This window comes from Hirundo rustica, chromosome 2, assembly GCF_015227805.2.
Source record: "Hirundo rustica isolate bHirRus1 chromosome 2, bHirRus1.pri.v3, whole genome shotgun sequence".
Classification (NCBI taxonomy): domain Eukaryota; kingdom Metazoa; phylum Chordata; class Aves; order Passeriformes; family Hirundinidae; genus Hirundo; species Hirundo rustica.
This window is the reverse complement of record NC_053451.1, coordinates 112724228-112868406: the sequence shown is the minus strand read 5'-3', so window position 1 is coordinate 112868406 and position 144179 is coordinate 112724228. Positions and strand designations below refer to the sequence as shown.

Genomic DNA, 144179 nt, shown 5'->3' with positions numbered 1-144179 from the left:
TTACCGAGTCCACTCAACCCACTACGGTGAACAAACAGCCATGCAGGCTGGCCAGAGGCGCAGAGCCATGCTGAAAGCACACCTGAGTAACAGCACTCACAGACAAAGCTTTAGATTGTCTAGTCCTTCTTCACATACTGTACCCGGATTCACCTAGAGTGAATTTTGAAAGCTAGAGGCCACAAGCAGCACGACGCACAAAAGGATCAAGGGTTACATCACTGGAATGGGATGAAAGCAGTTGTGCCACACCCTTGCCACAGTTTTTCTTCACACTTTCGAGAGTTAAATAATTTATCAGAACCTCTATTACTCAGCTGCTAAAATACAGCAGTATTTCCCTCTCTCCTCCACCCTGAACCACTGCCCACCTTGGCTATTTGATTACTAAAGTCAGTAGGGCATGATTTATCTTAACTTGATGTACATGTACCACTTAGATGAACGGACCACTTCAACCTCCAGACTCAGCAGATCAGTACTTTAAAGCGACAATATGCAACATGCATTCAACAACAACAAAAAAACCTTACATTATATTCCCTATTAATAGTCTCCTGATAGTGAAGATAAAACTTGGTGAAATGCAAATGCCAAACCACCAAAAGTCCTGCAATCCTAATTACACCTCCACAAAAGCATTTTGTTTGTGGACTTGAGATCCATCCTTCCTTCTCTCTTCATTAACACATTAAAATGACAAGTGTAATGTTTCTGATTTCATCAATTTTCTTGCCTTCAGAAAGTAGTATCAACACTGTACTTTACACTTAAGGAACAGCCAAAACATTCAGAGATACATGTTTAGAGCAATAAAATCCCACTATTTAGGGGGAAAAAAGTCTCGAACACTAGTTGTGAAAAGTATTTGTGCTAAGTATTTCTTACTTGCAGTACTGTGTAACATCCATTTTAAAAAAACAGTCGGTTTTAATACTGGATGAAGTACAAATACTGCAAACCTCTAAGCAAGTACCAAGATAAACATTATATATACTATGGCTGTGATTTCCAAGTATAAACATGGTACAACCATAAACTATAGAATGTGTCATCCATTACACCTTAATTGGATCCTAGAAAGCTGCACCCTATTAATACAAAGGCCAAAGTGTGCACACACACACACAAAAATACTGATCTTAAAAGAAATCTATGCCCCAGTTAAAATGATCCAAGAAACACACTTTAAAATAGTGATTCCTGCAAAAAATCCTAGAAAACCAAACTAGAACCCAGTTCCACCCATAACACAATTTACAGAATTTTATCTAACTTCAACTTGCTCCACAAGACAGACAGTACACTAGATAATACACCAATAATAGGAAATGCACAACGTATTAAAAAAACCCCACCCCAAACATAAAGGAACAAGTCAGATGTAAATTTACAGAAACTGGAGAGGCTGCCCACTTCCTGGAATGCCTTACAAATGTCTCCTGGTACCAATTTCCAGTTTCTCAATTCCCAGTACTGCCATTATATAAGACAAACATTCTTAATTCTTTTTCAAGCAATATTTCTTTGTTTTGATGAAAATAAATCAAGCCAAAATGTTTCCAAAATTATTAAAAAAACCCCAACAATAAAACCCCTTTACTACACTGAGACTAACCTGCTAAAATGTTTTCTTGCATAGTTGTTTTTCAAGCAGTTTGTTATAAATAAAATTGACGATATTTTATTATGGATTAGTAGGAAATTAACATTAATGTCAACACTGAAAGGACAAAGTCAGCATATATTAATTCACACTGGCTGAAACTATTTTTAAACAAGTAACACTACAATTGTAAGAAAAATGAAAGAATATCGTCACTGCACACTTACTTTGTAAGCTTCATAAAAGCACAGATAAGCACGCTGTTAATTTTGTCAACACATGTGGCCTTTACACAAAGGAAATACCATTTTTAAAATCAGCTGGGAAACAAAAGGGCTGCAAAACCATGAGAGGTAACAGACTAAAACACGGCATATTGTGTGGAACTACTTCATCGCTCCAAATCGACTTCAACATCAATACTTTTAAATGGAAACATGCTTCAGATTTTGTCCACAGGATATGACAAACTGATTAAACTCAATGAATAGGAATTAACAAGCATCTTATACCCAATACATCCGACCAGCCACATCAACCTACATCTGTACAGATGCCAGTTACAGCTTATGAAACAATGGTCTGTCACTGCAATCAAGTCAACTTTGACTAAACATGGGAAACATCTTCAAAAACAAACAAACAAACAAACCCCAACAGAAAAAAAAAGAAAAAGGAAGAAAAAAAAAGGAAATGCTTTGCAATTCAACTCCAATACAATGGATATCCTTGCCCTCCCCTCCAAGTAATCTTTAAGCTTCACCTCCTGCCAGAATGCCTTCCTGGGAGTAAGACAACAAGACACCCGGAGGGTTTTTGTTTTGGGTGGTTTTTTTTTTTTTTCCCCCTCCTTCACGTTCATGTTCTTGTCAACTACGGAAGCATAACACTGAGCACTTTCTCCAACACAAAACTGACTATGTTGGATTTCCAGCATTTCAACCACTTTGAAAGGTGATACCTTAATTTCCCTCTCCTCTTCCCCAAAACCACACTAACTGCAAACTATGATTTTCAAGCTCTTTTTCTGCAAAATAAACACAAAATTGTTGGCAACAGAAAATCCCATACCTTTGTCACACATACACCATATGAGCATGTACACTGTAACAGGAAAGTTTCTTTTGTTTTATCACATATCCAATATATGGGGCAACATTACAATATTCCTGACCCTTAGTCTACATCTTCAATAATTCATAAAATTGTACAGATCTCATGTCTTATTCTGCTTTTTTGATTTGCTACACCCAGCAGCACGGTTTGGCTTAGTTCATGATACTACAGCCCATACATCCTACAAAGCAAAATCACCAAAACCAGGGAACTGCAGATCTGGAGCACGAAGAGAATCCACAACTAAATTAAAGCTCTAGGCACGAAGCTTCCTCCATCCCTCAAAGAGATCCCAGTTTTCTTATTACTAAATCCTGTCAGGGTGTGGCTCCGTTAAACCCACGTTCCCACTGCAAAGGCCCCCTGCAATCCCCTCCAAGCCAACGCACACCTTACTGAACCCCACCAAAAATAAGGAATCTCTTCTTGCACCGAATTTAGGCCCAGAACAGAGTCCTCCTGCTGCAGAAGTACTAGGCAAAGAAAGAAGATGCTCCCCAAATACTTACAACCCAAAACCTTCCGTCAGCCTCCCCAGACAGGTACCCTGCTCTTGCCATCTCAACCACAGGTAACTGGGGAGCACTGCCAGGCCCCGCAGAGCACTCACTGCTACAGCCTGGCAGCCTCTGGAAAAGGTTCAATACTGGGTGTGCTCCTCTCACATCAAGGGGAGCACTGAAATTTCTGCCTTTGTGAAGGATTCCTCTGGAAACATGACTCAATGGTTTTCCTTTACCTGCTACACTTGCACATGAATCTCACACTCTAACATGCTGCCTCGTAGATTCTTAGATCAGTCAGGATTTCATAATTATGGAGTCTAGTCTTTGTTAGCTGTTGTTGCTCCATGCACAAAAGGAAACATTTTGTTGCTATCACTGTAAAACCTGTTAATTAACTGCACACATATTCGGCCACAGTTTCTACTATAAAAATAACTGCTACATTGAATTAAAGTAGTCTGCTAGATTAATTGTTCTAAAGCCCTCAATAGAGAATGAATTGCATAAAGCTTCACACACAGAGAACAGGAATGAAGGAGAAAATACCTTAAAAATAGCAACTTCTTATCGGTAACAGAAACACAAGCACGTTCCTTCAAAGTAAAAAGCACAAACAAAACCGAAACTGGTTCAAACCAAGAAATCCCTCTCAAACATCTCTGCACTGAACAGCAACGTTTTAATCCTTCTACTTCCTTAAATAATCTACCTTTCTCAGAGACGAGTTTTACAAAGGATATGCTTTGTGAGTTACTGTGCAATTCATAAATACACAAAACATCATCTGAAAACTGAGGTGAAATAGCAAAATATTTGGTTTGCTTGGGGATTTTTTTTGTATTCACTGCGTGGATTTGCAGATCAATACAGTAAAAGAACGGACAAAGGTATTTCTGAAAACATATTTCAAAACTACCAAAACGCCCTGCAACTTCAGATTGTATACACTAAAATGACAATGGACTGGCATTTTTAAAAAAGCATTATACGTAAGAAAGGCACAAAACTCAACTAACAGGCTCAAATGCTCTTCGCACCACTTAATTTTACAGTACGCAAAATAAAACTTAAACCGGGGATTTTATGCAACAGATGATCTAATTAGATGTGAAGCTTTTATTTTCTATCTGGCGTTCTTAAGCTCTATCCCATACGGGATTCGGTCTAATATTTCCGACAGCCTCAGCAGCATTCACAGAGCAGACCCGAGTTCTGGTCCACCAACAGTTAACGTACATTATTTAACTGGTTTGACATGTCACTCCCCTACCTTTTTGATTAATGGGAAGAAGTCCTCTTATAAATAACTCTGAAAATCGAAAGGAAACCGCGAGATTTTTTTTTTTCTTGTTAAATATAAGCACAAAGAAAAGTGTACTTGCTTTTCCTTCCATCCCTCCCCCCTTCCCCCACATCCTGACATTGAGCTTTTCCAATCCTGACATAAGAAATAAACACCCAAACACGAGCACAGGCCTAGGCTATCCAATTCAACACGCTTTAGAGTCAAATCTTCAGATCAACCAAAAGCGGCAGCAGGAAAAAAAAAAAATCTCCACGATACAGCCCGGGCACAACAATGGGATGAGCAGTGTCAAACGCCAGACTACTGACAGGAACAAGCCAGGAAGCAGGAACCAGAGTAGCACTGTCTCCTTTGCTTGAGCCATGTGGCATTTTAAAAACAGTTCCACTTATTCTGTTACCCGACTGTTTCCCTGGCATTTGGTGTTTTAAGCACAGCTGGCAGACACTCGGCCCGCACAGCCTTTGTCAGCAGCTCACGGATGGGCAACAGAACGTGCTACAGGTTGATAAGGAGGGCACCGGCGCTGCAAAGCAGCAGGAAAGCGCCCAGAAGCAACTTGGGATGCGCAGGAGAGTTTCCCTCAGCCTTCACCGGGGGCTCCACGCTCCCCACATTCGCTCCCGGTGTTTGTTTCGTGTTTACCTCCCCCCCCCCCCTTCTCTTTCTCCTCCCTGTCCGGCCATCTTGGGCCGACAGGAGCAGCCATTACTTAACTAAATGACAGGGCCAACAACTTTCCACAGAGACAAACACCTCTCTCCGGACACCGGGCCGGGCAGCAGCAGCCCGCGGGACGCCCCGCTCCCTGTCAAGCCAGGACGGCGGGCGGGACGCGGGGCTCGGTGAGGACCGGGCACGCTGGATGGAGGCAGCGGGGCCCGCAGAGTAAACAAGTCACTCTGACGGGCTCCGGGAGCCGCTCAGCGCCGCGCCCGCCCCGGCCCGGACCCCGTGCTCCCTCCGGGCTCCGGCCCCGGCTCCGCTCCCGGCGGCTGGGGGCGAAAATCACGAGGGAGGGTCCGGGGAGCGGCAACGTCAGCAGCGCCGAGCGCGCCCTCCCTCCCTCCCTCGCTCGCTCTCCCCCCGCTGCCGCCGCCTCCTCGTCCTCCGCCTCCCCCCCCCCCCTCCGCCCCCGCGCCCCCTCCCCCGGCCCGTCCGCTCCCGGCCCCGGGTTCCGCCACTTTCCCGTCCCGGGGCTGGACGGGCACCCGCATGGCCACGCTCCCCTCGTCCCGCTCGGGGAGAATGGCGGCGGGGGGGGGTGGTAAAAAGGAAAGGGGCAAAGGCGGCAAGCAACGCGCGGAGACCCCGCGGAGGTGGCGGTGTCCCCCGCACACCCCCTGCACACACTCACCGTGCGGGCCCGGGGGTCCCGAGGGAAGGGGCGGCGGGGCCACCTCGTTCCCCATCCCCCGTTTCCCCCCCCTCCCCCCCATCCCCGCTCCACATCCACCCTCGCGCTTACCTTTAACAGCAAGGCCTTCGTTCTGGCGCCATCTTCATGAAGCCTCAGAAATCCGAAGAGCCGGCTGCGAGGAGGGGAGCGGGCGGGAGGGAGGGGAGAGAGAGGCACCGGCGTTAGCGAGAGTCAGCGCGGCGGGCGGGCGAGGGCAGAGCGCGGCCCGGGAGCGGCGGCGCACGGGGAGCCGCGGGCAGGGGAGCGGGGTGACACGGAGGGAGCGCGGGCCGAGCCGGGACACGGAGGCGGCCGGGGCGCAGTGGGGAGCGGGTACCTGTCGAGGCCGGATAGGGCTTCTCTCTCCTGGGCTGTCAAGCTGGCGAAGTCCTCCTCGCTCTGGCCGCTCGCTTTCCCCGCCGCCATTTTCTTTTCCTCATCACCGAAAGGAGCAGCAGAGGCGGCGGCGGCGAGCGACACTCCGCACGATTTCATGGAAACGCAGCGTAATTAACTCGCGGATCGCACCCCCCCCTCCCTGCGCGCCCCCAACACCCCCCAGCGCCGGGCGGGGCGGGGTGCCCGACACACACACACACCACAACTTTTATTACAACAACAACAGCCGGCAGGGAGGGGGAGGGAGGGAGGGGAGGGGAGAGGGAGGGAGGGAGGCGGGGGGAAGCCCCGCTGCTCGGAGGAGGAGGTGGGAGGGAGGGAGGGAAGTAGGGGGGAGGGAGCCCCAGCGCTGGAGACTCGGGGGAGGAGGAGGAGGCGGCGGCTGCGGATGGCGGCGGAGCGGTGTTTACATCGCCGCTCGCTGCCGGCGGCGCGGGGAGCTGGGGTATCGGGGAGCCGGGGGGACCCTCCCCGCCCGCCCCGCGGCTCGGGGTGCGTTTTGCCGCCCGTACAAACTTCCCCGGAGCCGCTGCCCAAAGTTGTTGTAATTGTGTCACACCGCGGACCCCGCGCGCCGCCACCGCGACCCCCCCCCGTCCGGCCCCGCCCGCCCGTGTCCGCGCAGCCAATCGGCGCCGCCTCCGTGCCCCACGTGACCTTTGTTGACTTACGTCAGTCATTGCGCTCTGCCGCCGCTGCGCTCCGGTTTGGTTGGCCCTCGCCGCCCGCCTTCCCCGCCGGCCTCACGCCATTGGTTGGTACGTGATAAGGGGGGTGGGGTTTTGGAGAACCTCTGTTTCTAATAGGTCGACTGGGCCGTCAGTCAGACGAGCTTTTCGATTAGCGAGCACCAGCAGGTTGGGATGCGCCTTTAAAAGCGGACGGCGGGGGAGGGGGGGAGATGTCGGGAGTGGCGGGCGCTGGGGTGGGAAGAGGAGGAGGAACGAGGGAGGGCTCTGCTCACGGGTGGAGTTGCGTAACGGGGGCTCCGGGCTGGAGGAGTGGACGCCGCTGAGGAAGGCGCCATGTTTCAGCCGCGGGGGTCAACAGGCACGCTCGCACCCCCCTGCCCCGCCCCGCTCGGGCGTGGCGCTGTTGGCACAAGCGGAAAAGAAAGGCTGCCCGTAGCGAGGTTGAGGCTGAACGGGACTACGAAGGACATGCTTAGGAGGCGGGTAACCCTCGCACGGAAGGGCGGGAACCTCCCCCGCCGTTGGTTTCGCCCACCCCCACCTCCCCCGGGAGCCCGTGACAGGTGGAGCGCCCACCGGCGGCGGCGCGCGCGCGCCCCCGCGGCTGTCACGTGGCACGGGCCGCCTCGCGCGCTTCGTGCGACACGCACAGCAAATCTCGCGATGCCTTGAGGGCCTCGGGGCGTGAGGGCGGGGAGCGCCCGGCCCGGCCCCGGCTGGAGCGGTGGGAAAAGCGCGAAGGATGGAGACGGCAGCACCTGGGAATTCAGGCTTCTGGGCACGCCTCGCGTGTGAGTAAAGCTCTGAGTTTCTTTAGGCGCGGAAAGGAAAGGAGGTTTGCTGCTTGCTTTCCCTGCTTCATACGGCTTAGCGTAGCTCCAGCCTGACTTGTAGATGAAGTGTTTCCTGAGCATTAGACTGCCTTGAGGGACCTGAAAGGTCATCTCGTTCCAACCTCTTGCCGTGGGCAGGGACACCTTCCACTAGACCAGGTTGCTCAGAGTCCTCTCCAACCTGGCGTTGAACACTTCAAAGATTGGGACATCCACACCTGTTCCTGTGCCTCCACACCATCCTTGGGTTCCTCCACCCTTCTCAGCTCAACTAGGAGCCCAACGTTTTCTTACTCTTTACAGTACCACACAGCCAGGAGGTTTTAGGGCTTTTTAAGTAAGGTGTTTGCAAATCATTTGATCTTAGCTCCGCTGTGGTGTGTACGAGGAGCTGAGCCCTGCTGTGGGTATGTTGAGACACAGCTTATCCACATTTTTCTGGAAATGGATCAGAACAGTCTTCTCTAACAGCATTGCATCGCTTCTCTAGTGTCTGGCTGAAGCTCCATGTCTGGGTTGGATTTTCCCATTTGAATTTCCTGTTTGATGATTACCAGGTGCACTAAAGCAGAAGTAAAGCCAATAGCTGCCTTGGGGAATTCGGTGAACAGGGTCAAAGACCCACCTAGGCAGTAGATGCTCCTGCTTGCCGGTTCTCCTTTAATTGCCACTCTCCAATAGTGCTCACGACTCTGAAGCACGTTTCTGCCTCTCTGAGTGTTAAACTAACGTGTCAGTGATGTTTTTCAGGTGGATCCTTTTCTGGTCCTGATGGTGCAAAGACACTGGCAGGAATGGAGACCTGGTCAAGACAAAGTCTTAAATAATGCAAACGAAGACTCAGAGGGGTGTGTCCATGCTGCTCTTAAAAGCAGACTCTTGGAATGTAGCTCTGCTTTCTGATGCAAATGCAGGAAGAAAAAAAAAAAAAGGCATCTGGGTTTGATGATGTTGCATTTCTTCAAAAAAGAGTCAGCAGCCAGTTTGTTGAGAGTATTGGTATAAGAGACAGGCATTTGTGTTTAAAGGACTTGCCAGTTTGGAATGCAGATAAAGCCTGTTATTTTTGGTTCTGGGAATGGGCCATAGTCTGTTAATAGGGGAAACACTATGATCAAACATCTGTGTTCATCTGTATTGCCCATGGCTTCTCTGTCATGGATTTTCTCAGGTGCCAAAATCAGTGCCAAGAGCCAGACTGCTTGGGAATGTTCCATAAATATGGGATTTCAATGCAGATTGTTTCTGTGAATCTAGACTCTCAGGTGTAAAGTTTCCACTTTGCAGTATCCTGAGTATAAATTAGCAGCAAGAGTAGACAAAACCATTTCTCAGTGGAAGAAAGGGATTGGTAAACAGCAGAGCAATTTAGGAGACTGTAGAAGCAGAGAGTCCTAGTTCAGCTGAAATTTATGTGTACCTGAAGTCACAACAGCTGAGTTGCTTCTCTGGAACTGTCAGTGCCACTCTTAACCCCCTACACCCTGCATGAATTGCTGGGATTGAATTTCCAGATGCCCTTATTTGTTTGTGTATTTGCTGTCACTTTCAAGTCAGGTAGCAGATTTGAAGGAGCAGTAGATCAGTTCCTGTTGGATATAATTGAAATCTCATGGTCTTCTGTAATCCAGGCATATACTTTGTAGTCACCTACAACAGGATCCATCCCTGGAAAAACAGAGGTGTTTGAAGCTGGGTGCATCAGTTCAAATTGGTTTTGTTTCCATTCCTGCCTTTTGAAGTTCTGGGCAGCTGCAAGCCTTGACCAGCTCAGAAAGTGAGGGCAGGGGTCATCTCCTTAACCAAGAGCCTGAAGAAGCTCAGGAGCCGTGTGTGATCTCTACTGATGCCGCTGTTTAGGATTTTGAGGTGTGGAGTCAACATTATCCTCCCAAGAGCTCAGGAGAGGTCTGACTGAGGCAAATCCTTCTGCAGCAGAGGAGGCAAAATGTGATGAGACAATCTTGGATTCATGTGACAACATACACGTGTTGAAAGACAGCAAGGAACAAAACAGGCTGACCAACAGAACCCACAGGATGCCATCTTGTGTCCTACAAAACATAAATTTAATACTTACATTGCTGCCAGCTTGCCAAATTTTAGTCATGTTGCCTAAAACACGTGGCTATTTGGCATATGAGGGAAAGCAGTGTAAACTAGTAAAATCTGGCAATAGTCAGTTAGGGAGAAAAGTTTCATTAACACTTTTCTTTTTCTGCCTTTGTTTTCCTTACTTTTGTTTTCTTTTACTCCAAGGTAAAAGAAGAAAAGCTTAAGTTACTAAACTGTTTTATTGGTATTTGGAACAAAAGATCCTGTGGTGCTTCATTTTTGGACTTTAGCAGTGACTTTTCTATTGTCCATAAGTTCGTAGTAAAATGACCTGCAATTTACGTGTTCCTTGTACTGCCCACATTAAAGTTCTGATGAGTGTTGTGTGATGATCCGTGTTTTGACAGCATATGGCGGTCAAGAAGGTGGGGAAGGTGATCTAAACCACAAGGGTTTGGGTTGTTTTGATTGGGTTTTTTCCTCCACAAAAAAAAATAAAGAGCAAATGCTTTTGCTGGCAGTAAAGAAAACCAATACATGGGTAGGAGAATTAATATGGAAAACAGGAAAAAAATTCATCCCAATGCTGTTTATCACTGTGTTGAAGAAAAAATTGCTCTTTAATCTCAGAAATACTTTGGTAGCTTTGGATAGCAGGAGGCGTGAACTAGTCTAGGAAATGAGTTATTATAAAGAAAAAAATTTTAATGAAAGTTTTGAAAATCAAGGCTAAATGCTTTGGTTATAGACCTTCATGATTCAAGCAAGACAGGACAATAATAATTTAGTCATTTTTGTCCTCTGCCTTCTCTGTCCTTGGTTAGCATGAGTTTAAAATATGGAATGTCTTTGAAAGGCTTAATGCTGGACTTCCTTCGGGAGTTAAGTGGTAATTCATTGCCATAAGAAGTTCACACAGTCACCAGGTAAGCAGTAATATCTACCCCTGTGCAGCAACATGTCAGCAATTCAGCCCAAACATGGAAAGCCATGAGTTTGTGTCATCACCTTAGCTGTATTCTGAGCTGTTGATGAAATTCGGAAAGCAGGGCATTTTGAGGTGTTGTGTAGATTTGCTGTTTAAGAGAGGCCAGTCAGTTCTCTGCATGCCAGCATGAACACAGGAGCCTCTGCTGCAGCTCTGCCAGTAGAAGATCTGTATCCTGTTTTTGCAGTACGTAGATCTGTGTTACACTGACAGTTTACAGTGCTACTGTTGGTAGTTTTTTAGATCTTTTTTTCAATTGTGCCTGTACCTCCCACCTCCAGCACTTCTGGTTCTGTCTTTGGTATGTGTTCCAAATGTGGAAATGCTTTCATTTATGGTAATAGTTTTAGGTGAATGTCTGTCCTCCCCCTAGGAACCAGATGTGGCAGCTTATGATTTGTCACCTTCCAAAGAAATCACCTGTTTGACAGGAGATGATCCTGAACAAGGATCTCTGCTTTTCCAAAACTGTGCAGAGAAACTGAAATTTCTTGTGTGTTTCCATGCAGGAATTTGAGCAGCTCTTCTCTGTTGAGAAGCTGATAATAAAATACTGTGGATATATTAACTTGTCTTCAGGTTGACAATTGTAACTTAATAGAATTTGGCAAATGCTGTAAAGAAGAGGGGAAAAATCACATTTTTTTGTTTCTATGGTGGTTTTATATGTACTGAATTAACATTAGTTGCTGGGCTGATGCCTTTGTAACCTACTGGTTTTCTGGCTTGGAAGTGAAAAATAAACCGCATTTCTAAATCAGCTCTGAGCAAAATTACGAGGGATTTTGTATAAACATTTGAAAAGAGCCAATCCTGATGCTCGGGAAACCAGGTGAATGGATATCTTGTTAACTTTTGTTAATCCTGAGAGAGAATCCAGTATTATCTAAAATACTTTATTATCTGGTATTTTTATTTTTCTCCAAGAACAGAGGATGTTACATGCTCTTACTAGATTTAATTTAGTGTTTCATACACAAGTCTCTTTGAGAAAGTATCTGGGAATTGTTTTAAAAGCCTCAACTGTTGTGGACGTTGCTTTTTGTTAACATTTATATGGATGTCTAAAAGGACAAAATCTTCAATAGCCAATCTAAACCACTATTTTGGTTGTAGTCTCTCCTGGCCATTTCTTACAACTTCAGCCACTTTTAAAGTCAGGGTTTTGCACAGGTGATGGTAGATAATAAATCTAGTGGTGGTGCACAGATGAGAGTTTGAAAGGTGCAAACAGCAGAAGCGGCTTTGGGACGTTGGGTGTGGCAGAGCCGAAGCCTGGGCTCGAGAAGCTCCATCCTGCAATTACTGAACACAAACAGTGACAGTTCTCCATCCTTGTCATCCTTCAGGATTGCCCCCAGCAATGCGTGAGTCAGGGCATTTCAAATGAAGTAAAACATCATGCTTAAATCTGAAGACTTAGTTGCTGTAGGATAACACTCTTACATGTTTGAATGTTCCCAAAATGAGGTGGCATTCCATTAATTTGATGTATAGGACACAATGAGTATGAAACAGATGGGATTGTACTCAAAGCACATAGATGTGTTCATCGTATGTAACTGGAAGTTAAGCAAAACACCAAACTGAAATGTGGTGGGGTTTTTTGTTGTTTTTGCTGGTTTTTAATTTTCTTAAGTTTGCTACTATCGAGGCAGATTATGTTTAGAATTTCTCTTGGGGTCTGTGCTCCACTGTGTCTTCTGTATGTCAATAAGAGCTGGATCAGGCCTCTCACAGAGCTGCAACCACCAGGATGATGTGAGGAAGACAAGTAATTTCTACCATCAGCTTGACATTCACAAAATCCAAAGCTAACCCTGCCTTTAAGTACATTTTCCCTTGCTTCCCCTTCAGCTGCACTCTGGTTGGGAACCTGTGAAACAGGAAATCCCTAGGAATGGTTTGGAGAACTTCCCATCTTAGAGTTTCTCAAGATACGGTTTGGTTTCTGTTTGGAAGTTTGTGGTTGTGTATTTGAATCAATAGACTCAGTGCTACTGAAGTCAGTTTGTGAGTTCTTCTCTAATGGTGTTTTGGTTTGGTATTTTTGTCTGTAAATGAGTCCTGTGGTGGTGTACTCTTGGGAGGAAAGTTAAAACTGTGTTTTTCTCCATGGATATGTAATCCCAAACTGAAAGCTGAGTGAGAGGAAGGAAATTGCCATTGGTCTCAATGGGACAAAAGTTTCTTGGGAATTGGGGCAGCAAAGAGAAGCTTCACTGAGAATCTGCAATGTTTTCCAAAACCTTGATATCCTTAACTTGGTTCTTTTTCTGCCATTAGTGGACTCACAGAATTTCACTGGAAATTGTGAATTCAAATCTTCACGTAACAAAGTATTTGTCCAATGGCTTTTTAGTATCAGTGAGAAGAAAGTTCCTCTAATATTCCTTCCTCTCGATCAAAAATACCCACATCCTCTGATGAACTCAGATGCTTCCAAGCTACTGGAGTCTGGTCTAGAGACCATGAAAGTAATGATGCAACTGGCACTATTTTAAAGACATAAAAGTTTGAAAGTGCGTGTTTCTTCCCAATGGTAATCTATATAAAAAAGGACCTGGATACAGTCTTAAGAAATTTATATTGGTCCTGCTCAGGTTATAGTTGTTTCCTACACAAAAAAAGAGGACAAATGTGTGATTTTAACTACTTCTGTTGTGGATCCTGTAATTGGTTTGGGGTTTTTTATTAAGTGATTGGTTTTGTTTTTATTACATATTCTTTCAGTGTAGGAATATTTCTAATGAATAATCCCACTGTCCCAAGGACCTGAACCTGCAAGTTCTGGAATACCTTCTGAAGAGACTCGGCTCAGTAAAAATCAAGTCACATTTTTAATGGATCAGTCCAGATAAGCTTTCAAAATTTAAACACTTATCAGAGTTCCTTTAGTCAGGAAATGAGGCAAGACACAGGTTTTCTTGCAAATTCAGTGTTCCTGGTTTGTTACATCAACCCATGCTAAACAAGACATCCTGCACTATTTGTGCTTCTGTGTCTCTGAAAACTGAGTACAATTTATGTGATTAGCAAGGAACAAAACACCTACTGTTAAGCCTCTTTTATGAATCAGTTGGATTTTTTCATATCTGTTTGGTTACCTAATTTTGCCATGTAGGTGCTTCTTGTCTTGCAAAAAATGCATGGGAAGTACAAGCAGGAGGATCAGAGTTTCTGTCTCCCAGGTGGAGTGGTTTTGTTCCAAACCCTGCCATGGGTGGTGGTTTGGTGCTGTACAAGAAAGGGAGATCCCAACAGCAGCTGGCATGCTCAGCAATGGGGCAGGAGGAACGGGCAGGAACTCATGCCCAGAAGTTCCACCTGAACAGGAGGAAGAATTTCTTTGCTGCGCAGTGACTGAGCGCTGAACAGATTGTTCAGAGAGGGTGAGGTCTCCCTCACTGGAGATATTCCAGAACTCTTTGGACACAATCCTGTGCCATGTGTGCTCTGGGATGACCCTGCTTGAGCAGGGAGGTGGGACCAGATGATCCGTGGTGGTTCCCTCCTGACTGACCATCCTGTGATTCTGTGAACAGAGGATAGGAAAGAGCCAAGTGTATGAGCTGGGTTTGACCAGTGGTTGAACAGTGTAGCTGAATTCTTCTCACCAGTCACTTATTCCAGCTCTTCTTTCTATCCCTTAGGTGTTTTCCACTAAATGTGTAGAACATGAATGTTGTGTTCAAATTACAAAGTGTCTGACAAAAAGCAGAAATGATCATCTGTTTTGGGTTTGGTTTGGTTTTTACCCCCAGTCTTAGCAAAACAAATGCCTGTGTTAGCATTTTGTCAAAAATGACACAGCTGGGTCACCAAAATGATGGTGCCTCAGAAGGGGTCCTGTGACATCTATTTGGGAAAAGCACTCCCTGCTCCTGATAGTCCCCTCCCTGCCACTGTTGCCAACCCTGTGCAGCCCCTCAGCAATACTGATGTACCTGTTTGCAAAGCTATATTGGAAACTGAGGCAAAGTCATGGAAATAACCTCTATTAAAAAATAATCCAGCCTCCACCCCCCTCCAAAAAAAAAAAAAAAAAAAAAAAAAAAAAAAAAAAAAAAAAAACCACCACCAAAAATACCCACAAAACCCAAACAGAACAAAAACCCAAACCAACCAACCAAAAATCCTCAAAACAAGCAAAACCCCAGACAATTTCAGAGGAGAGGTGAAAGCCACTTCCAGACAACTTCTACGGTCATTACCATGCAATATTGTGTGGCACACTGAAAAATATTTAAGAATAACATCAATTTAATGTGAAATTAAATGCCAGAACGGATGATACAGTGGTTGCATTATTGAGTAGCATACTGAATTCAATTAAATCTTGTCTTGTTAATAAATCTTGCATCACTGCTGACAGCTGCTGTGAAGAATCCCGAGATTGTTTTGTAAGGACGTTCACCGTGTTCCTAGCAGTGCCTGAGGAGCTGGTGGACAGCTGCCCAGCACAGTAAAGTTATTGTGTCTTGTGAGGTTGACTGCAGATTGCTATCACAATAATAAAATCCAGGTTAAAAATTACAAAAACCTGGTACCTCTAAAAGCTTATGAGCCATAGAAATTACCTACTACTAACTCCTTACTACCTCTGAGTAATTGTTTATTAGGTTGCCGGTTAGATTTAAGTTGGAAGAATTGGACAAATTGCTGTTGGTCTTTATCACAATCTCTTTTTTTGCTGTTCTGATGCAGCAGCTATTGCTGGGAATCAAACCCTGATCCACAGAGAAGGAGGAATAACCCATTTTTCCAGATAACACTTGCTGCATTACCTGTGTACACATTTCCTTCCCAATGGAGCATGGAAAAAAGGAGAAAGTTTTACAAAGCTGGCAAGGCTAATAAAGAAACATAATCTACAACTGATGAAGCTGGTAGATTATGTAGGAAAATGGTTCACATTCTTCTTTCATTCTAAAGGAAAACTCTTACCTTTTTTTTTTTTTTTCCTGATTACTTTTTTTTCGTGTCATTGTTTACAGAAACTTTTAGAAAAGAATTTGTGTCTTTTATATTAATTCTTACGTTTAGAACTATAAAGATTATCTTCCTAAACTACCCACTCCCTCTTAAGCCCAGCTTTGAAATGTTTCCATTATGCTTATTGAGAGGTTTAGGGATTATAGATGTCCATTTAGAAAAGTGTTTAAAGTAATGATAAATAAACAATAAAGACCACAAGGGTTAAAGATTAAAAATTAAACTTTTAACTACTATCTCCTTGCTTTGCAGCCTTAATATGTGCACTGTGATTCCTCTTTGACATTAACATTCAGAAAGTTTTTCCCCATGAACATGTAATTGTTTGTATTAGAAGCTTAACTGTTGTACTCAAAATTAGAATCATGCCTGTGGGTATTTAAAATGGAAGAATAATACCAGCTAATGACTTCAGAGTAACTAGTAAAATTACATCAGGGAGAGTACTTCAGATTTTGCAGATTGGCCAAATTTATATTGATGAGAAATACATAAGATTTAGCCCAGGAAAAATTAATGAAACCAAGCATATATTGAGGAAAGGGAAGTGTGCAGGCTTATTTGTTGTGGAAATTGGTTAGCTTTTTATTTCAGAGATAAATGAAGTTCTGCTTTATGGAAATTGCTGGTTATTTTTCTAAAACGTTACACCTTTTGATATAAACAGTTATATGGTTTTGCAGATAGGTTTCTTTAGTAAATTAAATTTATCGGAAGTTGTTTCTTCACAACAATAAATGTATTTCTTCACCAGGAATCCACAAAGGCATATTCCTGTGCAGAAGTAACCCAGTTGGTTTGAGATAGGAAGGAAACCAGAAGAGTTGCAGTTCAAAGTTCCAGGTCTTTTCTAGGAAATTACTCCATCACTTTTCTGGCTCTTTTCACCTTTGTATCATCTTTTTGCATTCAAAGATAGCGCACACCTCCACTAAAGAATGCGCAGCTCTTACCTTGGGCTGGGTCAGTGGACTCCAGCACTCAGGTCATTTACAGCCATCATCTGTCTTGCCGTGTGAGCTATGGTTTGTATCACAGCTTCTAATTCCTCCGAGAAGTACAACTGCTCCTCACTTCTATCCCCAGAATGTGCTGTGACTTCATCCTCCAGTTTCAGCAGAGTTTTGCTTTATCTAAAAAGGTGGGTGCTATAAATAACTTTTGCTGTGGAAGGTACGAGAGGAAGCAGTTTGAATCTCGAGAGGAATTGCAAAGAGCCAAGAGGTTCAAGATGAAAATAGGATCCATATTGTGGACTTCCTAGTGAAGATACAGAGTCTGAAAATATTAGAATGGAATTAATTAATTAATTAAATGAATTGGAGAAATTCTGGTAAAATACTGGACACGTCAATAAAAGTGTTACAAAAAAAGGGAAATGCAAATTCAGGTACACACACGCATTAATGAACCAGATAAATCTTTCAGGCAATCAGTGGATGCACGAGCACTAAACTAGAACGATATAAATCTCATTTTTAACGTCGGGCAGTTTATTCAGCGATTGAATCAAATTAGGAGCATGTGTTTGATATTCTACTACCATGGAAATGCTATAGGGAATGAACAAAAAGGTAAGCCTAATAATGTTATCCATAGAACATCTGAAAGGAAGCAGAACAGAACAACATGTTTTAACCAAACAGCTCACAAAGCAGGCCTCTGATGTATCAAAGCCAACTAGGACATAGTCCAACAATTACAAAAGATATTTAGTCATAAAGAGATACCCAGCAATGTTTCGTCTTATCTCTGAGGCAGATCATTAAAGGCTTCCTGTCATATTTCTTCATGACTTCTTTCCAGGAAAGTCTATTTCCCTCTCCTCAGGAGGAGAATGGGACCTACCAGCGCACATCGCTTGGCCCCCTCCCAGCCACCCTGTGGGCTGCGATCCAGGCAGAGAACAACAATCAACCTGCACCAGCACAACTCTGATTGCTGCCTTTCCTGATTGTCCTCATCACGCTGCACAACGTGGGCTCCAAATTCTGATCCCATCCGATCTGTGGCACAGCTGCAGAGAAGCTTCTGGATGTAGCAGGGAGTCATTGCAGCACGAAGCTGAGCCGGGAGCTTTGCCACAGCAGCAAGTTTGGGTGCTGCTGGCCTGGCATAGTCTCAGATTCCCGAGGAGAAGATAGGAATTGCCTGTAACAGTTGATGCAGGGAGAAGCAGGGCGGGCACCATGTGAGAAGTTTCTCTTCCTGACACCACCAGCTTTTGCTTTCATATGATTTTGTATGGGATAGTCTGGGGCACAATCCTTGAACAAAGCAACAACTCTTCTTACATTTGAAGAAACTCTGGATGGAATAGGCCTCCAGCAGGTTATTGGGGAGACTTTCAATCCTGCCTATATGATAAATCTGGGAGAATAGAGGTAATTAGCCAGCCTGTATCCCAGACTGATGCCTGAAGGTTCCATTGTTTATTTTTACATAGCAATATTCTAAAAACAACTTTTCAGATTAATGTATTTACATGCTCTCAGTTGGCTCTTGTTCCTTTTGTCCTCTCTTGGCTGTCCTCCACAGCCTTGTAATGGAAATCACTGCAGTTCTCCTTCTCTACTCAGCCTTTGGATTTCTAACCAAGTGTATCACTCTTTCAGGGGGAAATGTGTGTTCTCCACAAGTATTTTTTTTTCAGGCTTCTTCCCTGTCATTGTAAAATCAATGTAGAGCATGTCCTGCTGTTTGTCTAAGCAGGGAGAGAAATGGTGTCATCCTCCACCACAGACATTTCATTGCTGCTTGACCTGTCTATAGTCCACTGTTAAATCCTATCCACAGGTAATCTGACTTTTTAATGGGAAGTGTTTTGGTTTAGAAAAAGGCAGATAGTGTTTCTCGTGCAGGTTTTTGCCCTCACTTTATTTTCAATTTATCCTTCAAAAACAAAACAACTGAATATAATATGGAAAAATCAGATTATTTTCTGAAATTAAGTGAATTTCATCCAAGCTCAAAATCCTACAGTCACTTTTAGCAGTTGCAAGTACAACACACTGAATAAAAATATTTTGACATCTAGACTATCAGATAATCTGTCAGTAACAGTTACGTCATTTAGTGAGAACTGTTAATTTCCAGAGTAATTTATTGGGAAAACAATGCATTTACTGCAGTGAAATACACTACTGGATGCTAGAAAAGCTACATAACATTTTTTGCAAGTGAAGTAGTTGGCTTCAGAACACGGAATATTCTCCTGTGACGAAAACACAGGAAAAGAAGAGATGCTTGCCAGCAAACATCAATGAAGGGAATGAACCTGCAGGGAGCAGAGTGGTCACAGGCCTCCAGGAAGCTTTAGGAGCCTTATGCAGAAGTATCTAATGCATGGGACAAAGGGGAGGAGTGCTCAGGGTCATATTCCTTACAGGACAGGCTCGTGGGCGCAAATGTTCATACACCAAATGCTTTACTTGCAGTGATTTTTAAAAGCTGGAGAAGTTCTCGGCACCGTGGTGCCATGCCCAGAACAAGGTGCTGTCTCTGGGCAGAGGTGTTGGCCGGCACAACGCAGTCACGGCTCTGCAGAGTTCCACAGTGGTTGGCTTTACATCCTCCAGTTCTGCTCCACTGACATTTCTCAGTTGCCTTTGTCTGTTCAAAAGTTGTCTTGCTGCTGTAGGGAAATGTCAGAGCATCATGTGTAGTGATGGTGGTGATCATTCCCAGAGTGCCCAGAGGACTGAATTCCAGGTTTTGTGTGATGCTGTTGGATGGTGTCAGTCTGAGGCTACAGAGCGTGCGTTGCCTTTCATCTGGCATAATTTGTGTCTCATATCAACTTACACTTAAAATTTAAGTTACGATTGTGGCTTCTCGGAAAGAAAAGAAGGGATTTTTCATGCATTATATTGTGTCATTAACAAATAGGAAATTGTTACCCTGTTTGCTGCTGTTGTTGGCAGTGATGACAACAGAAGTCAGGAGTTTTCAGGAATAAGCAAGACCACGTCATGGAGGAAAATCAGCAACTTGGAAGATTATTCAGCCCTTAAAGAAAGCTGCAGCATGGGCAATCTCAGCTTTCAAGGTCTTCTTAACTCTGCTCTAATTCGCCCACCAAGTCCCATTGGAACTTTCCTTGATGGTTAAAGGCCACTTGTGCTGCTCTGAGAGCTGCTTCTTCCAGAGGCTTTTTTCCTGTGCTTTCCCTGATGCAGGAGATGTTCTCCCTTTTCAGATAGACTAAGCAATGAGATCCAGGCAGTGAAATGAATTCTGAGCTTCGTGTGTTCTGAGTCACATTTAGAAATTACAAAATAAACAATCTAAGACAACATTTTAGATTGTTACACCTTACCTGATCTATATCACCTTTTATTCCATTGTCATTTTTAGTCGAAAGACAACAAATTATTGTGGAACTTCCTCTTTTTATCATTTGCATTTATCTTCAGTGAAACTAAAAAATTACAAACTCTTGCCATATTCACTTTTATTTACCTTTCTTATTTGTTTTTCTACGTTCTTTTTTCTGAAGTGAAACAGGAGAGGGGGAAAGAGAAGGCTGAGGGTAAAAGGAGGAAAGGAAAGAAAACCAAAACCAAGGAGGAAGAAAAAGGTCTTGATTGTTTTTCATTGAAACTTTTAACTTGAAGAAATACCCTACTTAAGGGGTTTACAGTTATCCCATACACAATAATAGTAGTTTTGCCTTTTTAAAACAATTCTCTACCATTTCTTATGTAAATTAGCACAGCTCCACCCAAATCAGTTGAGGACAAGCTACACAAACTTTAGCCACTGTATTAGCCCTTACTTACTATGTTTTAAAATACTTCATCCAAGATAAGGTGTCTGAGTTAGGGATTGAAGGGCTGTAGTCTTTAGCCTTCCCTCTGTCTCCTCACTGTCATATTTTACTCAGTCTCACTGCCTCAGACTTAGATTATCAGCCCTCTCTTGTCACTAAAGCAGCTAGGCCATTAGAAGCTTTTGTATAAATTATAATCCTAAGGAATTTGAGCCCAATTCAGCTAAAAAAATTACATTTTTTGCAAAATCATAGCAAATTTTTAAAATTAAGCAGTTTAAGCTTTTAGAAGTGCATTCTGGATGTTGTGATTTATGTGCTGTCAATTATTTTTGCATGTATTGAAAAAAGCTGTCAAGTTCCCATCTCACATTTCATAAATCAGGTTTTTCTGTATACAAAGCACGTGTCAGAAATCAGTATCTAAACAAGATGCCAGTTGGCTTCTCCATGTGGCAGCTTGTAAACAGAAATATTTGGGGACTGCGCATTTATGACATGCCATGTAATGTCATGTATAAACAGCAGTTACTGGAAAATACTCTGTTCCTCTACATTGGTAATAAGATGATAAATCATGCTTGCACTGCTGTATCACAGTTCAGCAGGTAGAACTTTCCAAATTCAGGTGGTGGTGTTTTTTCAAATAAGACTACTAAGAGGTTAAATATTTTATTAGTTACCTACCTGTGCATCAGAGTGATATGTCAAAACTTTCATGGTGTTTTGTACATTTGTTTTTAAGTTATTTGGAAATTCTTTTCCCTTCGTTTTGTTTTGGTCAGAGACAAATTCTGATTGTATTGAAATCAGTGACTAACTTTCATCTAATGTCAAAGGGATGAGGAATCTGCTGTCAGAGGACAGGGGAAGCCTGCTCAGGGTGATCTAAAACCTGGCCCTTGCCAAAAGGGCAAGTGCTGGTGTTGCTTCCACCCATGACCATATCTCTGGTTGCATCTTTCATGCAGGTTTAGTGATTCAGGTCACAACTACCCCTCCAGCACAAGAAAGATGCAGACCCATTGGAATGAGTCCAGAGGCGGGTCATGAAGCTGTCAGAGAGCTGGAGCACCTCTACTATGAAAAGGGCTGAGAGCAGGAGTTGTTCAGCCTGGAGAAAGCTCCAGGGAGACCTTAGAGCCCTTCCAGTGCCTAAAGAGAGCCTACAAGAGAGCTAGAGAGGGGCTTCTACAAGGGCCTAGAGTGACAGGACAGGCTTCAAACTGAAAAAGAGTAGATTTAGGAAGAAATTCTTCTCTTTACTGTGAAGGTGGTGAGGCACTGGCACAGGGAAGCTGTGACTGCCCCATCCCTGTAAATGTTCAAGGTTGGATGGAGCTCTGAGCAACCTGGGATAGCAGAAGGTGTCCCCGCCCATGGCAGTGGTTTGGAACTGCATGGTCTTTAAGGTCCCTTCCAACCCAAACCACTCTGTGGTTCTACGATCACAGGACTGTGCAGAAAGAGCAGCTTGCCAATCCACCTGAAGAGTATCCCAGGAAAGAAACAATCACTGTGGTAATTAGTAGGGCAAACAGTGTCAGCTGCTGTTCACAAAGTGCGGGCTCCAAGGTGTGAATCAGCATCCATGGGATTTAAATTGAATACAATGAGAACACAAAAGGCACCACTTCTAAGGTGTTTTATTCCATGAAAACCAAAACAAACAGGACAAGTCTTGTGGAGAAAATGTAAAGGTGTATTATTACATCTTCCCAATAGAAATGTAGCTGGAAAAGGCTAAAGCAAATTGTGTTTAGAGCACAAAAGTTTAAGCAGGATTAGGAGGAAGACTAGGATAAAGTCGTTGTTACCTGACTGGCCCTGGTTTAGATGAGCATTGGCAGTGCAGAAGGTTTCAGGCAGGGCTGGGGATCATCAACATATCAGTGCAGGACATGGAAGTACCCAAAACTGCCAAGCATTTTTATTGTTACTTAGTCAACAATGCAGATTCTTTTAACATTTTATCCATTCTTTGATTGTTGTCAGGCCTGCAAATAAACATTTATAGGATCCCCTATGAAATGATTTGTTTTTCTTTTGCTACTATGTCTAGTAAAAGAGTCTGGCCTTTCTGCTCATGTGTCTTGTTATTTTTTTGTGCCACATCCAAATTTGTGAAATCAAATACCAAACAATAAAAAAACAACAAATAAGGAACTGTGCAAAGGTAAGTAGCTTCCTACTATTGTGACCAGGGGGTGAAAATGCTGTTTTTATCCTCATAAATCAAAATAATCACACAAATATATGAACTTTATATCCTTAATTTGTTTTCATAGTTTTCAAAATCTCACTGTTACTTTCAGCTAAACATAATTTAATAATGGTTCTAAATGCCTGTAGATTATTTAATTAAAACAGTAAATTCATTCTCCATCCTCAGCTAAGTAATACAAAACAGACTTTGGAGGGTGAAAGCCAGAATTGGAGTTCTGACTCTGAAATTTCTTTATCTCAAGAATTTTAATAAATTCTTTATTGTTTCCTTCCTATTATATTAACATGGTCTGTGGTACTTTCTCTTTATAGTACATGTCTGTAATTCCAAATTATATTTCCATCCAAGGTTTGTGGAGGAGTTTTGGCAGTTGAAATGTTCTTTTGCTGCTTTATTAAGTTTGTCTGCCTGCAGACTTTCTGTGGATTTTTGTAGCTCAGACTTATTTAATTGATAAATAGTTTTACATAGAATTTGTATTCCCAGCCATGCACCCTTTGCCCAGCTACTTCTGTAATTATTTCAAAAGGAGGAAACTGATAAGTCATTTAGGAAATAAGGAAGGAAGCTGATTATTATCATGAATTACCAGAATTAACATGAATTCTGACATGCAAATGCCAGAGGAATGCAATAATGCAAATGCAGCCTGAAAACAAGAAATTGCAGCACCCCTGGCCAGGTGTGGGTCCTGTTAAGGTGATGTGATCGAGGACAGAGCTGCTCCAGGGGAGGGACAAGACTGGATGAAAGAAACACTGGATGAAACATGGAAGCAGCATCAAACAAGTGTATACAGAAAAAAAACCAAAAAACAACAAAACAATGAGCAGCAGAGATGACCCACGAGACCAGCCTGTATTGCCTTGTCTTCACTTATGTGAAATACCAATTTCAGTTTCATCTCATTAGCAGAAAGATAACCAGGGGATTTACAAAAGATCAGAAAACTGGTAAGGAGGTTAAAAGTCATGATTTAATCAGAAAGATGTTGGAAAAGAACCCACCCAAACATGACATTATTACTGATAATCCTAATTAGCAATTTCTGGAGGAGTGGCATGGAGTTAGTAAGCTCCCTAAGGTTTGGATTCCAAGGTTTGACATTATGTGTTTACAGTTTCAGGGACTAAAACTGTCAGCAAAAGAAGGCAATACGGATCATGTTTATTGTAGTCCCTGGTTATCCCATTCCCAAAATTTGCCATGTTTCTGTGTACTTCTAAACCAGATTTAAATTTTTCAGACTGATATATAATTGAAATATATAAGCTAAGCAAGCCTTACTGCATCAGGAAGGGATCTAGAGGGGCACTCATTAAATAAAATGAAAGGATATACAGAAAATGGTAAAATATAAGATTCAGGCTAATTATTAGCAAACATTTGGTTACTGATGTCTACATGGCAGCATAAAGCATTCCTTTGAACATTTAAACTAGATAGGAAGAGACATGGAAAAATCAGTGATTAATTTTGCATTGGTTGGATGTATTAGGATGACTAATAAAATAAGGCTTTAATATCTAAAATCTGTATTTCATCCTTCTGAAACTGCATATACAGGCATGCAAGGGACAGAGGAATTTGACCCTGTAATTGGTGAAATCCAATGACTTCAATTTGTCAAGACAACCCCAAAGCACACTCTGCTGCATGAGAATGAAGACTATAAATAAGTAATGTATTTATTTTTAAATAAATGGGAATGAGTAAATTTTCCCATATACCTAAATGCTCATAAATCATTGTGATTTACTGTGTCAGTCTCTTTTTTCACTTCTGCCATCTATTTCAGTTCATTTTAATGGCTGTACATACAGGGAGATTGACTACAAGATTTGCAATCTCTGGAAATCCAAATCTGCCAGACAAAAATGTCCAGAGGCCGAGTTTACCCCTTTACCTCCGGGAGGAAGTGGCAGCACTTTTAATCAGTCATTGTTCCCAATCAGAGATGCATCCTGTTAGCCCAGGGCCCCTGGGATACAGCCCTGCCTGTGTTTGAGGATGTGTGTTGAGATTTACTGGAAGGAAGGCAAAGAACGGGGCTCAGTAGTAACCTTGGGTGGTTTTGATGCTGTGGAGGTGATAGCTCAGTTGGAGGGGATTAAGAAACACGCAAGCAGGACATCAGTCAGTGCTCCTGCTGACCAGAATGCTGGGAGTGACCAGGGACATCAGAGCAGAACTTCTGCCAGGTGTGTCCAGGTGGCCAAGGAGGCCAAGGACACCTGGCCTGTGTCACCAACAGTGTGGCCAGCAGGACCAGGGCAGCGATTTCAGGACATTCCTCAATTCAGGAAGGACATTGAGGGGCTGAAGCATGTCCAGAGAATGGGACTAGAGCTGGAAAGGGGCCTGGAGCACAAGAAAAGGAGGCTCAGGGGGGACCTTATCCCTCTCTACAGCTCCCTGACAGGAGGGTGTAGCCAGGTGGGGTTTGGTCTCTCCTCCCAGACAAGCAGCAACAGGATGAGAGGACGCAGTCTAAAGTTGTTTCAAGGGAGGCTTAGGTTGGACATTGGGAAGAATTTCTTCACAGAAAGGGTGATTAGACATTGGAATGGGCTGCCCAGGGAGGAGGTGGAGTCACCATTCCTGGAGGTGTTCCAGAAAAGACTAGAGGTGACACTCAGTGCCATGGTCTGGGTGACACAGTGGTGATTGGTCAAAGGTTGGACTCGATGATCTCAGAGGTCTCTTCCAACCTAATTGATTCTGTGATTCTGATTCAGCTTTACAGAGTGTTTTCTATAAAAAGATCCTTTTGATGTCTCAGTTTCATTCTGCTCATTTTTCATATCAAAGCCAAAACTTTCTTTCCCGGCAACTCTTTCATTTCACATCAGTTTGCAGCACAGCGAATTAACTCTTCCAAACCAGGAGTCGATAACATCTTGCTCCAGGAGGTGCCTAATCACTGTGATGAATTATCCTAAAAAAATGAGAGACCTTTACAGATGACATTTTCATTTGCAGTGAGTTGAAGATGGATTTAGCAAACAGCTGCTTTCCACAACAGCCAGGATTTGTCATCTTACTCTTACATCAAGCATAAAGTAGTTATTTTATATAGGGAATTATGAAAGAGACAAGTAATTCTGGATTATTGATCTATTCGTCTGCTGGGAGGTTATGAGTGAAAAATCTTTTGTTCTGTTGTTTTTAATTCAGATTTCATTAGTATAGAGCTTGCTCGAGGATTACTATGAAAGAAATTGATATAATGCCCAGAGTGCTGCAAAATATGTTTCTTTCCCAAATAAAAACAAATGGAAGTTAACAAAAAAAAACCCAAAATCAAAGCAGCAACAAAAACAACAACAAAAGGCATTTGGTAGCTTAGAAACCAGAATGTTTTACAGTAGCAAGATCAATCAAATGCTGGCCTAAGACACTGAAGAATTATACTTAATACTTTATACATAAACAACCAAACTACAGTGTAAATATTAAATACCCCTGCCTTCCAAAGGATCTATTTGCACTTATTTTCTTTGACTATCATCATAAAAAAAGCTCAGCTTCATATGTAGTATAAATATACTTTTTCTGATTTCACAATAGTCGCCTGTGGCCATTTAATATTTTGCTGTGATTGAGACCTTTCCTCATTTACACTTTTGGCTCGACAGAACAGTAGCGTGTTGTGTAACTGTGAAAATTAGCACAGAGTCTGATGCTGTAAATAGCATTTGCACTAAAAAGTGGAGCACATCTTCCTTTATTTATACCCAAGTAATCGAGAGTGCTTTGTAGTAATTTCTACTGTATGTTTTTCTGTATTTAGGAAAACAACTCCGCGTCTCTTATAATAATGAGTAAGAAACTGCAGAAATCCTCCAGCTCAGAGCAGGTGCTTGCAGGTTTTTGCCTCTGCTGATTTACATGGTGCCAGTGTGCTCAGTGGCCAAGCTCCCTTCCAGCACCCACCAGCCCGAGGAGCCCAGCTGAAGCCCTTGGATGCTCCTGCCTCCCTGGATCCCATCGCTCTCCCATTCCATCCCCTTTCCTGCTCCTCTACTGGACTTTGCTGCCTGCTTTAATTTTTTTTTTCACCTAAAGAGCAGAAACATTTTGGCTTTCCTAATTTTACTACTTTCTGAAATAATTCCTTCTTTCCCTCTTTATGGTTGAGTTGTTCTCAATGTCCGTTTGAACCCAGGCTGGAAGAGGTTTTGGCCAGGTCAGAGGTGCTGGATGTAGGGTCAAGTCCAGCGGAGCATTCCCGTTCATTCTTTCAGTATTGTTATTGCTTGAGCAACTTTAAGCACAGCCAAGTGCTAGACACAGACACTGTGCAGGAATCTCAGTGTGAGTAAAGAATTTAAGGAAGCTCTATGAAATGTTATTCTGATTCTTCTAATGTCAGCATAAATTACTATGCAGAAGTGAAAATGGTGATATTATGTGTTAAACAGAGTTTGTACAAGGAGGCCCTTTAGTGAACACAGCTACTCAGAGCAGACTGTGGCTGCTCCATGTGTAAGGTAAAGCACCAGAGGACTTTTCTGTGGACTTAGCTGGAAAGAAATAAAAATCCATATATAATTGTTTCTTTATCAGTAGGAGATGCAATTTATTTTGTAAACAGAAAGCAGCTGTTTGCAGCACTAAACACTGAACTAGGAACACTGTTTGTTAACTAAGAGTGTTTAATAAATTCACAATGTGAGTGCTAACGAATGAGCTGATTTTAATACATATCATATTTCACTGTAGAAGCCTCCTTATGTTTTATCTACCCACAGTTTCATTTTATCCTCACTTGGCATTCCCAGTAGGCAAGACCTAAAGCAAACTGGACTATCCAGTAGTACCAATACAGATAGATTTAAAAAAAAAGAAAAGAGAACCCTGGGATAAATCTGAACTGGCTGAAAGGACAGAGAGATGCCTGAACCCAAAGCAGGACTCCCCAGCAGATGAGGATGAAGCTCAGGATCCCCTATCCCACCCCAAAAGCGTGACAGAGTGGCAAGGCAGGGACTCGCTGGAAACAAGCAGAGTGAATTTCAGGCTGAAAAAGGGAGTGAAAAGCAAGAAGGGAGAATAAGGATCCATTTTTCATCAGATTGTCTGGCCTCTTGCTTTGCCAGTCCTCGTCCTTGCCAAGACGGGAAGTCCCCTGTTCCCTGCTTCTTTATGCTCGTTCCCAGCCTGGCTTTGTGTGGCGAGGCAGTGACGTTGTTCACTGAGGGACAAACTTGAATTCTTTGATCTTACTACGCTAACTTCACATTTTCTGGGTAATTAAAAGCAGGCCAACATGAGTGCACACGTTAAAATACAACAAAGTATTTGTAAGTATAATTGAGCTGTGATTAATTCCTCACATTTCAGTACAAGCCAATAAAATCCCATTAAAGGGCAATGAATGAATCCTGCCAGGAGCAGGCCCATATTCCCTCTGTTGTGTGTAGCCACGCACAATTTCACAAAGCATGGGCAAACACTACCAGGACAATGTGGCAACATTTCATATTTCATATTTGTGTTGCGAATGTGAAAGTGACAGTGCAAGCTGTGAGAACGTTCAGCAGACCCTTCAGATCGTGTGTACGTCCCTGCCTCCATGGAGGATAATGGCATTTCTTCTGTTCCCAAGACAAAGAGGAATTTGATTTTCTCTCCTTTCCTTCGTAACAGACTCTACAGGAGCAGAGGGATGTCATCTCCCTGCTGGTGGCACGAAGGCAGCATCTCAGATATGGATTAGCTCCGAATTATCCCTCTTGACAAATAGGTTGTGAAACCATCGCTCGGTCTCTTGGCAGTCCCAGCCCTGCCTTTGCCCAAGGAACCCTGAGCAGCTGCTGCCTTCTCGCTGTCACTGGCCACAGGGACACGTTTCCCTTTGTCACCCCATGCATTTCAGGGCTTTAATCCACCTGGGGCACAGACTGTACCTGCACAGAGCAGGCACGATCAGGGGCTCTCTCTGCCATGTGTTCAGTGAGCTCAGTTAAACTCAGGAGCACCTGTCAGCTTTTCTACCCCAGTCACAAGCCATCTGCAAGGAGCTCTAGCTAAGAAGTTCCTCAGAAATACCCCTCCTGTGCTAAATATACTGATTTTCTGATGGCATCTTGTACCATTTGCTCTTGCCTCCAAATTTGTGCAATAGCAGCATTGAGTTTTGCTCCTCTAACATTTGGGGAGGCAGGGAAAGACACAAGGAGGGAAGAAAAATGTAATTTGAGTTCCTTTTATTGCCTTTCAGCATGATCGCTTTCTGGTTTCAAAGGAAATGTAACTGAAATCCAATGTGGTTTTGGAGTAAGGAAAATGTTAGATAAAAATTAGCATTTTAAATCAGGGAAATGATTTGTGAATTAAAATACTTGCTTCTTGTGGCTTTGCAGAATCACCTTCCCTTTGCCTTCAGGGCAGCCAGAACAATTTTCGGGCCAAACCAACATTTGAATTCCTGTTCTTCCCAAAGAAAACTGGTGGGTGGGTTTCTGTCTAGGAGCTAAAACAGAAGTTTGCCCTAGGGTTTGGCTGCAGTTCAGCTTTGGGGAAGCCACAATTCCATCCATCCTGTTGGCTTCCACCCACAATGGGGACGTGGAGCTGGGCAGCAAACTCTGGGGTAGCATTATACCAAAGTCGCTACAATACTGCTTTCCCACTGGTCATGGAAAAAATACAGTCTACAGCAAATAGAAAATAGTATTTTCCTTTATGAAAACACTCTATTTTCATAAGGAGTGATCCACTGCTTTAGATTAACAATGCTCAGCAGTATCCCAAGTTGGCTGGCCTGGCTACTACAGCCCCAAAAGAAACACAAGGAATATCCAACAAGAAAATATCCTGCAATGAGGTCAACATTGTGGGGTTTTTTCTCTTTAAAGCTGCTTGTCTTTGTGCTATGGCACAGCCAGCTACGAGAGAGGTTTCTGCTCCTTGGTTTGTTTAACAAATATGAGAAACACTGTTAGAGCTGGCAGCTGTAGCTAGAAATGCCATACCAAGCTTGGTACCCCATACCAAGCTAAGCAAGGAAGGGCTTTAAGATATGCCTGGCGGGGGAAAAAAAAAAAAAAAAAAAAAAAAAAAAAGAGAGAGAGAGAGAGAGAAACCTGCTTCTCAGTCCTCCCCTCCGGCTCCCTGCTATGTCTGTCTCTGTGTTGGTAACCTACAGCCTCCACACAGAAGAGAATGATGGCATTTGTTCCCAAACATTCAGGGTAAGTTTGAGTGAATCCATTTTTCACTGAACTCTAAAAAAAAAATGGAATTAATTTTACCATAATTTCCAAAGCAAAATACTATGGGATGATTCTGAATTGTGAACCAGGCTGTGAGTGTGTTGGTTGCGGCCCATGTGCAGAGGCAGTGCTGGGCTATCCTTGCTCAGCGGCTGAGGGGTCAGAAATTCCAGAAACTGCAAATCTAAGGCACAGGAATGGGGCTGTGTCTTTTCCTGATGTGTTTCCCTGCCCTGTGTACGGTTTGAGGGCAGAATGGCTTTTGGCTAGCAGAGTGCACGAGGCAGCTCTGGCACGAGGAAGTTCCAGAGAAGTGTTGGAAGCAAGCAGCCGCTCCAGAGGTTGAGGCACCACACAGGGTGCACCTTAAGGAGGTTGAATCCCATCCCCTGGCAGCACAGAGACCTGTGGCTCTGGAGACAGAGTTTTCCCATCAGATGTCTGCAGTGGCCTGAGGTGATGTGAGAATACCCCGACCTGGCCTGATTAATTTTTAAAGGCTACTGCACTTTACCATTATGAACTTGGAGAAAAAGCAAAGAAAAGCCAGCAACACAACTTCTTATTCCTCAGTCAAGAACTGAGACAGAGTTTTCATTCACATCACCTTCCAGATGATCTCCTCATCATAATAAACTAAAAGTCAATGATCAGCACAAGATATTTCTGGAGGCCAGGAAACATGGAGCAGAATTTCCATAAAGAAATCCTTCACAAATAAATTACCTATTACTATTAACATAAAAACTATAGAAGGCTTTGGGTCAAAAGGGACCTTAAAAACCATCTAGTTCTAAGTCCCTGCCAGTTAGTCCATCTAAGGTATCCAGCTGGCCCCGATCACTATGGATTTGAGGTTATATATTATTTATCCTCTAAAACCATTGGTCTTGGCATAGCACACACCTAACACAACATAGCAGGTCTGAGACAAAATAACACCTGAACGTCTTTGACCACTGGGCCAACTTCCTCTGTAACTTTGCTGGATTATGGAGAAAAATAAACAGTTCATTTTGACAATAATCTAATAATACAGATTTTATATTTTATAGATAGATAGATACTGACAAAAAATTTATTTATGCACATTTATCTCAGGTAATATTTATAATCTAATAGCATTTATATAATAATACATGCATGGTTTATGTAATATTTAAATTTTATATACAGACACATGTTTTCAAAGTGTATTAGCATGACACTTAGCATGGCATGCTGTCCTTCACTGCAGAATTAGTATTTTCTACTTTACCCCCTTATTAATTTTTTCTTGCAAACTATAAGAAATCAGCTTCATCAGGAACTGATTTTGGCTGCTGTGCACCTATAAATGAGTAGCATTTATTTGCCACATTGCTGGTCTCAAACCGTGGCCACATGATTGCGCTTCTTTGTTTAAAGTTCTCCTCTGAAAGGTTCTCTGCAAGGGCTGTGTAGGAGGCTTTGCAGCAGGGAGGTTTGAAATTGTTTTTCTGAAAACTGTTTTGAAGAGTCTGTCCTTTTCAAGGTCTAGGCCAGCTGCACAGCTATTTTCCTCTCTTCATTTTCTTTACTCCTGCAGCACTGAATAATAGCTGTTATTCAATATTTTAGATAGAAAATATATAGGTGAATCTCTACCATATACTTCTGTCTTTAGCAGCCTTTACCGGGCACTGAGACCCTTCCAGAGATTCTCCTTTTGCCAGGATTGTACCGAGTCCCTTACAGCCCAGCCAATTTAGGGATCATTTTCACTGCAATTACACTCATGGTGCATTCCTTGTAGGAATCTCATATTTATGGAGAAGATTGACACCATCCATGTCAGGACCTTGCGTCCTGCTCTTCAGTGACACCAAACACTCTCACGAGGCATTTCCAGGAGCATTGACCAGAGGGCATCAGCACAGGCACCAGTCTCCCAGCAGAAAATCCCCTCCAGTTTTGATCACAGCCAAGGAAAAGGACAACCAAACCCCTAGCACTGGTTATGCTGGGCCACAATAAATTTCACAGGGACAGCCTTAAAGTTTTTCCGTACATTGAGATGTACATGAAAAATTGGATACTTTCCCTTGCTCCAAGGGACTGTGAACCCTAGAGAAGTTCCAGAAATATAATTTTCTTAGTATCTTTAAAAGTTTCAGGCTGTGGAAAGAAGACATTTCTGAGAAACAGATTTTAGTCTTTAAAATAATTAGACTGAGCTGAACAGATTTTTGGCATTATGTGTAAGCCAGTCATTGTTCAGCCTTTGTACTTAGAAGAGCAATTATGACTCCTTTGGAAACATCCTTAGTTGAACTTTTAAAATAATAAAAACACTCCCCCATAAGACCACATCAACATATGGTTTTCGTAATGACAGCACAAACAAATCACCCACTCATCAAACATTTAGGAAGAAGTCAGGAACAAATAGAACAAACAAATTTTCTAAAGATTACTTACTGGTCCTGATCAATCAGAAGGGAAGAAAAAGCTGAACTGAATGCAGAAATTGCCTATGGGATATAGAATGCACATAAAATATGCAAAATATAAATAAGCAAAACCATAAAACAAACACTGCAAAGCAAAGTTTATAGACAATGTGCTGTGAAGTTGTATTTCACAAATACTGAGCTGCTGATGCCCAGCTTTATGATCCCCTCACTAGTTTACTTTTTAACTTTAGTGACATGTCATGAGTAATCCAGAAAGAGATAAAGTACATCTACATTAGTGATTGTTATCAGAACATCCTTCCTGGTTTCACCACCTTCCTGGTAACTCCGGGGTGAGGCCCCTGTGGATCACAGAATCAATGAGATTGGAAAAGACCTCTGAGATCATCGAGTCCAACCTTTGACCAACCATCACCTTGGCACCCAGCCCAGAGCACTGAGTGCCACATCCAGTTGTTTCCTGAACACCTGCAGGGATGAGGACCCGACCACCTCCCTGGGCAGCCCATTCCAACCCTTTCAGTGAAGAAATCCCTCCTGTTCCCCTGATGTGCATCTCTGCTGCAGTTCCCTCTGGAGGATGCTGTGAGTGGTGACTACACGAGTGTGAACGATTTTGAGATTGATAGCCCAGTGTTCCTTTCTTGGTGCAGCTCTGTGGTCATGCTGACGAGTTGGCACCACCTCAGAGAGGCACAGTCCCAAAGCACACCTGTCTGGGCCTCTGGAGCTTAATGCTGACACAGAAAAGACCCTGGCAACAAAAGCATCCATGCTTTCTCATCATGGGGCAGCCCTGAAAGCATCCATGTCTTTAGAAAAGGCAAAGTTGAGGTAAATGGACCCAGCAAAGTTTTGAGTTGTGTCACTCCTGATCTTACCCCATATAACATATAGAAATACACATACACAGAAGGACCCTCCTTCTCCTTTGGATTGAGATGTCTCTCTGCTTCCTTCATCTTTTTATGTAGGTGTTGGAGACTCTGTCTTAAGGACTACTCCATAACCTCCTTCTCTGCCAGACAACTGCAGGTCAGCCCTCCTGATCTGTGCCTGGCAGCTCATGTGTGGCTGAGCACCGAAAGCTGTTGGTAGCTGGCTGTCAGCAGCTGCTGGTGCAGCCTCCACACAACTCCCTGGAAAACACCAGGCAAACCTTGGTGTACAATAAAAAGGAAGCAAACAAGTTCCATGCTCAAAATGGGACTTGCCATACAATCACAGAATGGTTTGGGTTGGAAGAGACCTTAAAGATGATGCAGTTCCAAACCAGTGTCATGGGCAAGGACACCTTCCACTAGACCAGGTTGCTCAGAGCTCCATCCAACCTGGCCTTGAACACTCCCAGGGATGGCAACCTGTACCAGGGCCTCACTAGCCTCACAATAAAGGATTTCTTCTGCATATCTAACCCAAATTTTGTCTCTTTCAATTTGAACCCATTACTCCTTGTCCTATTGCTACAGTTTCTGACGTTCCATCTGACAAATGCCCAGAAATAGCCCTCAGTATGAAACAATTTTAAAAATTAACATGGGGAGATTCCTCCGAGAAGTCATCCTGGCTGCGCTTAGGACTATTGGTTTTGCTTGTCCTCTTCTGAGTGAGTCTGTGGTTTGTGACTACAGGAGCAGACTAGAGAACTCTACGTGCTTGTTTAGATTCCAGCTGGACAGTGGACCAAGCAAACACTTCTCCTCCTCCTCTGAGGAATTCTGGATGAGATTCAATGAGAACAGCATTCAAACACCAATGGCTGGACTGGAGCCACTGCTACCTCTCTGCCACTGTTGCTGCAGCCTGTGGGATTGGGCAGATGGTGTCAGTGCCAGGAAATGTATGGCACAAAATCTTCTGTAGATACAGCCTGTATGTCTTGCTCCTTGAGTTAATGACAAGAAGATAAACTAGATTTCCTCCTCTAATCCCTACCCATACAGTTTTCAGGCTCAGTCAGAGTCAGGATTGCTGCTTTTACAGACGTTTAACTCGGAACTATATCCCAAACAGCTTCAGTAGATGGCATGGCCTCTGTCTTGCTGTGTGCTGAAAGCTCTGCAGAGTAGGGCTTGGTCTTCTTTAGGGGGGTGCAGCTCTCATTCTGCAAAAATCATTATCAAGTCCTCGTAGAGATTGTAAGAGCTGAAGGTGGTCAGTGGCCATGAGTCACAGTGGGATAATACTTCCATAGAAACAAATATTGGAGAAAACCAGGGGGAAAGGTGAACATTATCTGTCTTTGCCCCATCTTTTTTATCAGGGGCAATGGCTGCTTTCAATTTTTGTCAACCTGCATTAGTATTTTATGAAAAATCAAGATTTGACTATTTAAAACCTGAAGAAATTACCAGTGCTACTGGAAACAATGTTATGATCCAGTTATTTCATTATTGTTGAGCTTTAGAAGGTAACTAAATGAGAGTCTGATCCTTTGGGCAAAATTTCAAGACAAGCTTTGTTACAAAGAAACTATTTAAATTTTATTTGGCATTGCCTTCGTAAAGTTAGGGACAGTCTTGGTGATGAAGCACAGTTACTGCACACAAATACAACAAGGAATGCCTCTAGCTTGTCAGGCTGTCTCCCCAATTGCCAGAGGCCTCAATCTTTGCAGGAGAATTACCCTTGGAAACAAATCCAGTTCCCCTGATACCAGAGTCACAAAAGCACGCTAGTCCTTTGGCCAGAGAGATGTTATTTCGAGATCTCCATCTAGGAAGGGGATACAGCTGTGGGGAATGGGGCAGTTGGAGGCAGCCCTGTACTCCGGGAGTCTCATGTTTGAATGTCTTGGCATGTTTTCAGTTATCCAAGGGAAATGTGTTTAGTTTTATTCCAGCCAAAACCAGGCAGCACAGAAGAAGAAGGGGTAGGAGGGCTCTTCACCAGCTTGAGGTGACCTGAGAGCAGCCAGGTGTTTCAGTGAAGCATACCTGTGACCAGTACAGCAGCATCTGATCAAAGGTTCTCCTTGCCAGCAGTGATGACTCACATGAATTATCTTTTCTCTTTGTGTACTGTCTAGTGTTTACTCATTACAGTTCTCTACTGTTTTTTGTTTCTTGCAAGAAGATGAAAAATATTATTACCATGTTTCCCTTCAGTTAAGGATTTTTAACCTTTTCTTGGTGCAGGGCTTCACAAACAGAAAAATCTGAAATTCTCTGGGCTCTTCACCTCTTAGATGGTATTTCTGGGGGGGGTCTTCAACTTTTTCAGTGTGGATTTTTTCTAAATCTGCCCTGCCCAGTTATTACCCTGTTACCCTTTACTTTGTCAAAAGCCATGCAAAGGAGTTTTATTTTTCTCTTCATTGTTTATGTGCACTTATGTTCCAGAAAATAAGAACATCTGTGAGCTGTGGAAGTGGTGTGTATGATTGATTCATCATCGCAGCTCCTCTAAAAAGTAATTCCTTACATTTTCTTGGCAAGACAAACTGCCAGACTGTCAGTCTGTTCTCACTCTCTCTGTTGGTTTGTCCGAGTATTTGAGTGACAGTAGCAGGGAACTCCAGAATACCTACAAGGATTTACCAAGGGAACTGGATACTTATCTCTCAAGGACAACTTAAAACCAAAATATATTGTTACATTCATGGTCACAGCTAAAAGCTGTTTAAAGAACTTCTCTAAAATAAAGCAGCACTACCATCAGCATGGTTTTCTGAAATTTTATAATATGGACATACAGTAAACAAAAGGTTACCTCTAGATAATTAAAAATCTTTTATGTTTTACTTACAGGAAAACAGCAAATTAAGAACACGAACATGGCCGAACCCTTTCATTAAAAAAAAATTCACTTTGCATATGAAAAAAGTTTTAAACAAAAATGTAACACCAGAGAGACACCTATATCAGATTGAAGACAACCTTCCAGAGCCTTGCAAGACTTTCTAAGGTTCAGTTCCCCTTGCTGCCCTTTATTTGCCTGGGCAATCACATGAAACCTCAAATTTAGCTGAACACTCCAGTTTTTATTAAGCACTTTGACTGTGCAGGGTGAACCTTCATGACTGATTGCAGTCATCTGCTCCTGCATTCTGCTCCCACCACCAAAGCTGTGGCTGCCTCCAGGGGAGATCCTAAAGGAATGATGAGCTCAGCTCTGCCCCAGGAGTGTTCTGCCCCAATTTTGGCTCCCCAGGCTCCCCTCTGGCCGTGATCTCAGCTTTTTTCCACAGGCACGACACACAGATCATCCCAACGCATGCATGGGATTCAGACAATAGCAGGAGGTCACGGTCAGAGCTCCGTGCTGCAGTCCAAGCCTTGGTAACTCATCAGAGCTGAGATCAAAAGATTAATGGATAATCAGCTTGCATTATTAACAATATAGTAAACAAAATGAACAGGAAAGAGCAATCCCCCCCCTTAAGTAGTTTTTATTTCCTTACTTTTCCAGGCTAGGGTCATGGGAATGTGTCCTGCAGCAGCCTGACCTGACCGTAATCATCAGTTTTGTTTAATAAGTAAAATGCAGGTGCTGTGGATCCATTGCATCTTACCTGGGTGATATCTTTGGTAGTTACATGTTTAAACAGCTTTCACAGCACACTAAACTTGGTTTTTCTTTTTGCATCAGTTGAATTCTTCAGCAAGAGACAATTTAAATTCCTGTTAGTTAATGGAGACAACAGACACATCCTTCTCTGCCCCTTTCTCCTCCACTCATACATTGATTGTGGTGGGAATTTATAACTTAAATTTCATTAGGATGAATGAATTAAGATTTATGGTTGGACTCGATCATGTTAAAGCTCTTTCCAGCCAAAATTATTCTGTGGTTCTAAGATAAAGGAGGTTATCGAGTTAGAGTACTACAAAACCAAAAAGCAGAATTTAATGGTGTTCACAAATAAGAAAAAAATTCTCATAATTAAATTTTGTTAAACCTCACAACAAACATTTTGCAAAGAAAAGTGACAAAGGAAGGTTGACAACAAGCAATACAAGCAAGCCATCCAAAATCTCACATGGAGATGACAGGAGACACAAGGATGTATATTTGTTAACACCATAATTACAGGGAGAATTATCCTCATTTTAACATCACAGAATCATGGAATATCCTGAGTTGGAAGGGACCCACAAGGATCATCAAAGTCCAACTCCTGGCCCATCCTCAAGCATCCAACCGTGTGCCTGAGAGCGTTGTTCAAATGCTCCTTGAGCTCTGGCTGGCTTGGAGATGTGACCACAGCCATGGGGAACCTGTTCAGTGCCCGACCACCCTCTGGAGAAAAACCTTTCCCTGATATCCAAACCAAAGCTCCCTGACACAACTTCATGGCATTCCCTTGGGTCCTGTCCATGGTCACCACAGAGCAGAGATCAGTGCCTATGCCTGCACTGCTCTTTGTCAGGAAGTCACGGAAATTTCTACTGCATTAACAGTTCAGGTTATTGCCCCACAACGGCCCTTGCTCAGGATCTTGATGGACTTAGAACCCAAATCCCTTCCCAGACATTTCTCTGCCATTTTCCAGCCAATTGAGCTTTGAATAACAGTGTGTCCAGTCAGGTTTTTAAAAAGGAATCATCCATTCAGTCCAATACGGTTATTGCCAGGTTATTCCAACTGCATTTACTAGGTTAACCCTGTGAAGAACATAAGTTTCTGTGGGAGAACAGAGATAGTGCTGAAGGCACTCTTGCCCTTGATATACTGCAGCTGTGCTAATTACTAAAGAGTGGGAACAGCCTTGCTTTCACAGATATGGGTGATAAAAGAGTGAGTTAGTTGGTGGAGTAGTTAATTAGTAAGAGTTAGAGTCAGTTGGAGTCTGCTGGCTATGCTGTGAAGAGGAAGGGACAAAAAGCAGAGTTAGAAATGCAGAGAGGAGGAGAGAAAGGAGCCAGAGCAGTGTGGAGTGACTCATGGAACTGCAACATAGCAAAGGTGTTGAAGACTTTTTAAATAATATAGGGCTGCAATGTAGAGAAAGTATTTTAGGTAACAAAGTACTAATTCTTAAGGCTCCTGGAAGTTTTTAAAGAAGCGCTCTCAAGTGCTGTGGCCATCTTGACAACAATGACAAGTTTCAGTCACAAGTAAGGCCTGGTGGAGCTGGTTGGCAGCATGTGTTACCTTTAGTTTTTATAATTAATCATGCAAGATGGTTAAAAATTCAAGGATGTGTGTGCCAGTTTGGAATTCTGGTCAGCAGCACAAAGAAGCTGCTAGGATAAGGGTCACACAGGCATTTGAAGACTGGGGGGCGGCCTCTTCTGCTTTTTGGGGTTTTTGGTTGCTTATTGTGGAATTTTTTAGGATTTGTAAGGTACATCTGTGCCATGTATGTTCCTTTGCATGTTGTGACAGAAAACCTGCTTGTCACAGGTACAAGGACAGAGTGTGGCTGCATACCCTAAACTTGTAGCCAGGGCTTATAGAGCAAAGAGAGCAATTTTTCCATGCAGTTCTGATGCTACAGGAAAACATTTTCTTCCTGAAGAACCTTTAAGGCTGTAGCCAAAATGTGGCCTGAGTTTAAATTGTCTGCCTTTCCTTGGAAAATCTGTCAGAATCTGCCACGAATAGCTTGAAGGATGCATCAGTGTGCATGAGATTTGAATGGGCTTAAGGAATTTTACACATCACAATGGAGGTGGTAAAAGCTCTCCCAGTTATTCTTGGTCTCTGGAGCCACGAGGTTTGCTGTCTCTGCACAGGGTAGGGATTTTGCTGGAAGCAAGAACAATCCTGATAGCATTTTCTATGCAGGCATCGAGCCAATCCTCCGGGCAGTGCCTGCAGATGCTGAGCAGACTCTGGGCTCATTCACAGCACCCAGGAGCAGGCTGAGCTGAGCACCACTGCAACCTACACAACTGGAACCCACTGGGAAATGTCTTGTGTTGAGCAACGGGTGCATCCTGACCCCAGAACAGAGATACTAGAAGCCCAAAACCTGCCAAAAAGGCTTTTCCTGGGTCTTTCCTACACTCTTCTTTCACACCACCCTGACTCGGCAGGAGGCAAACAGAAGTCCCCTGTAGAACACAATGCAGCTTCTAATGTTAATCTTTTAAAAGTGCTAATTATATAAACCTCCCTGTTCTGAAAGGAAATTATTCTAGTTAATTGTACCGGCATGGGGAAAGTCATCTATTTTTAACTGATCATGGGCTAAGATAGGGAAGCCAAATATTAAGAATTCAAGCAATGAAAAGTATAAAAAAATAGCCAGGCTCACACAGCCTGAGCAAAACTTTCTGGTCACCTCCCATACCTTACTGGCATGTGAAGGGGAAAAGTCAACAAACACTTTGTTACTGATTGGAAAGTGAATACCAAACCCACCAACTTTATGATTAAACAAGAGAACTCACAGGATGCACAGTGTTTGTCAAAACAAGTCATAAGAGACAAATCTGTGTTCCATACAGGAGCGTATCTGTTGAAAATCTTAAAGAAAGCAATATATTACTAATTCTGCCTGGCATACTGTCACCTACTTATCACAATGGCAAATGTTTGTAATAAAAATCATTTAATAAGCAAACAACCACTTTATGCACTATCTTCAAGTTTTATATGTTAATTTCAGTTTCTGAGTGGATTTAAGAAGAGCCGTTTTGTGGAATTTATGTTTTCCCCTCTTTCGGTATGTCGGCAAAGGCTGGTGTAATTAAGGGGTTTAATTAAACTCCTAAATGCTTATTCCATAAAAATAGCTTTATGACATGGGGAAAAGTGGATTTTTTTTCCCCATTATAATTGCCTTTCTTTTGTATCGGCAGTGTAAGAGTCCAAGTGAGAGGCTGTAAACACTTTTATATAATTTGTTTTCTATTTTATTATTTATAAATTACGTTCATTGATGCTTTCTTGAATCATATTGCACTAAGACTCCTGAAGCTGCACTTATTGTGTCAGCCACCTCTATGTTATGACTGCACACAATTTAAAAAAAAGTAATAAAATAGAATTATGTGTTTTTTAGCCCATTGAACCCCCACCAATGCATTGAAGGAGAGAGCTGACCAGAACTCAAATTTAATTTTCTCCAATGTTTTGCAGCTCACGTTGGCTTTAACCTTTGTACTTTGAGGGGCCTTGTGTTTGCTTATTTCTGGTTATTAATTTTTATGGGGGTCGTGGCACATAGCTGCTGCCCAGCCATGCCTGCAGCCACTGCTCTGTTCCTCATGCACACCTGGAGATATTGGGAAGGTTTTGGGGTTTTCTTTACCCCCATCACCGGGATCAATGAGCCCCTCATCGCACAGGCTTGAATATCGTGTGCAGCTTTGGGCACCACAATACAAGAAAGACATTAACTATTGGAGAGAGCCCAAAAGAGGGCAACGAAGATGGTGAAGGGCCTTGAGGGGAAGCTGTATGAAGAGCGGCTGAGGGCACTTGGTCTGTCCAGACTGAGGGGAGCCCTCAGTGCAGTTACAGCTTCCTACTGTGGCGAAAAGCAGGGGCTGGCACTGAGCTCTGCTCTGTGGTGACAGCAGCCGAAGGAACGGCCTGAAGCTGTATCAGGGGAGTTTTAGGCTGGCTATTAGGGAAAGATTCTTCCCCTAGAGGATGGCTGGACCCTGAACAGGCTCCCCAGGGCAGTGGTCACAGCACCAGCCTGACGGAGCGTTTGGATAACTCTCAGACACACGGCACGGAACTGGATTCGACGATCCTCGGGGGTCCCTCCCAGCGCGGGACACGCAGCCCGGCCCCTCAGCCCTCGCCTCCCGTGAGGGGCGGGAGGCGCATGCGCGGAGCGGCCGCGAGGGGGCGGCACCGCCGCGGGGCGGGGCGCGAGCGGCCGCTGGGGGCGCAGCGGGGCGGGCGCGCGCCGCCTCAGCACCGGCCAACATGGCGGCGCGGCGGCCCCGCTCCGCCTCAGGTCAGTGCTGGCCCCTTCCTGACGGGAGCGGGGAGGAGGCGGCGCGGCGGGCGCCCTTCCTCCTCTCGGGGGCGGCGGGCAGCCCCCTCCCGCTGCCCGCGCTGCGTCCCGGGGGAGGGGAGGGATGGCCCGGGCTCTGCGCCTCCCCAGTCCCTTCGTGTCCCCTCTCCACCTCGCGGCCCGGCGCATCGGCCCCGGCATCGCCCGGGCTAAGGCTCCTTCTCGGGATTTAACCACCGAAACCCCTTCTAGCCAGGCCCGCAGACAGAATGAGTGCAGGCCGAGCCCTCACTGAGCGCGGGAGTGCTGGGGGGATGCGGGACGGGGAGCAGGAGCCTCCAGCTCCCATGGCCGCCGCATCCTTCACCGTGCGGGGCTTTCAGGGCATCGCTGTGGCCTCGTCCTGCGGCGCCTTCCGGCACTGGCACTAGTGCCAAGTTCGATGTGCTTGGGGAAGGTCCAGAACATCATTTGCCGCATGCAGGGAGTATTTTTCATCAGTAGATAACGCTCTAGCAGTGTTGTTTGCCACGGAACGCGTGACACTTGCGTACACGAGTTTGGGTTTAAATAATTATTACTTAAGGGCAGAATTAATAAAACTGTTCATGACAGTGTTTTGTTATTCTCCGTCTAAAGAAGTTAAACAGATTGTCCTCTATACCTCAAAGGAAGAACATCCAATAACAACTTTTTAGCATCATAGATCTTGCTATTTATTTTTTAATACTCAAAGACACTTACGTGGTAGTAAAGGGAAATAATGCACACCTACATGTGTACTTCTTGTGGTCTTTGAAGTTTTTACCCTTACTGGTAGTACAAATTAAAAAGTTGTCAAAATTCTAATAAAATGTTTATAACTGCAGTCTTACTTTGTAATTCTAGGTAGTAATTTAACTGCTCTTCTTTTCTGGAATGTCCCACCAGCATTGCTCAATTTAGATTTAACCTCAAATACATTTAACCAAAATGAACTTCACTTCATGGTTCTACATCACAGAATGTGATACACTTGTAAAAGGCTTTTCTTTAAAAATCTAGACCCATCTCTTTCATCTGATGTTCAAGTATACCTGGTGTTGAGGATCTCTTTAATATGAAGTTGCAGGGTGCCCGTTTTGAAAACATTGACAAAATTGTCCTGCAAACATGGAGCTTAAAGTCCCAGTGTCATCTGTTTCACTTGTGGAAAAGGAACAGAAGTTGCTTCCTGGCTTTGTGGCAAGTGCTGATGTCTGGTCCTGTGAGGAGAGCACTGGGCCAGAAGTTCTTAATCTTTCCAAGTGTTGGTCTGCCCCTTTGTTGTTTTTGTTTTGTTTTGTTCTTTGGTTTGTGTTGAAGGAGCTAATTGGTAGTTTCATCTGGTGCCTCTTGGTTCCTGTGCTTGAGCAGGTAGGGGATTCTTGTTCACCTTTGTAGCTCAAGTCACGGATTTTATAGGTTATACCACCCCTGTAGCCTTCTACACCTTACCCTGATGATGGTGTAGAATCCCAAAATCCTTTGTTCTGTGAGCTGCTAGATGATAGGTAGCTTGTACACTACAATTTAAACCATTGGATTACCCAGTTAATGCCCAAACTGGGTCTGGCGTTTTCGCATAAATTGTTAATTTACTGTATAACTGAGAAAATAACTTTTTTTTTAATTGCTTTTCCTTTTTCAGACCACGACAGTGACGATGATTCCTACGAAGTGCTGGATTTAACAGAGTACGCTCGACGTCACCATTGGTGGAATCGCTTGTTCGGCCGGAATTCAGGACCAATTGTAGAAAAATACTCTGTAGCCACACAGATTGTGATGGGAGGTGTGACTGGCTGGTGAGGGAGCTTCCCTTTCCATAACTTACCTAGACCTTTTATTCTGTTAGAAGATCCATTTCCAAGGGTATTTGAAGCAGATAAATATATCTCTAATGGGATTTCCTTTAGCAATGATCAAGATTATTCATGTGTGAGCTATTTTAGCTTGTTATTCTGACTCATCATTATGAAGTGTTTTTTAATACTGGTGAAACACCAGTTATCCAAGGGTACTCGTGCTAGTTACTGTGGGAAGGATTTGAGAAAATGTCAGAGCTCCAAAAATTACAAGAAATAAATGGAAAATTACTGCATATAGCTTTTGTTTGTATGGAAAAGCTTTTCCCTTACTAGTCTAGATTTAGAAACTTATATTATGGCTAGGACATATTTTACAGGTAAAAGAAATGAAGGGGGAAAAAAAGGATGGCAAAATATACTTTTAATTAAGAGTCATATTTCATGGAGACCGTTTTTTCTTCTAAACAGAGCTGTGGCAATGTTGAGCAAATTGACAGTTTGCTCTGGTGTTACCTGAAGAGAGATACCATAGCCTAGTTATACTAGAATAATTCATGGGGGAAGCTAGACAGTAAAGATGAGAACTTAAACTGGAAAATGTGGTTACAGCCTGAGCAGCTGTGTCAAGGTATTTGTTATTCGTCAGAAGTATTTGAATGGTGTTTGTCTATTCCAGTTCACAGAAAAACTGTAAATTCATTGAAAAGAACTGTTACCGTAGGAGAGTTACTTTTAAAGGGGGATTATGCAAGAACTGGAAGATGAAATAGACTAAAAATGAAATTGTTGTACCCAGGCTCCGTGCAGCTTTCTGGAGTGGAGTTTAGCTTTCAGTCTGAGTTTTTTATTTGCTTCTGTAGCCTTAAAATGGTTTTTTAAAGTTATGTGTGTACATGTAAACTCAGAAGTTTTTAGGGAATAGTTCATCTGGCATCCATAAAAACTGGCTTATTGAATGATCTGGAAAATGTACATTTCAGTATCTGTAGATGCACATCTCTCTGGGTGCCTACTTATGTATATAAATAAAAATTCACTATTCATGTGCAGGGGGGAAAATTCCCCTCCATGTGTGGGCCAGTGTTTAGACACACTGGAATGGCCCAGGGAAGTTGTGGAACCATCAGCCTTGGAAACTCTTGCCTGAGTCAGGGAGCCAGACCGAGCTTTGAGATTGGATTGGGCTCTGCAGCAGTTTTGGAAAGGTGACTGGCCCAGGTGACCTCTGTAATACCAATATCTGTACTGTTCTCCATTTGAAGAGGGAGGGTTGGAGACTGAGAACAAGGTAATTTTCTGGTTGCCTTGATCCATTAAAAATAGACTGACACCACGTCCCAGCAGAGTGGCCTCGCCGAGTTTAATTCTTGTGGTAGGGGTGTGCTGCTTTTTACTGAGATCTTTCAGTTACGAGTTGTGTAGTTAATTTAAATTATGGTATAATGCATTTACATTCCACTTGGGAGCAGTTAGAGTAGCACTGTTATATAATTATGTTGGGCTTTATTAACGTGCTACATTTAATAGCAGTAAGATCTAGAGATCTCAAGCTTGCTTTAAAGGGGCTGTCACACAGCCAGGAACAAGCAGCCATTACTCACATTGTCTTGTTTTAGACATTGTTAATTTAATATTGCTTGCATTAAATAGTCTTGATTTTTAAATTTGTAAATATGAAATGATACATTTGCTTTTATAAATGAAATAATGGTAATAGTTGCAGTCAGGAATTGTGTAGTGTGGCATTGTTCAGCAGAAACCTTCATTGGACTGGGTTTTTTTGTTTTGTTTTGTTCCCCTAAGGTGTGCGGGATTTTTGTTCCAGAAAGTCGGAAAGCTTGCAGCAACTGCAGTAGGTGGTGGCTTTCTTCTGCTTCAAGTATGTAGCATTTCATGCTTTATAAGTTGGCAAATGTTATTTACTAAACAATAGGAAAAACACAGCTGTTGGGTAACATTTAATTAGGAAAACTTCTTATCTACTTCATCTTTTTAGTCTTATCAGTCAAAACCTTAGGTTTGAGCTGGAATATTGTGTACAAATGTACAAAAGAGACATTTCTAAAAATCAGTGGTAAATCAAAATCTACTCTGTCCTGTAAAATAGTTTCTTGTAAGACAGGAGAACGTCTGTGAAGAAGCTGAGGTACTGTGTGTGATTCCACGTTGCCAGATGAGAGGAACTGCTTGTAAACCTGTGATTAGGGAGAATTTAAAATGTGTTTGTTTTACATTGGTGTGACAATTTTATCAGAGCTTTAGGCTGCTTTGGCAGTTGCCTGGAAGGCTTGCTCTGATCCCAGTATGAGCCATGTTTTTCTGTTTTCTCCTCTTGCCATGTCTTATCTATTGAACCTCTAAAGCCTGGCTGAATTTTGACAGCTTCACTGCATTCCTCTCTCTGCTGGCTTTCAGGTTCAGAAGTTTTTAATTATGTTTTCTGGCATGATCATTTGCATTTTTCATCTGATACTGTGATTAGGGGAGGATACATTTCCAAAAAACATTTAAATTAGATGGAACTTTAGGTGAAGGAGAATTTCATATGTCCTTCTGTAAGATGCCAGGATTTTCTGGCATTTTTCATATCTTCATACCTGTGAGTATTTTCTCTCATGAATGTCATGGTATCTCATGAGTATCTTCCCATTTTTCCTCAGATTGTTCTAGGGAATATAGATTGGTGCCTGCTTAGGCTCAATGATACACGATTTCTTGAGAGGGGAGGTTAAAGATATATTTATTCTCTCCGGCATCACCCTGGAGGGTTTCTGAAAGGCATATCCTGCTTTTATTTCTTTTGCTTGTAGGGGCTGGTGCAGTGAAGCACTGATCAGGAAGGGTGGGGTAGTAACTGCTGCTGTGTGAAACATTGAAATGTCACTGTTGTGTGAAGTGCACACACTAATAATGGTAATAATAACGTAATGTGATAGTAACATAATCATGGTCCCTATTGGTTTGGGAGCTGCTTTGGTTTCTTCCTCTTCCCGTGCTCTGTATGCCATTGGTCTTAATTATTTTAATGATGATTCTTTTATCAATATGACTGAAGAGCTGCTGAGGTGGAGGCAGCGGATTGCTGGGTGCCTTCCCTAGTGCTCCTGACTAGAGGAAGCTGAAAAGTTACAGCTGAGACCTGTAGACAAAGGAGAATGGAAATTGAATAAAACATCACTCGTGCAGGATTTTTGCTTGTTGAGCTGTGAAGTTTGGGGAGCTTTCCTGTACATGCAATAGATTTGCCATGTGGTTGAGTGTCTGATTTCTTGGTTGATCTCATTTACACTGAATCCAAAAAGGAATATTATCCAAGGGGAAATATGAGTTAAGTGTTTTGATTGGATTGTCTATATCTTAAGTAAGATCAGATTTTTCTTGAAAGGAAATGAAGTAAATGCCTTGGTCTCTCTTTTAATTCAAAACATTTTGCTTTTTGAGGCTGAGTCATAAATTCTATGGTGTAATTACATTTCTCTAGTCTTTAATTTTTTCATTTAAAGATCACACATCCTGATTTTATGAATACGTGTTCAGTGCTTCCCCTGAGTGGGCAGAAGAGTATTTCAACACATTACTAGAAAGTTCCTTTTTATCTGTAAATTTCTCTGAAGTTACAGATTTCATTTCAACTACTGATTGCAATATTGACATTATAATTACATGCTAGAACAAGAATAATAACTACAGAAGGCAAGATTCTTGGCTAAAGCCCATTCAGTGAAACACTTCAGTTTTAAAATTTAAAAAATACGTTTTTTTCTTCAGTGGGTGATGACTTCATCTCAAGAAATGCAGTAGGAAACTGAAAGCAATACATTTTTCAGTGTCAGTTTGTACCGGAAGCAAAAAAGATTTTTCATGTTTTTGTAAGTTATCTAGTCTTAATACAGATTATATGAAAAGTAATTGGAGAAAAATAATAAAATGTACGTGAAATTTGCACAGCTTTTCAAAATCACAATCTGTTATCACATCTTTGCGGTAAACATTTCCACACCTTAATTTGATTCATTATTATTTGATTATTAAGTGTGCTTGTTTTTGTGAAATAGATGTAGTTCTTCAAATATGCTGTTACAAGAGCAATATCCGGGCACTATATTAAGGAAAATACAATGCATTTCTCATAACTTGTGTAACTTCTCATTTATACAGCGCAGTTTGGTAAAATCCTGAAGAGTCGGGAAGTATGAGTTTGTGTACTCTTGGTTCTGCTGTAATGAATTGGTTAAAAACAATTGTTCTTGTTGAGCACCTAATATCTCTTCATTTTTAAAATCCTGTCTCCTCAAGAGCAGTTTCATTGTTTTTTGCTCTGTGGTGAGCATACGAATTACAGGGTTTTCTGTTCTGTGTTGTCTGTTATTTAATAATGAAATTGAATTTTTATTCAGTTATTTGTGCTTTCACTAATACATTTTCCCTCAGCCCATTAATATGCCATTGATGAATTAAATTGAATTCTTCGTTAAATTATGTTCTAATTTAGGAAAGGTATGTATGTGAAAACAACACGAGAAACAAAATAAACTCCGAGATATCCTTGGCTTTATCTTGTACAGGGTTTTGTTGATAGTGCACCATGATGGTCATGGAATCAGCGTGGGTTGGGTTGGAAGGGGCCTTAAGGACCATGTTGTTCCATCCCAGGGATGTTCCCTGCTTCTGGGGCTGGGGGCTTAGTGAGGAAAAGTTGGATTCAATGTGATGTCAAATATCCCTCTTGACAGTTGATGTGTGCGCACTTAGAGGGAATGTTCAGTGGAACAGCCAAAGCAAATGGGAGTTGGGAGTTGGCCTGATAGAGAAATGCCAAGTTTCTGGCAGGGTCTGACGTGGAGTGGAGGGACAGAGTGTCTGTGCCTCTGTAACCTGCGCTGCTGGCCGTGGGGACAGCCGAGCTGTGCCTGCAGCTGGTGGCTGAGGGTGCAAGCTCTGCAGTTCAGCTCTTACACAGAGTGTGGCACTTCTCGGTCCCTCCTTGTCCGTGTGTGTTGAGCTTAGAGACTTGTCAGGTCCGTTTTGGAAACTGGAGGTTGTTCCCTTCCTAAAAGCAGGAAACACCTCAGACTGCCTGTGGGTTCTGTGCACTGCAGCTGAGCTCACCTCTGCCCTCTGGCCTTGCTTGGGCTCTTTTAGTGTGAGAGATTTTACCTTGAGGAAATTAAGACTCTTTTCTCCCATCTTGCCGTACAGATTTTTTGCTCCAAAAGATTTTTCTGCTCATTATTTGTGTTAATGTTTCACAATACCAAAGTACCTGTGTGCCTCTCCAGTATTACCCCCAAAATGAGGTCTGCCCTTGAAGAATTTGTTTCCTTTGATTAATGTCAAGAAAGATAACACATTTTTAGTGTTCCTGCATTGATATATTGCCTTTTGGAAAAAATTCTGTTATTTTTTCAACACTTTCAGAAGGTCTTGAACAAATAATGAGCTATGAGGTATATAAATAAGTATATAATGTATCTGTTATTCCATTATCATATTTAGAGAGATTGCTGTATAACCCAAAATCCACCTCCATAGGTCTTTTTAGTAATATATGCAATTAATACGTATAGACTTATATGACTCCTTAATATATGCAAGTATGGATATGATAATGGGATGCTATTATTTTACTTGGTTATCATAGGGCCTGAGTTCAAATACACTAGTAAATTTTGAGAATTTGCATTTATGTAAATTTACTGTTATAAGCAAGCAGGTTTTTTAATGATACATTGGATTCTAAAAACTGGAGTTTTTAGCATTTGAGTTCAGGGGTATTATTTCCGCACTTATATATGAAATTATGTAATTAGTGGGGTTGCAGCCAAAGTAGATATGACACAGGCTCTATCACTGCCAAAGTATAGGTGTTTTTTCTTCTTAGTGAAAAAGTTTATAGTCACAACATTACCCTCTGTTGCTTATTTTATAAACACTCAAAAAGTAGAATTTGGAATCTCTTATTTCAAGGCTCCAAAGTTCAGGGAGAAAAGATGTCTGGTTTTGATACAAGTGTAAGCTCTGCAGTAGTTACAAACAGATCTTAATTAAAAGCTTCTGCCTCATCTTTGTGCTGTCTGGATAACTGAGCTAATTAAAGTTGTTTTAATGAAATGTTTCTTCTAAGATCCATTTGCATTTTACAAGCAAGCAGATACATTAGCGTTTCTTACATTGTGTTGGACGGAGTAGATCAGTCACATTTAATTTTCAGTTGTATGAGTGAGAAGGCACCAATTCAATGCTGGGGCCTTTTTGAAATTCTTGTGGTTATGTTAAATTCAGAAAATAACAATTGCCACGATGTGCAGCTATTTTTCTTTTCCTGGTATGGCATCCAGTGATTGGATGTGCAACCAGTACAGCTTTCAAACTGGTTTCCTGCTTTCATACTGTACAGACAGCCCTTAATGAGCTGTCCCTGCCTGGCACTAGTGCCCATATGAATAAACGGTTTTATAGTAGACAGGCAAAGTCAATTAATTCTTTATTAATTACATTCTGAGGCATGAAGTAAAAGAGAATTTAAGATATAGTAAGTTCATTTTGAATTTGTCCAGTGAATTGGTTTTTTTAATTATGCAAAGATGAAAAGTGAAGTTGACTTTCTTGCAGAGGTGATCTTCTAGAAGCTTTGTTTTGAATTCAAGCAAAATCTGTCTGACACTTGTTTCATTTTTATTTTCTGGATTATGAAATCCTCAGTTTGTGGTGAACTAGGTTGCTTAGTTACTGTGGCAGTTGTAGTGCAAGTTAGATGGTCTAATTTCAGCTATTTGATAGAAAATTCCATGAGAAAGTCAAACTTCATAGCCTGTAAGTGATGTGAAACTAAACCTAATAAATTATGTATTTAGGCTAAACCTAATAAATTGTATATTTAAATACCTGTTCCACAAAAATTCGTTATCTGTGACTTCCACTTACTAATTGGACAGCTTGCATAGACGGGTGTTTGGTAAATTGTGTGGATTTCCCACCCACATGTGACCTTAAGAAGTACTTGAGAAATCTCACTCTTTACAGAGAATTTTTCGACAGCAATCATTTGCTCTTCATGTGAGTTTAGTGGTTTATATCTATTTGTCCTAACAGTTAAAATAAGCACTAACCATTAATTTTGATTTTTTTTTCTCTCTTTCTTTTTCCCCAAATAATGAGTTGTTTAACTGTTTTCTAGAACATGCAGCAATCAAATGTTAATAACAGAAATAAGGCAAAGGTCTGGAATGATGGTTAGATATGATAAAAATATTGAAAGTTTGTGTGTAAATTGGTATGAACCAATCTTCTCAAACGTACTCATTTTTCTGACTTTACAGAACTTGTGCTGTTATCAGGCTGTGTTATTTTTCTACTTAATGATTTTGTTTTGTAAGAAGTGTGAGAATTCTCTTGTAATGAGTACTTTTCTTATGTTGGACAGTTTAAATTGTGTAGGATAAAATAAAGAGTTTTTAGTATTTCAGATGATGGTTTTGATTAGCCCCGGATGCTCTGTCACAAATCAGAATTCTACAATTCTGAAAGAAGCTGAAACAAAAGAGGTTTTTTCATTGTTGTCCTATAAATGTGTTTTTCTTACAAGTAAAGTTACAGTAAATGCTGAAGGAAAAACATTGCAAAGCTTTTATAACTAAAAACCAGAGAACTGGTGAAATTAACAAGAGTCTACTGAACTTTGCCATTGCTTGTTCTAATTTGAACTGCTGTCACTGAGGAGAGGTTTGAAGCAGAGAACCTGCTGAAATTGGAACAATGTCTTTTCTTGTATCTGTAATAAGTAAAAATAAGAAAAACTATTTTATAGGCACCAAGACAATGTATTTTGACTCATGAAATGTGAATTGGAGCTGTACTAACTGGCTTTATTTCTCTAGATTGCTAGTCATAGTGGATATGTACAAGTTGACTGGAAGAGAGTTGAAAAAGATGTAAACAAAGCAAAAAAACAGTTAAAAAAACGTGCAAATAAGGCAGCTCCCGAAATCAACACTCTAATTGAAGAGGTGAGTCTAAGGTGATAAACTCCTTTTTACCAGTGAGGTTTTCTTACCTTCCACTGCAGGTGATAATGAGTTGAAAATGCAAAACTGGAACACATCAAAAATAGTTTGGCTTTATGGTTTATTAAAAGCTATCAGATTGTGCTGTCTTTTATTCATTCAGCTTTCTGGTTTGGTCACTGTTACAAATGACGCATAAATTTGTTCTGGGCAGGTGCCAATGCCAATAAGGTCATGACATGGTAAAAAGTTCAGAATGATGTGGGTAAGGCATTGTAACTACAAAGGCAAAACCCATATCTTCTTAGACTGCTGATAATAAAATTACTTGTCTGGACAAGAATGACTTTTCTGCAGAAAAGCTGTAGCTACTTTGTAACAGGAGTTAGGATTTTATCTCATTTTCATACATTTTGGAGAATATCTGTCTGCAGCATCTGCCAGTTGCATACGATGTTGAGAAGAGGTAGCTGTGATACTGATCAGTGTCACTGGGCTGTTTCACCCTGTCATTTGAAGATCTCCATTTAATTTTGTGGTTGTTTAGGGTTTTTTAAAGCCCGTTTTTACATATTTTCACATTCCATACGTGCAATCTTAGTTTCATTCTGAGTAACTGAGAGTCCTGACTGGGAATGTGCTGCAGACAGTGAAACAGTAGCCACACTGTTCTGTACTTAATGAGTTTTGACATCTCAGGTTTAACCTGTATGGAGTTGCATATAGATTGGTTAAAATTATCTTAAATTTTAATGTGAACATGAACTTAAAGTTCGAGAGTGAGGGTTTTCTTGCTTCTTCCTTACCTCAAATAGCTTAACCTCTCCTTCATTGCCCTGTAGAAATGGGTGGGACAGGATGAGGGTTTTTGGTTTTCCTTTGGTTTTTTTTCTCTTAGGTTATATGACTCTTGTAACTGTGTATTAGTTGCCAGTTTGAAGTGTTTGAAGCAGAGGATTTAAGAAATGGCACATTTGATAAATGGTGTTATACTCTGTGCTGCTACTTCATGAAATACTCTACACCCATGTCATCATACATAAGTGTTTTTTCCTAGGATTAAGTTGTTAGGAAACGGGCTCATAATGGAGTGTATTTCTTTTCCAATGATCTTCCAAAATGCAGGAAATATTTTTTTTTTTTTTTTTTTTTTTTTTTTTTTTTTTGGTTAAATAATTATGTGATTGCAATTGAAGTCATGGTGGTGCCCATGCATATTTTGACAAGGTAGTTTGTAAAACATGTCTTGTTTTGATCAAAACAAGAATGGTATTGGTATGAAATTGCTGTAACGAATTCCTCTGTATTTTGACTTTTAAAAGGCTCACTGTATTTTAGATATATTGTTAGAGACAGCTGAGAGTCAGTTTGCACTACATTGGTGCCACCTATTTTTATATTTTAGACAAGTTGCTTCCCCCTGCTCCCTTCCCTACAAGTTTAGTGTTCTTATTTCCAGGAAGTTATGATAAGAATTAAATAATAAAGTCAGACACAATTAACTTTATGAATATAATTTCTTTTCTCAGTCAACAGAATTTATCAAACAGAACATCGTGGTGTCCAGTGGGTTTGTTGGAGGCTTTTTGTTGGGGCTGGCGTCGTAAGGACCCGAACGTCTCTTCTTGATGGGATCCTTGATGTGTCTGCAAGCAGTGTGGGTCACTGGCCTCCTAGAGCAAGACAAGTGGACTACCTAGACAACTTGGGAGCTTTTACATTTCAGGCTTTTGCCTCTTGAAGCTTGGCAAAACTAGGATTTGCTGAAAAACTGTGCAGTGTGCTCATTAAAGCATTTCTGGGCAAAACTGGTTCATCTTCATCATGACTCTTTTTATCTATGGCCTTTCAAGATCTAGCATTTTTTTTAAATGTTATTCTTGGAATATAGCTATGTAACCATACTATAAGAATGAAAGCTCCATTTCTATGTTCTCAATTAAATACTGTTTATTTAAAAAGTATTTTTCTTCATGCTGTAGTAGGTATGTCTACATGACTACATACTGTATATGATATTGTAGTTGCAGCCTCCTGGCTGTCCATCTTCTTTAGAAGTCACTGCAATAACGATCAATCTGTAATACCTTTTTACAGAGTATTAAATAACAAAGAATCATGAGCTTATTAAAGGTGAAAATTAACTTTGACTCTGGCCTTTGTGTATATAAAAAATAAGAAAGTCTCTCAATTATAGCCTGCAGGGGCCTGGTGCTAGTATTTGCCCAGACAGGTTTTTAAGGTGGTTTTAGTGATTTGTTACCAATTTATTCTAAAGAAGCTGAGAATCCAAACAAACACACAATGCATTTTCTGCATTTTGAACTTGTGTACCTTCCAGAAGCCTGGTTAAGACTTTGGAAAATAAATCTTAACACCCACCCTCCCAAACCAAACCCCCAAACCCAAAGTACATGAATGGCCATGGATCCTAAATATTGTGTTTCAAAGTGATTATCTGAAGTTCTGTAAGCCCAGTTGCAGTTTATTGGAAATGGAAACCCAAGGCAGAATGTGTCTGCTGAGTTATCTGGGATTTAGAGTAAAACAAAGAAAGATGAAAATGTTAAAATGTAAAGCATTTGCCGTGATATTGAGCCCGAAGAATAACAGGAAGGTGATGAACCAGTCAGCTTTTTTCTGCTGATGAAGCTCATGGGGTTTTGGCACATCCAAATGGGACTGAAGCCAGCTGACATGAGTCATCCACTCTGACTGGAATGAACTGAATATCCTGAAGGGCTTTGGGGCTGAAGTGACCACCTCAGTACCATGAACCTGTAAATGTGCACTTTTGGTGTACTTTGTGAAAGGAGCATCCTTTAGTGAGCTTGTTAAAAAGGCTGCTCATGTGACCAAGGAATTTACTTCATTGTTAGAAGTAGAGTTAAAAGCAAAAGCATTAATAGGATGCAAGACTGATTTCTGCAGAGGAAAGTTTTGATTGAAATACATTTGAGGCTTCTATAGTTTTATTTTTTGAGTTAGATGTTTTTATTATTTATTTATTTTAAGCCCTTGTACGTGTAAAACTGGCTGAGGGACTAAAAAGGCAAGGAGAAACAGTATTACTGAAAAGGTGGGTACTGGCTTCATGTCCCGGACTCCTGACTGGAAAAGGAGAATGGCTGCTGGCACAGCAGGACTTGCTGATGCAGTTCCTTGGGCTGGTGAGGCAGAGGGGATGCTGCCAGCAGCTCCAAGCTGGCAGGGTGAAGTGATGGAGTGGCAGCTGTGATAAAGGACCAAGGTAAGTGCAGCTTTTCTTGCAAATACCTGAGATGTTTTTGTGTGCCAGCTCAGACCGGTCTCACCCGTGTGAGGGAGTGCTCTGTGAAGGTGCAGTCGAAATATGGATGTTGATGGTATTGGAAACAGAATGGAGTGTGACAGGAGTATTGGGTTTCTGGGGGTAAAGTCTTCTCTGGGATCATTTCATAGTTACTGTTGCCCTCTGACAAAAAATAATCCAGCTAAGAAGATTGGGAGGAAAAAGGCTGATGAGGCCCTGGCACAGGTTGCCCAGAGAAGCTGTGGTTGCCCCATCCCTGGAAGTGTCCAAGGCCAGGTTGGACAGGGCTTGGAGCAGCCTGGGATAATGGAAAGTGTCCTGTGCTCTTAGCAGGGGGTTGGAACTGGATGATCTTTAAGATCTCTTACAACCTAAACCATTCTATGATTCCATGATTCTAAAGAAAAAACATGGAATAAAAAATCATAAGAGCATTTTTTGGGGGGAGGAAAATCAGTTTTAGAAAGCTGATTAAGAAGGGAGGTGTTAGAAATACTTAAATTAATGAAAGGCTGACCCAGCATTTCTAGTTTTTATTGTATTGCTGAAGAACTTAAAGGTGGAAAACATTGACCTAGCAGTGAGAAACAGCTTTCCACGATGCCCAGTGGGTCTGTGGAGTTTCTGCTGTGTGCTACTGAGACCAAGGAAGAGCCCTTCATTCAGGGAAAAACAGCGCAACACTGAGAGTCTCAGTTATATCTAAAGGTGGGAGAAAAACCACTTTAGGTTTCTCTGGCCATAGTTAATATTGTTCGGTGCAGTTCCTGATAAAATTACAGCTGATCTTACCTTTTCCCTCTACAGGCTTGTGTAAATTTTTCCCCTCAAGTAGTTGTTAGCAGCCACTTCTCAAAGTTGAATACTAAGATAAGGATTGAGGAAGGCATGGCATATATCCCTCTAGTGAACAGCTTTTGAAAGCTTATTAAATAGTTCATTTGGGGAGAGATTGCTAATAAATCATCTATTTGGTTTTTTATTATCTTAATGGGATAATCTATTTCCTGAATTTTTTTCTTCTGGTTAAAGAAGTATTGGGCAGTACATTTTAATTTAAAGTGAGATGCCAGTGTGATCTTATTACTGAATTTTAAGAGGCCAGAATTTGGCTAAAACTTTGAAGGCTGTTTCTGCTTCAGCAGCCAGACTGAGAATTAAAATGCTGTAGTTAAAAGATAGAGCTGCCTCCCAGATTCGAGTGCATTTGTCATGAGGGCCTAAGAGGGGGAGAGGTAAACAGAGTAAAATGCAGGAGTCAGGACTGTAATTCAGTAATTCTGCCTGTGCAGACTCCGTAAATTACAGTGAATTCAGTAATATGAAAAAGCATCAGTAATACCTCCCCCTAACCTTTTGAAAATTGTTGGAAATCTCAAAGAATTACTTTAAAAATCAAACTTTTATGGTACGCAGCTCCCTGGGGTCTGCAGGTGATAGCAGAAAAAGAGAATGTTCATCCGAACTAGAACAATGTGACATTTTGGAAGGGAGCTTGGGGGGGGGGGGTGGTGGGAAAAAAAGTTTTATTCACCCTAGGACTGTGCATGGGCTGGGTGGGTGGTGGGGGAGAACGAGAGTCAAATCTGCCAGGGGAATGCCAGGTCTGATGCAGCGTGGTGATGTCCCAGTACTGGGACACGTGGAAGAGCTGATGTTTCTTATTTTGGGGCAGTTGGGAATTGAGTCAGCTGACACTCATCAGGACACGTAAGACCAGAAGCCAATTTTAATTAAGATATTTGTGGGGTGAGTGTGCACAAAACATCTGGTGCTGATACAGCACAGCTTGAAACCCTTGGTTGTGTTTGGTCCCACGTTCCAGCTTGGAGGCATCTAAATCTTGGAGTGCTGCAGGATGTGGCACAGAGGTGTAATATGGGATTTTGTGCTCACAGCCTGGGCTGGACACAGCACAACTGGTGCCAGGCTTGGACTAGGAAATCTTGCTAGACCTAGGCTGACTCTAATTCATAGCTTGGGTAAACCAGCGCAGTGGTACAAATTTGCATAGCTCATGGATTCCATGCTCAGAGGTTTTGTGCCTCCCTCACTCTCTCCCCTTTTCCCAGTTCCTCAGAGCAGTCTGTGTTTCTGCCCCCCTGCTGTAGTTTTGCATGCCTTCTGGTTTTTTCACAGCTCCCTGGAACAGAGCACCGCATCATACACAGGGCTGTGAAAAAGAGGAAATGCAATGCTTTAAAAAGAGGTGAAGTTGGGAATAAATCCCACAAGTCAACTCAGCTGGGGGACTTCCCAACAGCTAATGCCTCTGGCTTAGCCCAGGGAAGCTGGTGGCCACATTCCGTTATCTTTTCCTGGGAAACCTCTCCTGCTTCCTAGACCAGTGGCCTACCTTCCAAACCATAAGGTATTTTGGCATGAGATAACCTTGGTGTCTGCTGCTGACACATTCCGGGGTGTGGATGTCTCTCGGTGTTCATGGAGCATGGACAGGAACTTGGGTCTGGTCACCTCAAAGTTTACATGAAGTCATTTGTAAACAGTTGAAGGAGCTGCTTGAGGTGGGAATGCTCCAACAGGAAGAAAGGAAGGCGGGTTACACCCAGGATATTTTGCTGCCCATTTGGTAGGATGCTTACCTGGGAACTGGGATATATTATTATACATTCAGTCCTTGGTAAGGCCTTTTTGGTTTCACCGTCAAACCAAAAAAATAAAGTCCTCATAGCCCCAATCTGTAATAAAACACGTATCTGCACATGTGGATGGTATATTTGAAAAAATACTTAATAGAAAATATGAATCCACATAGAGAATTGAGTATTGAACTATATGATTCCCATTTAACATAGATAATTTGAACTTTTGTCACAACAAGAGGATCTCAAACACTTACCATAGACACTCATGGGACCTGGAAAATTAGGACCAATATATCTAGCATGATTTGTAATTGAACATTTTATTTTCTTGAAATATTAATGGCGATGTAGAGGTTATTCTGTTTTCTTGCATGCTTAACAGACACCAAACTCACACTGCAGCCAAATTACATATTTTTATTTACAGATTTCAAATCCTCTCCAGTGAGGCAATCAAAATGCCTTGATAGCCTACATGTTGCTGAGACAGGAATCTAAGCCAAAATACATCTGAATTAATCTGGTAATGTACAAAAACCCTGCAGATGTGTGAAAGGAATGTTTGAAAATCAGGAGTTGCCAAATATTATTTCAAAATCCTCTTGGGCCAATAAAGGGGAGGAAGGAAAATTGACAGCAATCAGGGAGTCTATATTCTTAATGCTCCTACAAGAGTTGTATGATCGTTTAAAAACATTCAGAAAATGCCTTTCTACAACATTAGTAGTATTTTTCTATCTATATGGAATATAAATATATGACATATGATATCTAATTTTCAAACTTAAAAATTGAATTGCGTGCTGGCTTCTTTAGGATATTTGTTTTGAGGCTGCGTGTGCAAGTACAGCCAAGCAGTGCTCACTTCAGTGACTCATTGGTTTGTGTGTGAAAGCAAAGGTAGAACAAAGCAGGGAAGGGATGGACACATTTTCCCTCTTTTTGTATTATTCCAGGAGTCTCTGGTTAGACTTTGAGACCCTCAGGTACTCTGCACAGAATCGGGAAACCAGGGGGTGCTCACTGTGGGGGAGTTGAGGGTAAGGCACAAGAGAAGGAATGTGTCTGGATGTGGGTGTCAAGCTGGGTTCCCCGCATCCTGCTTATGTCGGTGTTCTGAGGCAAATCTGCCTTGCTGGAAATCACAGACTCACAGAATGGGTTGGGGTGGAGGGGATCTTAAAGATCATCCCCTTCCAACCTCCTGCCATGGGCAGGGGCACCTTGGACAACCACCAGACCAGGTTGCTCAGAGCTCCATCCAGCCTGGCCTTGGACGCTTCCAGAGATGGGACATCCACAGCTTCTCTGGGCATCCTGTGCCAGGGCCTCACCACCCTCACAGGGGAGAATCCTCTGAACATCTGATCTAAACCTTCTCTCTGTCAGTTTGAAGCCATTCCCCCTTGTCCTGCCACTCCATGTCTTCAAACTTTTCCATAGGTCTCCTTCTGGTACACAGAGGCCACAGTCAGGTCACTCCAAAACCTTCTCTTTTCCAAGCTGAGCAATCCCAGTTTTCCTTTGGCCGTTTGAACCCCATAGGCAGAGGCTGCAGGAGTAGCAGCTCTGCTGGGGAAGGTCTGGGAGTTATGGTGGACCTCGAATTTGAAGGAATCCTGCAGTCACTGCACATGGCAGAAAACACAGGCTGAGGTGCCTTAGGAGAGGTGTGGTCAGCAATTATGGAAATTTGTTATCTGCCTGTTATCTGTACTTGGCCCTGGGGGACCTCACCTGCAATACCACAACTGCTTTTGGGACCTCCAGTTCCAGAGAGGTGTTGAGAAAGAAGAAAGGATTCAGAGAAAACACCTAAGCTGGTGAGGGGTCTAAAGCATCAGGGCTACCAGGGGAGCTGAGATTGTTCAGCTCGGGAAAGAGAAGGCTGAGGGTGAATCTGAGGCAGTCTTTGAGTCAAAAAGGTGATGGAGCCAAATCCTTCCCAACAAGAGGCAGCGGCCACAAGAGCTGTAGCTTGGGAAAGTCACTCTGGACATTAGGAAAAGATCTTCCAGGAGGAGGGTGATGCAGCAGCAGGACAGATCAGCCAGGGTGGCTGTGGGTGCTCCCTCCTCAGGAATTTACAGGATTTGGCTGAACGAAGCTGTCCTGACACAGCCCTGGTTGCTGCCCAACCATCCTGCTGTGAGCAAAAAACTACTGCTCCCCTCCTGCGAACACCAGGTGCTGTTATCCCACTTGGCCTCTCCATCCTTCTCCTGGGTTTACCCTGGTGCCCCTTCACATATTCACGTCAGAAATCCTTTCTGTGGCTGCTCTCTTCTTGCTGTTCACACAGAGCAGGAAAAATAGATGTTGAGGGGGTGTGGCACTGCAATTAATTCCAGATTTTCACTTAAAAAAAAAAAAAATTAATTTTATCAGCATTGGAAAGGTTAGAGACATGCCTGGGTTGGTTTTTTTTTTTTGTGATATTAGATTTGCTTGTAGAAAATAAAGATCCTCTGGTAGCTGACACACAGGAATTTGTGTATGTGTGTGGTTTGCTTGGAGCTGTTGCAGCAAATTCTTAAATATGGAACAGCCAGGAAAAAAAAAATGCATTTCTTTCTTTTTTTCAATAGGCACTCCTACACTAATTTAAAAATAGTAAACCGGGGCAAGGTAAGTATCACAGAGGCTGATGTGAAAAAAATACATCTATAGAAAATAAGGAATAGAATATGTGATGAAGATTGACACTGTAAGTAAAAAAGGAAGAGGGGGAAAAAATATAGCACAGAATAATGGGAGATGCAGAGTGATTAGGGAGAACCAAGAGAGATGGGAATGGAAAGTTGGTGACAGATGAGGCTGAGAAGGCAAAGGGCCTAAAGGAATTCCTCGCCCCAGTAATCACAAAGGGAGCAGAAGGCAATATCCCAGGAACTGGGATTTGTTTTCCTCAGGGAAGGAAGGAAAATGTCAAAAGGTTTTACTCTCGCACTGGAGTGGATAATAAGGCAATTAGTACTATTAAAGAGTCCTCAGAGCACCCAGACTGGAGTAATAAATCACATCCTAGCATTGTAAAGGGAGTGGGAGATTCTGGAAAGCTTTTGTGGGACAGTTGTGATAACTTGCTGGAATGGGAATTACTGAGGACTGGTGAGTGTTTCATGAAATTTGGGCATTTACAGATCTCTAAGCTTGACTGCACTTGACCTCAGGACAAACTAGATGCTGGTGAGTCATGGCTGTGTGGATTTGTAAGAGGCAACATGAATGTATTATTAAAAACACGCAATTTTAACACACATGCCACAGGACATGTATCTAATACAAATTATTTGGAGTCTGCTGCACGAAAGATTTATGCAAATAATCTCTATTAATAGGATTTCTCAGTGCAAATCCTTTCTTGTCGATAGAAGAGAAATGGCATGCTTATGATTTACATTGGCAAAGGGTTCCTGACATTTCTACAATTCCAAATGAGGGTTTTTTCCTTACATTAGGGATATTAGAGAGGAAGTAACTGGTAACCTTTTGCAAAGCTCTGTAAATATGTGAACCATGCAGTTTCTCATCCACAGATTGAATAAGAAGGGAGAGGAGTACAAATCCTTCACGTGCTCTACCTACACACACCTTTTGGTCTTCACATCTTTGTATTGCTTGATGCATTTTAGAGGGAAAGACAAATCCTTTATAATACAGTTTAACTGCTGCCAATAAAAATCAAAATAAAATAAAAAAAATTTAAAAAGAATAAAAATAATAAAAACAACAGGCAAACTCCTCTGCTTGATATTGTGATCTGGTTGAATCCTGTGTTGCCCCGAGGAGTGAGATCTTGTTATCCCCTTCCATCCCAGGGACTGGAGCTGTGGGGGCTGCCTGTGGTGGGGCTGACAGGCTATGAACTGACAGCCCAGGCTCATCCTACTCCCAGCCTGGAGCAGCCTGAGATGAAAAAGGGCTGAAGGAATGAGACCAGGCAGGAGGAAGGTCACAGGCTGCAGAGTGTGTTCCATTTACCTTCTACAGCTTCATTCAGTTCCTTCCTTGGGGAGCACCACAGGGACCTCTGTTCAAGGGGAAAATAAGGAAAGAAGGAAATGGGATGGAAAAATCTGAACTTTTTGATGGGAGCAGCCTCTGCAGAAAGCTTTTGGATAAACCAGTCCATCTCCAGCTGGCAGGAGGAATCAGCTGCCAGAAGGTGCCAAAGAAAGGGTGGAAAAGATGCTTCCCAGAGTGCTTCCACAGTGCCCAGCAGCACACTCTGGACTGGGCTGGCCAGAGGAAACCGGTGAGGAAGGAGCTGCAGGAGCAACGGCCTGTGTGGAATAATCACCTCTGGGAAAACGAGAGGAGCGTTCAGGGACACAAAGATCTTCCCCACCTACAGCAGCCACCCTACCCAGTGCCCTGACACAGCACCTGCCTGAGGGGCTTCTTCTCCAGGGCTTATGCAGGCCCAGACCCCAGGCAGTGAGACGTGAGCATCCCTGCAGGGATGACAGACCCTCACTGATCCCGCAGCTCCCGTGAGGCTCCCGAGGCTGGGGGACCTGATGGCACCAAGTGCCGCTGCACTGCAGAGACCACAGAGCTGCCAAGGCCAACCTTGACAGGACACCTGGAGCTGGGGCCATGGGCAGGGCCCTGAGCTGCTCCCATCCGAGGAGGAGCTGTCTTTGTCCTCAGCTCCCCATGGACACCAGCTCATCCTCCAGCACAGCCTCTGCTCTGCTTGGCACCCGCTGTGCCAGGCTGGATGTCCATCTTTGGTTGAGTTTCAGCACTCAGGGCAAAATAAAGGCATAGCTGAATCCAGCTGGAATTAACCTGAAAACAGAAAATTAACAGAAAATCTGGTGGGGAGCCGGAGTGTGGCTGTGTGTGCCCACGTGTGTGTCCAAGCAGGGTTTGGGGTTTGTGCACTGTGACCCACCTGAGTCCTTGCTTCACCTCGAGGTGTCAGAGGTAATTCCAGCTTTTCCACACCATGGAACATGGACAGGACACAGGCATACCCCTGGTGTTCTGCAGCAGCTTCTCTCCATGTGTGGGACAGACCCCCTGAGGCTGGCAAGGACATCAGGAGCTCAAAACACCTTTACCTCAAGGGACAACAGGCATCCCAAAAAATGCTCATTTTGCCTGTGCGGCGGGAGGTAACACCAAAAACACGACCTGATCATCCCTGATTTCTGACCAGTCCCCAAACTGCCTCACTTTTTCCTTCCTGTTGTTGTTATTTTAAAGGATCCAATATGTTTCCCTGCAGGTGTTTTCCCTCTTGAATTCTTGAGCTCTATCCCAAACTGTTCTCAGCTTTCCCACCTCTGTCTGTAATTGTACCTCTCTGATCTGTTCAGAGACTTTCTGGGGGCTTTCTCAGAGCCTGACTCGAGGTTACACAGCTGTGCCACGCCAGAGCTGGGCCTTGGGTCCTTGGTAGCTACAGAGACCAAGAGAGCAGCACTGCACTGCCTTTTGGGGATTTGGGGAAAGACAACCAAGCCTACGAAACCATGCTTTGCTCCTCAGGTCACGGAGATGGGCATTGCCCCGATCCTTACTGACTTGGGGGTGATGAGGCAGTGCCCACAGCTGTTACCCATCATTTTTGCTGCTCCTGAGGAGCTATATGACACGCAAAAATGGTGTTTGCTGAGTGAAATTTGAGCACAAGTGTTTCTTCAAATCGCTAAAAGCGATTTTTTCTGTATTATTCTCCGTTTTTGGGGTTGGGTTTCTTCCAGCCTGCTCAGCACTGGGAGACACACACAGTCTTGTTTTCTCCTTGCTTCTTCCTTGATCCCCTTCAAGACAAAGAGCAGTGATGGACTTCATCCCCCAGAGCCGTTATCTAAACTGGAGTGGTGGTGTGAGGCATCCACAGGTGTTGCACGGCTTTTCAAAGGCTGCCAGAACTTCTCATGGATGAGCAGCGGTGCCGAGTGATCCTGGATTTCGGAGAGGGCTGCTGCTCCTTGAAAACAGGCTCCATTTCTCACAGAATGCAAAAGGTGTTTTGTACAAGAGGTTTCTTTCTGAAGAGAGGAGACACACCCAGAGCCAGGCACACACGCTGAAGTGGCAGCATCAGTCCCACCCCAATGAGAAAATGCTCCTGAATGACTTCCAAACTCAGTGTATTTTGTTTTTGTCGTTTATCTGCACCACTTTTCCTAATTTCCAGCATTGTAAGAAGTAGGAAGTCTATTGTGTTATTACAGAGATTACCTAATGTAACTTTCCTTGGCTCAGCAATCAGTGACTTAGGCCACTGCAAGTTCAATAGGGGATCAGAGGCACCAGTCAAAGTCTCCAAACATTTTTGTTGGAGCACAATTGCAAACCTTTCTCTCACTAAAAGAATTTACAGATTGCACACAACACTGGTAAATAAGAGTATCAATTTAATTTCTGACAGGTCACCTCCCAAAGGACTAAACCTCTGTTGCAGAGGGAGAGAGATGGTTGTCAAACGGTCATTCCTGTCTCTTTCTTTTATGAAAACTGCCTATTCTGTGGGCAAGTGGGACAAAAGCAAAATAATTTGGAAGAGTTATTTTAAAGCCGAAATCAGGTTCTCAGAAAATCTGTCTCCCAGTCTTCCAGTAGGTACAAGGTTGTTATAAAGAGGATTATCATCGCTCACTCATCATGTCCATCTAAACAAGAACAAATCAGCTTTGAAGTAAAGAAGATTTAGGATAGAGGAATACAGAAAACTTCTTAATGCTGGGAATCATGCAACACTGGAAGACGTGACCCAGGAATGCCCTTATACACCCATGACTAAAATCTGTATTGTTGCACAGAGGGATTTAAATCACTAAATCACAATGACATAAGAACCTTTAATCCTGGCATCTGCTATATTTGTCAGTGGAATGCTTTTTCAGTTGTTGGGTTTTTTCGGGGTTTTTTTTTTAGATGCTGTATTAATATGACAATGAATTGTATAAAGCAATGAGTGGCATTTGCAGTATCTCACTGTGATCTAGAAAAGAGGTGAGGAGGCAACATTTGAAGGTGACACAAAGTTAGGCTGAACCAATGGAGAAAAAAGAATTCCCAGAAGTTTTGTCCAGTCTGAGCATGAAGACAGTGGGACAATAAAGCTGTGTTGGTTCTCATCTATGCAAAATCACGTCCAGCAGATGGAGTGACCTGAAGCTCTCTGCACAGTGCCTGATCCTAAAGCCCTGACAGCAAAGTCAAGGAAAGACTGGGAAATTCACCTGGAAGCTCAATATAAACCAGTGGTCAAATCACAAACAGGATGTTGGGGGATCTTTGGAGTGGAATAGAAAATAGGTTCAATATTATGACATTTCTGGGCCATTAAGGTTTAGTGATTCCCCTGGAATGCTGGATCTGGTCCTGGTCAGCCTAATGCTCTGCAGAGACCTGCTCAGAAGAGCTGATTTAGCTTAAGGAGCTTACTCAGGTCTCTCTGCAGACAGGAACGAGCTCTGGCTCTCTCCTAGGAGATATTTCAAGGATCTCATGGTAGCTGACTGTTCTCCAGCACCCTTCAGAACTACCAGGTTTTCTCCCTTAAAACAGAGGCAGCCCATTCTCTATCAAGACACAGAAATGTGAGGCATGATTCATGAAAATTGTGAGAGAAGTGAGGAAAAAACCCCAAATGAAAACTGAGGAAGCTGATTTACACAGGGAGCAATCAGAACTGTACAAGCCAAGAAAACCAAGAGCAGGTAGACGTGGCACTTCTGACTTTTTAATAGTAAGACAGCAAAGCCCACCAATGACACAGAGAGGCAGGGGATGAGAAGAGAGGAAGGCTGTTCCACACAATGAGGGGATGAAGCTTCACTGTCTTGCAGGATTAGAGAAAATATCATCCTCTCCTCAGCTGATGGGACAACCAGCAGCTGTGCTGGAAGGGCTGAAACACAAGCAGCCCCAGGGCTTGGCTTGCTGCATGTCACTTTATTTAATATTGAAGCTGGATATTCCTATTTACCCTTTTTTCACCAACAAGCAGTTTAATCACCAGTTACCCTGTCACACATCTTCTGTGTTTCTTCCCAATGTGTCTGGCCCAGCTACCTCCAGAGACAAAATATCCCACCCTCTGGATCGGTCCCTGAGACCTCCTCAGCCATTTCTGAGTGAGAGCACAGTTGCCAGCTGTACAGAAGGAAAAGGGGCCACAGGGACAAGCCTGAATGTGCACCTGGGAGCAAATGATCAGCCAGATGGCCATGAGTGAAAGACCATCCACGCCCTCACCTTTCCAGGTTCCTGCCAGGCCATAACCACAGAGACACCCCGAGGTAACCTGGGTGGGAAACAGTGCACACGCTCATATATAGCATCCCACTGAGCCCTTTGTTTCTAATTCCCTGGCTTCACAATTCCCTGCCTTGGCTTTTAACAGAGGAACTCTATTTGTTCCCTTCCAGTCTTCTTTAAAAAATGCACTAAGCTTTCTGAGCTTTTCAGCATCATCTGCCGATTTTCCTACCCATGGAGTAATTCTTCCCTTGCTTTCACTTTTTGCTCCCTTTTGTTAATAAAAAAAAAAACCTTTAAATTGCCTTATTAGTATAAGCAAAGAATAGGAAAACTATTTTATTTTGTGTTTCAGATTTTCTGATTTTGTATCTGTACGCCCATGCTGAGCTCTTTTTTACATTCATTTTTAGATATTTGACCTAGTTTCTATGTTCTGTACTCTCCCTTCTTGCACTTGAGATCATAGAAGAGCTTGTGATTTCGCAGATATCTCCTACTGCATTTCCCATCCTTTCTACACATTGGGATATTTTGTGATTCTGCTGCTACAGTCTTTTGTTTGTTTGTTCATTATTTATTTATTTATTTATTATTTATTTATTTATTTATTTATTATACATTTCCTATCCTTTCTACACATTGGGATATTTTGTGATGCTGCTGCTACAGTCTTTTGTTTATTTATTTATTTATTTATTTATTATTTTTCATGAACCATCAATTCATTCTGGAACTCCTTCTTCCCATAGATTTGATTCCCAAAGAAATTTATCCTCTTTATTAAGTCTGCTGCCTTCGAGTCCTTTGCCTCGGGGTTGATGTTATCCTCCCCGCATTCCCTGAGGCTTGCAGACCCTGTAACTCTCTCACCAACATTGTCCTCCACTTTCACATTCCCGAGTTATTCCTCTCCCATGGCAGGAATTCCAGGACTCTGGGATCCCCACCTGGGGAGAGGCTTTCTGTACTGGTGCCCTCCAAAATGCTGGTGGCACTCACCAAGGGCAGTCTGAACTCACCAAGGTTCTGAGTCCCTCAGACCCCACGTCCCTCAGAACTATGAGGGTGGTTCAAGACCCCCTCAAACCAATTAGCTCAGTTTCTTCGTGGAGGTTTGGGTTTTTTTTGAAATTACTCTGCTATCTGCTCAAGACTGAGTCTCCCCTCTCTGAATTTCTTAGCTAGGGGTTAAGAGGCAGGATGTCATGGATGCGATTTTTTTACCGCACTATTTCCTGCTACCCTTCCGAGGTCGGGTTCATCGCGCTCCACGCTCTCTGTCTGAGGAGGGATGTGTGTATCTGCTTTTCCCTCGCCAGTTCCCATTTCTCCAGTTCAGTTCGCTGCTTTCCATCTCTCCCTGCTGCCCACAGCCTCGTGCAGAGCCTGCAGAGCATCCTGGTGGGAGGGGAGGGCAGAGCCCTGGCAGTCCCTGACCCTTCCCTGCTTGGGAGCTGCACAGAGCAAGACCTCTAAGGGAGATTACTTCACCCTTCCAAAAAGTCACATAAATTAGACAGTAATTTTTTGCCCAAACCAGCAGCCATGCCTTGACTTTCAGGACCACTTTATTTCCCATTTCTTTAACAGGCAGCTTTTCTTCTTGAACATAGACCGCTTAAAATTTGATGCTGAGATCACTCAGTTCAGTCTGATTCGATCTTGTCATCTTCACCGTGAACTGTCCCTACAATTTGAAACAGAATCATCACAGCTGCATTAAATACCAATAAAATTATGTGCAAATACAAAGATTAACTCATTCTAACTTGATTTTTCACAGCATGATCCTGTCCTCCTCATCCACATAAAAATTATTCAGCCGCAAAAGGCCCTTGAGCATAGCATGACATTTACAGCATCTCTGAGTGTTTCTTGTTTGTTTCTCATAAATTTCCTTTGGTAATAACTTAGTCACTCAGCAACCCTCTTCAGCACACACATACATTACATGATCATCTCATATTTTATACAACACACGTTAAAGTAATTAATTTTCCCAGGCAAATGTCATACCAGTTAGCTCATCGTTAGGAGCCAAATATTTGTGCAACCATTTGTTACAAATATATGCACAACCACAGAACACTTCAGCTCCCTGGTATTTCTGAAGTGTAATTTAGAGGGACGCTGTCGAGGTTGTTACAGTCTCAACTTTCACGGTAGTTTTCGTTCCAGTTGAAAATTCCCTTAAATATTGAACCGCGACTCATTTATTTATTTGTGGGCTAACCTCGCTACAGCATTTAGCACACAAAAATGAATCTGGTCTTGCTGTGGTGTGGAACGTGCTAGTGACCAGCAAATGTCTGGCATAGCAGAAGGGTTTCTTCTCTCATTTAAACCTTCTCTATCCTTTCATTGACAGGATCTGGAGTTTGCCCCATTTTTAAGGTAGAAACATAGCAAAATATGTTCCTCGTTCATAAAAAGGACTGGTATTAATCACAAGCCCAAAATGAGCTCCAGGTGAAGATATTTCTTTCTGTGCTATCACGGGTTGCCTCCCAAACAAAGAGACAAAACCCCACCAGGACAGCAGCTCTGATTTCAGCAGATGGAAGCCAGGTTAGCCATGAAGCATCAGGAGCAGTTGCCTTGAAAAATGTATTACAAGGGCACAAAACCACCTCTGATACACAGTGAAGTCTGCTTCTCCCATCCCTGAAATTAGGTCTTACCCATACTCCTCACACACTGATACAAAAGCAAAGCCCTTCAAAGTGCATTTAGAGAGAGGAAGAGCAGCAGCGGAGCCGTGCAGGGAGAAATTGTGCTCAGAGCCTCGGCAGGCTGAGCCACACATCTCCATTCAAGCTAACAGCCCAATAAATCCTATTCCCTGCAGATCACTTATTCTGCAGCACGTTCAATCAACAGGTTCAGAAAGGAGGACCCGACACTTTTCTCACTCATTTTGGCCTTCTATGAGAAAAGCAGCAGTGAAGAAAAGAAGCAGAACAAGTGGGAATGGAAAGGGCCAGGAGGAATCACAAACCTGAGAAAGAAGGAAGGCAGGGGAAAAGAAATATTGAGAAGAAATATTGAGAAGAAATATTGAGAAGACAGAGCAGAGGAAAGCAGAGATGAGAGTAACTGGAACAGTGCAGCACACTGGTGAGAGAGGCTTCTTTTAGGTTATTGTGCATTGCTGCTTTTTATTCAAGGAAGACACACTCAGACTGGAACAGGTAGAGAAAAAAGCAGAGCTGGGAGTTCAGGAGAAACACGAACTATCATGCAGGCAGTGTGCCAAAAAGTCTGGTTCACTAAACTTGGCCAAAAGCTGAAGGGAGATGTGATTGCCATCTACCATTATGTAAGTAGAAGGCACTGGATGGCAAAAAGAAAAAGACTACATTATTCAAAGGACAATGCCAAAACAAGGATCAAAGGATCTGTTTCCCAAGAGCGCCCTTAGGCTGGAAGTTAGAATAAAGTCCTAATCAGCAAAGGAATTAGGTTTGGGGTAAACCTCAATTCCCAACCTATTCATAAGTGACCGATTTCAGCCACTTTTGAGAAGCTGGTATTGACCAAGACTTGTGATCCATGCAGATGACCCAGCTATCATTAAGACAGAGCTTGATTAAGAAACGATTTCTGGTGTAGTGCCTGCAATTGCCGATGTCTTGGTCTCTGTGACAGAGGGGATTACTGTCACTCCTGTTCTGCTGTTATCCTGGCAGGCTTCACCAATTGTGAGACCACTTCCTGGAAACCCAAAATCCACTTGCTGCTTTGATAACTTATACTGCCTTAATTTTTTTTTTTTTTTTTTTTTTTTTTCCTATGGACAATGAGCTATCATATTCAAAGCAGAATGGATGAATTCTCAAAGCAGCTTTGATCTGTCCCAGATCCTCAAAGCAGCCTGCAAGAATAGCTTGAAAGCTTTTTTATTTAAAATAAGTGGCATTTCCTCCCCTCTCATTTTGATTGAAATAGATGATGAATGCAGGGCAAATTGTACTGTAAGCTTGATCGTGAAAGCAAGTGTAATTCTAAACCAGCCTTGATCAATAGCAGTTCCTGGTAATTGACTATAATCTGTCTATCTATCTATCTATCTATCTATCTATTGCAATGGGAATTTTAAATGCGGTTGGTGGGGTTTCTTTTTTGTTGTTTTATCCATCAGCTACAAAGATGAAGCTTGAAAACGGAGGATGGGAGAAGAGGGAGGAATTGATCAGTCATGCAGCCTCAGCTGATGGCGTATCCTCAAGGCAACTTGCGAGACTTGGGGAAATGCTGACAGGATTTTCCTAGGCAGAAGGGATTTACCAGACTGGTAAATCTGGCTGAACAGAGCCAGGGCTGGGCTTTCTTAAGGGCTTGCAGTGCCTCCTTGGCTGGCTGAGAGAGCTTAGATAATGGGCATGGAGAGTCAGGCTACCGGCAAGTGGAAAGGAGGGAAGGTGTATGAACAATTCTGCTGAGCCAAACCCGTCGTTTTTGTGAAAGGGAAGTCAAGAAATGTTTGACGTGCATAAGTTCAGTCCCATTGACACCCCAAACATGTCAGGAGTGAAGGAAGGAAAGTAAGTACAGTCAGGAGCTGCCTCCCTCCTTTATTGTCCCCATGAGAGCAGCTCCCCACTCGTTCTGCAGGGTCTGACAGGGGTCTGGGTGCGGCACTTGAGTGACAGCAGCATCTCCCTGCCTTTCATGGGACTGTCTGGGCTCTGAGAGTCACTGTGCCTCCCTGCCTCGGGGGCTCTGTGTTCCCAAGGGACTTGTCCTCACCCTAAAAGTGATGTTATCTGGAGGGAGGAAGGAGTGCTTGGCTCTTGCAGAGGTGACACACAACTGGGAGGCCTCAGCTGCACTTTGACGTGCGGTTACGTTGCTGCCAAGCTCCGTGTTCGTGCTTCATTCCCATCAGTGTTAGGTGTCTTACAAGTTTTTCCAACTCTTCCCAGAAAGTGCTGCATGCTGTATTAAGTGCATGCCTATAGCTTAATTGAGAGAGGAAAAAAAAAATCTGCATTCAGCTCTGAATTAAATTAGAGGTTTTTCTGTCGGGTTCATCTTACCAGTGTGCCTGCATCTCAAATGAACCCACATAAGGAGGGTGAAGAGGAACTGAACAGCTACTCCTTGATGCAGATCTCACTGAATATATGCAGCAGGGGCAACTCAAAGCTATCTACCAGGCCCAGAATATTTCTCTTTTCATGTACTTTCAGAAGTGTGGGGGACTTAGGGAAGCGGCCCCTCATAGTCTCCCTGACTTCCATGACACGGAAGTCAGGCTGATTGCAAATATCCCCTGAGAAGCTCACACCTTATGTAAAAGAGCTGGGTATCAGATGAGTAGGAACTTCATAAGACTTCAAACGGGAGCAGCAAAGTGAAACTTGCCCACTGAGCTTGTTCTGTGAGACAGAGCACTTCTTCCATCAAGTTTCCAGAGGCTGAGGAGTTTGTGGGATGGGGTGATGGGGTGGGGACACGAGGACAGGAAAACCTCACACACAGGCTGTGCCAGGCAGGCAGCACCTGTGGGGATACTGTGCCTCCATCCTTCATCCCTGGGCAACCCCTCTGTCCCCAAAGAGCGTGGCACATCTCACTGAGTGGCTGGTGTGCCAATGTGCCTTGGTGGAGCAGGCTGAATTGGAGCAATTGGCCATGGAAATGTCATTCCAGCTAAGGAAACTTTCCAGTGAGACCCAAATGGCTGCAGCTGTTTTTCTGTTCTCCTCTCCCCCATGGCATCACCTGGAGGAAAAGGCTACAGTCCACGAGAGGTGGAAATTCACTCTTTCCCCTTCGCCCTCCTGGGGCAGGAGGCAGCAGCAGGAATGATGCACCAGGTATCCATGGGGTACATGGCCAGCACAGATCCATGGCCACAAAGGTGCCAGATCTTCCCTGTGTGGGTTGTCTGGAGCGCTCCATAGCTGCAGCCCAATTCTGTGGTCTCAGCATTGTTTTCTGGCCACTGAAGAATTATCTTCCATGGGCTACACGTTCATTGACCGGTGAAAAACAAATGAATGAGGCAATAAAAGACATGGGAAAACATCAGGAATCACAATTTCCAGGACTGTTCACTGAAGGTAGCAGCTGACCCACGGTGCACCACAATGAGCAGCCACTCTGGGGTTTGCCTTCCTTCCCCCAAAACGAGCTGGCCACAGGCAGGGCTGTGCTTGATTCCCCAAGCTAACCCCCTCTGTGACTTCTGCAATGCCTCTCACAGCAGTCAGTATTTTTTTAAGACAGGCCTAAGGAAGAGGGTATTAATAGGTAGTATTTTTCCATTCTTAATCTCTGGTAGCTAATTAAGTGTATGTCACAGTTCAATTTTGGTTCAGGTTTTAGTGTGCTGTATGATGATGCACGTAGGGTCATAATTCACTTTAAACTGGGAAGTATGGGAACAATCTGATTTTGGGCAGCCCAGCCTTAACTTGGCCTGTAAAAGCAGTCCCAGGAAGAGGATAAGTCACACATATGACAGAAGCAGACACAGGTCTTCACAGACAAGCAACATTAAATTACGCTGATTTTAGTCAAACCTTCCTGGTGTCCTCTTCTTTCTAAATTTTTCTATTCTAAACTGGCAGAGCTTGGTCAGACCTAGCCTTCCACTCAGACAAATGGACTAAGCCTGCAGCCTGCAGCATTTGGGCAGAGTGAAAGCTTTTTTTTTTTTTTTTTTTTGATTAACCTCTTTGGAAAGTTTTGGGTGGCTCACTTTACAATTTGTATTCCCCTACTCATTTGAAGTCTGCCAGTAAAACTCAATCCCAGCACAAAGAGACTAGAATAGCTGTCTTTTTATCACAAAAACAACGTTTTCCATGTTTTCCCCAGCTTTAGATTCCCTCCTGCTTTCTCCCTCCTTTGAACTGTACATCTTATGCAGTCCTATGTACATCCACCACTATCATCTGCAGAGTAGTCAGAACACACAGTTAATTTACTGCTGCCAACTGCTTACTGTTGTTGTCATTAACAATCTTCATTTAATAAAAAGCTTTTATCAAAATTGGTTTTCCTGGAGTACTTTCATTTTTTCCCAGAAAAGGCATTAAAATTAATTTGTTTTCACTCGGTCTGTACTGCTGAGTGAATACAGCAAGGAACAAAAAAAGATAAACATGTGAGAGAAACCCCAAAGAGAAGGTAATGTAGAAAGAAGCAATTGTGTTTTAAAGTAGATTACACTATATATATTTTTTTTTTCCCATTTGAAAGAAAACAAAATTATTGAAGACTGGTAGAAAACATCAAATTGTAGTGGTGGTTTGGTGCACAAGGAAGATGCTCCCCTTCTCCACAGCCCCCTGGGGCTTCTTTACTGGGGGAGGCAGAGGTGCAGAAAGGGTTTGGGGACAATTCACAGGATTTTCTGCTGGAAATGCACTGGACTCTGCTGACACTCTGCATTTCATTGGCTTTCCTCCAGCAGGGCTGCTGTTTCCTTTGCATGTTTTCCACGTGCAACCTCTGCCCACACTGCCTGGAACCTTGGAGCAACAGTTTATTATTGATACCAGAGGGGATATTAAGACATTTCAACCATCCTGTTGTGCAATGAGCCACAAAAACTGAACAGGAGATACCAATTCCTTCCTTCCTTCCCTTCATTCCTTCCTTCCTTCCTTCCTTCCTTCCTCGCTTCCTCCCTTCCTTCATTCCTTCCTTCCTTCCTTTCCTTCCTTCCTTCCTTCCCTTCCTTCCTTCCTTCCTTCCTTCCTTCCTTCCTTCCTTCCTTCCTTCCTTCCTTCCTTCCTTCCTTCCTTCCTTCCTTCCTTCCTTCCTTCCTTCCTTCCTTCCTTTAAAAAAAAAAACAACAAAAAAAAAAAAAACCACCAAAAAAACCACACAAAAAACCAAACCAAACCAAAAAACAAAACAAAACAAAAACCAACAACAACAAAAAAAACATACACCAACAAAACCCAACCAAACCAAACAACAAAACAACCCCAAAATAATTTTCCCATAAATGACAGTTTTGGGAATCGGAACATTTTTGGCGAAATTCCAATTCAGAGAGTGAATTCTGCACAAATGCTCCCTGGGGACTGGACAGGGAGTCTCTCCCAGGGTTGCTCAGACTGAACATGTCTCCCATGCTGTTCCATGAGCCTCTTTTTGGGGGAGGAGGGATGACGCATTATGGGAATTTCATGGTCTGATGCATCATAGAGTATGAAATATGGCAGGGGAGATCCACTCCATCCATAAGGACATTCAGCAGCTGAAGTGCAGCTCCTCTGAAACAGAGTGATGGCAGATCAGAACTGGAATATTTAGGTTTAAGCTATTCTATCCATTAACTAACTTTTCTGTAAAAAGCAGCATAATTAAGAAAAAAACCACAACATATCAATGAACAGCTTTACCTAAAATGGAGGAACATAGCATAGCAGGGTTGCTGTTCTCTGGAACTGGTTTTGGAAGTGATCTGGAATGCATCTTCCCTTATTAACAAGGAAAATGTTACTTCCATTAAAGAAAGAAGCAACCCTTCCCCCCACCAGCCATCCGTGAGAAACTCTCACTGTATTTTCTGTTTGAAATTTAAATTCTTGCATAATACCACCCACTGCACGAAATGAATGCGATTAAAATGATGGTTTCTCTAATTTTCAATTAAAATATATTTTAAATGTTCACCTTTCCACACTAAATGCAAATGCAGATGTGTAGTACAGCGCTGGGAAACCAGAAGGTGGAAACCCACTGACCCAGTTTCCCCATCCCAGTGGACTAAAATGCAAAAAAGAGACCAAACAAAAAGCTGTAAAAGCATCCCACTTCCCCCTCCCCCAAGACTGACAGGGCCCCAGAGTAAAATGTGCTGTGTAAAAGTCACAAAAAACATTAAAAATTAATTGGTGCAGAAAATGCCAAATGCAATGGGATTTGCCCCATCTGTGACCCCAGTTCCAGAGGTATTTGGGGCCACCATGTCCAGTGGGGCCACTGCTCCTCACCAGGTGGAAGAGAGCAAGGGACAAGACAAAGCTTTGACCTGAGGTCGATTTTCACATAATCCTTTAGGTTGAAAATTACCTCTGAGATCATCGACTCTGACTTCCAATCAAACACCATCTCGTCACCCAGACATAAGGTCACCTAGGAGCCTCCTTTTCCCCAAATACTGAGATATTCCTGAGGAAAATGGCCATTAATCCTGAAAAATTGAAGAAATTGATTTAACACGTGCTAGTGTTAGATTTAATGTTATTAACATTAATTAATAACATTTAATTACATGTTAAATGTTATTTATTAATATAATCATAATTATTCAGTAAATAATGATGTGTAAGAAGTATATAAATATACATAATACATATTCTATATATTATGATACATTTATATATGTTTTTATATTATAATAAAACAATATATATTATATATACATGTAATATTTAGATCTATTTCTATAATTATACATACTAATTAATTATATATATTATTATTTATACTTATAATTATATTATTAATTATTACTATTAATTATATATATATTATATACATATAAATAAGATTGGATTTATTTCTACTTTGCTACTGCTGACTCTGACCCCCTGCTCTTGGTGGGGCTGGGGCTCCTGTGGAGGAAAACGGAGACCTGCCTGGGGCTCCCTGGGCCATATCCTGAGATGGAGAAGTTCGGGATGGAGCTGTTCAGGACTGAGAGGTTCAGGATGGAGCTGTTCGGAATGATCGGTTCAGAATGGATCGGTTTGGGATGGATCAGTTCTGGATGGATTGATTCGGGATGGATTGGTTCTGGATGGATCGGTTCGGGATGGATCGGTTCGGGATGGAGCTCTTTGGGATAGAGCTGTTCGGGATGGATTGGTTCAGGATGGAGTGGTTCGGGATGGATCGGTTCGGGATGGAGCTGTTCAGGATGGATCGGTTTGGGATGGATCGGTTTGGGATGGATCGTTTCAGGGTGGAGCTGTTCGGGATGGATCGTTTCAGGGTGGAGCTGTTCGGGATGGATCAGTTTGGGATGATTGGTTCGGGATGATTGGTTCAGGATGGAGCGGTTCAGGATGGAGCTGTTCGGGATGGATCGGTTCGGGATGATCGGTCCGGGATGGAGCTATTCGGGATGGAGCTGTTCAGGATGGAGCGGTTTGGGATGGATCGGTTTGGGATGGATCAGTTCGGGACGGAGCGGTTCGGGATGGATCGGTTCGGGATGGATCGGTTTGGGGTGGAGCTGTTCGGGATGGATCGGTTCGGGATGGATCGGTTCGGGATGGATCGGTCCGGGATGGAGCTGTTCGGGATGGAGCTGTTCGGGATGGAGCGGTTCGGGATGGATCGGTTCGGGATGGAGCGGTTCGGGATGGAGCTGTTCGGGATGGAGCGGTTCGGGATGGAGCTGTTCGGGATGGATCGGTCCGGGATGGAGCTGTTCGGGATGGAGCTGTTCGGGATGGAGCGGTTCGGGATGGATCGGTTCGGGATGGAGCTGTTCGGGATGGATCAGTTCGGGATGGAGCGGTTCGGGATGGAGCGGTCCGGGATGGATCGGTTCGGGATGGAGCGGTTCAGGATGGATCGCTCCGGGATGGATCGGTTCGGGATGGATTGGTCCGGGATGGAGCGGTTCGGGACGGAGCGGTTCGGGATGGATCGGTCCGGGATGGAGCGGTTCGGGACGGAGCGGTTCGGGATGGATCGGTCCGGGATGGATCGGTTCGGGATGGATCGGTTCGGGATGGATCGGTCCGGGATGGATCGGTTCGGGACGGAGCGGTTCGGGATGGAACTGTTCGGGATGGAGCTGTTCGGGATGGATCGGTCCGGGATGGATCGGTTCGGGACGGAGCGGTTCGGGATGGATCTGTTCAGGATGGATCGGTTCAGGATGGAGCTGTTCAGGATGTATAGGTTCGGGATGGATCGGTTCAGGATGATCGGTTCGGGATGGAGCCGTTCGGGACGGAGCGGTTCAGGATGATCGGTTCGGGATGGATCGGTTCGGGATGATCGGTTCGGGATGGAGCGGTTCGGGATGGATCGGTTCGGGACGGAGCGGTTCGGGATGGATCGGTCCGGGATGGATCGGTTCGGGATGGATCGGTTCGGGATGATCGGTTCGGGATGGAGCGGTTCGGGACGGAGCGGTTCGGGATGGAGCGGTTCGGGACGGAGCGGTTCGGGACGGAGCGGTTCGGGATGGATCGGTCCGGGATGGATCGGTTCGGGATGGATCGGTTCGGGATGGATCGGTTCGGGATGGAGCGGTTCAGGATGGATCGGTTGGGGATGGATCGGTTCGGGATGGAGCTGTTCGGGATGGAGCGGTTTGGGGTGGAGCTGTTCGGGATGGATCGGTCCGGGACGGAGCGGTTCGGGATGGAGCTGTTCAGGATGGATCGGTTCGGGACGGAGCGGTTCTGCACGCGCGGTTTCCAGTTCGAGCCCTCGCGGCCCCCCCGCGCCTCTCCCCGCCCCGTGACGTCACGGCCGGGTGACGTCAGCGCGGCGCGGTCTGCGCGCGGCGGCAGCGGTTGAGCGGCGGCCATGGCGCTGCCGCTGCTGCCCGGCTTCTCCCGGCCCCGCAGAGTGAGTGACGGCCCGGGCACGCTCCTGCCCTGCCCCGGGGCTGCGGGGGCCGTGCCGGGGGCGGTCCCGGGCCTGGCGGGGCCGTTCCCGCAGTGGGGGCGAGGCGCCCCGGGGCGCGCTGAGCCGGCCCGGCCTCAGCGGCGGGGTGAGGGCGCCGTGCGGCCGCACGGGAGGAGCTGAGGGTAAAGCTGCGCCAGGGGAGGTGCAGGCTGGACACCAGGAGAGTTTCTTCTCAGAGAGGCTGCTTAGACATCGGAACGGGCTGCCCGGGGAGGCGGTGGAGTCACCATCCCTGCAGGTGTTGGAGGAAAGGCTGGACGTGGGAATTAGGGCCACGGTCTGGGTCACAGGTTGGACTCGATGATCTCAGAGGTCTTTTCCAGCCTCAGTGATTCTGTGATCTGGCAGCTGCTTTGTGGCAGTTTGAGCTCTTGTTGCAGCTGTAACAGAACAAACCAGGGAGAGACAGATGCCCTCTACATAAACCAGAAAGGCTTTCCCAAAGACCACAGTGACAGGGATGCTGATGTGCTGTTTTAGGGTTTCCAATACTATTAGTGCAGGCTAAATAGACAAGATGGTAATTTTATCACAGCAAACAAAAGAGAAGGCTGCCATCACTACTTCAAAATTTTTCATCAAGGATAGCTAGGAATTAATTCACTGAACACGCTGTATTTTGAAGCAGTGGGGGTAAGGGCAGAATTCGTGCACAGCTCTCTAGCTGGTGCCTTCAGGAAACAAATGAAACAGTGTATTTTACCATTCTTAATAATGTTAAAATACCTGGAAGAGAATCTGTCGTTTTCACACTGTAAGCATGTGAGCAGCCTGGTCTAGTGGAAGGTGTTCGTACTCATGGAAAGGGGGTTGGAGCTGAGTGATCTTTAAGGTCTTTTACAACTCAGGCCATTCTGTGACTCTATGATAGACAAGACAGCTGGACACAAAGCTGCCCAGGTACAGGGAGCATGGAATTGTGTAGGAGTATGTGGAGTCCCAGCCTCAGTTTGTGTGTCAGCACTGCACAGGTGTGTGCAAACACAGGACCTCTTGCAAGCCCAGCCTAGAGACAGTGAGGATCTTTCAGGCATCTTATTCCCTGGAAACAGCTGGATGCTGTTGTATTGGAAGGGGTATAAAAAGAAGGTCTGGTGGTGAATACTCAGTCTCTCGCTGACTTGAGATTTGTTTTGTTCAGGACTGGTTGTGTGTGTAACACTGGAGGTGGCTGCTGAGTGGGTGTATCAGCAGCGCTGGAGTAGCTGTGTGCCGTTGGTACCTGCAGGGTGGAAGCAGAATAGCTCAGCTCAGGGATATCTGTGGTTTTATTGTTTTCCAAACTTCAATTTAACTTAATTGATTTAACTTCACATGCATGGGAAGAGTTACTGACAGAGGGTGTTGAACACCCCATGCTGAAGTGCATACAGTCAGTATGTTATGAGAACTAAAGATGTGAAAGCTGTCACAAAGTGCCACGAGACAACATTATAAAACTATGGTTAGACCCTTGTTAGAGCTCCAGATTGCTCTCTTTGTCAGCCCTTGAGACAGTGGAGTTAATAATGACAACTCACCTGAGAGTGAGTTGAGAGTCACATATTTAAAGAAAAAAAAAAAAAGAAAAAAAAAAGATGTCACTTGCTATAGATAAATTGAAAAGGAAGAAAGTGTTTCCACCTGTCAGGACTGTGAGCATCACCATCAATGCCTCTTATTGCACAGAAGCAACACTGGCAAAACATTCCCTGAAGAAGGATGCACAAGGGAAAGGGGATTGTTTTTCCTGTCAGCCCTTGGTTTATAATTATGGGTATTAATTCCACTCATTACTGTTCAAACTCCCAGTGAAATTCTCTTGTCTCTGCTCCTAACGCTTCCACCTGCCTCATCTTCCATGCACAAAAGTCCTGGAAGGAGAGTGTATGTGTGTTCTGTCTACCTTGGATGTGTTTGGTAAGCTGGCTGGGCTGCCTCCAGGAAATCAGAGCTTTAAAGTAGTGTTCAAAATCAAAATTACAGTAGTTTGTGCGCACAGAAGTCCATTCATCAAAAAAACCCCTTTCACCTCTTTTAAAAGAGAAGTCCAAGGATCAGCTGCTCATCAGCAGTGCCTGTGATTTTTGTTTGTGGATGATGAGGAGATCTCACAGTACAGGTATTTTGAGCATGTGGTGGAAACACAGCATATAAAAGCTTTGCTCTATTACTGCAAGAAAAACGTTTGTGCATTTGGAGCCTGGACTGTGTCAGGGATGGCACTGGTTACAACATAAGTACTCCTTTTATTTATGTTCCTCGTTTGCTTCCTGTTCTCAAAAGCAGCTGCTCCTTCTGATACTGGATTGATGTCCTATGTCAGAAGCTGAGGAGGAGGGTGAGAAACACGTGTTCATACAGGTCAGATTTGCCAAGTGCTGGCTGACCAGTGTATTTTCTTGTCTGATGTTTGAAATCCCCCTCAGTGAGAAAATTCTGTGCAGCAGTTCTCCATGGCAATTCTTAGAGAATCAGACAGTGAGTTTATAGATCTCAGGGGCAAACTGCATCCTTGAAAAACTGCGGAAAATTCTGTTGCAAACTTCAGTGGCACAGCAGAAATTCCACATCTTCCTTGTTTATTGCAGAAGCTTGGAATTGCCCTCAACTATGCTACTGTGGCTGTGTCTGTTTCCTGCCTGAAATATTTTCTGCTGCTCTGTAACCCATAAAACAGGACATTAGTTATTCTTGTCCAAGAACATTTGCTAACCTCTTTAGCAAGTGTGCAAGAGTAAGTGTGCCTGCTGTCCTTCTTTCCCTGGCTGTCTTTACCTGAACCCCTTCCACTTCCTCCTGCCCCTCAGCCCTGCTCCCCCAGATCTCTGTTCACAACCCCCAAACCCAAATCTTCCTGTAGCTGTCCCTTGTGGCTGCATTTTGGGCCCTTTCCTTTATCCATTTGTTGTCTTCTCCCGGGCCAGAATCACAGAGTGGTTTGGGCAGGAAGAGACCTTAAGAAGTCATCCAGGCCAATCTCCCTGCCATGAACAGAACACCTTCTGCTAGATCAGGTTACTTGGGGCAACCTGACCTTGAACGTTCCCAGGAATAGGGCATCCACCACCTCTCTGGGCAACCTGTCCCAGTGTTTCACCACCCTCATTGTTAAAAATTTCTTCCTTACACCAGGCCTGCATCAGCTCCCTTTTCACTTAAAACTATAACCCCTTGTCCTGTTGCAACAGGCTCTGCTAAAAAGTCTGTCCCAATTATTCTTATATTCCCCCTTGAAGAAAGGCCACAATAAGGTCTCCCTGGATTCTTTTCTCTGAGCTGAATAACCCCAACTCTCTCAGCCTGTCCTTACAGGAGAGGTGCTCCAGCCCCCTGCTAATTTTTCTGGCCCTGCTGCAGTAAATCCATGCCTTTCCTGTACTGATGCACACTATTGGTGTTGATGCAACTTGTTTTGTGATGTTTTTAGAGTGGCACCACAGTTGTTGGCAGCAATGTCTTAGAGTGTTCCTCCTTTGCCAATACCACTTAACCCCTGGACATCCTGAGACCTCTGCTGCAAGCAGGGGGTGACAAAAAGTTGGAAATCAGTCACATGAATTTGACTTGCACAGTGTGTAATATTTGCATTTCTGTCACTTGTCTGAAGCAGCCAGGGGACTTCATCAGCAGCCTAGAATAGTTCAGAAATGCCACGGTTCATCCTGACACAGGGTTTGAGCAGGACATCCGTGCTGCAGCTGCTGTTCTCAAGGCGGGAATTACAGATGGATACTGGATACAGAAGTGTGCTGCCACTCCTGCCATAGCTCCCTGTGGGACTGAGTTAAAAACGTGGCTTCTGAGAGCCCACCAAGGGCTCTCCCATCACTCCAGCTGCTGTGCTGGGAAATTTCCAGCTGTTTGGTTCAGCTGGAATGTGCAGCTCCCTGGGGAGTTTGTTGTGACTCTATTGCAGAGCAAGATGGGGCGAGCAGGAGGCAGCGTTCCCCAAGGATTGCAGGGGCTGAGTTTGCAAAGCCAAGAGCTGCAGTCAGAGAGCCCTGACCTTTGGATTAGTCACTATTGAGTGGATCCTCAATATTTTTCAGGCTCAGCGCCCAGAAAACATCCAGTTTTGTTCAGCAGATCCACAGCCTGTTTGGTTGAGCTGCATTAGCACAGCAGACACAGTCAAGCTCTTCCCCTGCTCTCTAAAAGATTTCTGTTAGATGTCATTCAATGCAGAGATAGCGTGATGTTCTGTCACTATTTTAGGCCAGATGTGGACTGAGTTCATTAGATGAAATTTCCAAAATGTGATTTTTCTCTTTTGTGATCCTCGATTATAACAAATCTTCTTCTTAAAATTTCTATTATTGTTGTTCTGGTTTGTGGTTTTTTGGTTTTGTTTTTTTTTTTTAAAGAAATAACTATACCAATTTTGAGACGAGATTGTTTTTCTATGGATCTAGGTGCTTTTTGGAAGAAGGGGATAAGTAATTATGTGATTAGCAACCTAAAATAGTCTTTTTGTCAAACCCTAAAAAGTTACAGGGATGACACAGAAGATTCCTAACAGAATTGAAGCTGTTTCATCATGTATTTTTGATATCAAATTTTAAGGATGTTGTGATTTTAGCCCTAATTTCTGGAAATTCCAGCAGACTCAGACCTGGATTACTTTGATGAACACTTTGCCACTAAAACACTCAAAAACATATGAACAGCAAATACTTCTAGAAGATGTTTAGAGGACATGTAAAGCTTTCCTTTGCTCAGGAAAACTGCCACCCTCTCTGTGCTTCACTAACTGTGCCTTTCTCCCTAAACACATGCTTTGGTAATAGAGGGAAAATAATTAAAAACTTGCTGTGCCAGGAAGTGGATCTGTTCTGTAGCAACTTCAGTATAAATCAGATATTTCTGCCTAGAAAATCCCCTTTCAAAATTCAGCTTGACTGTGGTTATTGTACATTTGAACTGATAAATGCAGAAACCTTCCTTCCTTTCTGACTTCTCCCCAGCTCAGCTGACAGAGGAACAAAATTATTTAAAAAAGAAACAAAAGAAGAAAGGGAAGTTCAGCAGCACCCAAAGGAGAGAGAAGAAACCATCCCAAGTGCAGATGTGTTACAAAGCAGGTGCCAGCCCCTGGCTGCTCCAGGTTCTAGGAGAGCACCTGTCCTCACTTCTTGTGGGAGAGGTGGGATGATCACATAAAGCTCTGCTCCTGATGCTGAAATGTTGGTGCTCAGACCGAATATGACATTTTATATCACAGCTCACAAAGCTGTGCTGATACAAAATCTTTAATTTTGGGCATCATTCCTGCAAATGTGTCTATTTAAATTCCTGGCTTGAGCAATGCTTTGTTAGGGGGACCCATGAGCTCCTAGTCTGCATACAAGCATTTCCTTTTATTGATTTGCTCTTTCATTCAGTAGCTCTTGTTCTTGAGTTATATCTTGAGGAGTAAATTTTTGTTTCTTTTGTATTGTTCTTTAAATTATGATATTTTCTGCATGCTCTTTTATCCACTTTGTTCAAAACACTGCTTATCTTTAAGTATCTTTGGGGATGTGCTTCCATAAGCCCTGATTGTTTCTGACCCCAGTATGTGAACCTTATTCCTTTGCAATAACTTTCAAAGGGTACTATCCAGTTCAGTTTTTTTAACCTAAGCAAAGGCATAGCCATTGATTTGATAATCATAGTATTAAAAATAATGGTTTGTAAAAATAGTAAGTATTCTTTTTCATACTGCTGTCCTTGCAAAAGTGGAGTGCAAAAGGCTTTTAAGCAAGGTTAAGCTGAAGCAGTGATTGGGCTGTTCGTGTCAGTAGCTCTCTGTCCTGTGCCATTGGATTTGGAGCACCTGGAGGCAGGTGAACAGTTCAGACTATGACCCCCAAAGTGCAGGAGTTCCTTCAGACTGGTGTTGAGAGTTCTGTGCTGTGAGGCTGGCTCCCTGCCTTTCAGATTCCTGACTCTTATACTGGCAGAATGAAATAACTGCTTGAGTACTTTCAGGTTTTGCAGCTTCACTGCTTGCATTTCTTCCCAGAACTGCTCTGCTGGGCACGTGTTACATTATCTTGGAGCACTTGAATGCTGCCATCATGAAAAAGGATTATTTGTACCATTTTTTGATTTATGATATTAGAACTGTCTACACCTTTGGGGGGAGTAGTGCTTTACACATAGCATATGATAATCACTGATGTCCCATCTTCCAAATGGGGAGGCAATTTTGTCCTCCTGCTATTTTACTGACATCCTGCTCCAGTGCTGCTATGAGAGAGTTTGCTGTCCAGCCTTTACCTCTACCTTTACTTTTCGTCCCCATAACATCAGTTCCTTCCACTTCAACCTTGTCTCCTCTCATGTTTCCCCAGGCCAAGGGAGGGCACAGCTCTGATGGCCTTTCTCTCCCCTTAATGGGTGTGCTAGGGTAGTGGCCCCTCTCTGCTTTCCAGATAAAGTATTTTTAGGATTTGAGAGGGCAAGAAAGAGAAGAACAGCAGAGTGAGAAGAGCTAACAAGCCAGGATTGCTGCTTATGGAAGGAAGTTGAATTTTCCATTGGCATTTCCTATTTCCCTATCCTCTTCTATGAGTGCCATTGTTACCGAGACGGCCACAGCACTCAAGAGCGCTCCTTTAAAAACTTCAGGGGGCTCCAAGTGTCAGTACCTCATTATCTAAAAGTCTTTCATACCTTTTCTATGTTCCATCCCATGAGTAGCTCCACACAGCTCTGGCTCCTCATTCCTCTGCCACCTTCCTGCTGCATTTCCAGCTTGCTTATTCCTGTCCCTAGCACAGCCACCTAACCCAGTCTGTCCCTCACACAACCTCCTGCCCCTTCCTCCTCCCAGCAGCTCCAGCAACCTCCAAGTGACTCCTCTCCCAGCCAATTCACTCTTTTATCATGCCCATAGCTGTGAGGGCAAGGCTGTTCCCACTCTTTGATAATTAACACAGCTGCAATGTATGGGGGCAAGATTGCCTTTAGCACTATCTCTGTCTGGCTTCCCACATATGAGACTGATGTGTGGGGTCATTAGGGGATTTCTGCCCAAGCCCAGCTCGCACCAGCTGCCTCCATTGCGGGGAACTGGCCAGCAAAGCAGGCAGCTTATTAGGAGGGACATTTCCAGAGAGAAGGGTGATGTTAATGTGAGCCCAGAAGCTTTTCTGTGTCACTTGAAGACTGACTCCGGCCTCAGCCAAGAAATTTGAGTGGGCAAGATGTTTTTTTTGCTGTTGGTTGTTCCTATATTTTGAAGCAATTCATCTTTAATTGCCTGAAAAATTAGTAATAATATGGAAGAATCACTGCAGAGACCTTCTTTTGAAATACTCCCAAATGGAATGAATGTCTGCCTTTTGATTCAGATCCAGCCTCCCAAAATTCAAGTGTATTCACTAGCACGGAGGAATTTATTTTGCACCCAGGGATGCAAGTGTAAATAAGATCTTTGACATGAATAATGAGAGCAGGCTGTTCTCTGAGTGCTTCTGAACTATTTCCATTTGTCCTCTGGCGAGGTGTAGGAAAGGCCTTTCCCCTTTCCCTTTTACAACAGTTCTTGGGAGTGACTTGATTCTTTCTTTACCATGCACCTCAATCCTTATTGCAGGGAAGGAGTGTGGGGGGTAAACATCTGGTACCATCCAGTCTCTCAGCCTAGATAAATTATTGGAATATTATTCCATGTTTGTCTATAAGACTGGCAAATTGTCCACTGAAAAATGTCACTTCACTTGCAGCATTCCAGTTGTTACAGGCTTTTAGACTCTGTACTAAAAGTAAATATAAAGAAACTTTTGCATGATTGATCCTTCTCCCTGTATGGTCAGCTATTAAGGATTTAAAAACAAACACAGAAAATTTGTTCTCTTTTTCTTCTGCACTTTTGACAGATTGGGGGAGAAAATTTCCACAGATCACAGCTCTGTGGTTTCTGCAATAATGTTCCTATGCTGTTTGAAGATAAACGTGGAATAGGAGGTGAACTGTTACCTGGTCAGACTCTGAATATTACCAACAGTGTGTATTCTGATGCAATGGGAAGTGCTGCTCCTTCTTGGATAGCATTTGACAAGCAGGTATGTAGAAATCCTATTTTATTTTATTTTATTTTATTTTATTTTGTGAATAGCTACAATATGACAGACTATAACGATGAAATTCCATTAGTCAGATATTTCAGAAGATTGTTTTGTGCATGCAAAAAAAAAGAAATATATTTATAAAAATAAACATATAAAAATGTCTCTGTATTGAGATACATCTCCTACAGATTTAACAAGACTGAGGGAGTGGGCAGCATATTCCCTTTTAGTGAAATTGATGACAATAAGGGAATTATTTGGCAACCTGGTAAGAGTGAATGTAAGGTAAACCCTAGTCTGGGAGGAAGTGTGCATGGGCACTCGGGAATTATTAAACTCAGTGGAGTGCTACGTGCTTGGGACTCACTCATGCCATCATACTCGTATGCTTGAAGCCCTGTTGGCTTGTGGACTTCTGTATGATTTGCTATTGTGTGATTGAGTATGTCTGATACAGACACTGGAATTTAAAATTAGGGTTTGTTTTTTTGTTTGTTTTTGTTTAGTTGTGTTTTTTTGTTTGTTTTGTTTTGGGTTTTTTTTTTTCAAGAATATAGTGACACCTTTCAAGTTAGAGAGTTACCAAATAACTGTAACCTGTGATGACAGGAATTCTGTAGCACATTGTTGTTGCTTGCCATGTTTAAATTCACATTAAATTCTACATAGAGATGTTTTATTTCTAAAGCAAAAAGCCTACAATCAGGGAAGGAAAATGATCCAGAAAAAGGAATCATTCAGCAGATCGCAGAAATGTTGCGTGACTAAATGATTATGGTATTTAAATATTGGGAAGAAAGGCAAATCTCATAATTTTTTCTTTGAAAGAGAAGCCATGCATGTAATTGGAGTACAATTACACATTCATCTTTGGCAGAGCAGAGCTACAACAAGAAAATGTAAGGTTTGAACAGCTCACGTGCCTTTGGTTGGCTTTGTCTCTGAGATCCCTAGTATTGCTCACAGGGCAATGTGCTTGGGTATGACCTGATCCAGTGTGCCCAGGTGTTGAGGCTTCAGACAGACCTGGACTTGCTTTTCCTACTCCCTCCTTGGAACAAGGAGGGGTGTATTTCCTTCTCAGGCATTGGATCCAAGTCTATGGAATCAAGGGGTTCAGTGGGAGGCAGAGGAACATTCCAGTGAGCATCAGGTCCTGGCCTTGGCTGGTGAGAGGAGCTTGCTGACCTTTGGCCATTCCTGATCTAATCCATATGTGCATCCACAGGGCAGCCCAGGACAGGAATTTGCAGGTTCAGAATTGGCCTCTGGAGGGCTCATGTGTTTGTATTAATGGCAGATTGTTGCAGGGTACTTACTATCCAACTAATTTAGCTTTCCCAGTTAAGAGCCTGGAATGCAGCTGTGTCCTCCAGTGCTGCAGTTTGGGACTCAGCAGAATGCACTTAATGAAAAGTGGTTTGAGTAGGTGTTTATCTTTTGAAATGTAACCTGCTTTCTTACCACTTTGGCTGCTCACTTTCCCTAGTACCATAGTAATTGGAAGAAGGACAGGCATAAAAATTCATTATTAAGTGGGCTGAGAAGTAGTCTTTGTAATATCACTTGCCTAATAGGAAGCAGGTGTAAATTTAATTTCTTCTACGATTAAGTACACACACAAGGCCTCCTGGGCTTGAAATGATGTTTGTAATTTGACTGCCACAGGTGCCAGGAAAACTTTGTGGCACTTTGCAAAGTGCTGCAGAGTTTGTTCAATATTTGTTGGTTTTGGTTTTCATAGGTTACATTTAATTTTTTAAGAAGTGGGATGGGAACTTTGTAGTTCTGCACTGCGGATGAGACTGAAGTTAGGAAGTGTTACATTTTGAGTATTTTTAAACCTAACTTTGTTCCAAAATGAAAAGTAAGTCATCTTCATTTCTGTTCCTTCCCCTTCTCACCCTTCCCTAATTATCTGCTTTGATCTGCAAAATTACAGTTGGATGCTGCATATATTTCGGTCACACACTAGCATGTTGATAAGGGTATAAAGAGAATAAAGTGTGAGTGTGAAAGAACCTACACAAACTCCTTAAATGGAGTAAACCAGGGCATAGGTGTATGCTTAGAGAAAAAAGGAAATCCAGTGTATTAGGGATGTGATTGAACTTGGAGTTCTGTGCAAACAGACTGCTTTGTCTGGCTGGTGTCTCATGAGACAACTGTTCTCAAAAGAGATCATCAACAAAATTAAGAACAATTAGTAATGAAGCAGAGCTCTTGAACAGTATGTTCATCAAATCCCACTATTCTAGTGAGACTGGCAGAACAGGGACGAGAGAGTGCTGAAGTTTCTGTGTTTCCAGTGATTTTGTGGCTTAACAGCAGCTGGGTGAGGAATGAAATTGTGATCCTTGTCAGCTGAAGCCCAGGATATTCAGACTGGGAGAGAGTGGTTCCACCATAATACCTTTGGAGTCCCCCTGGAGTGTTCAAGAGATTTATACAGGGCTCCTGGTCACTTCAGAACAACAGCTGGAGGCCAGGAATGATCATTGGGTCACCAAAAATGGCACTCCACACCAGTGTTTAGACAATCGGAAGGAGGAAGAGATGTTGAAGGTTGATAGTTTTTGTTGCTTCTGTTGTATGTCAGATGTTTTGTCCAGTGTGTTTGTGTTTGATGCATAAAACAGTGAAATGCACTTTTGAAAAATGTGGACAAATATTAATTTTTAAATTTATTTTGGAGTCTGTACATTGTTCAGAAACTTGCATGTTGTACTAATTGAACAAACTATAACTGAGTTTTCGAGATTCCTTTTTGTGAAGATGTAATGCCATCAGGTTTAACCTGTAATGGTTATGTTATTTGATTATAATTTAAATTTTGTTTCTCTAGTGGTGGAGGGTCACAGTGCAGGAGAGTTGATGCCAAAAATGTGTCTGTCATACTGTTCAATGGTTGCTGAAAATCAGTGGGATCTGAGCCTTTGAAATAATTTCTGGAAACAGAATTATTCTCATCTTGCACTGAACCTGCCAGGGAGAAGAGAATGTGACTGAGAAGACTGAGCAGGACACAGGGTGGCTGTTGTTGTGTGCTCCTGGGCAAGCTCCTACTTCTCTCTTCCCAGATGTAGAAAAGGAGGTTATTCTTGTCTATGAGGTGTTATAAAATCTCTGTCTTCAGTACTCATGGAGGTACTTTGAGATTCCCAAAGACACGTGCAAAAGGAGTGCAGACTATTAACCAGTGTGTTCTGTCATGCGGGGAACTCAGCCAGCTTACTAGATTTCAAACATTTCCAACTCATGGTCTGCTAGATGCTTGTTGTGTTTCAACAGGGAAACACAACAAGCTGTTGTGGAACAGCTAAATTGCCTTTTTTTTTAATGCTTTAATGTGGTCTGATGAATCAAAAGTAAAGGTAATTGCATTTATTAAATATAACCAGTGTGGAAAATAAAGTATAAATTAACAGTGATTTGACCCAAATGTGTTGGGGGGACAGGATGGAAGCTTGTTTTAATTAATGTTTTCCTGCACATACAAAGCAAGCATCCTGCTAGATAATGCACTAGGAAGTAGATGTTCCCTTAACAGTTGGTGGTTAAAAACTGATACCACCATGTTGGTTATTAAAAACTGATACCAAGAAGTGGTAAATTTGTGTAATGGTGTCTGAGTTGGAGCTGGGATTTCCAGGTATGAGGGCCAGTGAGCACCTCCCCTGTGAAGGTGGTGGGGTTTTTTGTTGTTGTTGGGGTTTTTGGGGGGTTTTTTTGGTTTTTTTTTTTTGTTTTTTTTAAATACTGTATTCCTATTATAAGAGACCATGAAGAGAAGTTGCTGCACTCTGTGAGATTTCCCCACTCTCTTAACTGCAGAACAATGGAAGTTTTGAAATGCCAATATTGCACAGCTGTAAATGCCTCTTGAAAAATGTAATTTCTCTCTGATAGCCTTCAGTACCATTTGAACACTTGCAGGATCTGCTTAAAGTGAACTCTTTCCACTTGCCTTGATGGTGAAGCCATTGCTGTCATCATGCACTGTATTTTCTAGTAATTCATGAAACAGCAGTCTGAAATTTGCTTCAGTACCTAGGCAGCTCATTGTGCTATCAGAAGTGCTTTGTTTGGAAGGTTTTCCAAGCAGCCTGCTGATAGTTTTGTATTTGATTTATTTCTTTACTTTAGAGTTCCATCTCTGCTTAGATGTTGTGATAATAAAAACGCCAAGCCAAGAATTTTAAATTTATGTGCTTTAATGTGGATTTCTGTTTTTATATTTCTGAGAAATAAATCTACCTCCTGAAATCCCTACATTTAGTTACTTATAACTTATACAAGTTTATTTGACATGTTTTGCAAAAGTGTTGGAGATTTTGCTGCTTTATATTTATTTATTGTTTTTAATAGGTGTTGAATTTTGATGCCTATTTTGAAGAAGAAGTGCCTGAAAAAAATCAAGAGCTGTATAGAATCAGACACTGTAAAATATATTATTACCTTGAAGATGATACAATTCAAGTGATTGAGCCCGTAGTGAAAAATAGTGGCATAAATCAAGGTATCTGTTTTTATTGGAGCCCTTTTTTCTCCCCTTTGTATCTCTCTTCAGTACAGTCTTGGTCCATTCCAAAAGATATATAATGTGAGTTCTTATAGCTAAAATGGGGTGTAAATGCAGAGGTATAGTTGTCTTTTTTTTTTGTTACAGATCATAATGTGAACTTTTTGATTGTCTTAGTTTCTCAAGATGTGGCTTTTGTAAGGCTGAATCTTCTCCTGTACTCAAACATACAAATTTTTCTCTAAGGCAGTAGTTTGAAATCATATGGTGGTAAGGTCTTTGTCAGTGTTGTGTCTGCAAAAACAATTTGTGTTCTAGATCTCCATTCCCGAGCCTGGCTCCTCCCATCTTGGCACTGACCGGGAGTTCTGTGGCAGCAGCTCTGTGATTGTTCATGAGCTGCTGCAGTGTCTCTGCCATTGTTGAAGACAAGAGTCTTTTGTGCCTCTGGCTTTTGGTTATTTTATGATTAAAGTGCCCTTGGCACGGTAATTCTTCCTTGACATCTCTTAAGTTGAGAAGCTGCCTTGCCTCCGTGTCATATCCCTGCGCTGGGACCAGCCTGAGGACTTCAGGAGGAGGGTTTATTGTTCTGATTTACTGGGGTATTATTGGACCTGGCTTATATTAAGAAAATGTGATCTAGCAGTCAACATCCTGTTGCAGAGGGGGAACACAGCTGCTGCTTCTTGGTGTTTATGGGTCACTGCCAGAATTAAAAGTTTTCAAGGGATATAATCCAGAGAAGCAGGATGTCTTGGGATGACTGCACCTCCCAGTCCCCGAAGATGTTTTGTACATTTTATACATTCATAGAACAAAATAAGTTAACCATTTACCTACCCTTTTCCCAAATCAGCAGATGCTATCAATTTCTATGTCTACAGAGTAAGATAATATTTAAAGGTGTTATGTGCATCATTACTGTTAGGACTGGGATAAAATTGCCTGTGAATCTCTTAAACCAGTACTTCAAGCGCTGCTGCCCTATGTTGAGTGGTTCTTGCCAGAAGTTTTGTAGGCTCTTCAACAGGGACTGATTTTGAATGCAATGAAACCTCATCCTACTCCTGCCTAGGCAAGTGCTTTTTCATGTGAAGAAAAGCATGTTGGGGCTCTTTCCCTTACCCCCGCCCATATGTGAGACGTGGGAGACATCATTGGGTTTAGGTTTTTCTTGACTTGTGTGCCCCAAGAGTAGGAGCAGCTGCTTCTGGGGTTTGTGGCTTAGAGGAAATGTCCACTGACAAAGGAAGTACAGAGAGTCAGAGGTGAGAAGGTGGAAGCCAGATTCTTTAGAGCAGGATAAAGCAAATTCAAAGCCGATTCCTTTGAAGGAGTTATTTTCATTGTCTTTGTACTATGGGTTGTGCAGGCTGCCTCTTCAGCCCTAATGTTCCTGGCAGTCTAGTCCTGTTCCTTTGGTGACAGGAAGGCTACAATTTCCTCCTGTTTCCTTGGTTGTATCTTATGCTAATGATTGTTGGAGTCACTTTTGATACTGGACCTAAAATTAACTGAATGGTATTAGAGAGAAACAAGAATTTTCTCAGTCTTCCATGAAAGGATGCTTTGAAAGTCTCTATGAGTTTGTCTGAGTACTTTATGTGGGATAAATATATATATATGCAACATATTTACTTGATGGATTAAAAATAAATGTTTCAGGATCTCCAAAGTGCACTTAATTTATTTGCCACTGGTATCTGGGCTGGTAAGGAGGCTCTGTGTATTGGTTGTGCTTAGAAAGGAAGCAAAACTGTAGATTGAAAGGCCCAAGGACTATTGGAATGTGTTTGGGCTTCACAGTTGATGCATAGATATGGGGCCTATACTTTATCATAAACATCTACATAAATATTCTTGTTGTCCTAGAAATTAATATGATGTAGAGTGAAAGAGCTGATGGAGATACTTACCAGAGAATTCTCTACACACATGCACTTGGAGTTGGACTTCAAGCTCTGTAACTAAAGACCAGTGACAGTTTTTTTAAAGGCTCTAAATATTTGCAGTTGAATACATGCAAAAACAATGCTTTTTAAAAATATATACTAAATCATTAACTGCCAATCTTGCCATTTTCAAGAAAGAATTGTCCCATTTCCTCTTTTATTATAATTCTATCTTACATAGTTCAATTTTTTTTTATCCTGATTGGGAATTTTTAAGCTCAAGAACAACAGGAATGTAACTGTCTGCACTGCAAAGTTGATAAACTGAAACACAAAGGACTGAAAATCCTTCCCATGATCATACGGAAAAGGTCATAACGGGGTGAGGAGCTGAACTGAACTGAAGTTCAGGATTTTGGCCATTATGCTGCTCTCTGCACATCTGCTGAAGTACAACTTTTCAGTTAATTAAAATTCCAGAGATTTGTAGAGGAGAGTTCAGCTGTAGAAGAGCTTGGGTTGCTAAAAGGCAGACTGCACTGAACAAAGGAGCACAGGTGTGTGAAGAAAAAGGTGTGAGGACCTCGGGAGCAGGATGGACTTGGTCTGCGTGAAGAATTGGAGAGTTACAGTGCCAGGAAAGGCTTTGTGTAAAGGAGGAACAGCAAAAACCAGTGATGGGTAAAGTAGAGTTGAACTGTTGAAGGCAGAAGGTGCTGGATGTTTGCCCTATCAAAAAAGATGTAACCCAGACAGCTGGGATGGCTGGTTTTGGGAGGCTTCCTGAAGAGAAGGTAGAATTGTGACAGGGTAGATCAGTTAGTTAGTGCTGGTTGATGGTTAATGCCTTGAGGCCATGGGATTACCAATGCTTGTGCCATAACCCACAAATGACACTTTGATGGTCCGAATGGGTGTCCAGGAATGGTGGCATTGGAGAAATGCAGTAATTTCCCATTGTATACTCTTGTAATGCCTTTGGTTTTGCAGAAAGAGTTTTGGAGAGGCTTACAGACTGCAGGGAGGTCTGGTGAAGGAACAGTGGTCAAAGAAGTTAGAAGAATTTCTAAGTTCAATTATGATTTTACAAAACTAAAACAAACAGGCTTCAGAGAAAAAAAAATGCCAGAAAATGTGCTTTTACCATTGATCAAAATCTCAAAGGAATGAAGTAAATTATCTGTGGGAAATGTTTCAGTTACTTTAAAAACTGCTTTATGGAATTGGCTGCTGTAGTTGGACATGAATTTGAACTTACACAGTTGCTACTAAATACCTGAAGTTTAAACTTCATTTAATTTTGGATTCTGTCTTGCTATTTGGCAAATAGTAGAAATATTAGAAGAAATCTGTACTGAGGAGGGAATGTAGAGACCTTGAACTTGGGAAACCAGAATCAAAGCAGGAAACAGCAGGACAATCACAGTGCACAAGGCCCGAGTCAAGATAAGAAGAGAAGGACGGTAAACTTGACCACATAATAAACTCCAAATGTTTCTTCCACAGCCAGAATGATAATTACTCTTTCAGTATAAAAAAAATTCTCCCATAGAGAGCTAGGCTACATATGGTAGTTGCAAGTGTTTTGTACATATAATTCCCAGTTAACAGGACTGTGGCTGGCTGATACTGTCTTATCAAAAGGTCATTTCTGTTCCCATGAGGTTGACTGTAGCTTCCAGTGCAATCCAGACCCTGCAAGCCAGAGCAGAGTGGAGTATCTGGCTGGTTTCCCCAAGGTCAGCCAGCTGAAAAAGAGAGTGGAGCTGCCTCCTGGCTGGGTTCCCAAGGCCGGCTGGCTGAAGAGGAAAGTACAAGTGGGAAAGTGAAGTTGCATCAGCTCCTCCAATGTAACAGATTATCTAAGAGTTTAAGCCTCCCCCAAGGCCTTGAAATAATTGTGATTTGCCATATTTGATGGTGGCCAAATCATGACCTTGCTATGTTCTGGGAGGGTGAATAAGTGAATGTAAGAAGCCTCCTTGTTTATTGGGATGAACTCTTTGTGTTACAGCAATAATAGTGGTGGCTTCTCCTCTTTTCTGTGCAAGCAAAGTGTGTACAAACTCCAGGTATTACTCATTCCTCTCCTCTCTCTAATGCACTGTTGAGCTGTGCTGAGGAAACTGGATACCATTTAATTTCTTCTGCAGAGAAGAGAAGCAGCAGAGACCGAATCATTTTCTGCCCAGCTTCATTGTCAAAAGGCCTTCACTACTAGTGAGATCTCCTTAAGCAGCTGCTGGGGTTGCCAAATAATCCAGAGCCCCAAGAGAAAAGAGGATATGCTACAAATTATGGTGTGGGAGCCCAGTGCCACCACTACTATCAGAGAAAAGCAGTACCTCAACTCCCTTTCCAAGAGCACTGAAGAGCAGGAGTCTGACCAAATGCAAATATTTAAATCAACGCTTAGTGGTGCAGTAGAATGTCCTGCTCAATAAACTGACAACCAAAGAACTATCAGGAGCAATCCATGCTGAGCAACCTGAAAACTGCACATTTTGACGCTCCTTTTAACAGCTTGCAGCAAATTTCTAGATGAAATTTATTATTTTCCAGAAGGAAGAACAATTTCAAAATGATGAGACTTAACCTCAGCTGATCAGGTTTTATTAAATTTCGAATTCAACATTATGAAATGTACCCTCTACAGGTCTACATTGGGCACAGTCATGCCTAATAAAAGTGAAGAATTGCTAGAGATATTATCTTTACAAGACATTTTCATTAGGAAAGAAATTCTTCTCCTTCAGAACAAAATGGGTATGTGTGTTTCACCCTTAAAAGTGATACGAAAAACAAGCTGAAACTTATTCACCGCATCTGAGGTGAATATAATCTCCAAAAACACCTCATATTAGAAAATCATCAGCCATCATATTTTAATTAAAGTGATGATTCAACAGGATTTGCATGCTCTGACTTACCCCATTGTCTGTTGATTGACCTAACAATTAGCCAAAATCAGGTGAAATATTTTAAAGTATACGGTTTTGTTAAAGCAAATGCAATGCAGTTTTACATCCCATTAAAATGTGCTACTTCCCACATTTTCTAACTTCTTTAATGAGAATACATCCTAAATAGGTGTATGATATGCTTAAGCAGATAGAGGTTAAGGTTTATTTTACAATCAAAAGTCAGTAACCAGAATGTTGGATTTAGTACATGTGAAACATGAGGATGATAAATGGTCCTAAAAAAAATATTTTAATGGGAACAGAAAGTAAATTTGCTTTGTTGCTTTATTCCCCTGAAAAAGTAAGGATATATTTTCATTGTAGGAATTGGAACTTAACAAACGACTCTGATAATGTAGTAAAAAAAGGTATTTTACATACAAATTAGTCCATAGGGAAATAAAGTGAACAATAAAGAATTCCAATGGACTAACTTAGGATCAAAGCTCTCCAAACACCAAACAAAGCACGCAGTGATATTTTTCTCCCTTCTGCTCTTCCTCTCTTTATCCCCTCTCTCCCCACGCCCCCTTTAGTTTGTTCTAAAATCCCTGTAAGTTATTTCAAAAATATATGAAAGGTGTTCCAGTCTCTTGCTCACAAGCAGTGAGTACTTTTGAAGCATCACCCGATTCATCACTGTATTTGAGAGTTTTCAGCTGATAGGCCAGTAGCAGTTTCCTTGTCTTTTAATGTCTTTTAGTCTTCAAAAGGTAATAAAATTCAATGCTGTCAGCATAACAGTCTTTTCATTTAAAGACACTGAATAAGAAAATTGAAGTGTGTGATTACTTTGTCAAAGTTAAAATATCTCTTCTTTTTTTTTTTTTCTTTTTTTTCTCCTCTCTCCTTCTCTCCATTCTTTCTCTTTTGGGTATTGTTCCTGTTAGACTGTGGATTGTGAGATCCTGGCTCTATATTTTTGAGATGGATTTTTTGCTTCAGACCAGCAATCAGCCCAACTCACCTCTTGTCCCTGCCTCCATGCTTTATAAGTCATACTTTTTCCCCTGCTAAGGCGTTTTTCTTCTCTAAACTTAGTTCTGTTGGGATCCTTAGAGCAAATATCATTTATTCCATGAATTTATTCTGTTTTACAGGAACTATTGTTCGACGGCACCAGATTCCACTTCCACCTCCTCATGAGGATCAATTCTATACTGCATATGATTTCAATATCAACACAGAAGTAACCTTTTATGGCCGAAGATATAAGATTATAGATTGTGACCTGTACACAAAAAATTTCCTGAGGAAGATAGGGATCAGATTAAATCCTCCTGCGTGCCGTCCAGACGACCCATACACCACAGAGCGGGAACAGGTCAGGATAGGCACCGGCAGTGAAAACTTGATTTGAATAAAACTTGATTTAGTTATTGACTTATTAGTTATATGCATTACATACATAATTTCTTTAATATCAGATAGAAAGTAGCTATTTCAACATAGTAGATCCCAAGAGAAAACTTGGATTTTAAAAATTTGGTATGTGGGCCATTGGACTATATAAGTATTTTTCTCTTGATGTGTTCACACACCTTTTAAAATAGAATAAAGTTAATTAGGAAAAAATAATACAAACCTTCCAATATCAAACTGAGAAAAAAAGTGTACATGTAATTTACTTACGATTTTGTTTGAGCTAATCCAATGATAACAAACACTTTTGAAGTATTTAAAGGAAGATCTGACTGGAGTTGTGGTTCCAGCTCACCCATGGCTTCCTACAGACTAATTTCTTCCATTTATATGTTATCTTTCAGCTCTACCCCTACATGTTTTTAACAGCTCTTTGCATGTGTAGATTCTGCCACACAGAACCCAGTGTTCTGCAGTTTTAGGAATTGCAAGGTTTTATTTACCTCCCTTTTTTGTGAGTGTATGGGAACAAATATACACAAACATACATACCTCCAGAAGCCTCACTCGAAGGTCCTAGATTCTATAAGGATTCCCCTTTGCAGGATTTGTTGTTTTTTCTTTTTTTCCTCTGGGAGTAGTAACAGGAGTGATACTGTCTGTTGGGTATAATGACAAGTTTCTTTCAGTTCTGTTTTTCTTGATTAATGTGGGTGCAAATGGCACTTGACCTTACTCTTAGGACTGTTGGCCCACAATTTGCAGCCTGTTGTGACAGATCCAGCCTGGTCCTCTGAAAGCAGCAAATACTCCCTGTGTCTGTGGCACTCTTAGTGCTCCCAGTGAGAAAACTGCCTCAGGTGTCAGCAGCAGTAATGGAAGGTGACTATGACTGAGATGTGTAGGACAATTTCCATGTCTCTGAGGCACTCTCAGGCCAACAAGTTGCTTTCTCTTCATTCATGCTGCCAGGCTTGTGCAGTCCCCCAGTGAAAAAAAGCAGCATTTGTAACACATCTGGTTTTGTGTTGCGGTGACTCAGCCTGGCCATGGGTTTCTTTTCCCTTACTCAGCCCCTGTGGGTAACAGCTGTGTATATAAACACATGCTGAGTTGTCTTGATACTGTCAGACTGTGTCAACATTATGTGTGGTACTGCATAACCCACTTACATTTTAATTTTTTTTTTTTTTTAACAACAAGCAAAACATTCAAGAATTGGGCATGTTGGTCCCTAAAGGGAATGGAGAGGGGAAAGAGGTTTAAGAAATAAGAGCTTCAGAAGACAAAAAATTACTAAGATCTATGTCTTCATGTTCTCAGTTGTTGAGGAACTCCAGAAAAGTTATTTAGTAGATTCTAGCTGCTTTATCCTTTCAATTTTCTGTGCCTAATTTGTGGAAGGTGGTTTTTTTTTTTTTTTTTTTGATTGCTCTAGACTACTTTGAGCAAAATTAAATTGGTTTTCACTGGACTCCAAGTACATGGCCAGAAAATGAAGGTATGAAGGAAGGTAAGGAATGGGATGGGATAGAAAATGAGGCCAGTGGAAAGTGCAATAAACCATTTAGACTTATGTTTCACAAAATTACAGAATCATTTAGGTTGGAAAAGACCTCTAAGATTAACCAGTCCAACCTGTGACCAATCCCCACCTTGTTTACCCAGACCAGAGCACTGGCTGTCACATCCGGGTGTTCTTGAACATCTCCAGGGATGGGGCCTCCATCACTTCCCTGGGCATCCCCTTCCAATGCTAGAGAACCCTTTCAATGAAGAAATTCCTCCCATATTGTTGGAGATGGTCTTCCATGGATGATGATGGCATTTCCTGGTTCTGTGGCTGTGTTTGGTTGTCTATTGCATCTTCAAGGGTCAGGAAGGAGGAAGGAGAGCTCTGGGAAGGTAAATAACTTGATTCTACTCTCCTTATTTTAATATTTGATGCTCTGAAAGAATGGACCGTTTCCCTCTAAGATTTTAAGGCCAGAAGGTGTGTTAGTGAATAAAGAGAAATTTAGACGACAATATAAACTGTCCACAGTCAACACTGTTTTCTGTTCAGACACAGACATTGTCTCATCAATGTCTGTCACCATTCTTTGGAAGCAATTTTGTAGATGAGAAGGATTCTCTTGTCCCTTTTAATGCACTTTGTACATGTGGACTTTGACTGAGGAAAAACACCCTGTTCAGGTCATTGGAAAGTATCATTAGTCGAACATTTGCTTTTCCTTATCAGACCTATGGGTGTGTTTTGAGAGGAGAAAAAACATACCCGGCACCTGCCAACTGTGTAACGTGAATCAAAAGTTAAAAAATCTATGTTCTAAAGCTGAACTACTGAAAATACCAAAGGGAAAAGAATTAACTGATTCTTGACACCATTTTAGTTTAATAAGTTCAAGTGCTGAGTCCTGCATTTTGGCCACAGTAACCCCTTGCAACAGCGTGGGACAGCGTGGCTGGACAGTGCCCAGGAGGAAAGGGACCTGGGGGTGCTGGTGCCAGCAGCTGAACAGGAGCCAGCAGTGTGCCCAGGTGGCCAAGAGGGCCAATGGCACCTGGCCTGGATCAGGAACGGTGTGGCCAGCAGGAACAGGGAGGTCATTCTGCCCCTGTACTCGGCACTGGTGAGGCCACACCTGGAGTGCTGTGTCCAGCTCTGTCCCCTCAGTTCAGGAAGGACATTGGGTGCTGTGTCCAGCTCTGTCCCCTCAGTTTAGGAAGGACATTGGGTGCTGTGTCCAGCTCTGTCTCCTCAGTTTAGGATGGACATTGGGTGCTGTGTCCAGCTCTGTCCCCTCAGTTTAGGAAGGACATTGGGTGCTGTGTCCAGCTCTGTCCCCTCAGTTCAGGAAGGACATTGGGTGCTGTGTCCAGCTCTGTCCCCTCAGTTCAGGAAGGACATTGGGTGCTGTGTCCAGCTCTGGCCCCTCACTTTAGGAAGGACATTGGGTGCTGTGTCCAGCTCTGGCCCCTCACTTTAGGAAGGACATTGGGTGCTGTGTCCAGCTCTGTCCCCTCAGTTCAGGAAGGACATTGGGTGCTGTGTCCAGCTCTGTCCCCTCAGTTTAGGATGAATATTGAGATGCTTGAGCGCATCCAGAGGAGGCTGGTGAGGGGCTTGGAACACAAACCCTGTGAGGAACAGCTGAGGGAGCTGGGGGTGTTTATCCTGGAGAAAAGGAGACTCAGAGGTGACCTTATCACTCTCTACAGCTTCCTGAAAGGTGGCTGTGGTCAGGTGGGGTTGGTCTCTTTCTCCAGGCAGCACTGACAGAAGGAGAGGACACTGTCTTAAGCTGCACCAGAGGAAATATAGGTTGGATATTAGGAAAAAGGTTTTTTTACAGAAAGAATGATAAAGTACTGGATAAAACCTGGGGAGGTGGTGGAGTCACCATCCCTGGATGCGTTTGAAAAAAGATTGGATGTGGCACTTGGTTCCATGGTTTATTGAAGGTGTTAGGGCATGGGTTGGACTCGATGATCCTGAAGGTCTCTTCCAACTTTGTGATTCTGTGATCTATAAGAAATAATTTTAAGGAAGTAAATCAGGAAGAGTGATACTATTTGGCATTTTAGTCATCTGATTACCACAGGCAGTTTCTGAAAATATGAGCTGTACTGTAAGTAATTTAACAATACTCTGATCTAGAGGACCTTGTTGCAAGAAAAACAAGGATTAAAACCGATCCAAAATTGTTTCCATGTTTTTTCTGGGGGCACCACAACCCTGTAAATACTTCTCTGAGAATGGCGTAAAACATGTTTCATGTGTTGTAATGTTGTGGTGTCATTTGAAAATCCTAAACCCATGTTCTAAGGTTAGATAGCACCATGCAGTTGTGATCCTGTTTTTAGGGGTAAATAATGAAAAATACATTTCTCTTAATTTCTCCTTTACCAGAGGCACCTGGCGAGCACAAATCCTTTCCACCCTTATGAGCGCTTTGACACTTTGAAACAATTTCTGGAGTTTGATGGACAAGTTTTAGGGTTTTCTTGTGTGTGGAATGACCCAGAATCGCAGCTTTCTGGTCCACGGGAACTTGTTCTTCGTTATTATTTGTCTGATGATACTATTGACATAAGAGAAGTTTTGCCAGACAACTCAGGCCGGGATGTAGTTCCATTATTCCTCAAAAGAGATAAGCTTCCAAAGGTGAGGAATGAAAATTTCAAGTTCTTCCACTAATTAAGAATTATTGAATGCCTTGTTTTGAAAATCCTGTATTCGGATTGCAATGATATTTAGAAAGTGGTTTCAGAGTATTAATCATAATTGCATGATTCAGGTTTTGCACGCATACTCATGTAGTAAGTTAATAAGTGATGGAAAAATATCTTTAGGCTTGTCATGCTTAAACTAAGAGGAGCATTTAGGCACAGAGAAGTCCTATGATTTTCTTTCTCTTATATTAATGTATTAAGGTAACTGTATTAATAAAACTTTGCAATAATGGGAGACAAGAAAATCCATTAATATTGATAAACTTACGTAGAACTGAGGTGAATTCAGATTTGATCTATGACTTACATTTGCAGCCTTTGGAAAAGTCTGTTTTAGTATTCTATAACATCACTTCTTCATAGCAAATCTGGTGTGATTTCTTAAAATTGAGTTTCTGGGTTTGGGACCTTAAGCAAAACCAATTAAAATCAATAGGAATCCATCAATAAGCTTTGTTGGGCATTAATCATGAGAAAGGCTCCACTCAGAGAAATCTTCAAAGGGTTTGTATCCTTTATAACCCATTATGATTGTAAAATTACTGATGTGGATACACTTCTGTGTCACTCCAGACAGATCCTGATGACAGAATAACATCAGCTGACAGATGGAATAAAATACTGGGAGTCTTTTCCTCTTTTGCTTCTAACACTGATAATCCATTTGTGAAGCCATAGATGTACATAGGATTTTATAATAAAAACCTACCAGCAAAATACTACCCTTTTCTCACCTTCTAAGTCCTGTGTTTTGAGATGCTGATTTAGCAGTGGCTCTGTGATACCAGACCCTTTTGACCACTGAGGTGCATGTTGCAATGTTAAGGACTGGCTTTTTCCTCTGGAAATTTTGAGAATGGCCACAGAGGAATCAAAAGTTGAGAGATCGGGAGAGGTGGTAAGACAAAATAACTCATTTTGATTACCCTGCATCAGCAGTTTATTCATCATTTTTTAAAAAAAGTGACACGAATATATATTAATTTCGATATTACTGGGATAAATTACTACTGTAATTTTAAAACTTGTAATAGAAACGAAAACACATCTTTGCCAAGAGAATCATGCTGACTTGAATCTCCTGTGTTTGTGCAGTGGATAGGACCAACCCTGGATGGTTCTTTGCATGTTTTTATAATTATTACCAATCAAAATAATAGTCTTTAGAGCAGATGTTGACAATGATGTGGTACTTGGGGTATGCTGACCTTTGCTTTCTCTTTGCTTCTAAGAGAAAGGAGATTTTACCATTGGAGAGAGAGTAAGATTCTGAATGCTGCTTCTGGCATATGTACAGGCCTTTGGAATATACACTTTTGGCTTTTAGGTTTGTGGTAGAATCTTAGAATCTACTAAAACTTCTCCTAGAAAATACTACAATAACAGCCAGTATATAACAAACCTGCTGGTTCTAAGGTAGCAGAGCTCTCTTTCTTCACTCTCACCCATATTTCTGAAGAGTTGGTCTCTTTCCTTGCAGAATGCTCCCATTCCTCTGTATCGTCCGGGCACCATCACCAATTACACTCTGCTCAATGTGCTGGGAAAGCCAGAAAAGGACAAGGGCTATTACATTCGGGATGTTCTGCAGGTCAGAAATTATTGAGTGCCTCCAGCTGTTGAATATCTTTATTGTAGTTTTTGTAATTTCTATGGTTGTGATTCTCTGCAACAAAGAGAGTTATTTATAGAATTGTGCTGCCACTGGAGAGTAGCTCAAATGAGAACTACTGAGATTTACTGTATGTAAATCCCACATTTGTAAAAGTGAAGGAGCTGAACATGGGGTGAAATATACTTACCAATGGACTTCGAAGGTTATGTGTTAAATCACGCACACTGAATGACCTGGGTTTTAAGAAAGCTTCTGTGATTCTGAGATTTATGGAACTGCTGTATAAATGTCCTTTCTTTTATTAGACAGGAGCAGTGCATCAGGAATTTTACAAAGACAGTGACTTGAAAATAGGGGCAGTAATTAATGTTTGGGGAAGGCAGATATTACTCTGTGATTGTGACGAATTCACTAAAGAACATTATAGGAAAAAGTATGGAATAGGTAAGTAGTGATAATTATCCTTTCCTTATGAGCATTTTTATACTTCTGAATTTAACAGAGCTGTCTTCAAATTTTATTACTGACAAAACATGTTCATTAAAACCTTTAGCAATAACAATCTGTTGAAGGCTGTTAGCAGCAAAGCAGTAATTTTGCAGGTAATCCAAGAGGGCTTTCTTATACATTGCTCCATTGAAAACTAGCTTATAAGGTATGTGTTCTGCTCCTAACGCCTCTTTGAAGACTACAGTGACAAAATAGCCATATGGATAGCCTGCCATTTCTCCTTCTCTCCTTCCCCCTCCCCTTCGAATAGCTGTGTTTGCAGTCAGAAAATAATAAAGAGCATGTAGTAAGTGGGTAAGTAGAATGAGCTCAATTATTCCCCCTTATACTATATTTCATTTTATATGGATGGCAGAATCCTCACATAATAAGATTTTCTGACACGACAGTTTTAGTCTATCACATTATTGTTTTTTACAATGCAGTTTTGTGTATTCTGGACCATTAGAGTGTGTATCTTGTGAAGTTTCTGTGCTAAATTCTGGAAACGTTTAGCAACCATGTCCATTATGGAAAATCATTTTGGAAATGAATAACAATAGGAGCTTTCATTTATCTGTCTTTGAATGTCCCCAGTCAGACTTGCTAATGGTTCCATCATGGACATCTTCCTGCAAAAATGACTTGGTTATTTTCTGGCAGTTTATTCATTCAATAAATATAGCTGAGCATCTGACTATTTAGAGATGGTTGGAAGAATCCTGCTATGGTTTTTCCTTGCCACTGTGAAATAAGACACCTGAGCAGACTATTTCTGTTACCTTGTGATCAGTGTGTGTGTGTGTGTGTGTATCAGAGCTTGTCTGCTGCATTGGAGGAATTAAATGGTGTAGCATTGCCATTCAAACACTAAATTTATTATTTGGCAAAATATTTCTCATTAGAACTTTTTCAATAGTACCTTGTCATGTCTGTACCAAAGTAAACCTGATCTTGCCAGCGTGTGAGGAAGCCATGTTCAATAACCTTACAGGTATTACCTGTAATAATAGCAAATTTAACTCTAGAGATGCAAAATAGAGGGGTTTGCTCTGGGAATTTCTTCAGCCAAGACCACTGCTGCTTTTTGGCAGCAATATCCTCTGTCTGAGCAAATTATCCCTAACAGAGAATGGGGATTTCTTACTCAGGGCAGGCAATAAATGAAATGCAGTTGACCATCCTAGATCAAACAAGCAGAGCAACCAAGTGATAAACAAATGCAAAGGCCCTTCCCCTCCTCTAATGCTGGCTCAGTAATTACTGTTTATGTTTCTGGATACTAAAAGTTAGGTGGTTTGCAAGTTAGGGGAATTCAGAAGTTGCTGATGTGCAGAATTCTAGAAAACTGACTGTAGGTGGTCTAGTCTGTTCCTGTTCTGCAGTAAAGGAGATTTCTTTGCCTCCTGAGGTATCTTGTCCTAACCTCATAGTTAAAAATGCTGCTTAAAAGCTATTCTGGAGCTGGTTTGTGTAAATTGAGTAAATTTTTTCTCTTATCTCTGTTGGACTTGGGGAACAACTGCTCAGTATCCTCTTTTAATAACAACCTCGTATATGTCTGAACACTGTTCCAATACAAAACCTTACTCCCCTGCCCCCATCCCAGGCCATTTGCTGCTAAAGGGAAACCTTTCAGTCTTTCTCCATCGTCCATTCTTTTCTATCTCTGATAATTTTTCTCAGTGCTTTATCCAGTTTCTCTGCCTTGTTGACACTGAACGCACAAAGATGTGCTCTAGCTTAGACCTTTGGGAAACTGGGAAGTGTTTTACACATACTTTTAAGGATGTATGATGGCAGAGACTCTGGCTGACATGGAAAGCCATCCATCTTGATGCAACTTATCTTGTTCACAGACAATACTTTCTTAGAGCTAAGGGATTCACACACTTTGCTGTAAAATTCTTCCGTGCTTTCCCCATAAGGATTAAAAAAATGTAGGTATGACTTTTTAACTGGAAGGGACCAGGAGTAGAATCAGGGCAGGTTTTAGCTTAAAAGCAGGTTTTTGGAGTGAGCTAGTGAGTGTTCACCTTTTACTCTTAGTGATTTACACATTTTGTGTGTGTGTCTGTGGATGTACAAGGTACTCTCAGTGGGCTCCGTCCCCCAAAGTGCTCAGAACTCCACTCCGATCCAATTAAACACTGAAATGGACTTAATTGCAGTTCCAGTCCAGGGAGACCATTTACTTGAGCTAGAGTAAGCAAGTGGATAAATTAGTTCTTACATCAAGGCACAGTACTCAGCACCTCATGGCATCAATCCAGCTATTTCGTTACTGTGTTTTTACATTACTCCCCTTCAATTTATACTCTTCTGCCAAAGCCATTAAAGAAGCTGACATTTATTTTTGAGTCTGCAGTTTCAGCACAAGTTGTTTGCCCCCAGAATTTGCCTTTTAGGAGAATGAAGAGTAGTTTAGATTTCTCTTGAAGAACGTGATATAGTTCTAATGTGAGGTTTGCCTATTTTAATATGTTTGTGAAAAGCAGTTTTTCCGTGGATGAACATAGCTAATGCTCTTCAGTAGTAAGCTGATGGAATTACTGTCACCTTAGAAGTACTATGAATGCAAGAGAAAATACATTAATGTGTGAAGTTACCTGTCCAGACTTGCTAGTGCAGCCTCAGAGGAGGAGAAAAAGACTGTAGCCATGTAGGTGCTGTGGTCACCCTGCTGAAATGGGAAACAGCGCAGTGGGGGGAAGCTGGTACTCATCCTTCTCGCTTGATACAGTACCTTAGCACACAATATAAAGTATTCTTTCTTAAATAACAGATTACTCAAGATGGAACAAAACCAAGAAAATCTGGTTTCCTACTGCTTTTCCTTCCCTGTGCCGGCGCCTCCCAAGGCTGGCTGTTGAGGCTTTTCACGGCACCCTGCATTCCCTGTCCTGTGCCGGCTCTCCACCCCTCCCACCCCCTCATTTCTCAGGCTCCGGCCCTGACCCGCTGCCGGGGCAGGGCTGTGTGCTGCTGGCCAGGCAGCTGCTCCTGGATAACAGGGATAACAGCTGACTCCTTGCTTTCCCCTCAGCGGGGCACTAAAGCCTGCTGCCAATTTTCGCTAGGCTCGTCAGAGGTCAGTGTCTCTGGTTTAACCTCTCCACTACACGTGGTGGAGACTGAGCAGCAGCTTCTAAATATACTCGTGCGTATACAGGTGCCCTTTTTTTTTTTGCCCAGGTAACTGTAATAATCATGAAGGCTGTAAATGGAGATTTTCACTGAATCAGGAGGAGCACTGTCATGTTTCAGCTGCGTGGACAGTTCTGTGAGCACTAGGTTTCAGCTGCATGTAAATGTTATAGACATGTTTTTTTGCCTTCTTATTTTACTTCTTACCTCAGTTGTGAAGCACACTATTACTAGGAGGTATCAGCTGTTTGTCATACATCTCCTCTGATGTATAGAGAACACCATGCTAACTGCCATCTCCCCAGGTTATCACCACCTCCTTATATTGTCCAATTTAGTGGGATTTTTCTTTCTGTTCCTGGCTTTAATGCTCAGGTGTGCCTGTCCTCTTCCTCTGAAGGTTGAATTTATTTCCTGCTTCTATACTGTGATGTTCAGTATAGTTATCATTCTAATCCAAAGTCTATAGCACTTGGCTCTTCCTTGAAATATGGTTTTATCTAACACATGAGGGTTTTCCTGCAGTTCTTCAATGAAGGCAGAAGGTAATCTCACACTCCATACCAAAATCTTAGAATGTATGTTGAAACTGAAAGCTGACAAACTCATTCAAGCTGGTTTAATGCTGCCTCTATGGCAACAAATTCTTCTTGAGGAATTTAATTTTTCATACTAAGAAGGCTTTGCTATCTTCAACTTGTTTATGTGCTAAAGATGTGGCTGGAGCTGTTTTGTTTCTTGCTGTTCCCAGTGCTTGTTCCAATCTCACTCAGGTTTTGATGTCTTGAGATATCTACAAGTATGTGGTCCATGTTTGATAAATGAGGTGAAATAACCTCCCAAGTTACTGCAGTAACAAGTGATGAAACTATATATAGCAAAAAACCCTGTGCTGTTCTTTCTGGAAATAGAAATTTGTAATCCCAGACTTTCACTTTATTCTCTACCCGCTGTAAATTTACACTGAAAATGTAACAGCCGGGAGGAAGTGAGAATTAATTCCTTTTCCAGACTGGAAATTAAAGGAATTAATTCCTTTTCCAGAAGCAATTTTCTTGAACACCAGTGATCACCTTGAGTGCATTTTGTAGGTAAGTGCCAGCTGTCTGTCTGATTCTGCCCTAATGCTGTGTGGCAGAGCAAAGATGAAGTGAGTTTTGAGCTCAGATAGCTGGCTCTTCACAAGTTCCAGAAATGAGTTTTTGGCTAGCTTTGTAACCTGTATTTCTCCATGGCAGTTTCTTTCTGAATTTCCTCATTGACAGAAGAGAATATGAATATATAATCCTTTAAATTCCTGATAAACATAGGTGACACAAAGCTGGATGTTTGCATTTTTCTCTTTAGTGAAGCTAGACAGGTGAGGGTCGGTCTCTGGTCTCAGGTAACAAGTGACAGGACAAGATGAAACTGTCTCAGAGGAGGTTTATATTGGATATTAGGAACCATTTATTGACTGAAAGAGTTGTCAAGCTAGACCAGACCGACCAGGGAAGAAGTAGTGGAGTCACCCCATCTCTGGAAATGTTCAAAAAATGTGTAGATGTGGCACTTAGAGACATGGTTTAGTGGTAGACCTGACTGTGCTGGGTTAATGGTTGGACTTGGTGATCTCAGAGATCTTTTCTAAAATTAGTGAATCCATGATTCTATGAATGACACAAGATCATTTTATTTCAGGGATGAGATGGGAACCAAGGGGCTGAACTTCCCTTTGGATTTCCCTTACTCCAAGCTTCACTTGTGAGGGATTCAATACATTCCCCAGGGATAAAACATTAGTCCTCTTAATTTATAACTTCATTCTAGTTTATAAATCTAATTTTCATCCACATGTGCTAAAGTCTACAAATGGGAAATGCTTTAGTGTCTCTCAGTGAATGCCTTATGCATGGGTGCGAATGTGCAGACTGTGACCAGCACGTAAACACAGGAGCTTCTTGTCCTCTGCGGCCAGGGTCCCGCGCAGGTGCCCTGGAACCCCGAGCGCTTCTGGCAGGACCTGTGACACCTGAGCAAAGAGGTGGGGCTTGTGTCTGCCGAAATACGCCGTTCCACATTGCCTAATTAAAAAATTAGCGCTCGGGTTGATGAGCAGCGTCAGCCCCCGCCGCCTCCGCCGCGCCGCCACCGGGTGGCGCTGTGGGAGCGCGGAGCCGCCGCTCCCGGTGCCGCTCCCGGCGCGGGAATCGGGAATCCAGCGGAGAATCCAGCCGGGAATTCAGCGGGAATCCAGCGGAGAATCCAGCGGGAATCCAGCGGAGAATCCAGCGGGAATCCAGCGGAGAATCCAGCCGGGAATTCAGCGAGAATCCAGCGGGAATCCAGCGGAGAATCCAGCGGGAATCCAGCGGAGAATCCAGCCGGGAATCCAGCGGAGAATCCAGCCGGGAATTCAGTGGGAATCCAGCGGGAATCCAGCGGAGAATCCAGCGGGAATTCAGTGGGAATCCAGCGGGAATCCAGCGGGAATTCAGTGGGAATCCAGCGGGAATCCAGCCGGGAATTCAGTGGGAATCCAGCGGGAATCCAGCCGGGAATTCAGTGGGAATCCAGCGGGAATCCAGCGGAGAATCCAGCCGGGAATTCAGTGGGAATCCAGCGGGAATCTCGCCGGGGGATCCTGTGTGCTAACTGCTCAGCACCTGTAGGCATTGGGGTTTACTTCCCCGCTCCGTCTATGCGGATTTACAGGCTCCCTGTTTATGGTATGAGGAATTGCCTGTATCATGAGCACGCTGTGGAGTTGTGAAAATGCGGTGTTTAGGTCACAAACAGTGTTTAGAAAATAGGGGATCTCATAAAGTTTAACAGGAATCTCATGAGGTTTAATCAGAACAAGGTGCTGCAGCTGGGCTGGGGCAACCCCCAGTATCAATCCAGGATGTAGGGTGAGCAGATCCAGAGTATCCAGGCAGAGAAGGACTTGGGGTGCTGGTGGATGAGGGGCTGGACATGCCCTGGCCATGTGCCCTCTCAGCCCAGAGATCAAGGGGGTGCTGGGCTGTATCCAAAGCACCATGGGCAGCAGGTGAGGGGAGGATTCTGCCTCTCTGCTCCACTCTTCTGTAACTCTACCTGCACTGCTGCATCCAGCCCTGGGGTCCCAGGACGTGGATCCACTGGAGAGAGTCTAGAGGAGCAACCAAGCTGATTAGAGAGAAGGAGCACCTCTCCTATGGGCAGTGGCTTGGAGAATTGAGCAGTTCAGCCTAGAGAAAAGAAGGCTTTGGGGTGACCTAAATGTGGCGAACCTGAAGAGAACGGACAATAGAAATGGAGAGAGACTCCACAAGAGCAGGACAAGGGGGAATGGCTTCACACTGAAAGGGAGTTTGCTGAGATTAGGTATTAACAGGAAGTTCTGTGCTGTGAGGGTGGTGAGGCACTGGAACAGATTGTCCTGAGAAACCTCAGATGCCCCATCCAGAGCAGGTCCAGAGAAGGGCAACAGAGCTGGGAAAGAGTCTGGAGAGCACAAGTCCTATGAGGAGTGACTGAGGGTGCTGAGGGTGTTCAGCCTGGAGAAAAGGAGGCTCCAGGGTGACCTTATCACTCCCTACAACTCCCTGAAAGGAGGTTGGAGCCAGGTGAGGCTTGGGCTCTTCTCCCAGGCAACCAGTGGCAGGTTGAGGTGACACAGTCTAAAGCTGCTGCAGGGGAGGTTTAGGTTGGATTGGGAAGACACTCTTCACAGAAAGGGTGATTACACATGGGACTAGGCTGCCCAGGGAGGCAGTGGAGTCACCACCAGGTTTTTAGGGAAAGACAGGACATGGCATTCAGTGCCACGGTCTGGGTGACACAAGGTGGTGTTTGGTCATAGGCTGGACTCCGTGATCTCAGATGCCCTAGTTGATTCTGTGATTCCTGGAGGTGTTCAAGGCCAGGCTGGATGGAGCTCTGAGCAACCTGGTGTAGTGGAAGGTGTCCCTGCCCATGATGGAGGGGTTGGAATGAGGTGATCTTTAAGGCCCCTTCCAGCCCAGACCATTTTATGATTCTGAGTCTGTGAATTTGATGCGTATTTACACACACATCCTTTTTCATGGTGAAGATTACTTTGAAGATTTCTGAATGGTCTTTCTTTGGGCTTGTCCTTTTTGCTTCTGAGTCCCAGAAAAGGGATGTGTAGTTCTTATGGACAAGAATGTTGGTGTGGTTTTTGCAAAACTCCTTTTTTTACTGATTCAGGTGAAAGTATCAGCTTTTTGAGTCGAACCATATTCTTCTGTGAGGTAAAGGCTAAAGGAGAACTTGTGTTTTCAGGCTAAAGAAAAACACTGACATCTGAATGCTTGCTTTATTTTTCAACTCACACTCCTGTCAGGCAAGTCAGATTTTAGGAGTGTTGTGCTTTGATCTTCTGATATAGCCATGTTTAAAACACTTTAATCACAAACCAGTTCAGTGTTCCAAGTGACAGCAGTTTTGTCATCCTCCTCTATTTGCACTGAAACCCATGCTACAAGTTTAAGTTATCCATCTCTCTTCAGTTCTGGGTAGAAAAATTAAGTTTTAAAGGAAAAAAACCCCTTTATTTCATGGGATCCACTTTTATACACTGTTCTGAGATCTCTTACATACCTCTGACCTGAGGCTGACTCTGTGCTGAGCAGGAGACATCCCAAGATCCTGTCCAACCTCAGTTATCCTGTGTTCTTGTGGCTCATGTCTTCATTTGCCCCTGATCTGCCCATTTGCTTTTCCCATATGCAATTCCTTATTTTCCAGAGCAGCAGGCTGAGCTCCTCTGTTAAGCTTGATGTGAAAGCACTGGAAGCTGTCCTGCAGCACAAGGGCAGTGCAGGGGTGCAACAAGGGGCCAAACGGGACAAGATTTTCACCAGGAGAGGAGCAATGAGAATCAGGGAAGCAGCACTTTTGGGAGGTACCTCTGTGGGAATTGAGTGCAGGTCCCTGACCAGATGTGCCTCTGCTGAGTCAGGACAGCTGCTGCTGTTTACCTGGCATAGTCAGGACCACTGTTCACTGCAAGACAAGACTTGAGTCTGGAGAAAATGAGGAAAAACAAAGCTTCCCAAAACTCTGGATACAGTGAGATGCAGGATGAAGTTATAGGCTTTAGTGTACCAAAGACATTTTATATGTGTATTTTTAAATAATGAATAAAATGTTATTTATTTATGTATTTCTTTCCTCTGGCCCAAAAGCACAGGGCAGGAAACTCATAAGACAGTTATTTACTTAATCATGTTTTCTCAAAGGACGAACCTGAAAAATTAATTTACAATTTTTAATTTGCTATTTTATCCCATTTTGAAACTGTATTTGTCTTTCCTTTTGCCTGTGTGTCTTGATGATATTTTTCAAACATTTTAAGATTATAGATGAAATCCTGAAACCCTTGAAGAAATAATTTTGTTCTTGGCTCTATGGAATCTTTTTCTACCCTGTAACAGTAGGAGGGATCCTGGTTTGACTTTGATCAGTGGTCCCTTACAGAAGTAGGCTAATAACTATTCATATTGGAAGTTTAAATCCTTGGTAAAATGCCTTCATCACAGTAGTAACAAATAACTCTTGCTCTCTTTGCTGCAGTGGATTTCACCCCAATTCAGTATAAGACTCCACCACCTCCAAAACCACAAAAAATTGTTCCTCCTTATAATGGATTTGGTTCTGAAGAAGATTCTTTGTCCTCGTGTAAGGGCGTGGTTATCGAGCCTGCCCATAAGGATTACAGGCAATTCCTGATGAAAGACAGGTATTTTGTGTGAAAAATAATTTCATTTGTTTAAATTATGTATTTTTCTGAAGGAGATAAATGTTATGTGGGGACATCACTTTTTTTTTTCAGCAAAATATACAGCTCATTGGACTTTTAAGGCACAGGTGCATGAGGCCTGGGTCAGTGATATGGTACTCCAATTTTCTGCACACTCTGCAAAATCTCTCTTTGGAGGAGGCAAATATGACCCTTCCATCATCTACCTCCTTCCCTCTGCTATCTTCAGTGGGAGCTTGACAGAAATCTTAGTCCAGGCATTAGTCAGGAATTTTGGATGATCCAGCAAACCAACACAGATCTTTCTGATACTTACTTTTTTTTTTTTTTCTTTTCTTTTCTTTTCTTATTACTACTAAAGATTTAACACTTTACTTTCCATTAAGAAATGGTTTATTAGGCAGCAGTTGTTGAAGCCAAAGCAAAAAGCAAAGTCTCCTGTTAAAGATTCACCTGGAGAACCTTTGTAAAAGAGGAAAGCTGTTAGAAAAGGCTTGGGAATGTATTGATAGTGTGTATACAGACACTGAAAATTATTTAAAACACAATCACTTTGTGTTTTACACAAAACACAAACGCAATTAATAAATGTCTAGCTAGTAAGATCATCTGGTGGACCTGAATTTGTGGGAGATAATCTTAGTATAAATTGCTATTCAGAATTTGCTTTGAAAATATGCCCACCTGAATGTGTTCTTCCTTCACAAATATTGTGGAAAGAAACTTGGGGCTTGATTTGCAACTCAACTTGAATAAAAATTAATTCCAGACCTGTTGCAGAGAAGTAATTTTCCCCTGAAAATTATTCCTTTTGTATCTGACCGACTCTATCTGGTTCCATTAATTTAAGCTGAAAATGGTTTTTGACAAAGTAGTGAATCTTACGCCATTTTCCTTCTTGGTGCATTAATAACACAATTAATATATGTTACAAAACTCAGGAGAATGCATCTCTTAGGGGTTAAAACTTTTCTCACACTCTGTTTTTGATTTCTTACCTGTTTCTTTGCTTTTTTAGATATGGCATGGATAGTAACATACTGCGCTACGGGGCGAAGCTCATCACGGACAGTGCTATTGACAAGGACCGTAAATTCATCATTTCCTTCTTCCTGTGTGATGACACCATTTCCGTTTTCGAACATACAGAGAGAAACTCAGGTAAGATGCAGCAATGTCTCTAATCAGCCCCTGTTCCCCTGCTCATTTGGTTAGACTTTACAGTAAACATTGTGGCCAGACTCAGCAGTAGCAGAAGCGGGGATGTGGATTTTTAAATGCAGTGGGAATTACATCAGCAGGCCTGCTGCATTATCTTGCATAGCTGGATGTCATAGTAATTCATGATCTTCCTCACTCAGAATTACGTTGTTCATTGCATGACAGTACTTCACAATATCCTTTGGGAACTGCAAGTCTAATGCCTTAGAACTTTTATTACATTTTAATTTGAAAATCTGACCTTTAAACATTTGCTTTTGTTGTGGATAACATGCAGGAATAATATTGTAACTGATGATAAATAGGGACAGGAAATAAAAGACATCAAGAATGAAAGACTGAATACTTTGTTTTGCAAAATTGTGTTATGAAACCTATACAGCATCCATTGTATAGAAGCAGCTCATGAAAGCCAAACAGCTGTGACACTTTCTAACATACTATACCATTAATCATGGAGTGCTGAGCATTTAAAGAGGGAAGGTTGCCCTGTGCTAGAGTCTGGATGTGTGTTTGTGTATAATACTGAACTGTGTTCCAGGAGCCAAACTGACAGTGTTTAAGTGACAAATAAATGCTTTGTTACTTCTCAGTTGCCTGACCACATTTGTCTTATTGCTGGAGCATGGTCGCCAAATGTTGTCAAGTTTAAATTCTTTTGGCCTCTGTTGTCTGTTTTAGGCTGTCTCCAGCTGAGAATATGAAAAGTTTTCTGATTTTCAAGCATATTTTTATTTTCCTGAAGTGTTCTGTGCACGGATGGAAGGACACAGCAGTGGGAAGGATGTCAGGAAGTAATTGCGTAGTTCAGAGAGATGGGGGAGCTTTGGCTAAGCATGACCCTGTTGTAGAGATCAGTGTCTTCCTCTGATGCCCACTAAACATCTTCAGCAACAGTTTCAGAGCAGTCAACATCCAGAAGTGCCTTTTCAGTCCAGAGAACCTCTGATGGCGTCTCTGCTTGCAGCCGACTATATTATGAGTGCATAAATAGAGACCTCAACCCCAACTAAAATACAAGCAATTCTCTGGGAAGTGTTTTGATAAGATACAGAATACCTGCTTAGGACTTCAATGAGCATTCCCAGTTAATCCTGCTCCACTACAGCATCAAGATTTAGCACTTTTATGGCAGCAGTTTCTTGTTATCAATATTTTACTCGCTTCCTGGCATTCATGCAACTTCTTTGTCACAGCTAAATACATACACACACACACTTATGTATATATTTAATATGTAATGCTGCTGTGAGGCTCAAGAGCAGCTCAGTTCTCCACCACGTATTTGATTGGCATTTTTTATGTCCAGAGATATAAAGGGTGCTAAAGGTACAGCTGCACTGTTAAATTGAAAAAGTCCAGGGAACAGTTTGAATCTTGGATCCCAAGCATATGTACTGCATGTTCAGTCACTTCTAGTTCTCCTTTGCACCATTTCAACTAGACAAGGCCCCAGAGAGCCTTGAACACACAGTAATCATAGCTGTGACCTGAGACTCCAGATTCATCCCACAGCACCCAGAGAAGAGTCGAAGCCACGCACTGCAGGGCAGATGTGGTCAGCTGGTCAAGCCATCAGCAGTGTGAGTGCCAGGCCAGAGATTGCTGCCTGCCTTCCTTTTATTTTGGAATGAGAATATGTGCTGGGATTTCATCTGGGAGCCCACTGAACACTGCTGGTCAAATGAAATGTGAAACAATAAATGGGCAAATTTGCCCACTAATAGTAGCAAATGCTTCAAGGCACATAGGAAAGGCGTGTCTCTGTAAGTGGACTTCTAACTTCCCTGCGTTGTTAAAATGCATGGAGTAGCTGAATTTTAGAGGTGGTAAAAGGTGAAATAGGATGTGACTGAGAACTGGCCATTGGAGGATTTAGTTAGAACAGCATTGAAGAGGCAAGGAATGTGGTGGAGGAGGTAGAGCAGCAGTTAGAAAGAGTTCTGGGCCTGCATAAGTTTGTTTGCTCCCACTTTTCTTTCTACTTCTTTTCTCTCACTATTCCTCCCTAATTTTAGACATGTCTGAAGGATAGGGAATGAGTTTCTTCCATGTTAGGAATGAGAAGGCTTTGTAGAGGTCAGGTAATAGTGGCTGAGGAAAAGGAGTAAGGCATCCAAAATAACAAACCCTTTTGTGCACAGGTTCTGAGGGCTAATTTTACCTTTTTATTTACATGAACTGGTACAAATTGGCAAGCAATGCTTCAAATCCCAGTCCTAAAATGGAAGTAATAAGTTGCTCTTAGTTTTCTTGGTTCAGCAACCTGAAGGTTTCAGAGAATTACTTCACTCTAATATTAGTAGCACTGAAACTCTATGAAATTCACAGGGCTGGACATCTTGAAGCGCTTCTTGAGATGGGGATCAAAGCATGAGAACTTTGGCTCCCCATGAAGAAGATCACAACCCCTTTTTTACACAGTGTAAGACCCAGCCAACAGCTGTACAAACACCTGCAAACTCTGATCTGATCTTAATGGAAGAGGGTCTTTTGTGGTGGTGTTTATTTTGTGCTTTGAGCTTGGCTTTTGTAGATTTCTATCAAAACTCCTTATCAGGTTTCAGTGTAAAATCTCTAACTTAATGAGATATTTTCAGTCATTTTTCTTTATACCGCTTGTAATGTATTAACCTGTTACATTTGAAAAACCATTATGGGACAGAAGTAGGTCTCCAATATGAGTGCAGGGAAACAGAGAGGCAAGAGTGAATTTTCGGTCTTAGAGAGACATATTAAATATTAAAGACGTTTGCCAGGATTATATAACCTAAAAATTTCTTATTTGTTTTTGTAGCTGGGTAAAAAGGGATGTGTTAACATTAGAGTCACATTAATGATTTGGATTGTTTTTTGATTCAAGCAAGGTCTGATGATTACCATAGTGAAGGGGTTTTTTGTCTTTTACGGTGCTAATAAAGCAATTAAGACAGACATCTGCTCCAAACTCTGGTTTAATAAGTAGTTTAGATTTCACATTCATTTATAATTTTGACTGTAAAAGACATTTGATTACACTGTTCATCAGTCTTTTATTGGACTTGCATCAGTACCTGATATTAAGGCGCCATTAAATGTTACTAAAGTAAGCTTTTGGCTTTTGGCTTGGAAGCTGAAATATCAACAGGAAGCAAACCCCAGAGTTGTTGTAGGGCACATATCCCAGTGAAACTAAACATGTGGCAGAAGGTTTTCCAGAAAGCCTGGTACGTGCAATGCAGTCTTGTGGTACACCAGAAGTTAATACAGGAAAGTGAAATGTTCCTTTTAGCATCTTACCCACCCTTGAGTACCTCATGCAGTTTCTAGTGACAGATATAAAATCATTATACTGTGAGAAGGAACCATGTGACACATCCACCTCACAAAGCAAAGAGCAGATCACAGTTAAATTGCACTGGCAGAACAATGTGTGGAAGACAGGATCGTGTCACTCCTACATTTTTAAAAAAATTCAAAAGCCCTTTAAAAGAAGTTAGAATTACAGTGCATCAGAATTCACAATCTTCATAGGACAGTTCTGCCTTGAGTTGTGATTATTATTTTTTTTTTTTCCTTTTTCTGCTTTTAACAGTTTAAGGATAATTGCCTGCATCTTAGTGTTTGGATCTTAGGTTTCTCAAGGGCCAGTTCCAAGGCCCTTGGACAGGGTTATGGGAACGATTTGAAGAGGCACATTTCTGTCCTGTTTTAAAGAAAAGCAAAGCAGGGAAGGTGTTTGGCAGGCATTCAAATGAGACATGTCACAAAATGTGCACAATGTCGCTGTTGCTGTGGACACTGGCAGAGACAGTCCTTTTAGCAGTGAGAGGGAGGGGAAGAGAGTGTTCTGAGACAGGAATCTGGAGCAAATGTGGTATTTAAATACAAATAATCTGGTTTGGGGTGTCTTTTTGTTGATGACTTGGCGGTTTTTTGTGTGTGGTGGTTTTTTTTTTCCAAGTAAAGCCATAATTAATTATTTTTAATTCCGTTCCCATAGGGATAGCTGGTGGAAAGTTCCTGGAAAGAGGTCGCATTAAGAAGCCTGGGCAGGAACTCTTTAAGAGTGAGCCATCTGAATACTACAAGGCTCAGGATCTGTTTGTTGGAGCCAGAGTTTGTTTCCATGGTCACAACTTTCTTTTGGTGGATGCTGATGAATACACATTCAACTACATGGAGAAGAATGCAAATGAGGTGAAACAGGCTCTTGTTAATTTCTCTTATCTCTCAGGACTGTGGTTTATCCATATAATTTCCAGAATTGTTTATACTGTTTCCTCACCCAAAGCTCACAGCCCAGTGCTCTCTGTCTGGTGATGGATTTAGGAGGTGCCAGCTGGGAGTGCAGGCAAGTCTGGCCTCTCTACTGTGCATTCCCTTTTCAGTCTGCATTAGGGGTTGTGACAAGGGATACCCCTGCCTATTCCTTCTTGAGGCTGTTCATGAGCCTCTCATCCCTGAGTAGATGTAACCCTTGCTGAATCTACAGATACTGTCAGCTTCCACAACTTTCTGTGGCAGGAGGTTGAAAAGTTCACTGCCTGCTATGACTAACAAATAATCTGATAAAAGAAGTATCTTTTATCTGTTTTAAACCAGCCTCCCACTAGTTTCAAGACCACTTCTACTGTTCTCAGGTTTGGGGAAGATCCCGTTTACCTTTTCCATCACCTTCATAATTTTGTAAATCTAGGACATTCTTCCCCCTCAGCCTAATTCTGTGCAGCTAAGTGTCTCACCCTTTTTAGTCTGTTCTTGCAAAGTGACTGTGAGATGTGGAGACTGGAGCAGAGTTCAGTACTCAAGATCCAGTTTAGTCTCATTGATGAGGCTATTTTATGTCCTGATTTGATTTTTTGGGTTCATACACATTTTTCTACCAAAACGTTTCCCTTGTAAGTTTAGAAATTCATATCACAGTCAGGAATTCAAGCTTACAGTGTTTGAGTTTTACTGTCTTTTCTTGTTGCCTTCAGAAGGGAGAGAAACAATAAATTATGAGCTAAGATGCCTCTGCTGCTTTATACTTCAGCAGAATGGTGCAATTTTTTGTAAATTTATGTGGATTGGCACCATCTGCCTTTCCTGGAACAACGAGGAAGGTCTGCAAAATGCTTATAGATATAATATGCTAAGGCTGCTAAAAGTTTAAAGCAGTAAAATACAAAGCTGAAACCTCAAAAATACAATCCAGTGTGTTCCCTTCCTGCTGGATGGTTTCTCCTCCTGGTAAAATCAAAACTAAATCTTTTCTCCAAGATGCAGAGCTCATCTTTAGATTATAAATGTTCTTTGGAATGTTTTTTGCACTGATTTGTCCGGGATCAAATGGATGAGACTTTAGTTCTCCAGACTGAATGATTGTTTAGTATCAGAATAAAATCTGAAAAATGGGAAGAGGCAACATTGAAAATATGTCCTTAAAGTGAACTTTGAATGGTTCTTCACACAATAAAGATTTTAATGCAGCTGGTAGAAATAAAAGGTTGATTCTCCCAGAGGTAGGTGCTTCACTCACATCTTTTGACTAGAGCTCCAGAAGTTTGCCTCAGTTCATCAGAGGATTGCATACCCAAATCACAACTTCAGCAATTACTAGAGAAGATCATTTGGAAAAAGAGGAAACGATAAAAGATGGCTATTTGTTAGGTGTTTTCTAAAATTAGAAAACAAATAATTTTCCTTCTGAATAGACAAGAGATTTCCTTCCAGCAGAACACATCAGTATGTTTTCTAAAAACTGGTGAAAGAAATCTGTATGGGATGTTTTTTTCATGGAATTTGCCATTTTGACCACTGTTCCATAGGCATATGGTGATTTAGATGAAATTTTGATTGGTAATCATAGTGCAGGTGCATATTGAAAATTTGTTTGACACCATCTAAGATAGCTGGAAAGCTTTAATTTTCTGTTTCAAAATTATACTTATTGTATTGTTTTTGTGTTAAAGAGAGAGAAAAACCACGGAGTCTTGTCATTTTGATTGCCACCTTGACTGAAAGTAACTTCAGGGACCTAGTTCAAAACTTTTCAGCACTTCTGGTTTCTTTTTCAATTTGAAGGAAAAGAAATATTTATTTAGAAAGTGTAGATTTGCTTGCAAAACAGAACAGGTGTGTTGTGTATAGTCTTACAGGTATTTATCCAGGTTTGGGGAGGACTCTTTCAAACAAGACATCACTGGAAGGGGATTCTCTGAACTGCATCAGTTGTTCTGGCTTTGCTGTGTGCTGCAGCGCAAACATGGAAAAGGATTTTACTTCCATTGAATTTAGCATGATAATCTCTGAGTTAAGCAAGACAATCAAACCAAACTAGACTGTGACTAGAAACTTGGCAGGAGTTGCATGAGAAGGGGGAAAGCTGGTGAAATTATTGCCACGCTGCTCAGATACTCAATGCCCATGTAGTTTAGGAAAAAAGATGTAAAAATAGCTGTTTTGATAATGTGGAGAAGACAGGCTCTTAATTATTCAGAGCACTTTGTCCATCCTGAAATACTGTGCTCTCTGAATCCTTCTGCTCAGTCTTTTCTCCCTGTTCTTTGCTTGATCAGCAGAAGGCTGTGTGCTTATGCCCCAAACTGTAACATCTTGGAGAGGGGCCTGGAAAAGCTGCAGCCTCTAAAACTCTTCGATTGCTGGTCCAGCTGCTCCAAGCCTCTGCCTTGCAGGGCGTTGCCTGCCAAGGCTGCACCTGGGGTCTTGGCATAGGCAGAAATTGTCTTCAATTCTGAGAAAAACCTGTAAGAGCTGACGTATTGATTAGACTTGGATCAATTTGCACTGCTCTGGCAGTGCCATAGGGACTTTAAATAACATTTTCTAGATCATTTTGAACTGGCACAGAGATGTAGACACACTTCAGCACAGTTGGGACTGAGGCCCCATTTTTATGTCCTGGTCCTTCATACCAGTCATACCTAATTTCAAATAATTGCTATTGGAAGAAATGGGAGAAAAGTTTTCAGGCAGTTCATTGTGCTCTTTAAGCTAGATAGAGCATGACAGATATAAGGACATAGCAGATAATCATACTTGAAGTCATCCCCAATTTAATTACTAAATACTTCTGTGTTTTATATTAAAAATTACTAAAGCTAATAAATCTTTGGTAGAGCACTAACACAACAAACTGAGTATAGATTGAAAGCCTTAGTGCTTCAGTTCTGTTTAATCAGAGTTCAAACTTATTTTAATGGTTTATTTAGAAAGAAATAAACATTTAAGCATTTTTATACACAACAGGTAAAATTGGTTCCTAAAAAATTTCCAATGTGCTATTTCTAAGTATACAAGATAATGTAGTCCAAAATGAATGAGGCTATTTGTTGGAACATTTCACTGGAGCCAATGGTGAATTGGCTGTAGCATGGTGAAATTTATGACTTGACAATTCAGTGAGGTGCACCAACATAAAATAAGGACCAAGTTATTAGAACTGTACTTTAAATGTTTCTACTTCTGCTTTAAAAGTGTACTGTTTCAAGCAAAAGTGGATGTTCTTTTATGTGGCTGCACTAAACTTTCTGAGAATGCATGACCTGATGATTTTTGTTTAATTGTTTATATTCTTGATAGTTTTACTGAGATTCCCATGGGCTCATTTTTCCAGCCTGGACAGGTCCCTCTGGATGGCATCCTATCCTTCAAGTCTTTATAATCTGTGTTTCTTTCCTTTTTTAAGTTCCCCATGGCTGATATTTCTGTCATCCTCAACAAACTGAAGAGCATGACTGAATCTTGTGCCAAAGAAATCAGAAAGACATTTGCTGCTACTGACCCTGGGCATACCAATGTGATTGGGTATGACACTTTCAGGTAAGACAGTGGGTTTGGGATTTCAGTGTTTAATAAAGGCACATTCCCTCAAAATGTATAAAGCATGACTGGGTTTTGATGCTTTCTGCCCAGTAGCTGACAAGTGGCATGGATTTGTTTTGCATTTACTTGGAGATTATGTGGGAAAAAGAAAGTAAATCCATGCTTCAGGAAAAAAAAATAGTTTCAAGTAAGCCGAAAAGCACAACAGAAATCTGTCTACTTTTTATGGAGCTGACACAGAGTGTTGTGAAAAAGGGCACAAGTCAGCAGTAATATATATGCTGAAAGATAAAGAAAAGTTCACTCTGAGAGTCAAACAATAGTTTTGAAATTCAAGTAGGGATGTTCAAGTTGCCTCTTGAAAATGGTGTTTGGGTTTTGAACCACTGGTAAAGAAGACAGTCTGTAGAACTAAGGTGTATTGGGATTATAGAAGGCAGTGCTAAGCATGTTTAAGGAAGATAGGAAAGCAGTAATGAGAACAATAATTAATACTTGGATAGTAATTTAAGCATAAATAAAGGGAGCAGAAATCTGGATTCTGAGAATGATCCAGATACGGCAATGGGCAGATGTAGAGACACTTGAAAGAAGAAATCATGTTCAAATACAAACTGATTTCAGTTTATCCCACAGCCAGAACACTTGAGTGTGTGAACTGTGTTGGGCACAGTACTGATAAAGGTTAATGATGTGAAACAGAGGAGAAATCTTTACTTAGAAGCATTTTGTTTGCACAGATGTAATACACTGACTATTTAGGAACTATCATAATAACTAAAGCATGTAAGTAGATGAATATTGCATGGAATGTCATCTGCATAGGAATGCTAACCAAGGCAGGAATTGCTTCTGAAATATCTCAGAAAAGAAATGGATCAGCAGAAGGTCCTCTCAGCAATTCACAGTGGAAGTAAAATTAAAACAAGCTGGTATTCAGAAATGAAAAATAAGTGAATTAAAGGTAGGATTTAAACTAAAAAAGGCCACAGTTTATGGCAGCTTTTGGTCAAAATATTTCTGAACTCTGATATTTTACTCAGCAGAAGCAAGATTTTGAATTCTTAATTGCATTAAGAGGGAAGATGTTATTACTTGAATAAGAAGGGAGAAAATTGAAAGTTCTGTTTAATGGGAGAAAATTTCTGGCACCTGGAAAAGGTTTTTAATTTATGTATAAGGTAATTATTTAAAATTTAAAAAAAAGTGGGTTTAGTTTAAATTATGAAATAATCATCTGCAAAACTTTGTGCATGTACTAAGAGCAAGTCAAAGGTTTAGAACATTTGTATGATAGAATTAGGGAAGCAAACTTTTAGGTGATTGTGCTTTTAAATGGCATGGAAAGGTTTTTATTTTATCCAGAAGAGGCTCTGTTGGGTGTAAATTTAATCATGGACATAATCTGTGCAGCTGTGAACAGCTCAACTCTTTAATTTAGGGTGGTGCTATTCTGTGACATGGAGAGAGCTATGTCTGATCATGTGGTACTGAGGGACTTGGTTTCAGCCACAAAAAATGCAGGAGCCCTCTCCATGAGCAGGAAATCTGGGGAACCCAAATAATCAGGGTTTTGTGGGCCTCAGTGCTCACCTGGGCCAGTCTCAACACCCTTTAATGGTCCCCATCCCTCCTAGGGAAGGCCTGAGGTCGAACAGGAGATGTTCACACTGCCAGAGGAAGAATGTGCCTCTAAGGAACATTTGTGCTCTGTAGTGATAATAGGTTTTGTTTCTGTTAGTTTGTATTACATCCACTAATATAAAGGCTCTCATTATTATTACCTGTGTGTCTTATTTTAGAAGGAAATAAGCATTTTTAATGATAAAAACAAGAGCACTTCTTTATATTTATAAAAATTCCAAGATACTTTTATGTGAATAGATTTTATTTCTTTCAGTTTCTTATTGTGTACATCTCTGTTTATTTTTAATCTGCCATGACTATAACTAACAACAAATGATTATTTTTAGTACAGGCAATTATCTGTATGACAGCTTCAATGATAATCCTCTTTCCTTATCTTAAATACAGCTGACGCTTTACTGTGCTCTGAATTTGGCTGTTCAGATTTCTTCCTTTCCACCTATGTAATTTTATATAATCTGCATGTAAAACTACATCTATAAGTATGATGTGGTGAAGAGAATTGTAATTATACAATTTAACTGCTTTGAGAACCCAAGTCTTCAGTACTTCATCCAGGAAATAAATGTGTGATGTACACTGAAGCCATCCCCTAAGCTATCATTAGAACTATTGAAAGCTTTGTTAAAAAGAGAATTAAAAAATAACTAAAACTTAAATGCCTGTTGATCACACAGCCCTATCCAGTCTGGTTTTTTCTCATAAGCTACTGGCAGGGCTGTTTGCTGTTAGAGACAAAGAACCATGTGGGTCTAACAAAGATGCCTATCTTCAATTCAGCTTGAGAAGCAGCTCTCTTGAGCAGTTAATTATGCCTTCTTTCTGTAATAAATTCAGATTGCAATCTGTCTTATTCTTCTAGAACAAAAAAAAAAAAAAGTAAAACAAGAGATTGCTAAGTTGTGGGAACAATTATTATTATTGAAGCTTGGGTTTTGGTTGTGGTTTTTTGGGGGTTTTCTTTTTGGTTTTTTTTTTTTGTCAGGGAGAGTTTAGATATCATTCTGTTTGTCAGTCTTGGGTCTTACTCATTAGTCCTTCACAATCACTAAAATCTTCCTTAATTCCCAAGTGAAATAATATTATCTGCGGGTTTTTGTGATTTGATTGTCACTGACTGGATTGAGAAAATAAAAGACTTAAAATCCTGACACCGGACAAATCTGTGCCATGCATGGAAATCCAATCTGTGGAAATGGCTGATGTTATCTACAGCCCCCGGCTCTGCCAGCCCAAGCACTGGAGTGCCCTGCCAGGCTTCTCAGGCAGCATTGTCCTCTTTGTGTGTGCAGTGGTGTTTATTGCAGGCTGCAGGAAGGAGGCTCCAGCTTTGACTGGATCTCTGGATGCTGCTGCAATATAAATAATAATATCCAGTAAGTGGAAAAATAATACTGACAAGATAAAGATAATATTCGTGGATGGACCAGCTCCTGGTCATTGAGTTTGCGTTATCTCAAATAAGGTTTGCTTACTGTCAACAACTTATAACTTCCTTGCATTTATTTCCTGCCATTGCAAATAAAAGATCATTCTGATTTATTTATTATGAAAAAAAGAAGCTGTTGAATCAAAGTAGACACTCTACAGTATTTAACCTTTCTTTAATAATTGTGTAAGTGCAATCATATTACGTGATGTGATCCCTTAATTCGAACAGGACCACACATGCCTCTGAGAGGAAGCAAGTGAAGAACTATGTTTCTTGTTAAAAGTTTGCAAATTTGGAGGGGTCCTAAGTGTCTGTGCTTTCAGTTCACATGTGGATATTAGAGAGATCCCTCATCAGATTAATTCAACAATTCAAGTATTCTCCAGGCAGCCATTTAGGTCTTGTGTCAGAACTTTGTTCATAGCTACTAATTTCTTCCATTTGTTTTCAAGGATTGGTGTTTAATCACAGTGATTCAGTGTCCTCATGGGTATCACAAGGTACAGCACTAATTGCACCAGCAATTATGGAGAAGTTTATTCTTAGTTCAGTTTATCCAGAAGTAATATATATAATTAATCTAATTTTGACTGAGACACATAGGCTGATGCTTGCTTGTTGAAGAGCCTGGTTGAATGTCAGTGCACCAGAGGCAGATGTTTGTGATCACAGAGCCAATGTAGCTACACTAATGCAGATTTGACAACAGGCCTTGTTACAGCTGAGGGAGCTGACACTGTCCCCTCAGATGGATCCCGGGAAAATTTCTTCTTCCTTGGGCTGGGATGATTTGTCTGAGCAGCACACACAGCCTTGGGAGAGCACCTCCCAGGCTCATCCCTGCATGGGATCTGATTTTCCACTTACATCATCCAAGTGTAAGCTCTCTTGCTGCTGCCTCTTGTCTTATATTCTGGCCAGGGGAACTTGTGTTTTGTTGTAATTCTCTGTATGGCATCTCTGGTGAAACACTTCCATCATGGTTAGGATGCATTTTTGTACATACAGACAGCTACTGAGGAAATTTGGACATCCTGCCTCCAAAAATAGTGATTATTAACTAGTTTTAACTTACTTACATAAAACTAATGTGGGTTGTTGTTTTTGTGAACAGAAATTGGATCGTCAGTGTCGCTGGTGGAGGATTTTCAGAACATGAAATTATAACTCTTGGGCGTCACTATGGCGTGAGAGATGACAGTCAAACAGACCTGTGCCTTCTCCTATCACTGGCTCAAGAAAAACTGAAGAAAAATACCTTTGAATATTTTGAACAACTGATGGCAGTGTTTTTGTACAACGACCGAGACAAGTAAGTTTCCTCTCTTTGTCCCAAGCTGTTATTTGAGAAGCTCTTTTTGTAAACCCACACCTTCTGTTTGTTGCTGAGCAAATGGTATATTGTGGCCAAAGAATATTATGTGCAATGTTAAGCCTCTCTCAGCACTTGACAATAGACAAGAAGAGGACAGCCTTTTTGTCTATTTTACATTTTGTATGTGGACTTTTTATTGTAGATGCTGTACTGAACATTCTGTGACATCAGATACCAGTTCACAGGCAAAACAAAGGATTTTAAATCAGAGAGGAAAAAAAAGAGTGGTTTAAGGGGGAAAGAAAAGAAAGAATTTGGATTCTTTATGTGACTCATTTGCCTTTTTGTTCTCTGATGTCACAAATAAAGAATCACAGAGAATCACTGAGGATCTCAGTAAGAGAAAGGTTACAGTGTGACCTTCAAGTTTCTCAGCTTTGTAATAATAAAATTTCATAAAACTTTGTTGTCTTTTTCTCTATCCTGATATTCCTCACATGTTTTCCTATGCACAGAAACATTCATTTGGAGGAAACCTGGAAAATACCTAATGTATATTTCTACCCCTCTTTTTCTGATGTGCAGGTCTGGAATGTTGCCCTATGAGACTTGCAGGACTATTTTCAAATCCTTTAAGTTGCCACTTCCTGATGATCTTCTAGAAACTTTACTGACCAGGTAACTTAAGGGCAGATGGTGTGACCAGCATGCATGGGTGCAAATCAATGCTAAATATCTACTGCAGACACAAATCCTGAGAGTTTGTCATTTATCTCATATGAATCATTCCATGATGAAGATTTTGTCCCTACACACACAAACACACACACACACACAGACTTTCTTATTTATAGAATATTTATGATCAACAGAGATGCATTCATCTTAGCAACTTCTCTTCATTTTGCCTGGCATGGTAAATCATCTGGGGTTTGGCAGAATTCTGTGGAATTAATCTTTCCAGTCAGTTACTGATTCTTATCATTTTCAATGAGATTCACTTTTTTTTTTTTTTTTTGCTTTAGTTGTTCCTGTGTATAGATGTGAGGTAAAAAACAATAATCTTATGGAAGCACTTTGTGTGAGTTCCAGGGAGCACACTATCATCAATACAATGAAGTGTCTTTTTCAAGTAGACAGTCTACTTGATAAACATCGACTTACTATTGATGAGTAGTTAAAAAAAAAAAAAAAATTGAGTTTGCTACTCCTATTAATCTCACATGAAACATATTTTATTGTCATTTTTAAAAAGGAAAAGGAGTGTTGGCATTGGTACTTTTCCATAGCACATTTAGGTTTTTTGAAACAAATTCCTTTGCTAGCTGTATAAATGGGAATAGAAGTGACAAGAACTACTGTTTAGTGCACTTGTATTAAAGACTAGAGTTCAGAGTAAGCTGTGGTGCTCTAAACATTCACATCTTATTGAGTTTGGTTTTCCTGACCAGATTTTCTGGTAGCAGGTTTAAATGCATGCTTACTGCTTTCTTCTTTCCCTTGAGGGGAGTCCTTAAATCACATGTTTTGTCTGTGCTTTCACACTGCGTTAAAAACAGGAACAGATCTCGTTTTCTGTCATGTTAGATGCTTTCAGGTAAATATATTTCTTGATTTTAGGAGGAGTTGAAAATTAAGTATCTGGGCTTAGTAAATAATGAAAAGGCCCCTGTCAGGCAGAAATCTGGAATCCACTTTGATAAAGCTTCTTCAAACTGCTGTTCATCACTTCTGACACTGAGTTATAAGCATTTGTCTTCAGAAATGTCTGAATTTTAACAATGATCTACAGCTGATATTTTAGAACTCCCACCACACTGCCCAACACAATAGGACAATTGACATCCCATTTCAGACAAGGGGGGTTCTTACAGATTCCACTTCTTAAGGGCTGAACTGGAATAGATGCACAACAAGGCACTGGAAATTCTCCTTTATGTACTAACTCAGTTGTGATAGAAGCAGACAAGCCAGACACATCCTGGGCTCTAAGGACATGTTTATTGTTTGTGAATTTATACCAGGGAAAGCTTTTGTGCCCTGAACCTCTGCTTTCCTAAGGAGTGAGTGTAGGCAGTTAAAAAGAAAAAGCCCAGTACACTATAATAAAAGTCAGAGATAAGCTGAGAACACAGGGAGGAGATCAAGGGCTGGATTTCACCCAACTTTAGCAAGGTACCCTTGGCAGCTGGATGAGGTTTCAGCTGTTGTAGGTTCTTTCTGTAGGTGGTGGAGGAGAGAGTTATCTCCCCAGCCTGCATCAGAGCTGCATTTCTAAAATCCCATCCATTTTTTCCTTAGTTTCTAAAAGGGCTGAGGCCAGCCTGTGTTACAGATTTCTGTATGAGGAAGGTAGATGAGAATGGTGTGAAGCTGGGCCTCAGAAATCAGGGTGGGAAGTGCTTCACTTGACAGAGAGCCTTGTGTAAGGCACTTCTAAACTACAGCATCAGCTCATTCAAAGGTGGCAGTGTAGGAGCTGTCACAGCACTGCAGGTAATGAGGAACGTTGTCATATTCTTCATCGTGTGTGCACTTGGCACTGCTTGGGAAGTTGATTATTTTATGAGGGTGCAGAGACAGGGAAATATTTTTTTGAACTCTATTTGCAGGCTATTTCCAGTAGTCTGTAAATTGAAGAGTTGGGTCATTTTAATGAGATTTAGACTTTGCCTTTCTTTCTGCTTCCTGTAGTTTTCTTCAGCATTGAAGAATTATGAAACAGGCCGGTTTATTGTTAATGGAGTGCAGTCTCATTCCTGGGGAGTTTGCAATTCAGTGTGGGCCAAGTTTGTCAACAGTTTCCCTCCTCCCTCTCCTCCCTCTCCTCCCTCTCCTCCCTCTCCTCCCTCTCCTCCCTCTCCTCCCTCTCCTCCCTCTCCTCCCTCTCCTCCCTCTCCTCCCTCTCCTCCCTCTCCTCCCTCTCCTCCCTCTCCTCCCCACTGATATTTTGAAAACAAGTAGTGGTCCTACTCTGTGTATCTGTATTTATGAAGGAAGAAAGTGGTACAATAAAAGTTGCTGGACAGATTCCCACAAAATCAGTGTATATAGCTAATGCACTAGCTGGACCCTATTCAGCTATAAAATGATGCTGGACAATGTGATCAGATAATAGTTGAAGGCTGAAGCTCTGTGTTTATTCAGCTTTGCTATCTGAGATTAGGTGGCAAAGACTTTCTCCAGGACTTAATGACTCTATTATTCTATTTTGAAAGGTAGTACTCTTAAAGTATTTATTATTTGGATTTGTAAATTACACTGCAAGGATCTGTCACTTATTAAAAGCATGGGATAGGACTAGAAATTACTGTCTCATGTTGTGGTCACCTCCAAATGACCCAAAGCTTTGTTTACTGTACCCAAAGACCACTCAGTTGCCATGGAGTGAAGGCAGAGTTAGCACAAAAACTGAGGTTTCATAAGACCTTTTATATTGTCCATCTCGTGTAAATTTATGTTTTTAATTGTGGTATGTTGAAATAGTAGGATTTAGGTACCCAACAATGTGAATGTTTTTCCAATATTCTTGAGCTGGCATATTAAAAAATATTTGATTTCTCCATCAGCATTTTCTCACTTACTTTTTAAATCACAGAACAATACAGAATTTAATCACACTGTATTAAGCAATGCAGATGGTACACAGTTGTTTTTGTTAGAAGACTACAGTAGTCATGATAAACATGTCTTTAAATTTATGGCATAGTGAATTTAGGCATAATGAACAATTACAGTTTGTTTAATAAATAATTTTTGCCAAAGAGCTTAAGTAATTACTTTAGGGTTTTTTTTTTTTTTTTTTGTTTGGTTGCTTGTTTTTGTTGTGGGGTTTTTTTTTGTTGTTTTTGTTTTTGTTTTCTCTGTTATTTTTATTTACTGCTATGCTAAATTGATGCTAACAAGGACTTAAAAAGAAGCAGTCCTTCCCTGGAGGATGTATAAACAGCTGGCAGATAAGGAAGGAAAAAATTGAGAGAAGAATGTATGACAAGTTTACAAGCATTACATGTTGATTATTCTGCATTAATTTAGTTGTTAATTGTAGGTTTTTAAAATTATCCTTTTTTATTTCAATTATAAGCAGCTGTGTGGTTTTTCACGTCTCTACACTGCTGGGGTGAGTCTGTTTTGAAAAGGTGAATCTCCAGTCCCTCAGGTAGCAGTGCCTGATGACAGAGAGCCTCCAACACGGTTATCCCAGTTCTCAAATCACCGCCAGGCCAGGCCACTCCTGCCTGCTCAATTGTTCCCAGGATTGTGGTTGGGTAATATTTTTTTTTTACCTGGTTTCCTACCTGTAAGGGTTTTTTTAGGGCTGCCCTTTTACTTTCAGGAAGCAAACCCTCTTTTCCTGCTACAGCAAGTGTCCAGGAGCAGCAGTGGAAACAATCACAAGATCTTTCTCCTGCTGCCTTCTTGTTACCTTTGGTGCCTGAGACTCCCTGTGCTGTTTGTGATTAAAAGGCTCTCTAGAATTCATATTTGAATCTCTTAAGACAAATTATTCCTGTTACTCAGTTTGCTGAGGAGCTAATGGTTCAATTCATGGTTGTTTAAGACGTGAGTAAATGTATAAATATAAATTTGAAAAAAGAGGCGGTAGACATTATTATTTAATAGTGACTTCTTGTTCTTCCTGTTCAAGTCCTTTAATATGAGCAGTTTATGACAATTTAGGTGTATAGCTGTGACAATTTAGTCCCTATAAAACTGTATTGCAAAGAGGGTATCAAACAGGCTGAAGAATCCCAACATTTTCTCTAAGCTTAAAGCAGCAGATGCTTCTGCTCTGTTATTTCCTTAGTTTAGTATTTCCTTAGTATTATCAGATTAATTTGTTAATAAATGTTTGAAATGAAGGAATTAAAAACAAAAAAAACACACACCTCTGCATGGATGTTAGACTTTCCCATAAATCTTTGGGGTAGAGATTTCTTGATGGGAAAGAAAAACTTATTAGTAAGTAACCTTTACTCACCAAAGCATCCTCAGGAATGATCATAATGTGATTTGACCAGATTTTTCACCTAGCTGGAGTATTTAATTATGAATGTATTTTTAGAAGCAGATATGTGCGATTATTTCTGTAATGATAAAGAAAATAAAAAGCTCTGCAAACTGTGATAGGGATGGAGGAGTGACTTTCATAGTCTAAAATCCCATGCATTGCTGAAGTAACAGGACAAAACTGAAGAGAAGGGTGGTTTAAAGCTATCTTTGGTGCATCTTCTTGATAAGACAAATCTAATTTCCTTTTCTGAAGAGCACTGTCTGTCTCAGCATTATTAACTCCAGCCACTGAAATGTATGACATTTCTGTCCTAATAATGCACAAATTGATAACATCTCCTCAGTCCATCTGGATGCTCAGTGCCAAATCTCTAGTGTGGACTTTCAGTAGATTTATACAATAAGTCACAGCAGTAAAAAGTTCTAGCAAGAAGATTTTTTTTTTTTTCCCTGGGTTATTCTGAAGTATTATGTTAAGATGCTTTCTGTAGATATTTATTTATGGGATTTAGGAATCCCATTTCCTTTGCCCATGTTACAATTCTCGGTTGTAGATAATTTCAAACCCCTACTGTCATCTCAGCTCACTAGTGCTGTCACATCAAAGGACTTTTCTCCTTGTAAATGTTTGTCAAAAGCAGAAGCAATGCTTTCCTCAACTTTGGTGCCTCAGCAGAAAGTTTAAGTAGTTGCACACCTTCATTTGTTCTTTGTTTAAAAATCCTGCTTATACAGTTCAGCATCTTGGTGGTAGAATTAATCTTTTGACTTTTCACGATGAGCAAAAGGTAACTACATAATAGTAGAAGGAAAAAATAATTTGTCCCAATAGTTCTGAAATTCCAGTCTGTGTGCCATTATTTTTCCAAGAGGCATAAGCTTTTTGATTGTCTTATTACATCTCATGCAAAACTTCTTTTCCCTATTGCCACCTGCAAAAAACCCACAAACAAACAAACAAAACAAACAAACAGCAACCCCACCCTGAAATTAAGAACTCACTGGAAGTGGGAATGGTAATTTTCTTGTATATTGGATATATTCCCCAAAAGTAAGGCTTTATGGAAATGTTAACTTTTGTGTGAACTATGATAAAGAAGCGGGCTGTCACAGGAGGGTTTCTCATGGCGGTGTTTCAGGCTCCATTTAATTCTGGTAACAGTAGCATTCTTTGACTTTGCTTTCATCTTCAGCATAGCTCACTGTACTTAACATTCCAGCTTATCGCTGCCATCTCTGTTTATGGCTCTCAGTATATTTTATTATTATCTTTCCTGCTGACTATTAAATGAAAGGTGCGGGGGGAAGAGAAGGAAAGGATGAGTTGCAGTTTATTGCAGTTTATTTTTATCACCAGATATTGTTTTCCAAGTTTATGCTGTAAATTCTCCCTTAAAGTGCCTTCATGCTTAATTTTTTTTAGACCCCTCTGCACTGACTGAAGGGTTTTGGGGCCTGTGTTTTGTGCACTGCTGTTTCATTAAGGACAAGGCGAAATGATTTTCTGAAATACTTGTTCCCTGTGCAGTAGTTTTTGTCTCACCAGATGGCAGGGCAGAATTGTTTAACCTGGAGTCTCCCACCAGATAAGAGGTGTTGAGCCTTCCTCTGTGGTTGTGTCTCTCTCTGGACCCCAGTGAGGCACAGACACTGCCAGGCCATATTTTTGTGCCCAAGCTGGGTCTCTTTTGCAGGTGGGTGGTGTTGGGTGAGACAGGTGTCCTTCAGGAGCTGCCAGTGCTGGATTTATTGCAGAGCATTCCAGCTGTTCTTTTCAAGCTTCAGCCCAAAGGTGTCTTTCAACATTTGGCTGAAAGAGCAGTGGTTCCCAAGGGCCTGAATCACCTCAGTGTTCTGCTGAGCTGAGGACTTTTATTTCTGAAGCTGCTTCTTCCAAATCAATGGCAGAAGGATGAAGGGACTTATAAATCTGTTCCCATGGGGCTTATTAGTGCAGGGTAAGGATTTTAGAAATCTGAGGGAGGGAAATAGCATTTTCCACACATACCTGTAGACCTTAGCTGGCAGCATATATATCTCCATGCTTTTAGGGGACAGCCACCACTGATACAAATACACCTATTGATCCATAGAAATACAGAACAATGCCATAAACCTGTTGCCAAATGATTTTAAAATCTGGCTGTTATTTGATACGTTAGCAAGCTGTGTCTTTGTCAATTGCAAATGGATCCCAAGATGTGTGCAAACAGCATTCCTGAAGGATTACTTATTTTCAGGAGATGATTATAGAAGTCATAATAAAGTGGGTTAGTTGTGTTATGGCACAGGTCTCCTGTATAATTCTGTATCTTTTCTACACAGAGCAATCATACACTGATCATCCCAACTCTTGGTCAAAAGCTGGGAGATCAGTGTTGGAAAAGCCTGGGCAATGCTTCAAAACTAAAATGAAAATAGTTGAAATAAAGTGAAACTTGAAGTTGAATTCTACTATAAGAGCCAATAATAAGGTGTAAGAATATGGAAAAGAATGTATAATATAGGAGTTCCTGACATTTTGTACCTTTTTTTCACTCCTGCCAGTGTTTGGGAATAAAGTATAAAAAGTATTATACCAAAGGTAATGATTACTATGCTGTAGATAACATGACATAAATTTGTTAAAAATCCCCTTTAACCTTGAGTCATCTCATGGATATTCTGCTCAGGTTTGAAGATAACCAAAAGCAAATAGACTATAGAATACTTATTCATGGACTGAACTGGAGAGAGAATCAAGTCCGTACTTTTGTGGAGGTAAAGGAGCCACCCAAGGTAAAATCAGTGTCTCAATATAATTTCTCCAACTTTAACAGGACTCTTTTAGCCAACACACTCTACAACATTTTTTTCATATTTGTGTATTTTTACCTGTTTTCTTCAAGTAATTATTTTTTAATAGGTTTGATAGAGAGGTTTAGGATGAAACAGAGAAGTCAAACAGGGATGAGGATGTGCCTAGTAGGTATCACATCTCTGGGACATTTTATAGAAGAAAAAATAAAAACAGAAGGGGAAGCAGGTGTATTTATATGTGGGCAGTGGGCATAAGTTCTGTTTTCCCCACAAATATCATTGTCACATGTCAAATGATCTGTTCACTTGCTGAGGTAGTCAGAATATACTTTAAGCTGCGCTGACACATATGCAGAAAATAGCTCTGCATTTTGTATAACTCCTCAGAAACCTGTACATAACACACCACATCTCTGGTAGGCATGCACAGAGAAAAGAACTGATGGATCAACTTTGTATATCTTCAGCCTGCTACTTAGGGTAAATAAAAATGCAGTATCAACAAACTGCAGAGACTAATCTGATCTTGCCGTCTTGTGCTGAGTGGAACATTTTAAAATAGAAGGTCCATAAGGCAATTATGCTGAATTTTAAATACTTTGTAGCAGATAAATCCAAAGGCCTTCTGCCAACACATCATTTTGCTGTTCTGGCCTGGCCAATGTATTGTACAGAATGTGTTTGATTGTGTTCAGACCATTTAGAAACACAACATTCCTTGAAATTCAAGTATACTCGTGGCATTGTTTAAACCAGTATTCCTCAGGCACTGTGCTCCTGACTCCTCACTCCTGCCTGACTTTCCAAGACTTTCTTCTGTAGCATCTCAGACTGTTGGTGGTATTTAACTGGGGCTCAGGGCTGTTGGTTTGCTCTGCTTTCAATGATTGCTTATTTTTGCTTTCTCTTTGTGAAGAATTTTTCTTTCTTCTACAGATAAACTCAAAGCCCTTCCACATTTTATACAGCAGTCCTGGGGATCATGGTGTTTTTTAAGCTTTTATTGAGGGGGTATTCTTTGTTTTTACAGATGAATTCCGTGCTTAAGCAACTATTAAATACTTCATATTTTAAGAGAGGTAACTACAAATTGGAAAAAATCAGAGACAAGAAAAGTTCTAAATTTGATCAGCTTTGGAATTTAATTGTCATTCTGGGCGTGACTTATCACTAATTAATAGCAGTATTTTGAGGCTACAGTACCTGTATTTGACAGATAGATTTCAGCAGAGTGGTGCTTATTTAGCTGGCTTTTTTTTTTTTATTCCTTCTCTTTATCTCATTATTTTGTAGGAGACATAGATGACTTTCAAGAATTTGAAGTATAAGCATTTTAATGAAGAAAATATAGCATTATCTAATTTAAAAATGTCTGCAAAAGGGTTAATTATAGAAAATACTTTTAATAACATATTTTGCAACGTTCATAAGAATGTACATGTTGTAATTTTTTAAGAAGATGCGCTATATAAAGACCCATTTTTTCACAGATTTGTGGGAGGAATTGAAGCAGCTCATTCAGTCTTACATTGAGCAGCTTGTAATGATTCTTGTTTTCATTATTATATCCTAAGATATTCTCTGGGTTACTAATTTCAGAGGGAAGATATCTGGAACCAGCTACCACGATCCCCTCCCGTGACTGGGATCAGATACCCTGCTCTTCTGGATGATCTGTTTGGCAAGGAAGAATAATCTCATCTGATTTAAGATTGGTGCTTCAGCTCTGAAGATTATTTAGAGAGATACAGAAAACATTTCTTGTAAAATAAGAAAAAATCAGATACAGGCTTTATTGCATTCAATTTCTTGTTCCAACAGAGATGAGATGTATACTTGTGTATTTTTGGAACTCTTTCTAAATCAACAGCACTCTGTCATACTTATACAAGCATAATTAAAACTAGATCCTCTAATCTCCGTCTGGTTGCATGGAGAATTTGCGAGTATTGAGAAATCTTTGAGTCAAACAGTGCAAAATCTGACTGACCCTGCTTTGTTCTGCAAACAAACGTGGTTGGATGACCTCTTAAAATTGGGTTGGACTGCGTTAGCACAATAATGCCATTCCATTCACGTTTCCTCCTTGCTCTTCAGCTCGTATCTGTGGTTTTGCTCTATCCCCGTGGTGATGCTCGAGTGCTGTTCGTGTCAAAGTTGGTTATTTCGCGGAGGAAACGCCAGCAAGGTTTTTGCGTGCTATAAAGCTGCTCTGGTATCAGAGATAATTATAGCATTCCAAAGTGCAAGCAAATGTTTTGCAGGCATGGCACAGAAGCTGTCAGTTCTTGCTTTTTGTTTTAGGTATGACTCGATGTTAGTCCCACCCAGCTTTACTTGGGTTTCAGAGAAGGGGTTTCAGTGCAATTTCAGTGTGCAGCGTTCTTGTGGCAGAACTGTACTTGCCCTTTGAAAATTCATTGATGCCCTTCTCTTTCTCCATGGCTTAATGGAATTCCTGTTAGCATTTTTGTACCTTTTAAAGCTTATTCTAGCTCAAAGCCATGATTAGATCTGGGTTTACTTCATGCTTTTATGAGAGGAGTAATCATCCCACTCTGAAGAACGGTGGAGCTGATTCATCCATGAGATTCCACTGGGGAAAGGGAAGAGGTGTGAGCCAGTGCACCTCTTCTGGTGTCTGGGAAGGCTTAGAACCCTTTTTTTCCCTTTAATCTGAAATTACAGTTTTGGGGAGGAATTGTTTGATTTGGAAAGATGGGAATTCAATGTATCTATATTCCTCAAACTGAGGGAAAGACAATAGTGATTTTTTTTGAAACTTGGAGATCCCCCTTATGATTCTATATAGAAATACCTTTCTACACTTCCGCATGATAATGTAAATGAAATTCTTATTCTTTTTGTACCATATGGCAACACATGCAGCTTTTGACAGCTCCTTGCCTTTTTTTGCAGTCTAGAAGGTCTTGAGACAAGGCATAATGATGTTGCTGCTGCTGAGGAGGGATAGCAATAAAATGGTGAAGAAGTGTCTGTGTCCAGAGGCTCAAAATGAAAAAGGCAAAAACCTAAAGTGCTCCAAGTTGTAGACAAGACGATGAATTGCTTTTTGATCCAAAAGAGGAAAATGGTTGCTTCTATGACAAGAAATATCTGACCACAGGGACAGTGTCAGGATCCTAAACAAAGATGTGTGTTTAAAGCCGATTTAGTGAAAGCTGGATATTTTTATAACATGCCACCAAGACTGAGATTGATACTCAATGAATGCAGTTTTCCTTGTAAATTTTTAATGTTCCCCAGACTTCAGAAGGATTTATTTCTATTGTGGAAATATTGTACAGCTGAGGGTTTCCAAGAAAAGGGGACTCTGAATATTGAGAACCTCTCAAGTGGCTTCTAGGAAAGATAAATTCACTTTAGTTTGTTTCTCTTGAAGTTTATGAGACAAAAGAAGCATTTTTTAAAGAAAAAAATAGTTCAAGAAATATAATTTTATAATTTCATGCACAACCATGTGCACAGGTCTATTTAGTCACGGTCTGGTCTTGTCTGGTCATGGTCAAGAAAGGGGACTGTAAACTGGAATTAGTGCAGAGGAGAGCTGGAAAGGTGACCAAGAGAATGGAGATAAGAAAGGTGACTGGAGGAGCGTGCCTTCTTTAGTGTAATAAAATGAAGGCTCAGATTGAATCAATATCCTTGCTCTCTGTAAATACATTGTTGCCAGGTGAGGAAAATTATCTGGTTCAGGTAAGAACATTGGTGGTCTTAAGGGAAAAAAAAAAAAAAAAAGGGTATAATTTGCCATGAGTAAATTAAGCCTGGACAACAAAAGGTGGTTTCTCACTGCTAAAACAACAAGGGTCTCAAACTGCCTTCCAAGACTGATGTACTTAGTTTTAAGGCCAAGATGGGCTCATCTGATGATGATGATAATTTTAGGAGGTTTATAATACCATTCTGAATAATTAGTCTCACTTTTGGTTTTCCCTTTTTCCCATGCATCTTGCATAACCCTGACAAAACACAAAACAATCTCCTAGGAGAGGGCAGACAGGGCCTGAAAAATATTTTCATTGCTTGTCACTGTGCTCAGTGTGTCATACGCTGTGGTCTGACATGCTATAAACACTTTTCACCAGGTTTTATCTCTTACAAGCAGCAGCGCTTCCAGAATGGAAAGCCCTGGCCAATGAGCAGCCCAATAATCCTCTTTGTATAATGTGACTTAGAGCATATGCTGCCCAGAATATTTCAGCCTCTCCTCTAATCCTGCCACCAGCTTCTTCTCTCTTTTCACATTGCTGCTGAGGGGCCTGAATGAAGACAATACCACAGGGTTGTGTTTCGAGATGGCAGGAGGCCACGGCTTCAAAGCACGCGTGGCACAGAGGGGAAGGCAGCCCCCACAGTTGCCATTAATCTCGGCTCAGGATCTCTGCAGGGCAGCCGAGGGTATCTCCTTTCCACAAGTATCTCTGCTGGCCCTGCAGGAGCGGAGGGATTCACGTTACAGCGCCGGCTCCCGTCCCACGGCTGGGCTCTGCTGCGTGCTCAGTGTTAATGTTTGCTTCCTCAGCCTGGCATTCGGGAAGAAGAGGCTCCAAGTTCTCTGGAATAGCTGCTGCTGCTGCTGCTGGCAAGGAAATGGCTGCAAACAGGCTGTCACCTGCAGTTTGGGGCCCCTCGGCCATGGGCAGCTATGGACATCTGCTCTGGGCAAAAAATGGATGGTCCTCACCAGGCAAATATTTTCTTCATGGTACAGCCAACTACTGTATTTTTCCAGGCAGAGCCATTTGCACCAACATCTGGCAGATGTTGATCTGCATAAATGAAAGGATGAAAGTCGTCCTGCATTTGTTACTCATATGCTGGTGTGAGTTCATCTTATGGAAAAAGTTTGGGCTCAGTTGGCTCCTCTGTCTGCTCTCTCTGTTTTGTCCTTTTAGCCCAGGGGACATCGTTGCCTCCCAAAGGAAAACTTGTTGTGGGAAAGCTGCAGGGATCCTCATTCCACAATAACCAAAATACTGGATGTTTTCAGTCACTTGACTGCATTCAGAGAACAGCAGTCCGTGTATCATTAGCAGTAATTCACCAGGTGTGTGCTGGCTGGGCTCGTCTAAGTGTTCCTGTGGTTCCTGTGGAACTAACAGAAGAATTTTCCAGTTTTTAACATTTTGTAGTTCAGAGTCATGGAGGGAAACATTAGTTCTTTAAGCAATAATGTCCTGTACCCTCAGTAACCGAACTGTTGCATGTTTACTTGCAGAATTTTTTCCTCTTCAAGGCTGTTTAACCATCAAGCTGCAGTACAATGAGAAAGATGGAGTAGTGGCTTGTTTGTGAAGGATTTACAATATCAGGAGGAAAAAAGTAACACAATCTCAGTTCAGTCAGATTTTTAATTATTTTTTTTTAGTTTTTAGAGGGCAGTATAACATTTGAGAGAAAACCATGTGGAAAGAAGACTTTTTTTTTTAAAGTTACTCTTTGCTCTAATCCAGTTTCTTGTAGTTTGTTTGGAGGAGTGACTCAGACCCGGTCAAAAGCAGCACTCTGATTTGGGCAATGGTCAAAGAAGCCAGAGAGAGGTGTGGAGGAAGGTCCATGTCTCTGCCAGTTTCCAATGTAAAGCGTAAAACTAGGAAGCATAACCAAGGTTAGGAAGTTAATATAGCTATAATATATTAAGCTTATGGATTGATTAAATGAACTCTTCCTCTGCACATTTCTCTGGTCACTTCTGAATCATCTGCAAGTTTCTTCTGGTATGTATTACACACAATGAATGAGCTATCCTCATCTGCCCTTCACCCCAGCCATCTGTCCTCTCTGCTCTCCTCTTTCATCAGGATAGTTTCATATTTAGAACTATGAACAGAGAGAAGTAAAGGAGCTGATTCACAAACCTACCTGAAATCTGATGCAGATCCTTGGCAAGCAGCGTGGTGGGATGATCTGTAACAGCGGCAAATTCACTGTATCACCTGACAGCACTTGAGAGAGCTCCCACTTCCAAAGCAAATCTGTCAGGATGGCATTGCCTTGGAAGACAAGAGGAGGACCCTTTGCAGAGCTGCTGTGCTGCAGGTGGGACAAGACCACCACCAAGTTGGAATGTCTCTGGGTGGTGCTCATGTCCCCTGGTCTCAGATGTCGGCAGTGCAGGTGTCTGCACCTGCACTTTCTCTCTGGATCCCGTACTGCTGATGGAAGGGCAATCAGCACCTCTAGGGAGTGCCCAGCCCATGGGAATATTTAGAAGATGCCTGATATCCCTGCCCATCCCTCTGCACCGACTGAAGAGAGTGGAAACAACCAGCTAAATGTAGATGTTTGCGCTGCTGCTGGGGGAGAGGAGTCCCACCCTTGGGGGCCACTGGCATTGTGAGAGGAGCTCTGAGGCCAAGCAGGGTGACCTTGGCTGCTCCCCGCTCATGGGCCGGTTCTGGCTGATGTGTAGGATGGGCTGAGCTGGGTGGAATGGGCAGAGTCCATGCGACCGCAAGTCCATGAGACCAGGAGTCACACTGAACATGCACAGGATCCCTCTCCTGGGATATTCCGGAGCTCAGGATGAGCAGATTCAGTGCTGTGTTGACCAGGTGGACCTGACTGTGCTTGAGCCTGACTCTGCCTGGTGGGTCTTGCTCAAACGTCACTCCAGCTGGGTAAACAGGAATATCGGGGTTGGTTTAAATGGAACTACGATTTCTTTTGTTAGAGCCCTCTGAGAATGTAATTTAGCAAAGTTTTTATGCGTGTGCATAAGGCTGTCCTGTTTGTTTGAAGCCACCTGAGTGTGTGCAGGCAGATTGCTAAAATCTGTCACACAAAGCACTGCTGAAAATGCTTTCCTAACAAAGAAGAATCCCTAATTTGAGGCATTTAGGAATTAAATCATTATAATACCACCATCCCACCCCCCCCACCCAAACCATATAAGAAGGTAGCAGTGAAAGGAGGTGATATAGAATTGTCTGGACATGTTTATAGGCTATATATTGTGTGTTGCTATTTCAGTTCTTCTACAATATAAGCCAGCAATTAGCAATTAAATTCCCATTATGGGATCATGTTGGTAATTGAGATAAACTGTAAGTGTGTTACTGTTTTAAAACTTTCTTTTAACTAACCCAAATACTATAGTACTTTTATAATTTGGAGATAATATTCCCATTAGTAGAGTTTATGACTCAATAAACAGCTCCCACAAGTTCATAAAAGCCAAAACTGTAAACACCAGGACTATTAATGCGATAGAAATTCTGTGCCTCCCTCTTCTCTTGGTGGTCTGGACAGAGCAAAGGGAAATGCTATCACAGGAAAAAAAAAAAAAAAAAAAAAAAAAAACCAAAAAACCAACATTTATTTTGGCTATACAAATATAAATGAATTGTCCTAAGACCCATCTGGAAATTTCCTCTCCTCCCCATGTCCCAGGTGGTCTGGCAACAGTGATGCATTCTGCTTTTGTCTGCAGGCAAGCGTAGGAGCTCCTGTTGAAAATCATTTACATGAAGGAATTGCATGTGAAAGCCTGGTGGTATCCTCACCCTGCCTCTCCCTCGGGAGAAATAGGAACAAAATCTTCTCTGGAGTTGGGTTTCAATGTACTTTTCTATTATTATTGTTACTACATTTATTATTGTTTTAAAGGAAAATCCTCACTGAAGTGCCCTAGAGTCCACAGTTTCTGAACCTTTCTGCCGCTGGTAGGGGGTTTTTTTTTTTGACAGCTTGAATTTTAGGGAACTGCATCTGCTTGCCTGGACATTAATACAAGCAGACCTTTTGTAGCTCAAGCCTCTTTCCATTTGGGGCTGGGGCTAGCGAGTAATTTAACTATTTTCAATTAAAAAACCAAGCATTTTTCTTTGTCCAAAAGAACTTCATTTTGCAGCGCGGTAAGGCACTGTTCTGCCCAGCAAATCCTTGTTCCAGGAACCACTTCTATCTGGTGTCTTGCTTTGCTGCTGAAGGACATTTCTTCTGGCGCTGTTCAGATCATATTGCTCAAGTTCATCAAAATGCAGGAAGTTTTTTGGTTTTGTTTCTCACTCGCCATCTGGGTTCGAGTGGTTGTGAAAAGCTGGAGGAACACACAGAGCCACTGCTCCTGCACTCCCTGTCCCAGGAGGTAACTCGCCCTGGGATGGAGCACACGGTTTTCATCTGTTTTGCCATTGCATCAGGTCTCCTGCTGTTGCCACTTCTGTTGTGAGAGTTTGTTTCCAGAGTAAGCATCTCAAGTGACTGCTGGGATTTGTGTCTATCACCTCGCTGCTGCTGGATTCCCGACCTTTAGGCCTTCGAGGGAGTTTGGCTTTCAGAAAAAACTCAAACAAGGCAGAAACTCGGACATTTTGTTCTGGCAGAAGCCTGGAAAGGAGCGAGAAAATGGTCTCTCTTAGGCATTTCCATTTCACTGGCCTTCCTGAAGCTTCGAGTTTCCATAACAATGGTATCAAACAGAGAGGGCACTCCATCGGGAATGTGCCTGCCGCTTCCTCTCACCCTACACATAAGCCTCTCCAGTAAAGTTCCACGGCCTCGCAGCAGGGTCAGAGATGCCCCCTTTGATTCCCTGTTGGCCCCTTTTGACTCCCTCTTGGCCCCTTTTGATTCCCTGTTGTCAGGCACGGAATGAAGACAACACAAGACCGAAGCAAATCAAATACGTGAATTAGACTGACTCAGCATCCTAATGAAGCGAAATTCCTTTTTGAAGTCAAACAATCATGAAGGACCTGAGCTGTCACTCCTGAGGCCCCAGCAGTTTCACCATTGATGTCTGTGAAATGGGGAAACAGGGTTTCCTGTGGGAACAGGGTTTGGCTTTGCTTTCTGGGAAAGGGCAATTGCTTTTCTGCATTCCTAGCCTTGCACACAAAATTTCTGATTTGTCTCAGGATAGCCCACGTGCTTCAGCTGCAACAGCCAGGTCCCAGGACTGGGTCAGAACATGGCAGATCCCACCTCAAAATTCAGTAACAGATATTTAGGTGTGGGGGTTTGACAGATGCACTCGTCGCCTTGACCAAACGAGTGGTTGGCTCCAAAGGAGTGAAAGGCCTAAGCCATAACTGGGCCAAGAACTTCTCCAGTTCCAACCTGTCCTCTGAAAACCCACAAAGGAGCAGGGTTAGAAGCTTGTCCTTTGAAGTCTGCACATGACTGTGGTTCTCGTGGGCTGCTCAGGTCCCTGTGTGCAGCTCAGGAGTCGATGGGGGACTGTGTTCCCGAAGCAAGCCCAGCAACTGTAGGGTTCCCTCCTCACCAAGGAGAGGCTTCAGCATTTTGATCTTTCTTTTCCCTCCTGGGTTGCTCCTCTCAGTGGCACAAACCTTCCCCTTTCCCTAGGTAAGAGGCAACGCTGCCTTTCCTGGAGGTAAGGAATGCACAGTCCTCCTCGTGCTTCATCAGCTGAGGCTTTCAGATACTCTGGGCCTGTTGAGCCCTGCCCTGCAAAGCCCCAGGCGGAGCTTTTCCAGGCACATGGCACTGGTGGCACATGGAGAGTTATCAAAAGCACAAATGGCACAAGCATTAACACCCAGCAAGCAAGGGGAAGAGCTGCACCACTGGTGTGTGGATGTTGATGAACACTTCTGATGCCTGAAGATTTAGCTCTCATGTTTTTCAGATTCTGTGCTGCCTAGAGGTGCAGTTCTGAGCCTCATATTCAGTGTCAGTAAGCTCTCTTCACAGGGAAGGGAGACAAAACAAATCCTTTTCCTGCTGAAGACCAGGGACAGCATTCAGCCCTACAGCATAAACGGTGGGCTGAAGGGAGGAACAAGAAGGATGGGACCTCCCAACCTGAAGCTGTAACTGGACAATTAAACCCCAATATGCAAAGAGACCAAAACTTATAAAAGTGTGGGATCTTGTGACCATTTGTCCATTTTGTGACCATTCTTAGTCCACCCTGGGTGTAACCCTGGTCAGGCTCTTGCACTGCCCAAGGTGGATCCTGGAGGCCTTTCAATAAATACCAGCTTTATTCTCTATCTCTGTCCAGTCTCTATTCCAGGTCAGTCTTCCCAAAGCACCACTTCCCTCCCCTCATAATATTTTTATAAAATTGTAGCACTGTTGCCATTTGAAGCATCTCTGGCTCAGTGTGCCAAAGGCCTCTCCTCTCACAGGAGGTAAGCTATAAATCATAGTGCAAGAGACATTTTTTTAAATTTAATATTGCTAATTTAATACATGCTAGTGATGCTGAGCATGCACCAACTGAAGAAATAAATCAGTTGGCCACCTCTGGGGAGCATTTTCAGAATGCTTAAGGTCAAAAAGCTAGACCCCAATATGATGGAGCAGGAGGTTTTCAGCACAGGTGAACAAAAATTATTTTCAGGATGATACGGTATAATGTTGCATTTATCTCAGGAGTATAACTAATAAATAATGTACCACTGCCAATAGATTTACAGTATGCTGTCACAACAGCCTTTCATCTGTGTGTCTAAATATTCAAACCATCCTTGAGTGAAATGGTCACTGTCTTTCTGAAGGGTAATAATGCAGGATTCAGCATAAAAATTTGCCTTGGTCTGGACTACATCAGTTAAAATAATGGTGGCAAACATAAGAGAGCTGGGTTTATTAGCATAGAAATGGGATTGTTGCCTCCTCCCTCCTCTTGCTTGCATCGCTCTCTGTATCTGTATGGATGATGCAGGGAAAATGGGGATCTCTGAGTCTGCCAGGAGAGCAAGGGTGGGTTGCAGCAGGACATGTTGTTTCCAAGAGTCAGTTTTAGGAATGATGAGCAAGAAGGACTGGGAAAGACTGGCTGCACAAAGGTGATTACAGTTGGGTGAGTAAGCCTTGGATCACCCTCTGGGAACTCACGGCCACTGCTTCAAGAAAATCAGATGGCCAGAGGTGACTCATTAGACAGCATGAGCTGGAATTGCACTGATGTAGTGGTGAGAAGGATCAGGAACGGAAAGTGAAAGAGGCAATCAACAGTTATTTTAACAATACTGAAATGAAGGTTGTTTTTTTTTTAAATTATTTTCAAGAGGTTATTATGCTCCCTGAACCTCTGTTCGTAGCTGTTGCTGTTCCTTACCCAGAGTAGTTTTTAACATAAGCTGAAAACCACATTGTGAATTGGACACTGGCTGGTGTGACCAAGGAAGTCTCGGTCTCTGTCAGGCTGCACTTGCCATTCAAGTGGCAAAGATTTTATTCTGGGGTTTTTTCCAGTTTGTGAGTGTGATGCTGTAATGTTGGCCTGGTGAAAACACTGCTGCACACAGTTGCTAGGGAAACATCTTCATTTTTCTTTGAGTTTTGTCATTCAACTCGCAGCATTGCTGTAATTATTCTTTTAAAAGTGGGACGTGGGAGCCATGAAGGGGTGCCAGTCACTGATGTGAGAGCTGGCATTGACCAAACACTCTGGCTTGAATCTCACCAAGGGTCTCAGGGTCAACAGAGAGGTTTCTGCAGGTGCAGGAGGGGTGTGGGAAGCAAAACAGCTTCAACATGAATTTGAATAATGTGTTGAGAAACCCCTCCAATTATGCCTGCAGCAATGAGTAAAGTTCAAGCTTATATGAGTGAGATGTTTGGCTAGACTTTGTATTTACATTTCAGTAGCCTTTTCTCCTGACAGTGATGCCCCTTGTCTTGGTAATGAGTCTGCTAACAGTGTATTGGTGGGCTCTGTAATGAAAGGAAATGTGACAGGATTTATTGACACAATGCCCAAAACCGATCAGAAAATTCTCCTTTGAAGAGGAAAGGAAATGAAAACCTTTTTCAATTATTCTGCTTTAATTGTTATTAAAATCACCCCTTGTCAGATGCCACAGAGGTGGTGATGGATGTTGTAAACACAAAACTTTGTGGAAGAAGAGGCCTCTCAAAAAATAGGTGCATCTCCCAAATATTTGTATGTCTAAACTCTACCTCGAAGAGATAATCAGGCGCAAAATCACT

At 42.1% G+C, this 144179-nt stretch overlaps 3 protein-coding genes and 1 long non-coding RNA gene across 20 annotated transcripts in view; 3 read left to right on the top strand and 1 right to left on the bottom strand.

The window, feature by feature from the left end:
* The window catches only part of KDM6A (lysine demethylase 6A), a 148443-nt gene extending 141894 nt beyond the window's left edge, over positions 1-6549 (bottom strand). For 7 of the 12 annotated variants that reach the window (XM_058419562.1, XM_040088804.2, XM_040088815.2 and 4 more), the window contains exons 1-2: positions 6271-6548; positions 6003-6066 (exon numbers count right to left, since the gene is read on the bottom strand). In XM_058419562.1, the coding sequence (XP_058275545.1) occupies positions 6003-6066; positions 6271-6428 (222 nt within the window). In that variant the 5' untranslated portion in view covers positions 6429-6548. Of the gene's footprint in view, positions 1-6002; positions 6067-6270 lie in introns of all 12 variants that reach the window. The other 5 variants (XM_058419560.1, XM_058419561.1, XM_058419564.1 and 2 more) reach the window with 1 other exon arrangement.
* A 1088-nt stretch (positions 6550-7637) lies between these two features.
* LOC120749511 (uncharacterized) lies at positions 7638-10301 on the top strand. Its single transcript, XR_005699675.2, has 2 exons — positions 7638-7815; positions 8608-10301. It is a non-coding gene; the product is annotated as an uncharacterized LOC120749511 (long non-coding RNA).
* Positions 10302-41335: 31034 nt separating this feature from the next.
* Positions 41336-53393, top strand: FUNDC1 (FUN14 domain containing 1). Its single transcript, XM_040056237.2, has 5 exons — positions 41336-41411; positions 43081-43237; positions 45044-45119; positions 51118-51246; positions 52773-53393. The coding sequence occupies exons 1-5, from the start codon at positions 41381-41383 to the stop codon at positions 52848-52850; spliced, it is 471 nt and encodes a 156-aa protein (XP_039912171.1). The 5' UTR covers positions 41336-41380; the 3' UTR covers positions 52851-53393.
* A 23478-nt stretch (positions 53394-76871) lies between these two features.
* EFHC2 (EF-hand domain containing 2) lies at positions 76872-134279 on the top strand. 6 transcript variants are annotated; one of them, XM_040057270.2, is made up of 15 exons: positions 76872-76932; positions 84840-85025; positions 89400-89550; positions 95512-95735; positions 99687-99941; positions 101490-101600; positions 101930-102068; positions 110823-110988; positions 112028-112170; positions 116213-116409; positions 119903-120036; positions 124233-124430; positions 125019-125111; positions 132119-132224; positions 133845-134278. In XM_040057270.2, exons 1-15 carry the CDS (start codon positions 76891-76893, stop codon positions 133938-133940), a joined length of 2241 nt encoding a protein of 746 aa, XP_039913204.1. In that variant the 5' UTR covers positions 76872-76890; the 3' UTR covers positions 133941-134278. The 6 variants fall into 6 exon arrangements, with proteins under 6 accessions (XP_039913204.1, XP_039913202.1, XP_039913206.1 ...); XM_040057268.2 differs by lacking the exon at positions 76872-76932 and adding an exon at positions 82006-82117 and having other exon boundaries at positions 133845-134279; XM_040057271.2 differs by lacking the exon at positions 76872-76932 and adding an exon at positions 83998-84155 and having other exon boundaries at positions 133845-134277.
* Positions 134280-144179: the final 9900 nt, after the last annotated feature.

Bases quoted from the DNA above. Each gene is read 5' to 3' on its own strand.
- FUNDC1 (XM_040056237.2), top strand. From the start codon at position 41,381: ATGGCGGCGCGGCGGCCCCGCTCCGCCTCAG. The intron at 45,120-51,117 runs GTATGTAGCATT...TTATTTCTCTAG, and splicing joins GTGGCTTTCTTCTGCTTCAA to ATTGCTAGTCATAGTGGATA. The intron at 51,247-52,772 runs GTGAGTCTAAGG...TTCTTTTCTCAG, and splicing joins TCAACACTCTAATTGAAGAG to TCAACAGAATTTATCAAACA.
- EFHC2 (XM_040057268.2), top strand. From the start codon at position 82,040: ATGTGTTACAAAGCAGGTGCCAGCCCCTGGCTGCTCCAGGTTCTAGGA. The intron at 85,026-89,399 runs GTATGTAGAAAT...TGTTTTTAATAG, and splicing joins GGATAGCATTTGACAAGCAG to GTGTTGAATTTTGATGCCTA. The intron at 110,989-112,027 runs GTATTTTGTGTG...TTGCTTTTTTAG, and splicing joins CAATTCCTGATGAAAGACAG to ATATGGCATGGATAGTAACA.